This window comes from Neolamprologus brichardi, chromosome 23 (genome assembly GCF_056152115.1).
Source record: "Neolamprologus brichardi isolate AB-2024 chromosome 23, ASM5615211v1, whole genome shotgun sequence".
In the NCBI taxonomy this organism is placed as follows: Eukaryota; Metazoa; Chordata; class Actinopteri; order Cichliformes; family Cichlidae; genus Neolamprologus; species Neolamprologus brichardi.
The window spans coordinates 12,576,052-12,689,137 of NC_142125.1; the positions used below are offsets into that span (position 1 = coordinate 12,576,052).

At 41.1% G+C, this 113,086-nt stretch overlaps 3 protein-coding genes across 5 annotated transcripts; 2 read left to right on the forward strand and 1 right to left on the reverse strand.

The window, feature by feature from the left end:
- The first annotated feature begins 39,230 nt into the window (after positions 1–39,230).
- atp10a (ATPase phospholipid transporting 10A) lies at positions 39,231–86,607 on the forward strand. The gene is made up of 21 exons (XM_006790390.3): positions 39,231–39,866; positions 46,478–46,682; positions 48,141–48,226; positions 52,828–52,934; positions 53,011–53,142; positions 54,661–54,791; positions 56,764–57,016; positions 57,116–57,333; positions 57,407–57,601; positions 61,761–62,322; positions 69,684–69,787; positions 70,211–70,337; positions 70,426–70,610; positions 72,191–72,539; positions 74,193–74,269; positions 75,305–75,430; positions 75,522–75,722; positions 77,524–77,604; positions 78,095–78,199; positions 82,582–82,769; positions 82,945–86,607. Exons 1-21 carry the CDS (start codon positions 39,439–39,441, stop codon positions 83,585–83,587), a joined length of 4,503 nt encoding a protein of 1,500 aa, XP_006790453.2. The 5' UTR covers positions 39,231–39,438; the 3' UTR covers positions 83,588–86,607.
- A 7,020-nt stretch (positions 86,608–93,627) lies between these two features.
- Positions 93,628–103,775, forward strand: ube3a (ubiquitin protein ligase E3A). 2 transcript variants are annotated; one of them, XM_006790391.3, is made up of 11 exons: positions 93,628–93,871; positions 95,375–95,421; positions 96,492–96,769; positions 96,846–98,056; positions 98,142–98,286; positions 98,833–99,038; positions 99,379–99,543; positions 100,752–100,907; positions 100,992–101,065; positions 101,162–101,305; positions 101,410–103,775. In XM_006790391.3, coding segments are annotated over exons 2-11 (2,502 nt in total). In that variant the 5' UTR covers positions 93,628–93,871; positions 95,375–95,419; the 3' UTR covers positions 101,531–103,775. The 2 variants fall into 2 exon arrangements, with proteins under 2 accessions (XP_006790454.2, XP_006790455.2); XM_006790392.3 differs by having other exon boundaries at positions 96,696–96,769.
- Positions 103,776–104,870: 1,095 nt separating this feature from the next.
- Positions 104,871–110,597, reverse strand: cnga3a (cyclic nucleotide gated channel subunit alpha 3a). 2 transcript variants are annotated; one of them, XM_035907551.2, is made up of 8 exons: positions 110,503–110,597; positions 110,287–110,376; positions 108,870–109,043; positions 107,847–107,906; positions 107,187–107,399; positions 106,967–107,068; positions 106,779–106,885; positions 104,871–106,677 (listed from the first exon to the last, which is right to left on the reverse strand). In XM_035907551.2, exons 1-8 carry the CDS (start codon positions 110,595–110,597, stop codon positions 105,281–105,283), a joined length of 2,238 nt encoding a protein of 745 aa, XP_035763444.2. In that variant the 3' UTR covers positions 104,871–105,280. The 2 variants fall into 2 exon arrangements, with proteins under 2 accessions (XP_035763444.2, XP_035763443.2); XM_035907550.2 differs by lacking the exons at positions 107,187–107,399; positions 107,847–107,906.
- Positions 110,598–113,086: the final 2,489 nt, after the last annotated feature.

The window sequence follows — 113,086 nt, forward strand, 5'->3', positions numbered from 1 at the left end:
AATTTTAAAATGACCTCTAAGATATGCAGGCAGCCAATGTGGTGAAGCCAGGATGGGAGTTATGTGCTCTCTTTTGCGAGTTTCTGTTAAAAGTCGTGCAGCAGCATTTTGAACCATTAGCAACAGTACAACAAGTAAAGAGCAGCGTGCTTGGAGTTTAACCCCTTTTGGCAAGCTTATTTTCTCGAAGTATAATGTAAGTTTCAAATATGTGTGTGTTTACATTTCTTGCTCAGTGCAGCCAACATGATTTAATGACTTGGATAAAAGCTGCCAGTTATTAGACTGTTAATGGTTAAAACTTTTCTGGATGAATGTGTGGAGGCTCGTTCTAGCCATAAAGCCTAGCTGTCCTCACCACTGTAACCCTTATATTTGTGCCATCTGAGAGTGAAAGGTGGACAGATCTGAAACCTGTTTTGCTAAAGATGATGTAGTGACTTAAGTTTGGTCCTGCAGGTGTTACAGCAGGTAAAATCCATGCAAATAATGAGAGAATTGATTATTTCTGATACAAAGTTAACTCTCAGTGGCCTGAGAGGTCAAACACAGTGCAAGAAAAGTCCAGAGGTGACTAAAGCAAACATGTAACTACAGAATGATATGAATCATGTGATTTCTTTTTTAATCCCTCTCAGCAACAATGAATCCTCCATTTCTGTTCAGTCACATTATTGTCTCCCTGTTCAGCTCTGTGACGACACAGATGTAGGGTTAAAAGGGTTAAAAAGGATGTTTTATTTAAAGTATTTCTTTGAGTCAATTTTGGGGATTGTAGACAGGCGATTGTCACAGGTTTCTTTTTCCCTTCCAAAATTCTCCTAAATGAGTTTTCTTTTGACGGCAGCAGGTGTCTGAACGAAGGCACCCATGGTGAGTAAACCAGGCTGTGCCTACTGCAAGATCCACACATGTTTACCACATGCGGTGCAACATTCCGGCATTGATTGGATGGAAACACCAGCGTCTTATAGTGGAGGCCCAATCAGGTCAACAGTGTGCAGGTGCGTAATTAGGAATGTCTTCCAGGTGCGTGATTAGCAGGGCAGAGATCCCTAGAAAAAAGTGCAACAAAAGTGTGCACACACACTCTCACTCACTCAGACAGGGAAGAGAAAAAATGGTAAATGGCCTGTATTTGTATAGCGCTTTTCTAGTCCCTAAGGACCCCAAAGCACTTTACACAACCAGTCATCCACCCATTCACACACTGGTGATGGCAAGCTATATTGTAGCCACAGCCACCCTGGGGCGCACTGACAGAGGCAAGGCTGCCGGACACTGGCGCCACCGGGCCCTCTGACCACCACCAGTAGGCAATGAGTGAAGTGTCTTGCCCAAGGACACAACGACCGAGACTGTCCAAGCTGGCGCTCGAACCGGCAACCTTCCAATTACAAGGCAAACTCCCAACTCTTGAGCCACGAAGGGAAAGGTGAGTGTCCAGGAGGACAAGGAGACCATGACACTCCACTAAATCACTTCCATTGTGTTTTGTGAGCTTTTGTTTTTTTTAAACTGCTTATGTTGTTTGTTTTTGTTTCTTCTTTCCACTTCTTTTGTGTTTTGTGAACTAGCAGCCTTTTTCTGTTAGCTGGTGTTTTCTTAGGTTGATGTTCTTTCTGGGCCACCGTACAATGAAGCTCGTTGTAGCCACGTTGGCTGGCTAATTGACTATGTGCACGTTAGCATATGCTACTTCCGGTGCGGAAACTCCTGTGGGGAGCTTTGTTTCCGGTGTCCTATTCGCGCCTTGTTTACGGTCCAAAACAAGTTAAGCAAATGAATGAATTAAGCGACAATTTACATTTCTATAGATGTCTCGGGCATTTACCCAATATATCTGTAAATGATGTTCATCGACTTGTCGATATTTTTTCCCCGGCGCCTCAGAACAAAAGAGAAAAGGGATTCAGATGTTATATTTCTCAGCTGTCCCTTGTTTATCGCGGGTGTTATGTTCTAAAATTAACCAGCGATAGGTGAAATCAAGTAGCCAATTTTATTTTTTGACGGTGCAAAACGTTTCATGGACATTGTGGACATACAGCACTGCACTTCAGAGTCACACTGCTTGCGATTAATGCAGCGATTCTGTACTGTACAGGAGACGTCACGGAGGAGATTGTCTGCAGCGATCAGGACGCAGGACACAATGTGAGGTAAAAAAAAAAATAAGCATGCAAACTTGCACTAAAAAATCTGCTAAACAGCGAGGTGAAAGGTGAACCGCGTTATAGCGAGGGACCACTGTAATTTTGAAGGTAAGTCACAACATACCCTTCGTACATACTAATGTATAGAAACCCTTACCAGCAATCGTTCATTTTTTGTGTGGCTTTTTTTCACGGTTTGTTAACATGCTGTGTAGGTGTGTACTTGACTAGCTGATATCGACATAACGGGAAACGTCTGGTTTTACTATTATTCACCTGTAGTTTGAATGCTGAACATTTGCCTGTTTAAATCATGAGACCAGTCACTATACAGAGATGTGCTTCTGAAAGTGGACGATGTGTCTTCTGCTGCAGTAATGCAGTTCTGCTTGTGTTGAGTGATGTAAACAACTGATCGATCTAAACTCTTTAAACGTCAAAATTGATCATTAGATTTTTTATGACACAACATTGGTGAGTGTTCCCACCTCCTGCTCTTTGTAACTTAACTCGATCTTTCCGTTTTCGAGTTTTGGACATGATTTTGGAGTAAATCTTTGCAGTAGCGATTGACCGCAAAGTAAAGCTACCGGAAATCTACAACCCCACATCCGGTCTCAAACCAGGAAGTAAGCATTTTCTCGTGCACAGGGTCAATTAACCGTCATATTTGCTCTCATATATTACTTATGTATTTACTATTGTATATACATTTGGATGTAGATGAATTGACCGAAGTACAACATCTGCGTTTAAAGAAGTGAAATATTACAAACTACTGTAAAACTGAAATTGGTGTTTGAAATTGAGAGCATTTTACCAGGTAATGTATTGTGCTTCATCAACCTGTCAATATCTGTTAGCCATACTGTTTTAATGGATGATCTCAAGTACCTACGTCATGTTTTTTTTTTTTTACATCATGTTTAGGCTATTAATAATTTATGCTTGGACTTAAAATGTGATTGTAACTATATTTAAGTCTGCACAGTCTCTTGAAATGGTTTTTAAACCATCACATGACCTGGCAAACCTTTTCGTCCATTTGGACATCATCTAAAAATGATGTTAGCAAAAAAATGGCAAGTTGTGTAGAGCGCTTTGAGTGCCCAGAGTAGAAAAGAGCTACATATGAACCAACTGATTTACCATTAGTTGTTTAAAATATTAAAGACCGTTCAGAATTACTCAATATTTTAAATATTAAGTACTTAGAGTTTTTATTTTGTCATGTAAACTTGCAAGCATGTCTCTGGACTGCGGGAGGAAGTTGGAGTACCTGAAGAGAACCTCATGGGGGAGGGGGGAGGGGGGAATACAAACATCACATGGAAAAGCCCCAGCCAGCAGGTGGACTTCCTGCTGTGACACACACACACACAAGATAGTCCAAAAAAACAAGTATGATGATAAAGTTTACTTTTTTTCTCCTTATATGTCAGTGTAAACGTGTCCAAACTGACCAGAATCACACATTGGTGCAGCTGTTTTGCACTTAAACATGCACCTATGAGTCTGCCTGTGAATTGGTCCTATCCTGCATTTGCCATCAGATAAAGGCCACATATTTTCATGTATAACAACATATTATCAAACAATATGCAGCATGTGGTTTGTTTATTTCCTGCTGCAGTGCAATAAATGATCTTCAGCAGCCGTGGATTTCATAAGCCAAGATAGAAAAGGCCATTTTCCTGCAGGACCTCATCAGCAGAAACAAGACAAACAGCCATAGCAATGACCATAACACAAATAAGATCCCTGGTTTGCTGTGTGCATTATCAGTGCCAGCGCCGTATAATCATCATAACCTGCAAAACAAAAGTAAGCATGCCCGCGATCATTCATTAGTCATCGGCGTTCATCATCTACTCTCCTAGTCCTTTCTCTGCTCCGTTATGTTTGCACTAATGTTCGTCATTCTAATCTCGTTTCTGTCGCCGCGCCTGTTTGTTCCTCATTCCCCCGCTCGTGTCAGTGTTGTGATTGGTGTTGTGTGGGATGAATGGATAGGAGAATTCAGCTGCGGGATATTCCAGACATGCAATAATTCAATCTGCAAATTACAGCTGATTGATAGTGGTGCACTTCAGATAAATGAACAGCAGGTGTGCGTTTGGCTGTGAGCTGCACATTATGAGGAGTTTTGAGGGCTGAAATTTGCCTCTTACATTGCCATGAAATCAGAAATATGCCATCTCAGGTCCCCTGCTCTCTGATTAAATGGACACGTTCTAGGGCAGGGGTGGGCAATCTCAGTCCACGAGGGCCGGTGTCCCTGCAGGTTTTAGATTTCACCTTGGGTCAACACACCTGAATCACATGATTAGTTTGTTACCAGGCCTCTGGAGAACTTCAGGACATGTTGAGGAGCTAATTTAGCCATTTAAATCAGCTGTGTTGGTTCGAGGACACATCTAAAACCTGCAGGGACACCGGCCCTCGTGGACTGAGATTGCCCACCCCTGTTCTAGGGCTTATCTAGGGCCGGTTCGCGGGGCAGCAGCCTAAGCAGTGAATCCCAGACCTCTCCCCGGTCACCTCCTCCAGCTTGTCTGGGGTAACACCAAGGTGTTCCCAGGCCAGCCAAAAGAGATAATCTTGCCAGAACACCTCTCACCCAGGAGGCGCCCTTATCAGATGCCCAAACCATTTCAATGTGGAGGAGCAGTTTAAGCCTTTCCAAAGTAATTTTTATTCAGAATCTTTTTAAGGGAGTAATTGATGCCTGTCTGAATCTAGGTTGTGCCAAACCTTGACCACAGATTTATTCAGAAGATGAACATAGTCACCATTAAATGACCATTTGGTTTGTCAAGCCCTGTTTGTCATCAATTATATTATATATAATTATATATGCTTGTTTTCACAAGCATATATAATGAATAGAATAGAATAGAATAGAATAATCCTTTAATTGTCCCACAAGGGGAAATTTGGTTGTATCAGCAGCAAAAAAACAACAACACACACATATACAAAAGGAACAGGACATGGAACAGAAAACAAAAAACACAATTTTTACATGTGGACAATAGTTACCAGAGCAGAGTACAGTAGTTGTTAAAATTAGCGTGCAGATTGTGTGCAAACAGAACAGGATACTGAAAGATGTTTAAATAGTTAATATTTAGAATAATTAGAAAAGTGCAGATTGTGTATTGTACCTGTGCATTAAAAACTAGACATGTAACTTCCAATAAGTTGAGAAAAGTAATGTGCAGTTATAACAGTAGAAGTTGTTACAGCACTGATGTAAACATCTATGTTTATTGGGAGCAGTTTTTATTGTACAGTCTGACAGCTGCAGGGAGGAAGGACCCGTGGAAACGCTCCTTCATGCATCTAGGATGCAGCAGTCTGTCACTGAAGGAGCTCTGCAGTTCAGCAACATTTACATGCATGGGGTGGGAGACTGTCCATCAGAGATGTTATTTTGGCCCGAGTCCTTCTGTCTCCCACCACCTGCACTGGGTCCAGGGTGCATCATAATTATGCAAATTCTCATGACCATTGATCAGCAACCACTGATCACAGCCCATTGATCAGTGGCCATGAGTACCATTCACAGAGAGGCGGGGAATGGCTGCAATCACAGCATTTTAAGATGGTGAAAGATGTACCCTTAGGTCCCCTCCTCGATTCAGAGATGGTCTTTCCCTTTTCTTTTTTTAAAAAAACTAAACAAACTTGCTAACCTTAGCTGTATCCCTCCATGCTACTGTTGAAGTATTTTTCACTTCCCAGCACAAAAAACAGGACTTCTCAAACCAGTGTGAGAGTGCGCAGTAGCAGCATCCATCATTTCACAACCTCCACCTCAAAGCATGTAACAAATCCCAGTTTAATCCTCATGAGAATCACATTTCATCTAGAGTATTAAAATTCTGGTGTCCACATACTTCTAATGCCATGTAATCTATTTTAATTCCATGTCCTCTTTAAAGTATATGTACTTGTTTTGTTTTTTTTCAAGACATTTTATGCAAATTGTTTGCCATCAAAGCCAAAACAGGCAAAGGTATGAAAATGTGTTTATTCTTAGAAACTAACAAACGCATCCTGACTGCACAAATGCACTGTTCCCTATAATGTCTGTGCTGTTTGTTAGCCGTGAGAGCGGCGCAACTAGTGTCTCCCTTAAAAAAAAAAAAAAGCCTTTAAAGCTTTTTGTTTAAAGCACAAAACTGAAAAACATCAGCCCGTTACTGAACAGTGACAATGAAACTACAATAAAGTTGCCACTTCAAAGCAGGCGTACAGCAAGAAACAAAAGGCTTCCTTTGTGATGAAATCCCTGAGGATCCTGGATGGTAAACGCTCCCTGAAAAATGCTGCTTTGAGAATTTGACTGTATAATTAGGGTTTTTACAGTGAAGCTGTCAGATGAGTGGGTGAGAGTGTGTCACTTATTTTAAAAAAAATATACAGATTTGTACAGTAATTGGCATGAAAATTAGGGATCAGATGGTAGGAGGCTAGCAGGAGAAAAAGTGCACCGCTGGGAATCTTAAAAGGAATACGGAGCGATGTAATGACTGAAATGAATGTATACAAGGTATTTTTAACCATGAGATCAGAATCTAATACTAGTGATTATGAAATAAGGAAATTATTGTTCGAAAGAAAGTGCCTTCAAATTTGCAGATAATGAACCTCACAGGAACTGTCTGCAGTAGAAGCAATAAAGGAAACAAACCAATCACTTGATTGGGTTTCTTTGGAAGGCCGTGAGGAAGATAATTAGACTGAGGCAATAATGTATTTCTGTGTGTAATGAGACAGACAGTTGGAATATCAGCACATTCATCTGGGATAATGAATCTAAAGGAGTGATATTAAAACTGAAGGCGGGAGCAACAACAGCAGCTGCAGTGTGAGTAAACCCCCACCACCACCTCCTCCTCCACAGTAAGAGCAGGCGGACTGAGAGCTGGGAGCCAAGGTTTTTCACCTCCAGTCGGTTCTTTGCGATGAGCCCAGTAAACTCTCGGCAAAGAAGGTGGATGATACTGATATAAAAAGAATATTTATGCAAAAAAAGAGTTTGTGGCGACAGCCGTAACGAGTTTTAAATAGTGCAAAAGTACTTTACTTTACACTTTTATTTGAACGTGTGTGGGATTTTCTGTGTTATCTCAGAATGGTTGAAAAGGACAGTCTGTTCAGCCAAACTGAGCAGCTTTGACAGCTCTTTTTGTGCACGGCTGTGTGTGTTTGGGAACTTTTTGCAGTCATCCAACTCTCCAAAGAATGCTCATCACACCAGCTAGAGCTGCTAGGGAACTGTGACACAAGTATGCAGCCTCATATGGGATCTGTTTTTCTTAGTTTTGGCTCCTGTTTTGATTTAATTGTTGTTGCGTCTTGTGTTTGCAGTGTGTCCAATGTTTGTGAGTATTTCTGCCTTCATCTTCCTGGTTTATGCTGGTAATCTCTGTTGCTCACAAGTCCGTCTGTACTTTCCCTTCCTGTCTTCATCATTCCTCTGATTGTCTCCGCTTGTGTCTTTTCCTGTCTGTCTTCCCTGTCTTGTGACTGCCTGCCCCACCCGCATTGTTTTCATCCATGTTTAAACCTGCACCAGGGCTCAGGAGATATTTTGAGACATCGACCAATCAAAGGTAAGTGGTTTGATCTCTAGCTCCTCCAGTGTGGATTGTTAAAAAATGCATCCGTCAGAGGGCAAGTGTGCAAATGTTTGATAAAAGTGTTCAAACATTTAAAAAGAAAAACAGCAGTTGTATGAATGTGCTTGGGTGAATGAGGCATAAACACATGGCTAAAAACTGCACATCTGCAGGAAATGTCATTGCCAAGATTATTTTGGTTTCAGCAGGATTACTTTGGATATTTTTTTTAGTAAATTTCCTCAAATGTTTTATTATTAGCAATGGATCCATCGTTAGCCTTCAGCTACTTTACCTGAATTATTACAGTTAATAGACACACGTTTCCCAGACACATATTGTCCTAGACTCTTCAAAGATCTTCACTGAATTTTTCTTTTACTTTGAGGCTAAACTTAAATTATCGCAACGGAAATCTTGCATCCCTATGCAAATCATCCTTACAGATGTGTAACTCTACCCTTTTATCGCTAGGAACATCCTGGAGCTGACAAGACGGAGAACTGCACAGATGAATTTACAGCAGCTGCACAGCAGCTTCATCATGCTGGTCCATCTGAATCATCACTTTTCTTAGCACACCTCAGCTGGCTGTTAGTGAAGTACTGCTCACCAGCTGGGCTGCAGTGTGTCCAGATGGTTCTGCTGCACCCATATACATATAAAGTAGTCTTAGTGTTGTTTCACATAAGTGCTGAAATGTTTTAAATTCAGTTTTGAACTATTACATGTTTTATTCTAATGTATATAATGGAAAATGTTCCAAATCACATTTACATACTTGAGTCGTATGTGCTCATACATCCACTGTGGTTTAAGTATATGAAAATAAAGCAACACAATGACTTATACATCTCATAACCCTATATTTCATTCACAGTAAAAAAAAAAAAAAATAGAAAACATATTAAATGTTTAAAGTAAGCTCTAAGTTCCCCTCTACTTTTAACTACAGTCTGGAAACACTGGGGAACTGAGGAGGCCGGCTGGTGGACTTGTGGGACAGTAATGTTGTCTGGACTGCAGGCAGGCCAGTTCAGCGTGCAGCCTTTTCAACTATGGAGCCATAATGTGGTTATAGATGCCGTATGCCGTCGTTTTGCTGAAATGTCCCTTCCCAAAAAAGACGTTGCGTGGATGGGAGCATATGTTGCTCTGTATACACCTTTCCATAGACACTAACACACCTTCATACCATCAGAGATGCAGTCTGAACTGAGCTCTGCTACCAGGATGGGTCCTCTGCTCTTCAGTCACTCTTGAGTAAATCCAATAAAGATTACTCAGTTTGAACATTTGCCTAGTTTTCTATGTTGTGTGGTGAATAAAATATGAGGTTATGACATCTACATTTACATTTTACACAGCATCCCAACATTTGGAATTTGGATTGTAGTTGATTTGCATTCAAATGTATTACCCAGAAGTTTACCCAGAAGTTTAAAAACCTTTGAAGCAAGAATTACTGCGAGTCATAGCTGTGACTTCATTGCAATGCTGAGAGTCACTGGTTTTTTCATAGTATCTTAGCATCTTTTTCTTTTTTTTATATCTGTGTGACTGATTCTGTGTCTCTGCAGAGGCATGGCTATCTACCTGCTGCTCCTGGCACACCTGTGTCCAGTCTGCTTATTTCTCTTAGCTCTTCCATATATGCTTTGCCACATTGTTCCCTCACTATTGTTGGTGGCATCACTCAAGCTCTATAATGTATTCTTAGTTCTCCATTTTATTTATTGCATATTCTGTGACCTAGACTTTCACCTTATGTGTCAGCCAGCATCACATCCACTTCAAGTATTCACTTCTGGATTGGCTGCCTTCCCACTCTCCACCTCTTATAGACCTCAGCCTGTTGACGCTTTTACGTTTCTTTGCACAATCTGAGTTTTTGTAATAAATCTGTAGCTATCCTTATTCCAATGTGCCATCTCACATCAGTTATTAGCTCTGGTTCAAATATTACACAATACTTGTACTAGGTTTTCATCAATGATAATATCTTCTACATTTACCTATATATATACAGTGGGGCAAAAAAGTATTTAGTCAGCCACCGATTGTGCAAGTTCCCCCACTTAAAATGATGACAGAGGTCAGTAATTTGCACCAGAGGTACACTTCAACTGTGAGAGACAGAATGTGAAAAAAAAATCCATGAATTCACATGGTAGGATTTTTAAAGAATTTATTCGTAAATCAGGGTGGAAAATAAGTATTTGGTCACCTCAAACAAGGAAAATCTCTGGCTCTCACAGACCTGTAACGTCTTCTGTAAGAAGCTTTTCTGTCCCCCACTCGTTACCTGTATGAATGGCACCTGTTTGACCTCATCATCTGTATAAAAGACACCTGTCCACAGCCTCAACCAGTCAGACTCCAAACTCCGCCATGGCCAAGACCAAAGAGCTTTCGAAGGACACCAGGAAAAGAATTGTAGACCTGCACCAGACTGGGAAGAGTGAATCTACAATTCACCAAGCAAGCAGCTTGGTGTGAAAAAATCAACTGTGGGAGCAATCATCAGAAAATGGAAGACATACAAGACCACTGATAATCTCCCTCGATCTGGGGCTCCACGCAAGATCTCATCCCGTGGGGTCAAAATGATCATGAGAACGGTGAGCAAAGATCCCAGAACCACACGGGGGGACCTGGTGAATGACCTGCAGAGAGCTGGGACCAAAGTAACAAAGGTCACCATCAGTAACACACTACAACGGCAGGGAATCAAATCCTGCAGTGCCAGACGTGTTCCGCTGCTGAAGCCAGTGCATGTCCAGGCCCGTCTGAAGTTTGCCAGAGAGCACATGGATGATACAGCAGAGGATTGGGAGAATGTCATGTGGTCAGATGAAACCAAAGTAGAACTTTTTGGTATAAACTCAACTCGTCGTGTTTGGAGGAAGAAGAATACTGAGTTGCATCCCAAGAACACCATACCTACTGTGAAGCATGGGGGTGGAAACATCATGCTATGGGGCTGTTTTTCTGCCAAGGGGACAGGACGACTGATCCGTGTTAAGGACAGAATGAATGGGGCCAAGTATCGTGAGATTTTGAGCCAAAACCTCCTTCCATCAGTGAGAACTTTGAAGATGAAACAAGGCTGGGTCTTCCAACATGACAATGATCCAAAACACACCGCCCGGGCAACAAAGGTGTGGCTCCGTAAGAAGCATTTGAAAGTCCTGGAGTGGCCTAGCCAGTCTCCAGACCTCAACCCCATAGAAAATCTGTGGCGGGAGTTGAAAGTCCGTGTTGCTCGGCGACAGCCCCAAAACATCACTGCTCTTGAGAAGATCTGCATGGAGGAATGGGCCAAAATACCAGCTACTGTGTGTGCAAACCTGGTAAAGACCTATAGTAAACGTTTGACCTCTGTTATTGCCAACAAAGGTTATGTTACAAAGTATTGAGTTGTATTTTTGTTATTGACCAAATACTTATTTTCCACCCTGATTTACGAATAAATTCTTTACAAATCCTACCATGTGAATTCATGGATTTTTTTTTCACATTCTGTCTCTCACAGTTGAAGTGTACCTCTGGTGCAAATTACTGACCTCTGTCATCATTTTAAGTGGGGGAACTTGCACAATCGGTGGCTGACTAAATACTTTTTTGCCCCACTGTATATATTCTTCTGCATGGTCATTCTCTATAGTCTCTTACAGTATTTGCCTACTGCAGCATTAGACTGACTCAAACACTGTAGCAAAGTTTAACTTGAAGCATTAGAGCACTTGTGTTTTTATCCTTAGGTTAGCAGAAGAATTCAAATGAAATGGTGTGGAATTAAACTGGAAATGTGCAATGCAGCAAAGTTTCTGTTATTCTTTTTTGTTTTTGCATGGTTGGTGTTTAAGACAACTCAGAGCACTTAGACAAAATATCAGTGGCTTTCAAGTTCCCATTAGTTACAGGCATGTAGGAAAGGGCTTGGTAAGCAGTTGGTGCGCTCCAGAAATCTCACCATTATTAGTTCGAGGTCAGTAACCAACGCAGGAGCTATACTAGATGTTTAATGAATTTCACACACAGTTCAGTGAAGAGGAAACATGAAATACGCTCATTCATTATAGAAATTCATTTTGTTTAGATCAGAGGAAAATGTCTGTTTTCGTATATAGCTATAACATTATTTTTGACATATAATACCATTTTCCTGCTTGATTGTGAATTAAAATGATAGAATCTTACAAAAACAATCCAGCACCAGATCAATTGTTTCCTTTACAATTGATCAGAAGTCCCTAAACAAAACCTTTTCCTCAGACACGTGTATGCTGTTGGCAGATGGTAAAATAAATGGGATCAGCCAAGTGTTCCAAAAGAACCAATCATGCAGCCAGAGAGAGAGAGGTGGGATGAATTTGGTGGGACGTCCAATCCCGGGATGATTTTGACATTGTGTTAATACACAGCTGAAGGCTCCAGACCTGCAAACTGACGATGACACTGTACAGCTACTTAAAAACCGCTGCTGTAAGTAACCTCAGATCAAGATGTCGGCGTATGACAACACAGGTCCAGCTGAGTTTTGTCAGGATGTGAATATCAAAGAGCTCAAAAGAAGCTCTTGAGCAAATCCCACATTGCTGTTCTTACTTACTATACAGCCAGCAGGTCTGCAACAAGCAGAACTTCTTTTCAGCTCCCCATGAAGACTCACAGTACCACTCTAAAGTTTGAAGTTACTTAGAAATACCCTTTATAATGTAACGTGAAGAAATGTTTTAATTATTGGCATTAAAATAAATCAGAATGATTTACCTGGATCCACAGAGACACCTTTTTTTAAAAAAAAACAAAAAACAAACTACTTGAGTTCCCCGATGCGGGTTTTATTATATTCTATTATTTGTGGTCTCATAAAACAACACTTTTATGTTTCCAGCAAAATAATCATTTTATCTCTTCTTTTTCTCTTTCACTTCTGCTCCGTCTTCCTAAAGGAGGCTCTTAGCTGGAAAGCATCAAGGCTTTCCCGACAAATGGGCTATCTGCAAAATAAATGTGAGCATTTTTATTTATTTTTTATTCAATTCTACTAAAACATTTCTATAAAGCGCTAAAAGAGAGAAGCTGCCAGGTCTTGGATATCTTGTGATAATATTGGTAGTGTAAAAAAAAAACTATTTCTGTACAAATCATATGAAAGCACTCTTTCTAGCTAATTACTGATCATCAAGATTAATGTGAGGGCACAAAGAAGCAGTATATATATATATGCTCCTAAGCAGTTCATAGCTGCTTATGGATTTCATGGTGTGCAACCTGCAGCCCCTCCACATGTTAAAGTGTCCCTGGGTAGGACACTGAATTCCAGGCTGACAGGCCGCATCTTGCACAATACTGTTATATTGTAGACCACATTACTGTTAAAGTATCAAGTATTGTTAAGAGGTGCCATGTGAGCACATGCCATTCTGAAGATTTGCTTTGTGGTTTATGAAATGACTGCTGTAAAGTCACATCAAGTAGATGCTACCATAACTGCACAGGTCTCTAGTATTTTCGTCAGGATATGAACATCACGGAGCTCTAAAAGGACCTTTCTTCCAGCAACATGAAACTCAAGGAAATCCCACCTTGCTGGGCTTACTTACTGTAAAGCTGAGTGTGTATCCCAGCCTTATATAGAGGTTACTGCATCAGTAGCACAGCGCTTCCTCTGACGCAGCACAAACAGCAGGGCGAGAGTGTCTTTGTGAGGAGCTCTGAGACGGCTCTCTAATGGGAAATAGAGATACTCTTAGTATTTTGCACCTCTTCCCTCTGCCGAATCACTTGCTCTGTGGCTCTTTACACGAAGGGTTTGCCGAGCAACATTTACATGCTGACACATCACAACGATCAGTAACCTGGGGTTAGTCTTTCTGTAAGCATGTCAAACAATAAAATATAATCTTTTCCTGTTTGCCCTCATCACACCTACAGAAATTATCTTAAGAAGTGAGCTGAGGAGTTGATGAATGCAGGATGTGACTTTTAGTTCATAAATCAGAACCTTTTTTTACCAATAAATGTCCTGTAAAATAACTTTTATTATCATCTTATGACATTATGTAGACTTCATAGTGATTCATACCTTTGCTAACACCTTTCAAGAGATGGTGCCTGTAAGCATGTCGTGGTCAGGGGATTTTGACTTTTGGAGGTTGAGTTCTTGTTTTTTTTATTTTTGTTTCTTGTTTAGTTTTTGAGTCTCGAGTTCTGGTTATATGTTAGTTCTAGTTTGCGGTTATGGAGCTTTATGTACTCCCCTCTGCCCCCTGTGTTTTTCCCTTCTGCCAAGTTTAGTTGAAGTTGTTATCAATTTTCTCTTTTATTTTCTTAGTTATTGTCTCTTGTTTCTTGTTTCTTCAATCATTGTCCTCATTCATTTAGCTGTGTCTCATCACTCTCCTGTTTCGATGTCCCTTATGTCCCATTCACATTTATAGTCCTGTCTTCCTTTGTTCCCTCAGTTCCTCTCCTTCCCTGTGAGTTTCTTAGAGTTTGGGGTTATTCCACTTGTTTACCTTCATGAAGTCTTGTTTTCTTGGACTTGAAATTTCACATAATAGAAGGATAGTTTTTTGTTCATTATCAGCATGGTTGAGTGTTGAGTTTTGGTCCTTAACAGTAGCAGCTCATCAATAGAGTACACCTGGGCCCTGAAGTCTACAGTCTGCAATATATAAGTACTTTTTTTAATTAAGGCATCCTAGCTTTTAAATCTTTTGAAACATATTTGTAACAACTAAAAGCCACTCGGAACCTTGTCAATACAGCTAATCCTGTCTAACAAACTAATCTGATTAGTATAAATCTATCAAAATGAACATGATAGAATGAGTGAATTCTGTATTTAAATTCACAATAAATACAGATACATGAATTTCAGTAGGTTAAGATTTGTGTAGATATTTGGGTTTTTTACCTTTTTGACACAATTTTTTGAATTTTGCTTCTGTAGCTCACTGCTGTGAGCAAACACTCAAGGTCATCATTAACATCTCTTTGAACTACTTATGGTGGTCCTTTTTGTTTTGTTACAGTCGATTAATACAGAAATATAAAAGAAAATGTAAACTCTGAAAATAAGGTGCCACCTTCAGAAAACTAAAGAAGGTGGCAGATCTCTGCCGCAGCCGGTCGGTGGGGTTTGAGGTGATGAGAAGGGGAAGCAGGACAGTTTCCTGTGGGGCTCCTGTGTGCAGGCGCACATACTATGGTCTGCCAGTCAGGTAGATAGTTCAGGTCAGTGGGATAAGGATGATTTCCTGTGGTGCATTGTGATGAAAGGAGTCTTTTGTTTTAACCTACTCCTGTCACTGTCCAGTAGGTCATGGAGAGGAACCTTTCTCACTCACTATGTGTTAATAGACCTCTCTGTATTGAATCATATCTGTTATTAATCTCTGTCTCTCTTCCACAGCATGTCTTTTATCCTGTCTTCCTTCTCTCACCCCAACCGGTCGCAGCAGATGGCCGCCCCTCCCTGAGCCTGGTTCTGTCGGAGGTTTCTTCCTGTTAAAAGGGAGTTTTTCCTTCCCACTGTCGCCAAAGTGCTTGCTCATAGGGGGTCATATGATTGTTGGGCTTTTCTCTGTATCTATGAAGTGCCTTGAGGTGACATTTGTTGTGATTTGGCGCTATATAAATAAAATTTAATTGAATTGAATTGAAGTCTTGTCCAACACAGGATGCTGCAATATCCTCCTTTCTGATAGCCGAGCTACACATTCATAGCATTACTAGCTTTCTGGATCATTTTGAGTCTGCTACCCTCAGTCTGTCTTTAGTCTTGAGTGTGATTTATGTTTGGCTTCTTTAAGTTGATCTTGATGATATTCCTTTATACTGTATGTCGAGTCTTTAGTTCTTGGTAGTTCTGCTGCAAAATTGATACACATACTCTTTTTAATGAGGTTCATTAGCCATTTGAAAACTGGATAAAACTGGTGCTGACTGTGTGGAAGTTACTCAAAGCTCAAAATCTTATTTCTGCCTTATTAACTTTTTTTTATTAAGTTAACAAATGTGTAGGGGTAGAGGTAGTACTTTTATTTCAGCTATATCTAACTATTCTCCCTGTTTCCCGTCCTTAAGATTTGCTACTTGACTACAAACCTTTCACTGAGACTATTTCTGATGAGTAGTAACAGTTAAAGTAGATGAATATATCAACTTGGCATGCCACTTAACAACTGCTAAGAACAATGCCAAGTTTTCAGGTAAAGGTTGCAAAGATTGTTTGCAAAAATACATTTTTACATCTGTTAAACTGGCATTTTACACTGATCCAACCAAAGAAATGGGAACAAATTTAGTGTTTTTAGGACAGCTACCTGGCAAGCCATCTGAAGTTTCAATTTCCAATTGGTATTTTGTAACTTGTCTTATATGTGTCGCCAAAACACTTCTTCAGCCCTTCTGTTACGTGCATTTTTCAGACTGAATGACTCACAGGTCCACGTTAACTGGATTAAAAGCAAAAACTTTCTTCTGAAAGACCTTCAGAAAGTCTGGAGAACTCTTGCTCAAGAGCACTTTAAAAATTCAAACAAAAGTCAAGTAAAATATAAAGAAATAAATGGTGACTCGGGACTTTTACACAGTGCAGGTAAATACAGACCAAAGATTACTGATAGTGCTACAGTTATGTATGTTGATGTGTGAGAACTGATTCATGAACAGACTGCACTTGAGGCTGACCAGTGATAGTGGTGTTAAAACTGGTTTCTTCTTCACTCCAAGGCCAAATATGGGATAAATACAAAACAAGAGTACCATTAAAAGAAGTGGACTTGTTTCTTTGAAACACTGTCTCTACTTAAAAAATAAAAATAAAAAAAGTAGATATGTGTCAGTGGCAATGTGGCAACTTTATCAGAAAGGCAAGCAGAGAAGATAAAACCTCTCTCCCCAGCTCTCACCCACACACACACATGCACACACACACAATCCTCTGTTTAACAAGACAAATTGGACCACATTAAAACATACCGATTTGTGCTGCCTGCCTTTTATTCTTTTAAATATGCTGACAGCCTCCTGCAGCTTGCTACTTGGAGATCTTTACCTTCCTGCACTCCTTTCTGTTTAAAGAACTGTAAAATATTATTACCTGACTCACTACAGTTATCTGCTACACTGCCAAAAATGATTTACTATTAGCTGACAATGAGGAGGGTGGAGGATGCTTTAGAAGTGTTCCTTTAGCAAAACAAAATGCCTCGCAACACATTATTCTGTATATACTAGTAAACTGTACGTAGAGTATCAAAAGTGAAGGCCTTTAAACAGTGATCGCATTGCAAAAAGCAGAAAAATAACAAATGTTTCAAATGCAAATTTGCTATGTAGCGTATATCCACTGAAAGCATGGGGATTTTGCAAAAGATTTGTCCTTAAAAAAGGCACTATGAAAAAAAATGACATCAAGCAAACTCCAGCTGGTCCTGATGTTTCTAAACATGAGAAGAAAGAAACTGAGATTCTGGGTTTATCCAATTCTCAAGAGTAGACAGTGGAGTTTGGTGGATGCTAGCCGGCTAACCGATGTACAGAAAGGTTTCATGGTGCAATAACTAACTGCTGGTTACTGTGCCATTGCATCATACACCAATTATTTACACTGCAGGAATGTCAAAGACATGAAACCCTGGATGACCTCTAATTCCTTTATAAATTCAGATAAAACTGAGCTCATTGTACTCTGCCCTAAAAGATAAGCTCACAGTAGACTTTATTGTCCTACATATAAAATATGTCTTGGGCAAACAGTAACTAACAATAGCAGCACCAAAATTCAATAAATAATGACGTTAATTTGCTGATAAATTCATTTTAAAATGACTAGTTTTTTACAAAAATGTCCTTTAATCCACATATTACACAAATATGTAGGACTTGCAACTGTGCGATATCTCTAAAATTAGAAACATCCTGTCTCAGAATTGCTGAAAACATAGTTTTTTGTTCTAGGCTGGACTACTGTAATTGATTATTATCAGACTGTCCTAAAAACTCCCTGAAAAATCCTGCAGCAAGAGTACTGACAGGGACTAAAAAGAGACAGAGTTGAGTTATTTTGTATTACTTATGAGACAATGTTAAGTTCTAGTATTATTATTAGTTTGTCTGGTTTATGTTATTTTTTCTGTGCTTCCTCGTCTACGTAGGTTACCCTTGTCTCTCTCTCCTCTGTGTCCCTCTGCCTCTCTCACTCCCTCTGTCTCTTGTGTCAAGCTTGTGTGTCCCAGTTCATGTCTCTCCATGTTTTCTGTTTTAATTTGAAACGTTTGTTTCTATGTTCATTGTGCTTAGTTTTACCTTTCTCTGTGGCGTCATGATTATTTGAGTCAGCTGTTTCCCCATGTTTTTCCACTTGCCCTGATCACCTCCTGTGTGAGTTAGTCTGTGTGTTTTCATTCAGTCTTTGTCATGTCGTCTGTGTTCCTTCCCTCCACGTCATGCCGGGTTCCATGTATTTCATGACTCGGTTCAGTTCATGTTCATGTTTTTCCTTACCATACTTTCTCGCATATTCCTGTTCAGAATCATGTTCATGTCCTTTGTCATAGTTACGACAGTTTAGTTTTTCCAGTTTAGGTTTTAGTTACATTTTTGCCCCTACTCGTTATTGCTTTATTTTGTATTCTTGTTTAATTAGCCTGAATAAATGGCTTGCCTTTTGTTTGAACTCAGTTTCGTCTCCTTCCGTGTCCATTTCTGGGTCCTCCTTCTCACTCCCCCTACAGTCTGCTTCCTCAAACTGTGACATACTTTACTCAAGTAAAGAAGTTTCTTCAGTACCGGCTCTGAAATGTACTCATATTAAGACAGTAAAAAAGCAGCTCTACAATTCTACCTATTTTTGTGCTAAGCTAACTGAACCTTGTACTATATTAACGTAATAATAAAATAATATTAGTAGATAAGAAAACAAATTTTATTTTAGTATAAATTTTAATCCTAACAAATGTACTCAGCTTGAAGTGTTGAGTAGAACATGAGCACAGTTGTTCAGGCTCATTTTCAAACTCTACATTGACACTGTTGATGCTGCTCTTACTCTTCTCTCCCTGTGAAATACAGCAGCTAAGTTTACCACCTCTTGTCATTCTCTGTGTGTACACACCACTCTATGCTTAATGATTAATTATTATTCATCTCTGGCTTCTTTTCAAAAGCGTGTGTTTCGTTCTGTCTCCCTTCCCTCACCCCAAAACCATACATGGTCATAGCTGAGGCTCTAAAAATTGACAAAGAAAATTGACAGCGATCAGTGTTTTCAGTATTTTCTACTAAAATACTGAAATCTACAATGTTTGCAAGGCTCATAAACCATAAAACAACACAATTAAAACCAACAGCTCTACATTCATTGTCATGACAGAACAGGGCAGAAGTACTTTGTTTCTTTTGTCACATTATTTACGATCCATTTCTCACAGTAACCATACATAAAAAGGCTGGTTTGCTTTTCCTTTAGGGCTTAGTCCTCAACAGAAACCAGTAAATGAAATGTAAAGATTAATGGGCGAGCCATAAAGCAGGTTTCAGAGGTTTCATATCTTGATTTTACTTTAGTTTCCCCTTTAAAATTTGGGAAAATGGTGACTCAGGTGACAAAAGCAAACTTGGATACTGAGGTAGAATTGTTCACACAAGATATTTTTGGTTTCTTTTTTTTTTTTTTTTTTTTGCCTGTCCCATTTGGTTCTTTAGCCGTCAAAATTGTTGTCTGAAGACCAACAAGGATACTCAATGGATTTATTTTGCCAAATGGATCATCATGGCATTGCCGTATTGGTCCATTTGATCGACCTTTGTTTTTATTATTTATTTTATTTTATTTTCAGTTGTTACAGACGGGACAGACATGAGTGAGGGATAGGAAAGGGAGAAAGAAAGAGGAAGGAAAAGAAAAACAGAAGGGGAGAGGGACAGTGAGAAAGGGGGAAAAAAATATCTCCTGGATCACCTGTTGAGAGAAAAAGAATAGAAAACAAGCAAAAAAAAAAACAAAGCAACATACTAAACACAACACCATCGCATTAATCTAGCTAAGTGTAAACAGCAGTAAATACTAAATATTGAATGTTGTTGTGCAGCACGCAGGACCGACAGCGCACAATGTGCTTTGAAGTAGCAGCCAAGAAAGGTGTGATTTAAGTCTACGAACAGTGAACACCCGTGTGCACACCTGTGTGGATCTGCGCGCTTGTATTCAAATGGTTTCCCCATGTAATGGTCTGTAAAAGGATGTAGAGAGCCATAGCCCTGTCCCCCAGGGCATGAAGCAGGCATGGAGGAGATCCAGGCCCCAGACATCCAGAGGCCCCAGAGTGCAAGAGCCCAAGGAGGACCACCGGAGGGGCATCCATGCCACCTTCATGGGAAGGGCTGAGGATCCCCAGACGAGGGGTCACCCAGTAGCCACCGGGCAGAAGCTAGAGGGGGCTGCACCATATTAGAACTTAGAAACCATATTTTTGGTTTCTAAGTGCCTCTTTAGTTTGCTGCTACCAGCAGTGATGCCCTGTGGCTGTGCACATTCCTGGTCCAGATGAAACTGTAAGTATTTCCCGCTGGTATTTGTATCCGCACTGGTGTTCAGTCTGATCCATTTTCTCTATTCTTAATGTTCTTGTTGTCAGTCTGAGCTCTATATTTCCCACCATTTCTATCCCTTTTTAGTTTAGTTACCCAGCTGGTAAATTATTATTCACGTCACAGCATGTTGTGTGGACGTACACTGCAATAATACTGTACAGTCATAACAAAACCCAACTGGCATACCTGGACTTGCCCCATGGCACACCATTTTGGAACCACTGTGTATAAATTAAAATCCTGTGTGCTGGGGCAATGATTTATGGCCTCTCATAGCTGATAGCTCTGACCACAAGCATGGATTTTCCACTCATTACACTGACATTCAAATTGGAAAGCTTCCATCATCTCTATGACTTCCAGGTATAATGATATATAAATTGTCATTATGTGAGCTTGACATTAAAGCCAATAAGACTGATGACCAGAAAGATGAAGCAATCATGCAGCCTTAGTTTAGTCTGCAGAGGCACCTCACTTCATATAACTGTCAAATCAAACTACTTCATTACTGAATATTTTACCATTTTGTAATTCTACAGCTGAAACACGTAATTAAGGCATCAATCAATCAGTCGTTGACTGATCAGCGCTGGTGGTTCCACCCTCAGGGTCAGTCACTGTTGTTGTGATTGTATTTGAACCAAACATCAGCCTGGAAACAGAAAGTGCCCGAACTGTCACATGTGCCTGTTACACTGCCCCTGCGGGTCAGCAGAGCTTAAAGGCCATAATAAATTATGATTTGTGTGCAATAACTCTTCCGCAGGTCTATGGGATCAATGCCTGCCTGAGAACAAACTGCTGTTAATTTGGAATGAAGTATTGATTTGAGTCACTCAACAATGCCAAAGGACTCGGCGGCCGCTATTTTTCATTTAAAAGCAGAAACTAACATCAGTGTTACGTTTCAGTCCATCACACTGACTGCATTTACTTCAATAACCAGAGATCATTTACATGTTTAAAAAAATGTGATAAAGTAATGTGAAAGTCTAAAAGTTTAGGTGTTGGGTTGTGATAAAAGGATATATATATATATATATATATATATATATATATATATATATATATATATATATATATATATATATGGTAAATAAAAGCCATCTACTCACTAGAGAGCCACCCCATATGGAAAAGATATATATAAATCTTATAAAGTTTGTATCTGTCTTGTGTGAAACTTGTATGAAAAGCATACAAAAGTGAAAACAGATATAAGATCCCTTGAAAAATTATATAAATGAAACTTGTATGTTTTGGATTCTTACTAAAACAATATATGAAAATAATGAGAAAGTGGCCACTTTAATGAGTAAATCATATAAGTTTTTACTATTTCTTTTCCATATGGGACTTTACAGCATCACCAGTTTCATTTCAACTACCACAGTCAGCTTCTTGTGCAGCAGCCATGTAAATCTTTGATTTGATTTACCTTTGTGACACTTATTTTAATTGCCATTTGGAACCATGTGATTTTATCATCTTGGAAATTCTTCGCCAAACAAGAGTGGAAGGTGGATTAGTGCTAACCTGCAGACAGTATAACAGTTATATAAGTTATGTAAACTTTAAGCTCACTGTCTTCATCTTTATCCATCACTCACTCATAAACAGGTGTGACACCAGGTTAGGATTGTCGAGTCATTAGTCAGTGAGAATCCTGGATAAATCTCTATAGAACAGGGAGCTGACGACTACTTATTCATAGACTTCTACAAAACCGGAAGTCTAACAAGAGGATTTGCCCCCTGCTGGACATTAGAAATAAATACAGGTTCACGACACTTCCACAGTGTGTGATCTGACCCCACACACTTGTTTCTTTACAGGAGAAAGGAAAGCCAGATGTTACCCAGGTTAAAAGCTGCCGGTGATTCTTGGTCTTTGTCTGTGTGATGCTGCTGCTACAGCCCAATTTTTTCGACTATTTAAGCAGAATGAGAATGTTTATGTGTTTGTATGATTTATGCTGGTTTTGATGTTTTGTAACTCTGGTTAAAAGGTGTAGTTGTGTGTGTGGAACTACTTTTCTTTTTGAAGCATCGACTTTCAAGGCTTTTAGTTCTAAACACATCATGATGCTTAGCACTGTAGCTTTTTCATCAAAAAAAAAAAAAAAAAAAGGTTAATTTCTAACAATTCTTCCATTTTGTTGATCCATAGTGCTCAAAAAAACATCGTTACTGTGTGCAGATATCACAGGATTTAGCTGACTGCCTCTTGAATGTAATGCATTTCGAAGTTCACTGTGCAGAGGCCCAAATAAATCAAAATAATTAACACAGTAATTGATCTGATAAATTTTCCTGCAAAAAGGAGACAGTTCTGCTGTATCTGCAGAAATGAGCAGCAGCCTCGGCCTGAGGAAATCACACAAAGGGAGGTCTTGCATAAAAAACAAGCATATCATATCGGAGGATAGGGCACTTTTACAGGACCACAGTATTTAATGAGAGACTGAAACACGTCAGTCAGATGCAAAAATTAAAGAATGAATGACACCTCCTGTGAAGCAGATAATGATTTTTCTCAAATGAGAAATTATGACTGTAAGGTATGAGCAGCCCAGTGTTAATGAGGATTTGTTGTTTACTGAAAGAAAGTCAGAGTTTGAAAGAGACAATGTGACAGTGACTGACACCGTTTATCTATCAGTGAATGATTTTAGTACTTATTCCTGTCAGCTTCCTTCCTCTGGGCCTGCTTTTGGAGTGTGACCAGACAGGAAGCGAGGGGCCAGTTCATAAATAAGCACTAATATTTATTATATAAAATAAATCAACAGTAAAAAAAAAGCCCCCAAAAATAAAATCTCTCTTAACAACTCATTAACTACTTTAACATGAAACAACTTCACTTTGGTTACCAAAACTCATTTTTTAGGCACACTTTGGGCTCCTTTGTACCATCTGAGCATCATTTAAACTGCACAGCCGGCCTGAGATTTCCCCTATAATTTCCTCTCCCCTTAAATAGAAAAGCCTCTTAATCACCTCTTCTAAACAACTAAAAACTTCTAACTTAATGTAATTACATATTCCCACGACTGAAAATTATGTAGGTAATTTTCTTTCACTGCTATTTCTCCAGAATTGCAAATGTAAACATTCACAACAAGAAAGATGCCACAATTACGGTTTTAACAAAGTGCTCCATAACAGCAAAGCACAGCAAAGGAAAAAACACCTCATGTCAGCTGCTTTTGATTAACACGGACATATGGGACGATTTAAAATGTCTCTTGGCACAGGAATGACCCTGAACCTCAGTGCTAGTAAGTCATATGCATCACAGTTACTCTGTGATGCATCACCGTTTCTCCTCTCGCAGAACTCACACAGCAGCTTCATGCTGTGTTGTCAATGACCTGCAGTCTTACTGTACAAATTTAAAGTTTAATGCTGCATCTTATTTTAAATCCAGGAGTGCATTAAATATATTTAATGTCATGATAAACAAAATTAAGCATCAATGATAATAACAGAGCCCGAGTCCATTAAAAAAACAGTTTGGTTTGTTGCGGGGATACAGAATATAATTCAGGTCTGACCAAAGAGCAGTCTTTTTTTATGTTTTTTTTTATGTTGTTTGAGGCTGGAATTATGGCTGCTGTTGGGGAAAAAATCCTGTTAGTCTCCGATAACACTTTATTTTCACTCCACATGCTTCACCATGGCTAGCTGAAAGTGAAAGTCTTCTACAGAGCAGAGCGTTCACAAAAGGGCAGAAAACAACAACAACAACAACAACAAACAAACAAAATATAACATGCACATAAAGCTGCCTTTTTGCTTCAGCCCCCATGCATCTGTTAAACTCTTTAATAGACTGCAGGGGGTGAGGCTCTCCAAGAAAAATTAAGCTAGCTATTTGGCTAGCTAGCTTAATTTTGTGATTTTTTTTTTTTTATTTTACAGTGTGACTGGGTATAAGCAATTTTTTCTCTTACATATTTGAATACAACTGTGATTAAGAAGGGTATGCAGTTAATAGGAGACCTTCACTCCAAACTTAACAGTGATAAGTGGGCCTGTCACCATGCTGCAGTGGGCTGCCAGCGGTGTTACTTCCTGACTTTTGTACAATGACCTTCAGGTTAACAGCTATCCACACGGAGCATCCAGTAAGAAAAACATCAAATAAGAGATGATTTTACTCAAAGTCCTCTGGACTTTTGGGTAACAATGTCCATGATCTTTCTAAAGAACTGAAGAGTTATTCAGGCCTTTGTTAATGCATTTCCCCAACAGTTGAATCCCCTGAGAGCTACGAATGTCTGTGTATCCTCTTGGCATCATGATTGTCGCTTTGAAGCATCCATCAGGTGTTAAATTATGTTCAAGTAAAGTTTAAACTGTGACCAAAAAGTCAAAAGACTAACTGATTTAAGAAATGAAGACAATCCACTGCATAATTCAAAAATAATGAGCAAATTTGACACTACACAGGTCAAATATTAACTGTCTACAAAATCTAAATATAGATATAGAAGGTTTAATACCCAGTGAGTTGCTTCATAAAGTCTCTCGTGACACAATGATGACTTCGTCTTTTTTATCCCCACATTGCTGTTGTATGCTCTGCTGTGCTATAGTTGATCGATAATCAGCCTTCACTCAGCTGCATAGGGAAGATTAAACAATTTGCATTGACTGTTAAAAAATGTAGCATAGGGAACGTAGGACGTGCATCACACATGTCAACAAACGTGTGGAAGACGAACACAGTCATAAGGTCAGTATTAAGCGTTCAGGTTTAACCTTCAAATGTAAAAATATATACGATGGCGAGATTTATACACACCACATTGGTAACGTTTATGCTATCCTATATCTAGAAAGAGATAGGAAACATACTAATATACATACATATTTACACCATGATCTTTATCTTTGAATGGTCCTTAAATGAAGCTTTCCAAGACAGCCCTACACCATCATTCAAGTCCTTCTTTCCTCCGTTACGTCTCAAAGTCATTTTCATCTTGCTAATTTTTGCCCTAATGAATTTTTCCCACTCCGCTCTGCTGTTTGTGTCACATCAGTCCACATTCTCCGACGTGCAGGATTCATAATTAGGATGCTCGGGCGCAGCTGAGGGAGATACTAATTTTAAAGTCATCTTCATCAAAATGGCAACACGTTTTTTAATTAAGCAGGCCAGTATCAACTTCACAAACTCTCAAGAGAAATGTTAACTCAATGAGCTCTATTCATTAAACACACATCACACTTAATGCTCAGTACACAGGCATTCACTTGATTCTTGAGTTTATTTAGCTTCGGTGTCATGTTTTTATTTTATTTTGTGGCATTTTCCACCTTTATTTAACAGCGCAGCAGTGAAGAGTAGACAGGAAGGAGGGGAGCGAGTGCGAAGGAAGGCACGCAACAAAGGGCTCAAACCCAGGCCACTGCATTTCAGATATGTGGTATCACCTGTTCAACCAGTGAGCTAGTCTTGCACCTGTCAGGGTTTATTTTTTAAATATAAACACCCAAAAGACATACGTGACTTTATTCATTCTCATTTCAAGCTGTTAATCTGATGTTCCTGGTGTTCCCAGAGTAATATGAGGCCATACAGTAGTTGGAGAATCTTTGTAATGGGGGAATCCAAAAATGGTGTGCATGGATACTGAAGCTGCAGAGAAGCCATTTCCTATTTTTGCATCAAGATGCTGTCATGGTGCTGGGTCGTTGACCCAGCGTTTTGTGTTTTATGATTATTTTCCTCTGTTCTAGTTATTCTGTGTCCTCCCCCCTTGTGTCCGGTTCGGGTTCTAGATTTCCTGTTTTGTTCTGAAGGTCTGTGTCTGTTGTCATTGTGTTCAGCTTGTCTCCTCCGGTCCTCATGTGTATTGGGTTCAGCTGTTCTTCCCTTCTGTGTGTGATTACCTGATTACCTTGTGTGTGTATATTTAGTGGGTGTCGGTCTGTGTTTGTTGTCGGCTCATCTGCGTTCTATGGTGTTCCGCTCCTGTCTCTCTCTGCCCCACACCCCTTTTGTATGCTCTCAGGTTTGTCATTTAGTTCTCCCAGTTTAGGTTTCTTCAGTTGTTTTCTCACGCTTCGTTGTCTGTTCTGCCACTGTCACCTGTAAATAAACCCTCACTCATATCATCAGTCGGCTGCCTGCATTTTGGGTCCTCCTTTTCCTCCACACCACACGGCTCACCCCGCCAGCCGTGGCAGATGCTTTATATTATAAGGTAAAGTCATCCATCCGCTTATCCAGGGCCGGGTCATGGGGGCAGCAGCCTAAGCAGAGAAGCCTCCCTGTAATGGTCCTGGGTTGGTGACCCAATGTTTTGTTTTACATTGTTAATCTTTAATTTCATGATGTGTTTTTGTTAGTTCTTAGTGTTTGGGTTCTTAGTGTTTAGTGTTTTGTTATATCCAGAGATGGGCAGTAATGCGTTACTTGTAACGTGTTACTGTAATCTGATTACTTTTTTCAGGTAACAAGTAAAGTAAGGGATTTCTATTGCAAAAACGGTAATTAGATTACCGTTACTTTCCCGTAGGAACGCTGCGTTACTAAAACCATGATTTTTTTTTTTTTTGCGAGAATGTCTCATGACAGTGACCTAAGTGAGTGCTACATTCGTGACAACAGCTGTGTGCAGATCAACAGTGGATCATATATCGAGTGCGGGAGAGAGTATGAGCGTGCAGCGTTTAAAGCGTGGAAGTACTGACCTTACTTTGAGTTTGATTCCATAAGAAGTGACAAAAACATTAGTGTCCTTTGTGCGTGGAAAGACAACTTCTTTTTACAGCCAAAAAAACCCCTAAACTTCCAAGCAAGCACTGGGAGTGCGCTACGACGTAATGGGAAACTCAGAGAAACTCGCGGATTCTTCAACTGACCGCTGCGGCACACCTGCACCAGGGTAAACCTCCGCCTACGCCACTCCTGCTTTACAGGTGAAAATAGAGCAACAGGACCGCTAGTCTTTGATGTTATTTATTTTCTGCTGCTTGCATCTATTTGAAAGACTGAGTGTAAACACAAAAATATATATTTTATGTGCTGGAATGTGCAGAAAATAGGTTTAAATGTTAAACTAATTTCTTCAAGTCAGAGAATGGTGCATATAATTTAATTTTTACTTGATGCATAAAGTTAAAAGGTTAAAACTAATAAAACAAGTTTTAAAAAAAAGACTTTTCCATTTGATTACATTTTGTATGATGGATTATGTAGAATTGGGCTGAAAGATTTATCGCTTTATCACCTATTCAGGTTGTAAATCGTGTTTTTTAAAAAGTAACTAAGTAATTACTTTTGAAAATAAGTTATCAGTAAAGTAACGGGACTACTTTTTGGGGGAAGTAATCGGTAATTAGTTACTGATTACTTTTTTTTTCCAAGTAACTTGACCAACACTGGTTATATCTACCTGTGTCCTCCCCTGGTGCTCTGTTAGTGTCCCTGAGTTTGTTTGTAAGAGAGTTTTCATTTCCTGTTTTACTTTGAAAGTCTGTGACTCTCATGTCTAATTAGGTTCAGCTGTGTCCTCCTCTGGTGTGTAATTCCCTTGTTACCTTGTGTTTATATAGTGTGGTTTCACCTGTGTTCATTGTCGCTCCGTCTGCATTAACTGGTGTTCCCGGCGTATCTCTGCTCTTCTTCCCGTGTGTCTCCGTATATTATGATTTCAGGTTTGGTTTCTAGTTTTCCCAGTTTAGTTTATGTCTAGCTCATTCCTCATTTCCTGTTTGCCACTCTGTAAATAAAGCTCACTTGCAGCACAGCTTTTGCCAGTATTTGGGTCCTCCTTCACAGCACCAAACGACTGCTGCCACAGCCCTCTCCCCGGCCACCTTCTCCAACTTGTCCAGGGGAATACAAAGGTGTTCCCTGGCTAGCCGAGAGATATAATCTCTCCTGGGTCACCCAGGAGACGCCCAGGAGGCATCCTTGTCTGATGCCTTAACTACCTCAATTGGCTTCATTCGATGTGGAGGAGTAGTGGCTCTACTCTGAGCCCCTCCTGGGTGGCCAAACTCCTCACCCTATTTCTAAGGGAAAAGCCAGCCACCGTTCAGAAAAAGCTAATTTCTGCCACTTGTATCCATGATCTCATTCTTTCAGTCAGTACCCAAAGCTCGTGACCATAGGTGAGGGTTGGGACGTAGCTCGACTGGTAAATTGAGAGCTTAAATTTTAGGCTCAGATCTCTTTTTACCACAACGGACTGGTACAGCATCAGCATCACTGCAGCCACAGCACCAATCCGTCTGTCAATCCCTCACTATACATTTAGGTGCCCCAGGTCTGTCCAGCATCCTCCCCCGCCACCTGATCCAACTCACCACCAGGTAGTGATGACTTGACAGCTTAACACCTGTCTTCACCCAAGTCTCCAGAACATACTGCCGCAAATCTGTTGATGCAAACTCAATCATCATTCCCTGGACCCTACAATAATACAGAGATAAAAAGAGAAAATCCCAGACAATCAGAAGACCTCCTATGAGAAAGGAAAAGGAAGGAAAAATTCCCTTTTAACAGGAATATACCTCCAGCAGAACCAGGCTCAGGGAGGGATGGCCATCTGCTGAAACCGCTTTGGAGTGATGGGAGGAAGACAGGACAAAGACTCACTACAGAAAAGAGTCACAGATTTCTAATAGCCAATAATTAAATGCTGAGAGTTGTATAAATATATGGGATGTCCCAGCAGCCTAGGCCTTAGGGCAACCTGGTCCAGCCTTAACTATAAGCTTTATCAAAAATGAAAGTTTTAAAAACACTTCCCCGTTGTTGTTGTTTTTCAAGATATTAGAAGTATGCATGCATACTTTAAGGTGTTGTTGTTGTTGGAAGTGTGAGTATAAGGTGCAACCTATTTTCTCTGATACCACTACGAGGTCACATGCAGCCTTTTTTTTTTTTTTTTTTTTTTTTTTTTTTTTTTAATGCTACTTATTATTTTTGACCTTATTTCTCCAGAATAATACAAAAACAGTGAAGGTTGGTCTGATCTCCCATTTGAATCTGATTTAAATGCGTAATCTATGCGTGGGACGATTTTATGACACTATCAGGCTACGTTCACACTGCAGGCGAAAGCGCATCAAATCCGACTTTTTTGACCCTATGCAACCCATATCCGATCATGGTATGACAGTGTGAACGGCACAAATCCGATATTTTCAAATCCGATCTGGGTCACTTTCGTATGTGGTACTGAATCCGATACATATCTGATGTTTTAGAAAGCGACTGCTGTTTACGTCACTGACACAAAACAGACGCCAATTATCAACGCCAGAGAAGACGTCGTGAACGCTTACTGGCTATCCAGTGTAGATGTTAGTAAAACTGTTGGGAAGACAACGCTGGAGAAACGTGAACATTTTATTTGTACTGTATAATCTGCAGATTCTGACAGAAATCTGCAACTATCCTTTGAAACACCGCTCCTCTCTAAAACAGCAATAAGGATAACAGCAACAACAAGAAACGCAACGAGATAATAAACTTCAAGTTCAGCTGAAACCACTTTGATGCTTGATTGACAGCCACAAGTTTATAGGTGAACAAGAGAAGTATGATTTGGGGATCAAAATGGTTTCATAATGGCATCCAGACTGTGAACGTGTGGAATCTCATAGAGACTGCGAGTGTATTTTGTGCCTCTGGGCTACTGCAAAGATCTCTTGTGCTGTTAGTCATCTTAGAATTGGATAATTAAAAAAAACACTGTGGGATAAAGTGAAATAAGAACGGGGCGGCTGTTTGTTTCAAAAGCTTTTAAAAACAACTATTTTATTTTCACTTTATAAAATTAATTAATTTAATTAAAAAAAATAAGAAATGCTGAATATTTAATTTAATTCTGATTCAAACCTCTCAGGCAATGAAGTATTAAAGAAAACTGTTTGAGCAAAGTCTACATCACAAATTAGCCAACTTGTATTTGTGTGCACACAAATATATCATTGTGTTGCTACCATATCATTGTCACGTTTGGTGGCGAGGAGCATGACTGAAGCATTATCTCAGCATAAAAACATTAAACTTATGACAGATTTGAATCATTTTTTTTGTTGTTTATGTGGCAGAGGTGGAGTTTTGGGGCTTTTTTTTCCTGGGCTCTCCATGATGTGCACTAACTGATTACCAGAGCTCCAATGGCCCTGAGCAACAGTACATCCTTCTAGCAGATTGATCAGCAGCTTCAACACAATCAGCAGGTTACCTCCTGGCTCACCTGGAAATCATCGAGCTCGGCAGCTATTGCTCATCTGTGTGACAAACATCATATCAATCCCATGCTTTCATGATGAGAAGGGGGTCAATTCAGGTGATTTACAGACACTGAGATGGATGTGAGGCACATTTTTACCCGTGTCTTTGCCCTCATCAGTCTAAAGGAACCCACTTTGTTTAGCTGGGAACGTCAGACGCTGACATGACAATGACATGTAAGCACTGAATGTGATGGACCTCTGAAGATGTAGTTGGCAAGTTTGCTTTGATTTGTAGGAAATGTTTCATGATTTAAGAGCCAGTGATTTATTAGATACAGACATAAGAGGCATGAAAGAATTTGTAGCTGATTCCCTATGTTTCTTTGCATTTGCATCGCTGTGTAGATGCCTATAGATGTGTTGAACATCTCATTGTATAACCAGCACGAGTTGTTCAGTACAGACATGCACTCAGTGTTATTTCCAGTTTAGAGCAAGATTCGCCATCAAATGTTTCTTGAATGCAGTGAGTGATGTGTGTAGGCACCAGAGATGAGCAGCAACCCGGTAAAAGTAACACGTTACTGTAACCCAATTACTTTTTTCAAGTAACAAATAAAGTAAGGGATTAATATTGCAAAAAAGTAATTCGATTACTGTTACTTTCCCGTGAGCACGTTGCGTTACTGAACGGTGATTTTGTTTTTGAGAGTGTCTCATGACAATGATGTGTGAGTGTGCGACGTCTATGGCAGCGACATACATGTGTAGATCAACAATAATGTGGAGTGCGGGAGAGAGTACGACCGTGCAGCGTTTAAAGCTTGAAAGTACTTACATTACTTTGAGTTTGATTCCATAAAAAGTGACAAAAACATTAGCGTCCACTGTACACTCTGCCAGGGAAGAAAACTTCTTTCTACAGCGAAAACAAGGGGACAGGACTCCGTGTAGCTGAATCTTTGATTTTATCTATTTTTTGCTGTGTTTTACTTGCATCTGTTTGAAAGAGTGTGAGTGTAAACGCAATAAATTATTTTATTTTGTATGCTGGATTATGCAGAAAATCGGTTTAAATGTTAAAGAATTTCTTCAAGTCAGAGAATGTTGCAAATAATTTCATCTTTGCTTGATGCAATGTGCATAAAGTTAAAAGATCAAAACTATTTCTAAAAAGAGACTTTTTCATTAGATTCAATCTTATATGATGGATTATGCAGAAAAAATAGAATTGGGCTGAAAGGTCTATTGTTTTATTACATATTTAGGTTGTGTATCATGTTTTTAAAAAGTAACTAAATAATAAAGTAACTAATTTTGAAAATAAGTAATCAGTAAAGTAACTGGATTACTTTCTTGGAGAAGTAATTAGTAACTAATTACTATTTTCAAGTAACTTGACCAACACTGGTAGGCACTGTAATTTAATTCAAATGAATTCAAATGCCTCTAACTTGATGCCTTGGTCATGTTCAACCTAAAAAAAATCTCCGACATGTTTCAGTTTTCATCAGAGAGCTGGACACATTTCCTGAAAACATTGGTTTTTTTTTTTAGTTCCACCAACAGCAAACTTCAGTGAAATATTCCTCTAGTAGTTTTCTATTAATAGGAATCTTCACACTTGGACATAGTGTAGGAGTCTAAAAACATCAGAAAATATTGTGGGTCAAAATTACACTTTTTAGTTTTGTATGTATTTTTTCTCAGTGTATGTTGACAGCTGAAAAATGAAACCCACACTTCAGTGCAAACACATGCAATACTTCTAACATCAATTTCCCCATAGACTCCCATGCTAATGTCCATTATGCCACAAAAGTTTCAGGCTCTATAAAAAGTTCCCCCTGCAGACATCTGAGAATTGCTGAAGCATCTGGATACAGAATTAGCTGTGTGGCCACTTTGACTGACAGGTGTGCAGACACGAAGCTGGAGCAGATCGGTGTCACTGAACTGGACCTCTTCACTGTGAGTTTGCAGTTTGTGCCCTTTGGAGCATTTAAAATGCGTTTTCTGGCTGATATTAGGCCATGCAGTGTGGGACAGAGCATCCAAAATGCCTGTGCTCCAGTTTGGTGGCCAATTTCATTATTCAAATAAGATTTAAAGCTCTTTTCCTTATCTTTACATTAAACTATAATAGCCGAACAACAGCAGTACACAGTTATTCCAGCTGACCTGATGTTATTTATGCCCGCAGTGCAAACACTGTTTCAGTTCAGAGCAGCATGACTGACTGGAGCATCATGCCCTCTTCTGGCAGGCCGCTCTCTGTCCCTGATGGAGATGATCTATTAACCTTCATGCTGCTCGCGCACATCTTCACTGAGGCTTTCATCTGTTTAATTTTGTACTTTTCTGTAATAAATACAATTTGAAGGATTTCTCTTCATCATTCGCCACATTATTGTGCTCTGTAGTTTTACTTTACTATGTCTGAAAACCAAATATCGTACTTTTCAATTTTACTACTTTTCTTCTGTTTTTGTTCTAGGTTTCTGAGTAAGATTTTAAAGGTAAAGTCTGTCTTTTTTTCTTTTTTTAGATTATTTAACAGAAAAAAAATTGTACTCATTAACATAAACATAAACTGATTAATGAGTAATTTTATCTTCCTACAAACTGATGCCTTCTCATAATTTTAGAATTAATCCATTAATAATACAAAGGACTGGGTGCCAGTTTGCAGAAGCTGCCGTGCTGCCCGCTATGTTGAATACAGTGGCCAAGTTGGACTTTGCCGTTCTCCCTGAGTCTATGTACATGGCTCCAGACTGGCCACATGCAAAGTACAACAGAGAGAAGAGAACTCGTAGGCGTGAAGGCAAATTCTAATTAATGTCTGCACCTTCAGACTCAAAATATGAAGGCTCATACCTATGTTTTATCATCTGAGACAAACACAACAAATGTGACAAAACAGCATGATCAGCATCTTAAATAAATGCCATCCTTTTCATCCTCACCTCAAGCCTCATCTTCTGAAGGGCTAACACTTGAAAAATTGCATAAACATGCTTATTTATTCCTGATACAGTTGCAGATCCCCTTATTGTCAGCAGATTAGACATGTGACACTCCCATCTGTGGATATCTGACAAGCTAAACCCTCTGATAAACAGTTTGATTATATTCTCCCATCGTATGAGAGTTTATCCATGTCAAAGTCCAACAAAGTTAGCTCCACTTCAAACCTAGCCCTTTTTTCCACTAGTACCTACTCAGGTCGGCTCGACTCGACTTAACTTGGTTTTCAGGGCTTTCCAATAAGTGATAGTACCAGATAGATATCTGGGTTTTCTGTCATTCTCCCTTTCAGACTCTTTTTTTTTTTTTTTTTTTGTGCAGCCCTCCTCTCCCCCACCTCCAGCATCACACAAATCAGTCAGAGCTCCATCCAAGCCTCAGCATTCATCTTCACCACCAGCGGCGTCTCAACTCCAAGGGGGTCCTGTCCTCAATCCATTTTGCCGTGATGGTTCATCGGGATCTAATCACTAAATACATTAAGTTCTCCATCTCAGTAAATCATGTCAGTTCTTCCAAAGGATCTCTCCTTATTAAACTAGTGGCAAGATTTTGCACACTGTAACTTTAAGTGCATTCATAATACACTGTTTCTAAAATATGCGAACATGATTAGAGTTAAAGATTTTAATGGTAAATGGACAGGTTCTTATATAGCGCTTTTATACTCTATCTGCACTCAAAATGATTTACACAACTATTATTTAGACTCAAAGGCCATTTAAATAATGGAAGACAAGGAGATGCTGAATTTGTATTTATTAGATATTCATACAATTCTTTTTTTTTTTTACTCTTTCTGTGCTTCTTTAATGATCTCAAATCCTGTCACATTTATCCTCTGACTGTTTGGATGTGTCCTTCAGAGTGCTGTAGTTATTATGCTGTTTATTTTTGCTGAATGTAAATGTGCACCCTTTATGAAGTAATTTTTCCAAGTTGTTTCTGCTTCTTTTGTTCCCTTTAGTAGTAGCCACAGTGGATCATCTGCCTCCATCTCACCCTATCCCAGCATCCTCCTCTGTTACACCAACCCTCTGCATGTCCTCCTTCACTATATCCATGAATCTGCTCTGGGGTCTTTTCCTCCTGCCTGGCAGCTCCATCTTCAACTTCCTTTGTTCAATATATCCTAATCCCACGGACAAAAGGAAAATTCCAGGAGCAGTTTTAATAATAATAAAAAAGGTTTCACTGCGCTGTGTGGAAGAGGAAAATACAGAATAACACTCATGTCATGATGATCCTTTTAAAAACACTGCACACGAGTAATCTTATTTTTTAAGAGAAAGTTACGGATGATTTTATTTTCAGCTAAACCTGATTTAGTCTTTTTTTCTTATTGTTTCCTCTGAGCCACGATTGGTTTTTTGAGGCCGCCCTCTCACATCCACCTCACTCTGCTCATTCATCATGTGGAAATTGAATTGTTCTCCGTGCCAAGATGCCACAGCGTACAATCAGCCATTAGTTTTTAGCCCAACAGCTGGATGCTCCTGTAGCAAATTGCTGCAGACTGCCCTGGAACAGGCCTGTGATTTATCACCTCAGGGGAACCTGCTGGCTAAGGGGCCAGTCAGCCTCTGGGGGTACTAATCTTTCAGAGCTGCAGCGTATTGATGTTAATCTTTTCTTTTAGAATAGTTTTACTTAGACTTTTCAGTCCTGCCATCCAAGTGAAAGCTCCAGTTTGCAGGATTTTGTGTTGGGACTGTATTGACTACAAGTGGATGAATATTAAAAGCCAGAGCTTGCATGAAATCACTTTTTCTGGGATAGTATTTACATGAATTTATGACTATTTGGTTTTTAAAAATATGTAATAATAAAGTACCAGTACAGAAATCACTGTTATCATCCTGAAACCCTCACTAATAATAAATACCTAACCGTCAGAAAAGCGAGATTATTTACAACCATTTTTTTAACCAACCTCTTTTCTGTTATTGTCCTACATCAGAAATCTTCATGAGTTCATCAAAAGCAGAGTCTGACTGAAATATTAGTCGGCCACTGTGTGCACTCTGTGATAGGCCAAAACAGAAATGAGCCCCAAAACTTGTAAAAGAGTTTGAAGTTTTGTATTTCTGGTTCTCTCATCTCAAAGGTCAGTGGATCTCCTTCATGTATTTGTGGTCAGACTTGTGAAATAAAGTCTGTTGTTAACACAAACTTGCTGATATTTCTTCATCAAATCAAATGTCAGTTCCTGTTTTGGTCAAAATGGCTGCAGCTTGTGGATTTACGGTGCAGGAGAAGCTGTACATGTTGTCATATTTACAAAGTCCTAAATTTCCTTTAAATATAGACAGATCTACTCAAGTCCTGCATTTGTGCACATTAATGTAATTTTAAGGACATTGTCTGAAGAGCTTGTAAAAGACATGATGACACAGGTACAGAGCCATTCATATCCACAATCAGACTGAACAATTGCTTTTTCCTCAGCGCTGTGACTGCTATGGGCCAGAATACACACAAACAATAGCTTTGTAATACTTGAAATATCCTTGCAGTACAACACGCTGTTCTGTACACATTATCCACTATTCATTTTCACAGCAGATGCTGTTGCACATGGCACTTTACTCATCCTGCTGAACTGTTGCATAATTTTATTGTATCATTATTGCAGTCTGTGTGACTAATGGTGTTATTTTGCTTTTTTATATATTATTACATGTATTAATATTTAAAAAATCCTACCAATGGCTGCACAAAGATGGTAAATGGCCTGTAGCGCTTTACTAGTCCCTAAGGACCCCAAAGCGCTTTACACAACCAGTCATCCACACATTCACACACTGGTGATGGTAAGCTACATTGTAGCCACAGCCACCCTGGGGCGCACTGACAGAGGCGAGGCTGCCGGACACTGGCGCCACCAGGCCCTCTGACCACCACCAGTAGGCAACGGGTGAAGTGTCTTGCCCAAGGACACAACGACCGAAACTGTCCGAGCAACCGGCAACCTTCCGATTACAAAGTGGTAGTCCTGTGTCTACCACTCCAGGCAAGACTCCAGGTGCAGGCTGCCTATAACAGCAGGATGCAAGATGTTAGCAGGCAGGGCTTACATTGAACGCCATAACCAAGTGACTGGCATCATATACAGGAACACTAGTGCCAAGTATGGCATGGAAGTCCTGAGGTCAAAATGGGATAGGGTTTTTAGGTTAGCCCTCTTGGGTGGTTAATGACCACCCTGAGCTGAGATCCTGTGAGACTTCTGGATATAGATGGACAAACTGGTGATGGCTAACAGTGGTTGTGGACAAGCAGAGGCAGATGCCTGTAGTAATAGATGTAGTTATACTGAGTGATAACAACATCGGGAAGAAGGAACATGAGAAGCTGGAGAAATACCAAGGACTGAGAGTAAAGGTAACAGTGGTCCCTGTGGTAATCACAGCACTCGGGACAGCGACCCCCAAACTGGGTGAGCAGAACCGTCAGAGATCTCTGTCCAGAAGAGCGCAGTCCCAGGAACAGCAAAGATACTGTCACAGTACTGTGTCTGACACAGTGTTTTATGTTTATGGGTTTATTTATGTTCTTGGATTATTGTAATTCATGTTTTTTGCTTGTGTTTATTCTTAGTTCCTAGGATTTAGGTTTCTGTCATTTTTTCCTTCCCCGTGTTTCTCATCTAGTCACTCTTCTCTCCATGTTCCCTCTGTTTCCCCAGTCAGTAGCGTCTCTATGTCTCTGTGTCAAGTCAGCGTCTTTGAATGTGTCTGTTTTAGTTTGATAGTCCTTGTCCTGTGTGCCGTGTATCTAGTGTTGGTTCCCGTTGTGTCACATTATGCCCAATTAGTCCCAGCTGTGTTTCCCTCCTGTTTCCAATTCCCTCGTTACTCCTTGTGTATTTAAGTCCTGTGTGTTCCTTTGCCCTTTGTTGTGTCGTACCACCCTGTGCGTTGTAAGTGTCTCTAGTTTCCTTGTTCTGTGCTCCTTGTGTTCTAGTTTCATGTTCTGGCTTTGTTTTTTGGTGAGTTTATTTTATGAAGAACTTGTCCGGCAATAAAGCTGGCACTTTAAGTTTACATTCTGTGTATGAGTCGTATGTTTGGTTCCTTCATCCTGCTTGCCACACTCATGACAGATACTGCCCAGGACTCTCAAGCTCCCAGGGCTCTGGTAGAGGACCCAAGCAAGGATAAACAAAAACTGTCCAAACATCCATAATATACATTTGGCAACGACAATAAAGATATATTCAATTTTATTCTCTACAGGTATTTTTAAACAGGGATTTCATTTTGAAAAATAACTCCATCAATATTAAAAGGCAGAAAATCATCTCAGGCACTGGAAAGAACATGCTAATGAAACAGGTGGTGCCGTAAGAAATGTTGGCCAATCAGAAGCCCACAAACATCAACTTAGTCTGACATCAAAAAAAAAAAGGTGCTGTTGTGCACACCTTTCACATTGTGACACAAAATCTGTTTTCCTCATTCACTCTCCACCACTGCACTATAATTATGTTGTTTTGCCTGTTCTCTAAAACTGTCAATATAACTGTTTCAATTCTGCCGTCTGACATGTAAATGCAGAAACTGACTTTTCAAGATTCTTCAGCCCGGCACAAGTTTTTCAAAGCTCCATTTTTACCGATCCAAATATGCGGTTTACGTGCGGATGAAAGCAAAACACACCAAAATACCCACAAACGTATGGACTTTGCCATGAACAGATGAGTCTCTGGGCACACTTGATAGCTCCTTATCTCCTATTAGGGGCCTCGAGTGGACATTGGTGGAATAGCAACTTTTGCTGGCTTGCCCACACCCCACAGTTTTTAGCCTTCATCCATCCATTCAAACTAATATCCAGTTCAGGCTCGCAGAAAGCCCGTGGATAAGTCACGAGGCTGTTTGTTGTCCATAAAAGACCAACTTCGGCTTTATGTTTTACTCCACCTGCATCTGCAGTGTGTCTTGTCCCAGCAGCGGGGTCGCCCATAGTTTGAGAACCACTGCTAGAGTATACAACGATTGCGTGCAAACTGATGTTCGTTTATATTTTTGTGTCAACTATATTTTAAACATTTATTCTCTTTGGATGATTAACGGCGTGACGATGTTGTATTTACTGTATTATACAAACACCGCGTTAAAGAGAAATTCTATATTAAGGATTATTTAAACACGCATTTAAAAAAAACAAACATCCCACTCTCACGACAGATTCTCTCCACGTGGAGTTCTTCTTTTAAGCGCCACAGTTTTTTTTTTAACAAAGTCAAAAACACGGAGTTTGGATGTGTTGCTGCTTCCTGTGGGCCGGTGCAAACCCAATATTACCGCGTGGCACTTACAGACAAAAAACACCCAGGTTGGCTCGAGGAGGGACCTCCCTCCGGGTCAGATTTCCAGAGGAGCGCGACCCCCTGAACCCTTCACGCACGTCCTGTTTGCGCTCAGCCTGCGCACATGGGCTGATCTGCACACCCCGCAGCTGCGCACATCCAGCGGCTTAAGCCCATCCGCATGGCTCACAGATCCGAGCCGTCCCCCCTTTCCCCTTCCCCCCCCACCTCAGCATCCTTTTCCAGTAGCAGGAGAAAAAAAGCGGAGACGCTCAACAAGCAAAAGTTTTCCTCTGACTCTGGAAAAGAGGAGTCGACATGGAGGCAATGGAACTGCTAGTGTGACCCCACGGAGAGACTACCGACCCCCGTGGAAGAATGATAACTTAGCCAGCACTTTGGGAGGCGGCTTTTATTTTCCTGTGTGCGTGTGAGTGTGTCAAGTAAACTGTGGGAAAGTTTGAAGCTGGGGGGAGCTGGCTATGGCGCGGCACAGCGACGAGGACGCCGGGATGGCCAAAGCTCCGCCAGCCGCACGGCAAAGAAAGAAGAAACCCAAAGAGATCAAAACCAGGACTGTCCACGCAAACATCCTGCACGACTGCGCCAAAGGGGCCGAAAACCCCAACCGACACTATGCAAACAACAAGATTAAGACGACCAAATACACCGTGCTGTCATTCCTGCCAAAGAACCTCTTCGAACAGTTCCACAGGTTCGCCAATGTTTACTTCGTCTTCATCGCTCTGCTCAACTTTGTTCCGGTTGTCAACGCGTTCCAGCCCGAGCTCGCTCTGGCTCCCGTGGTCTTCATCCTGTCCGTGACCGCCATCAAAGACCTGTGGGAAGACTACAGGAGACACAGGTCCGATAAAGAGATCAATCACATGGACTGTCTGGTCTACAGCAGGTAAGCTGGGCCTCGATCCTGCAGCCAGCGGTGTCCAGCTGCTGCGCAGAACTTTGGGGGAATGTGTTTTTATAGCGTCTCTCTGCTAGAGCTCAGAGCTTTTTAGCACAAGCCCCACTCACCCACTCACACACACATTCATTCATGGCGTCCACAGCTCCCTAACTTTGTACTTTATGCTGTAAATGTGCTACATTTAACCACACAGGCTCGTGCCAGGCTGCTGCCATTCAAAGGAAACCCAAATATGTAAATAAACACAGAAAAGAGTGTGAAGCACCAGCTCACAGACACCACAGCACAGGAACACAGTGACACAGTATACAGTAGTTTATTATCATAATGTTCACACATGGTCCAATATTATAGGGATTTTTAACATTTTGCAGTAACATATACTGTGATTTATCACCCTTTTCAACTTTGTCAGTAACTGTTTTATCCTATAAGATAAAGTTTTCTCACTTCAGTTGTTTGTTTGTTTTACAAACTGAGAGTACCAACACTTTCAGCACAACCAGTTGGCAATTCCACACAGTCTGTTTCTGATAATACAACAATTAACTGTGATAACCGATATTTGTTGCTGTTCACAGACAGAAACTCACATTTAACTATTACTGCCATTGATTCGCACTGTTGCGTTACAGCAGCAGGATAAAGGATAAAACTAGTACAGTCTACAATAAACAACAAAGTAAAAATAAAAGTGCCGCAGGCTCCCAGTAAGCTCTTATACTGCGAGAAAGTGCAGAAGTATAAATGTGCAACAGTGATTTAAAAATCAAAACAAAGAAAAGTACAAATAAATTTGGTTAAAAAACAGAAAAAGATTAGAGAAAATTGTATTAATACAGAATATTACAATACTAGAGTATTAGGATACAGTCAGCTGGCAGCCAGTGGAGTCGAGTCCCCTCGTGTTGTGCACATTGACAAAGATTCATTCAGACTGATGGCAACGTGCTGTCTGTATTGATAAGTTAGACACTTTACCCATCAGGCAAACCTTTGATACAAAGTATCACATGGAATCCCCCCCCCCCCCCCCCCCCCCCCACACACACACACACACACACACGCTCCTCTAGTATCCAGCCAGTAGGTAAGCACTGATTTACAGGTCTAAACAAAGCATTAAGAGATGCAGTGTTTCCTTTGTTGTTGTTTTATATAGCAGGCACAGCGCATGATAATGGATTTCAATATGATAATTTAGGATGTAAACAAGGCAGAATTTAGCACTGCTGCTAATTTACACCTGAGCGGGTCACACACAGGTGTTACAGAAACACTTCAAAGCACACAGAAACAAAGACGTGGCTATGCAGAGCTCTTTTTTTCCTCTTTTAGAAATGCTGAGCTTTTTCAGTATGTATTCTACTTTCTGACGGCACAGTTTATCAAAATGTCCAAAGCATTCCAGGTATGTGACGCTCGACTGCCCAAAAGCTCTCTGCTCCACATGTACGCGCTTTAATTTTGTTTAATGAAGTCACGGAGAGAGGACGAGCAGCCAGACTGTGAACAATTTTAATTACAAATAAAATATCTGCAGGTTTAATCGTGTGGAGATTCAGTTTAAGTAGTTAAGCATAAAGAGGAGTTTCTTAATCTGTTAGTCATCTTGACCATAACTGCTGATGATGTGACCAAATGGTCAACAGGTTACAGTAGGTACACAAAAAGCTTTTTGCCCCCCTCACTAAAAAAAGCAAATTAAGTGCACACAGACGTCCCTTCATGCAAGTCCAGAATATTGTGGTCACCTCGGTTTCAGAGGAGTATGAAACTGTGATAGCTCAGCCTCTTGCCTCTGTGTTGTTTCTGCTTATTATGAGCCAACCTGATGACCTGTTTCTGACCATTTTCCTGACTCCGTGTGTGTGTGTGTGTGTGTGTACGCAGACTGTATTTTGCTAATGAAAAGCAGCACTGTGGTCCATGCACAGAGCATAATTCACCGTCATCAAAAGGCTCAGTGTTTAGTGGCTCCACAGTTTTAGCTGAGTCCTGAACCTAAGTTGTTGTGTCAGGGCTGGACATGAGTGAACTTTTTTTCTGCGGTGGCAACATTGTGAAAAATGTTGCCTTCCTCAGCTAGAGCCTGACTGGTATGTCACTCAGCTGATACTGGGTTATCGCTGAGATTAGTATCCGCATATACGAGGTTATACGAGATGTTTTGCATAGACCAGATTTTTTTTTCTTCTTCTTTGTTTTCAAGCAAACACGCGAAAAACAACAACAAAAACACTGGTTAAAGTGCTGTCAGCAGCTCCATTGTTCACAACTACAGATCAGTCAGCGTGGAGGTGTAATCTGTGTAATGGCCACAAGGTGGCGAGTCTCCAGTTACAAAAAGACTTCCTGCGATACATATATCTTGGGGGTGCAACAATACATGTATCGATATTGAACTGTTCGATACAGTGCTTTCGGTTCGGTACGCATATGTATCGAACAATACAAAATTTTTAATTTATTTTATCAACTTTTCTTCTGACGATGCTGTCTGTGTTGAGCGCTCAGTGGATCTGCGTTCGACTACTCCGCCTAGGCTGCACTGTCGAGCGCAGATCCACTGAGCGCAGTGCAAGCTAGCAAGACAGAAGCTAAGCTCGTTGCAACATGGCAAATTGAGCCGTGTTGTGGCGTTAACGTCATTTCAGATTAACGCTGACAGCACTAGTGGGAACACAATTTACTGCACATTTACGCCGACATCATCCTAGTGCAAAGACAAGTGGAAGCAGACAAAAACAACAAGCACGCATGCTAAAAACTTTACCCGAGTCATTTAGACAGCCATTAGCATATGATTCTCCTTATGGGGACCTGATATGTTTAATATGCTGCTGAGAATATACCCCAGAAGAAGCGTATAGTATAGCTTTTATTTTGGAAAGAGCCATTTCTCTGTAATAAACTCTCTTTTCCAAAGATGAGTGATTTCTCGATCTGATAGATTTATTTTTTTATTACTTTGTTGTTTCAGCAACATTAAATTTAAAAACTGTACTTTTGAGTTAAAATATATATTTATAATTTTAATAAATGACAAATTAAAAAAGCATGAACATTTTTTTGTATCGAAAAAATATCGAACCGTGAATTTTGTGTATCGTTGCACCCCTAATATATCTATGGCTCTCTTTCACCTCTGAAACTTACCTGATGAGTTTATGGGGTCATGAATATTTTTTTCTTTCATTATTAGAGTCAGAAAGGAGGATTATCCACACGGTAGAAGATCTTCCCCTCACTCATCACCTCCAGTTCCCAAACATATGGCGACTGGGAAAACACTCAGCTCGAGGCTTGTTAACGAGATTTAACGTCACAGCGGTCGTGTCCATCTTTTATTTCCAGTCTATGTTTACAACGTACGTGTAGTACACGGTGTGGAATCGTCACACTCAGAGTAGAAATGTAAAGAGTGCTGACCTGCATATCTCTAAAAACTTTTTACCTTTGGCACTATAGACTGTATGTGACAGAACGACCAAACACCTGAGTGTTTGCATGGTCATACACTAACAAATTGGGACTGACAAGGCCTTAGCCAATGAGCATCCACTAAAAAATCAGCTATGAGCATAATTTATAAAATAACCTTCATCTTTTTGTGGCAGCTGAGCCCATAAATTCATCAGCAAAGTGCCTTATGAGGTCACAGAGTGAGTGAGCTGAGAAGGCTCACATCCAGCATAGGCTACGTCCATCTTCTACTGAGTCTGTGGTTTACACACATAAAAACAGTCGGTAGTTGAGACAAAGAATCTGATATATCTTCCTAAACACAGATATATGCCTTTTTATGTTATTTTTGTCCAAAATGCACTTGAAGTTTGGGTAAATTAAACCCCATTTAAAATAAATAATGGTTAAAATTGTTGTCACAGTCCCAGGGATTTTATTTTGATAGGCATCGAAAGTACTACAGATGAACTGCAAGAAGTCATGTACAATAATTTAATTTATATAGTGCCAAATCACAAACACAGTCGCATCCAGGTGTTTTGTATTGTAAGGTAAAGACCCCTCAGTAATATGAGAACACCCCAAAAATTAGATGACCCTATAAGCAAGCTCTTGGTGACAATGGGAAGGAAAAACTCCCTTTTAACAGGACAAAACTTCTGGCAAAACCAGACACAGGGAAGGGCAGCCATCCCCTGTGACCAGCTGGGGTGATTCTAATAACAGATGATTAAATTCAGAGTAAAGAAGAAACACTTGGTGCATCATGGGAAGTCCCCAGCAGTGCAGGCCTATGGCAGCGTGACTAAGAAAGGATTCAGGGTCACCTGATCCAGCCTTAAATGTATGAGGAAAAAACCAACAACATAATTTACATGTTCTTGTTCACTTTTGTTTTTGGTCCCGAACCCTTCCGGTGTGTGATCTGTACAAGCAAAACTGGAGCTTAATGAATGGAAACAAAAAGAAACGGAAGTCTTTGGCTCACATGATGATCAGTCATGAAGCTTTTTTTTGTTTTTCTGTTTTTTTATGGGCTGTGGTGGCGTAAAGTTTGGGACTGGCTGTGTTATACAATCCCTGAAGATCGGTGCAAATAAATGTAGTTCTGTGGAATGTAAATAGTTTGCACCTAATCTGCTGCACAGGGTGCCAACAGCTGGAAACCATCTGCACTCCGAGTCTCTGAACCAGTTCGACCTCAGTTCTTTAAGGCTGGCATATTCTGCCATAACTGAGTAATGAATAAGCGATCGCTGAAGTGTGGAGATTAATTGAACATTTTAAGCAGCGCCGCAGGACACACCTGTGACTGTCGGCGTAGTTTTTATCAGGCGGTGCGCTTCGCGGAAAGCTTTGGGTATGTGTGAATCTGTTAAACAGTGTGGATTACAGGAACTGGTTCCCCACAGTAACAAATACAGTCATTCTTTGTTTTTGGCACGGGTGGGGGAACGGCTTCACAACCAGCAAATCCTTTTAGTTCTTATCATTTGTTCCACTCTCCAAGTCAAAGATGGATTCCTCTATAGGAGCACACGAGTCAGAGTAATTCTGGATTAGAATCAGCTTCAGGTTGATTAGTTGCAGCTTGTCATAGTCTATTTTTTCCCTTTTTTAACGGACTGATGCCAGTGTCACTGCTTCTAATATCCAAAGTATGCGCTCGAGTATTCGTTTCCAGCGTGTAAGACATCTCTTATTTCCTCCTCCTTCATCTTCCTGCTTCTTTTCACTCGATATAAATTTATTTTCATGTGGTTTTGCAAATATTTATCGTCCTCGTTGTGTTTTCGTTCACTCCAAGATTTATTTGTCAGACGAGGAATGCAGACTAGAGCTAAAAGTTTTTTTTGTTTTTTTTTTTGCTGGCACTGAATGTATTTGACTGTCAAAGTTCACAGAAAGGAATGTTTTCATATTAATGTAGGGAGGGTCGTAATGAATTAGTAACTCCTAGGCTCTGCACTATGGAGTTCAACATATCCACGATATATATTTTCTTTACCTGGTTTCGCTTATCCTAAAATCATCAATCAGGCTCAGAAGTCATAAGAAGGTGGTTATCAGCTCGATAAATCAAACCACGATTTATCACTATAGCTACAAGTATGTTCGCACGAAAGAGGCGCATCGTGTGACCAATCAGAGACATGGACAGGACCTCTTTCATTACGACACAGGAAGCTCTCCCTATGACAACAAATGTTATGTTCAGCTAAATTAGTGCACTTTATGTAAGTGTTTTTCAGACATTTTCAGTCTTATCCTTTCTGCCCGGCAGGGTTAGTCAGCTGACTTGCAAATTTTATATAAGGTCAACAAACACAAGGCCTAAGTTTCCTGTTTTTGAAATACGTTTCTATTTTAAGGCTTCTAACCAGAAAATTGTGTTCGGATCACTTGGAGCCAGAAGGAAAAATGCAAGGAATGAAGCCGATCCTCGCAACCTGTGTTTTATCAGTAATGTTTATCAAAGACAGATTAATCAAACTCATTGTATTTCATGGGTTATATACAACCCGGTTTGATGCCAAACAAGTAAAACCACTTCATAAAAATTCTTATATATTTAAAAAAAGACTTTTTCATTTCTTTAAATGGAAAGAAGTACTCTCTGAAGATGTTCACCTGAGCCGGGGGTCTCAAACCTGCCTCTTCCATCTTCAGTGGCCCCTGATGACTTGAAACTATGTGACAGATATAGATATAGGCAGATCTTACTATGAGGCCTCTTCAAGGGGTAAACGTAAAGCTGCATCCCGTCATGCTGCTTCGTTGTTCAGGCTCCGGGACTGTTTATATCTCGGTAATAAGCTTTACTGACGTGAAAAGTTTCAGAGTAATTCATTATTTATAATAGTGCCATCATGTACTTGCTTTGACTGACATATTGAGGACGAAGTGAAGCTGAATGTGCTTGACCGCGAGGAATGTCGCAGTCGCTTTCACCAGTTTTAGCATCGACAAACAGGCCGTCCTGTTTCTGCGTGGAACGTGTCCCGTTCAGATTTATGGAGGTCGGGCTGAAGCTTCCGTTTTTAGATTGCTGAACTGTCGAAAACAATAGCTCCTCATCTTTCACGGGCAGCTCACACCAGCCGTTCGCCCTCTTATTGTTCTGTCAGAGCAGAGAGACGCTACGTGGAGAAGTACTGGAAGGAGGTGCGGGTGGGAGACTTCATCAGGCTGCGATGCAACGAGATCCTCCCCGCCGACGTGCTGCTGCTGAGCTCCAGCGACCCCGACCGCCTGTGCCACATCGAGACCGCCACGCTGGATGGAGAGACCAACCTGAAGCAGAGGCAGGTGGTCCGCAGCTTCTACGACCTGGTGAGATGGATGCTCCTCACTTCCCATCTGCTGTGTTTTCTCTTTTTTGTCAGAAGAAAAAACTTTTAACAGGTTGAAACTTTGAGTTCTCTCCAACTTTTAGTTGTCAGGAGTCTCTTTATGGCAGGCGGGGGAGTTAACGTTATAAAAAGTCCCCTCGAAATAAGGTATAATTAAAATCGATGGCTGTTTGTTTTAATTCTAATTAATATTTGAGAAAGTCTTTCTCTTTGCAAATTGAACTTCATGTCTTGTTCTCTATAAAATCTTAATGAGGCCTGGACTTTGTCACTGGTCATACTAGATTTCATCTAGAGCTACATTTCTTGCATCATGTACAACTCTGCACTCATGTATTTGAAAGCTGTCACACACGAGCGCCCTGCCCACCAGCAATAGTTGTGAAATGAAGCAGTATAGACATATTCAGCAATATCAGCCATTTTTAACGTAGTATTTCACGTGTAACAGTCAAAGCCATCAAGCCTATTTTGGCCCACAGGTGCGCAACAGCTGTGAGCTGAGAAACGTGCTAGGAGAGAATGCAGTGAGGTTAATGCTGATCTTTTTGCTGAGGTGGGAGAGGTTAAAGGAGGCTTCTTCAAACCCGGCAAGAGGTGCACGACCAGCCGGAGCGCCACAGGCCAGCAGTTGTGACGCTGCTGTTTTTGGTGCGTGTGGGAAGCAAAAACCAGGCGCTAATCGCCTGGAGCCTGATTTACAACTAGGAGGACTTGATTTTGGGAAAGTTCCTCAGGTCCAAAAGCAACTGTTTAACAACAAGACAAGCTGGGGGTGGCTGTAGCTCAGGTGGTAGAGCAGGTCATCTACTGATCGGAAGGTTGGTGGTTCGATTCCTGGCTTCCCCCAGTCTGCATGCCAAATATCCTTGGGCAAGATACTAACCCCAAATTGCTCTCCGATGCATCCATCGAAGTATGGATGTGTGTGAATGTTAGCTATAAAGCACTTAGAAAGATGTGCTTGTGCGAATGGGTCTGAATGGGTGAATGCACAAGTTGTGTAAAGCGCTTTGAGTGCTCAGATGAGTAGAAAAGCACTATATAAGAACCAGTCCATTTACCATTTACCATTTACAAGCTGATCATTTATTAAATAACTTGTGTGGGTGGTTTCTGAGTTGAAAGTCATTGAGTTTTTTTTATGGTGGTTAGAGGAAGGGTAAGTCAGCTCAAACAGTGCAGCCTAATCAATCTAGTTAATATGCAAACTGCCCCATTAAAGACTAATACGTTCCATTAGCTGCAACTTTAGTCAACTAACAGAGGAAATAATAGAATGAGTGCAGGTGGGAGTCTCACTTCCTGCACTTTATCCTATTTCGGACTGTTTGGGCATTAGTGTTTTGTAATGCTGTGTAACTGTAAAGGATAAATATTCCACCTGTCACCTGAAGCTGCGTTCTTTACCTGAGTATTGTTTGCTTTCTGTTTGCAGGACTGCGAGTTTGACCCCCTAAAGTACAACAGCATCATTGAATGTGAAAAGCCCAACAACGACCTGAACAGATTCAGAGGCTACATGTGAGTCCCGCCTTTCCTACGCGACTGCCGTCAGGCTGCGGCCGCCACACAGCAGCTTCTAACGCTCGAGTGTATTAGTGATATCAAAGTCTTGTTTTCGTTTCCCTGTAAATGAATGCAGTGTTGTTTGGAGTATCGCCTGCTGCTGGCTTCTGACTGGAAATAATGCGAAACTGTGGTTTGTTGAGAAGCCAGCGGTTTCCAACTCATAATTATGACTCAAACGGTTTTTCCGAGTCGAGATTAAAATTTGCTTTCCCAGGAAAAAGGGCGCAGGGTTTGAACAGTTGAAGATGTACGCGCTGTCTCGTGACCAGGAGAACCTACAGATAATGAGCCCTGTGTGTGTTTTCACTCTCAGTCTTTCGAGAGAAATGGTGAGGAGTGTTTTCTCTGGATGTGCACGATGTACAACAAAGAAATAAGAAAGGAAGGACGGAGAAACATTTCCAGAGAATAAAACCTGGAACAACAAAACCCACTCTGGAATCTCACTGAAGAGAAAGTGAATTAAAAACATTCAACATGAAATAAAAAATAAATAAAAATTGCAGAACTATAATAACTCTGGTCCATCTCCACTTTTCCTTAACTGCTACCAGGAAAGGAAAGCACATCACTGTGTGAGATGACAGATTTTCACATTTTAAAACCCTCTGTGTGTCATCTCCACAGTATATTACCGTAATTTGTCTCCAGGTCACCCAATGTGAGGTTTGTGCCACAGCTGTTCTAAATTAACAGTATTGGCAAATACAAAATGAATAATTCTATCAATGAATTTTAAAATGTATTATTTTACAAAATGACAATGATTAAGATGCTAAATTGCAGTCATTAGGAAAAGGTTTTGTTAATTTCCCTCATAAATAATATAATTGTTGTGACGGGTGGTCTAAATACTTAGCTAACAGGCTAATGTTTCAGGACATAGAGAACCTGAAAGTCACGATGCCGATTAACTTTTTACAAACTAAATGTTTACAAAATGAGCAAGAAGTGAGCAAAGAAAACCCAAAAAGTTAAGTAGAGTCAAGAAACTAAACTGAAGCTGAAGTAACACACTGAGAAAAAAATGCAAAACACAAGCTAGGATGGGTGAACCAGACGAGTGGACAAAGAGTAGACAGAACAGGAAACGGGAAGTAATCAACGCAGGTGAAGACGGACGAACGGGAAGTAAAGCCCAAAACAAAGACACAAGTGACAGCCCGAGTGTTAGAGTAAAACAGACACATCCTAAACACGGAGACACACGGCAAACATGAGCGAGGAAAAGGCACGAACTCACAAAAATAAACTTCATCACCAGGATTTGATTTCACAAGTGCAAAAACTTAGAACAATAACAAGTAAGACAAATTGGGCAAACACAAAGCTTCAAATCCTGGAACAACTTAAAAACGAAAAGCACACCATTCATATTCATGCACCAAACTCTCAGACCTCTCACACCTTTCGACGTTCCTCAGAATGAGTCAGGACCGTTTGCGTCTGCAGTCCTGCAGTAGCGCTTGGATATTTGATGTGCGCAGTTGTGTTCATGCTGCCTGTAGCTATTGGTTACATAATACTTCCTGTGTGGGTCAGACATGGTCACTTTTCTGTTAATTGCATTATGTTGGACAAAATGGTTTATATTGAACATCTCACACAGCCATTTGAGGTCATAACGCATATCTATTCCCACTCTTTTTACCCGCAGTGGTAAATGCTGCGGGGGTCAGGTTTCCGCCGTCTAATTGAAGTACACTTTATGGGACTTCCTAACTGGATTTGTTTCAAATATATGGCACCCCTCGCCCGAGAAGCCTTCTGGATGTGTCTGCTCAGGCTATTTTTGGATCTTTTGTAATATCATAGTGGAAACACTCGTTAAAGGCATCAAATACGTCTTTCCAATAATTTTCTGACTTTCCTGGGGGTGAGTAGAAGAATGGGTGCCAATTTATGGTCCAGCACTTAACCTCAGGTAATGTTGCCTTTACCTGTAGACTCTGACTTTTTCTTTATTTATAGTACTGCAGTAAATTGGCACTGTAGCTTTAGCAGAAATGAAACTACTCTTCACAGCAATGCAGACCTTTAAATTTAAGTAGCCAGGTGGACGGTGAGGATCTGAGGCTGCGAACTGATTCCTATGAGCTCGTGTAGCTCAGGCCCAGACCCAGATGTGTTTTTTAAAGCTTTAAGTACAAAGCTGTGAAAAGTGCAGGGAGCCAGAGGTGAAACGCCGGGATCGGGCTGACGTGATGCTGTTTGCTAGAACTGTGAGAGAGTGACGTTTTTCTTTCAAAAGTATTGTTTTTTGAGAATCTGAGATTCTGTTTTGGAGAAAGTTAGACTGGTCAGCTTCTCTAAAGCTTGAAAGTTTAAATATTTAGATGTCATTTTGACACAAAAGCTTAAATTTTAATTTAAACTGCCTCATTTAAGACTTTGGAAATGTAGTTTTAATTGTTTCTAGCGTCTCCTTTTGTTTCAGTGAAAAAGTGTCTTGTTTTTCTAGCTTCTGCTTTTGCTGTCTTCTAATGCTGTCAGCGTGTGCAATTTTTCACATTTTGATGGATCGGCTCTGAGATCTTCTCAGCTACAAGTTATAAAAGCAAAGGTACATAAATAGCAAAGATATGGCCACTGCAGCGCAGGTTCTTTGAGGATTTAGAGAACAACAAATACATGCATGCATTTAAATTTGCTCTAAATATTTACAATTAGCACTCATGCAGTGTTTCTCCCCACTGACTGCTACTTCTCTGGATTTTGGCTCTATGAGTTATAAAGTGTTGTTGGAGTTCATGGCTCATTATTCTAATTAGGTTCTGTGAGTATTTTGGAGTAACTCCATCTTTTACACAGGTTGCTCCTTTTAGAGCAGGAGTCGAGTCCCGCTTTAGTTGATCGGCAGCATAAAGCCCAATCAGTTCCTAAATGAGCCGTCCCAATAAAACAAATGCATTATATCTGACCTGTCTTTAATATCAGTGCAGTCTCGACAGCATGTCTTATTACATGCGGTTACAGAAGGATAAGCAGTTGTGTTATTTGATTCTTCATGACTTAAACAGTTTGTCAAGATCTGGAAATACTTGATATTTTCAGGCATGTGAGGAACACTGAAGTTGTTAAAGATCTTCAGTCATCTCAAAGATCTCAGTCATTTTCCCTACTTTGTGCTGGACTGGATCCTTTGTTGTGCCAATTGTGCTCCACTGCTTTATACATATGTTTAACACTTTATGTGTTACTTAACTGAGGAGGATGCTGGTTGTGTAAGACGCCAAATCTGGGAGTCCCAGCCCTTCTTTTGGTTTGGATTGTTTAAACCATTTCAGTCTTCTGCTGGATCAGTTTTCCTAAAATATGACTGCGGGGATCATGGGAAATAGGCTGAGCAACCTTGGTTAACCTCGCTAGTTCTCAGGAACATGTTTATGTGAGTTAAAACTGTTATAGTTGTTGTAGTGTACACCTTTGAGAAAGAAAACTGAAATATTTTGCACATTTAAAATTAAAGTAAATTAAAACGTGCAGGAAACGTCTTTTTGTTTTCATCTTTGTTTTTTTTTTAGGTCAGACTCGTCAGCAGTGCCAGCCTGAGGAGGCTTTGGTGCTGTGAGCTGATTGAGGTTACATGGCTGCAAGTCATATAAAACCAGTTCTGAGCTTCCCCTGAAAAATGTCCTCCAGTACAAGAAACGCAAGCTAACAGAGTTCAGATGTTTTGTCTTTACACCCCTGCTTTTACCACCATCATCCCTCTCCAGGTGTTGTCAGTGTGGTCTGACAGCTGGATTCACGCCAGCTGTGCGTCCATCGTGTCCCCTCAGTGAGACGTGTTGTGTGTGAGAGACGGGAGATGAGACGCGTCCTCGGTAGCAGCCGGGCTGACCTGCGCACATGTGATTATGACTTGTGTTCGTCTCTCAGAAGGAGACCAGATGCTGCGGGTGTTCAGTTGCCAGGCTACCGTGCAGCGTTGGGCACAGAGCCTCATCTCACCAGAGTTTTATTATATTACAGCCACTGACACGAGTCTAATTTCAGACTTAGAGCACTCTCTGCGTATCACGTGCTGTTATCGGCTTCTCCCGCAGTCTGAGCTGCTAGTGACGGCTCTGTTATCAATCTATCGTGGTGGTGACGTGTCAGTCACAGGCCAAGCGCTGGACTTTCCTGTTGGTAAACACGCCGATAGTTGTGACTCTAAAACCGGCGACAACAGAGATGATTAAACGCGGCTCTCCAGCTAAAGGTTGCTGGGCTGTTAAACGAACGCGCTTGTAATCCTTGATTTAGTAATAGGATTAATGCTGACATTAAAAGCTCAGCACCTCCCTCATAATATCACTTTGAGTTACAAAGTGAAGGGGGGTGGGGGGGGGGGGGGAGCAGCTGCTTGGTAACTGCTCCAGTATCAGAGGGAATTTGTGCTGACTCCTCCAGAGAGGTGCGGGGCAAGGAGTGATTGATCGACCGAGGTGCTCAGCGGTAAAAATCGATGTTGTGTTTGGACCGGTAATTTTGTTTCTCTCAGTATTTCTCACCTGAGTGTAACTGTGATCCTTACTGTCATTCTCACGCCTCCTCTCACCTGACAGAATCCATCGAAGCGGCAGGAGAGACGCGCTTTACAAAGAGAACCTGCTGCTGCGAGGCTGCACCATCCGCAACACGGAGGAGGCCGTGGGAATTGTCATCTATGCAGGTCGGCCCCCGAAATGACACCTCGGCTGCCACGCAGCTGATGCCACCTCTGACTAACCCGCCGTGTAACTCCGCAGGTCACGAGACCAAAGCCATGCTGAACAACAACGGTCCACGTTACAAGCGCAGCAAACTGGAGAGGCAGATGAATGTAGACGTGTTCTGGTGCGTCATCATCCTGCTGGTCATGTGCCTGTTTGCTGCTGTTGGTATGTAAACAGCTGTTTGGAAGTTTAAGGCGACCTATTGTGTTCATTTCCAGCTGCTTGGTATCTCCTCAGGAGTGGTGCAGCTTTGTATCATCCACACCTCAAAATTCTCCTTATTTGTGTATATAAATAAATATTAAAAATAAGATATTTTAAAAATGCATACAGGGAAAATGAGAAGAACTGTCAGAATCTTTTGGTTTTAATAACAGAAATCTGCTCTTTCCTTAAAAGATAAATGAATTTGTTTAATCTGGATTTGTTACTTAGCGTCACGCCTGGGAAAACGTATTTTGTCGTGACTTTGTCGTAGTCGATCTTTAATGAAAACCCTTCGTACGGTAGCCCTGAGAGGTCAAACAAACTGCAACTTAAGAAAACACCAGCAAATTTTAAAAAAATGCTGTAAAATGTCACAAAACACAGCGGAAAAGTTTCTGTGGAGACATTAAAGTGTTTGCATTAGCCATTTACTGTTAGCGTCACGTTTCATCTCCCCAAAAACGTTTCCGTTTTGTTTTGTGAATTTTTTGTTTTTCTTTGTGTGCTTTTGCTGCGTTATTCCATTTGTGGTTGTTTTTGATCTTTCATGGCCACCGTACCTTCACCTGTGTTAAAGAATATTTCTACAGGCCTCCAAACCTGCAGGCAGAGACTGGACATCTAAATATTTTAGGGATTTCAGACATCCATCTTTTTGTGTTACCCTGAGCTCCGCTCCTGAGAGTCCATAGAGCTGAAGTACCATAAAAATGATTTACCATACAAACATCTAAAATCACCCTTCCGTTGGAGAAAACTAATGATAGTTGGGACTCGTATTAAGAATTCATTTCAGTAAAATCGGAAACATACAGGTCCGAGGCCTTTGAAGAACTGACATGGGATTAACTTTATTAAAATCAGTTTTTTGTTTTGTTTGTTTTTTGGTGCAACCTTTCAGTTCATCCTCAGTCTGACCGGTTGAAGTTCTGATCGGCTGCCCTTTGGAGTATCAGAAAGCTAGAGCCTCGATTCAGAAGGAATTGCAAACCTCTTGAAACCAGATTAAAGAAAACCAGAGAAACACAACAAAAGAGCGCAGATGAGGAGGAGAAGACTGCAAATCCACATCCATCTCAGGAATCTGAAACAGTCATTGTTAACAACCTGGAGCCACAGCAGCTTGATCAACAGGCGCTGGAGGCTTTGTAGTTGTAGCCAGAGCTGTGCCTGAGATGACCCCTACTGACATCACACAGAGCCAAGAGTAGAAAGATAGAGTCTGAAATCTGAAGCCTCTAAACAATACTAGGTTAACACCTGTGAATGTGTTGCCTTGCAGGGATTTACCTAATTTTAATTCATCTTTGACCGCATTTAATATGAGCATTGATCACATAAACGGTGCGTAAACGTCAGAAAATAAATCTAAATATTAACAAGGAATAACAAAACTCCTACACAGAGCTTCCTCTGCTTCTCTCTCCTGTCCTTTCACTGTTTGCATGAGCTGACCTTGTGCTGTTGCTGTTGCAGGTCACGGGCTGTGGATGTTTCAGTATGGAGACAACAGACCCGTGTTTGACGTTCTTAGCCCAGAGGGGACCATCTTATCGCCCATCATGTCAGCCATTTATCTCTTCCTCACCATGATCATCGTCTTTCAGGTACTAAACAGAAAGCAGCTTAAAGAAGCAAAGGCACAGATAAAGATATAAAGGCAGTATCACAGACTGTGAAATGTTTTATTCTGCTGTACACAGTGGCAGTATTTCAGCCTCCCTCTGCGTGTGACCTCTAGATCTTCTTCTCTTTTTGTTTGGAAAAGCAAAGATGAAAAATGTGTTGCTTCGAGCAGCAAAACAGTCTATAATCTGAGCTCAAAAGGAGGAGAAAATGAGACCTAACAGTTATTGATCTGGTTGTCTTTTTTTAGGCAAAAAGTTTCAGGGAAAATGTCGGCGTGTCCCGTGTCACAGCAGCAGCAGACGAGCTGCCCCGGTGTCGGGCTTTCAAAATAAAAGAGAAATCGCAGAGGGCAGTTCTTTGGTCTCGCTGTGCAAATAGTAACAGCAATGCCAGAAAAATGATACACTCTGAAATAAACACATGACTGTTGAGCAGCACGAGGACTGTGTGCAGACGTCGCTGCCCTCCCCAAAGCTATGACTCACTTCTCCGGAACTACTTTCCATAAGCGTTGCCTGGAAATGTTCCACTCTGGATTACACCAACATTTTTTAAACAATCCAGCATATGCCCAGTGTACTTAAAAAATCACTTGTTTAACATTTTGGAACTAAGAAGCAATAATTCTTTTAATTATGATGTTTTGGTTTGGGGTTTGTTTTGTCAGATAAAGCCCCACAGAAATCTCAGATGAACTCTTTCCTCTTATTTCAGGCATCTATCTGTTCCTATTTATCCATTTTTAACTAGTTAACTGTTTTAGATATATTTAGCCACCATGTGTAGCCACTGTAAGCATTGTAATATGTGCAATATGTAATGAGTTGCAAAAGGAAAGTTATAGAATGATACAAAAATGAGCCACCAAATGACGAAATATAGCACTTATATTTTATTAGATGTTGGTGATGATGATCTTACTGGTTATGGTCATGGAGGGAGTTGTCCTATTGGTTGACTTCCACATTAAGAAGGTGTGACTGGGCCTTCCTGTCCTCTCGTTTCCGTGCTTTTTATTACCATAGTTACTACTGACCATGTAGTCATAGCACTGCTGAACCCAAACCCTTTCATTTGCTGCTAAATCGTCCCGGTTACGACTGCTTGAGAACCTCTGTGACTTCTCAGTGGACACAGCGAGCCAATGAGAAAAAAGCTCGCCTTCTGTCTGTACTTCACTCAGTCCAGTAACCTGTGAACTGCGATGGATTGTGAGACAGATGAGCTATGACGTGTTTGACGTTCTGGTTTCATCCCGAACTTGTGAACTGAGCAGTTTGAGCCGTGCGAGGTCACAGACACTAAAAAATAAATATCTGTAAAATATTCGGTTAATGCGACATCTGCTGCCACCCTCATGCTTCATCCCCAGCCTCTGGCCTCAGGCTTTCCATGTGTGATCATTTAAAATTTGCTTTAGATTAGTATTACCGGTACTAATTAATGTACTTAATATTTGACTGTTCAAGGTTTTCTTTTTGGGTTTTCCAATAATTGAATCTCTTTTTTACAAGATTTATTTAATTATTTATATGAATTGATTTTTTTTTAGCTGCAGTTTAGACTTTTTTCTGTCTCTACTGTTCATCCATTTAACTTCATAACTGACTTTTCTTGTTGCATTTAGCTACGTACTGCACCAGCTCATCCCTGCAATTTCAGTGTATCCTTTCTTTTTATATTTTCAACCCTTTAACCATTTGAGGTTTATTTGAGTCGATCTATTTGATCTCTTTCACCTGTTTTATTTTTAAGCTTCGCTTTTAACTTTCATTGTTTTTTTGTTTTGTTTTGTTTTTGGGAGGGGGTCCCTCATTAAAGCATTTAAACTTTTTTACATCTTTAGCTATTTGTTCTTCTGCATCTTCACTCTTTATTTGATTTGATTTCACACCATTTTTTCCATCAGTTTCCAGGATGACAGTCTGCTCTGCCTCTCTCCTCTCCTAGGTCCTGATACCCATCTCCCTTTTTGTGTCAATTGAAATCGTCAAGATCTGCCAAGTGTACTTCATCCATCAAGATATGGATCTGTACGACGAGGAGACAGACTCCCACCTGCAGTGCAGAGCACTTAATATCACAGAGGATCTGGGCCAGATGCAGTATATCTTCTCTGACAAGACAGGCACGCTGACGGAAAATAAGATGGTGTTCCGGCGCTGCACTGTGGCAGGGGTGGAGTATTCCCATGATGCCAACGGTGAGACGACCAGCCAACCCTCTCACATGCTCTCTTAAAGAAACAGTGAGCGGTCATCATCTTCTAAGTCACCACTAACGGTCTGTGTTTGTTTTCCAGCTCGAAGGCTTGCCATGTACCAGGAAATGGACTCGGAGGAGGAAGAGTGCATGTCTCACGGCGGCACCCTCCCCAGGCGGGACAGCGTGACCAGTCACCAGAGCGCCCGCGTGGTGCTGCGGTCCCAGAGTACCAAGTCCCACCGCAGGACAGGCAGCAGGGCGGAGGCCAAGAGAGCCAGCATCCTGTCCAAGCACACGGCCTTCAGCAGCCCCATGGTGGGTCCTCATTACTGCTCCACAATCCTCATCCTGCCTCCTTTACCCTAACAAACCTCCGCCTGTTCTGCAGGAGAAAGACATCACCCCTGACCCCAAGCTCCTGGACAAAGTCAATGACTGCAGCAGTCAGATGGACTTCATGCGCTTCCACAGCCAGCCTATGTCCCAGCTGCCCTCTGACCTCTCAGACATCATCGATTTCTTCATCGCTCTCACAATCTGCAACACGGTGGTCGTGTCGTCCCCCAACCAGCCAAGACACAAGGTAACACTCACCTGTTCAGGTCAGAAACATCAGTTTGGTCAAACCTCTGTCAGGTCAGAGAGGGATTGTTTGTGGACTGGGCCGCACAATGATGTTACCTCATTCCACACTTCCTTCTTTCTTCTGTTTTGACTTTCATTGCTGTAAGTATGTGTGTGTGTATCTGTGTGTGTCTGTGTGTAAGAGAGAGAGACTTGCAGGTGAAGCAAGCCTCCCCTTGAATTCCTCTAATAGGTGCATGTGTGCAGCTGGTAAAGACGCTAAGCTCATAATAAAGTGTTGACAGCGTGTCAGTGCCTGACTTGCTGCAGTCATCAGAAAGCATCTTAGCTTTTATCGGGGCAAGTGTCGGCTCTGGGAAATTATTTATATAATTAATTTTTTTGGGTTTTTTTGGACTATGAAGCCTAAAAAAGACGACAGAAGAGTTACAGGCCCTTGGTGTGCAAAGGGGTCGCTTCAGATTTCATAAATACAGGAGATAGATGAGATAGAAAAGTCTAAAGCCTAAATATATTTTCTGTTAAGAACAATTTTTTTTTCTCTTAAGCGCCTCTGAGCTTCAGTATCTCAGGATCTATCATAGTCTGAGAAAACTGCACCGATTTATCGTCTGTGACATAGAAGAGCATTGGTACCCTGCATGCTTATTTTTTCTGAGAATTCACCTAAAGTGCATTGTGGGTAAATGTTTAGGGCTCATGGTGGGATAGTTGCCATTATTCCATCTTCATCGAAATACGTTTTTGTAGAACAAGTCAGGTTCCTGGCAGGGGCAACAGGAAAGGTTTTATAGGAATGAATTAAAAATTAAGCATTAGATTGTATATGTTCAAAATGGCAGGATATTATAAGTGTCCAAATCCATGTTTCCGTTCATTGCTTAAGCAGCTCTTTATGACTTATTAGAATAAACACCAGAGCGCATGACAGTTTCATGTATCACCATGAATGCACATTACTGGGCTGTTGTTCAGCCTCTTTTTGCACGCCTGCTGTTTGCACCAGCACGACATGTGCACAGCTAACCATCACACCACAGACTCGTGTCTGCAAAGTGACATGAAGTCTCCTCTGTCAGTGATGTAAGGAGGGTAATTTGCAGTGGCAGCAGATCAGAGTTTTTCCATATCTGGGATTGTGATTTAAAAAGTATTAGGGCTGTTCGATATAACGATATATATCCGATGACGATATAAAAACGTCTATCGTTTCATTTTACGCTATCGTTTGTTTTGTGGTGCAAAATAAACTCTTTACAGCAATATTTTTCCATCGTTTTGATGGTCACTGTAGTGGCTATATTAATTTCTTAACGTTCTCTCTTTCTCTTATATTTAATATCCACACTACGGACGGACAAGCGCCTGTTTTTATGCGTTGTGGTTAGCAACAACGACAGTAACAGCATCACGTGTCCGCTTGTTTATGTTCCACATAAACCTTTCACAATAAAGCTCAAGATCCTGTTGAGACTTTTCAAAATAAACTGAACAACGTGAAAGAGCAGATTATTTACGGATGAGAATTAAAAAAAATAAGCCTTAGACTCAAACGTTAGAACAGGCTTTTCCCCGCAGCACGTAATAAATACTCACAAAGAAAACGGCGGCCGTTACAACTTATGTCTAAAAATGTATCGTTTCATGCATCGGTTAAAACACTCGACTCCAGCTACATGACGCGCAGCTGGAAACACTTCCCGCAAGTCGAGCTGCCCGAGATTCACAGAATTTACAGAAAATGTTACATTTTTGTGATTTATATCGTTATCGGGACGATAGAATTCTTATATCGGGATATGAGATTTTGGTCATATCGCACAGCCCTACAAAGTATCATTAAGAATTCATACATAACTGCTTTGGTTCACAGTTGCACTGATGGTTAGTGGACATGTAGTTTGAGGTCATAATCATATAATGCTCCAAATCATTAGTTCCCATGGAGACACTTTACTTTCTTTGATGGTTCCTTGTAATCTATATAACTATTAAATGTACAGACTGGAGGTATTATAAGTAGTATTGGTGGAAAACATTTTATTGAAAAACAATAATTGACAGAGTATAAGAGCATTCTGGATCTCAGAGCCCATCGACCTGCTCAGAAAATTATGGGGTTGCACAATCATTAGTGGTTTAAAACATGGGTCTGCTGTGTGTTGCTGTCTGTAGAAGTAGATTTATTTTTGACTTCTTTACAGTGAAATAAGTACACATCCTGTGCTTAAAAAATACTCCTACTTTGTTGAGCTAACGAGCCTGTTTTGAAAATGTAAGAAGTAGAAAGCACAGATATGTATTTAAGCGAGGAGTAAAATAAAAGTAAAACGTTGTCAGAATTCTGCCTAGGTTCAGTAAAGTATTTGTACTTTGTTACTTCCCACCTGTGGTTGCAGGTGACCTCGTTCTCATACAGCTCACACTCATGAGGTGAACTTCAGGTTTTTCACAAATCCTTTGTGATCCAAAGAAGATTCATATCTTAAAGCTGAGTCTGTATCAGTGGAGAAAAATGCAACTGAAGTCCTTCCAGCACGCTAACAAACGAGCTTTGTGTTTTGTGTTTATGTTTTTTTGATCCGTGTGGGAGTAGTTTCCACCTTTTGAGCGAAAGCTGCATGTTACGAGTTTACAAAAACGTTCCAGATCTGACGCTGAAAGTGTGCGCTTGCACGTAGCTTTCACTACTTTTTCTGTTAGCGTATCCGCGTTTTGTTTCTGCTTCTCACTGGTTCTGGGTGTGGTCGTCCTGTCAGGAGGCGATATCCTCTCCTCGCCTCACACAGCGTGCACTGGCTCACAATGGATCCCGACAGTCAGAGCACAAATCTGCTCGATGAAACTGTACACGGTGGCACACCGTTTATGTATGTCTGCGTTTCTCTTTGGAGGTCATCTGATAAGATGCATGTCTGCACAGAAGCGCTGACTTTTCTTTCGGTTTTTATCGGTTGTTTTGTTGTCCCGTGTTCCAGAGCAATTGTTCACATTTTTATTATGATGCCCTTGTGCGTAGCTCGGCCGCTGAATGATTTATTCTTGTATATATGTGAGAACTGTGGTTCCCGCTGCCAGGAGACCTTAAAGTGAGTCGCTTTTTCTTCTGTTGTACTGCGGCACCTTGGGATGAATGATTGGCCAGGAGAAGCTTTTTCATCAGAGATAAAGTCCTCTGTAGTACCAGAGCTTTTCAAACATTTCTAAGGACTAAAACGATGTAGAACATCCATCTTATGAGCTTCTTAACCTTAAGAAATATTCCCCCAAAAGCAGCACCTGAATTCACTCGGAAGTCAACTTCTTATTCATTTCATCCATTTGAGCATCTTTCTTAGTAATGCCATATGCTGCAGTAGTCATAGAGCCAGAGGCTAGTGGCTAAATTCATCGTTATTTACTTTAATGTCAAGTATTTTAACCTCAGGATCTCTTTTAACCAAGTACCAGTCGCCCCCAGTTGAACTCTGATAGGCATAAAGCCGAAAGCTGCAGTTCCTCCAACGTCCATCGGAGGCTCCAGAAATGAGTCAGTCCCTCTGGATCACATTAACATCTCAGTCTTTGCAGCACAAATGGGTTGAAGCCTTTAGCTGTTCACTCCAACAACAGTGGTTGATGTGACAGTGGCTACATCCATCTTTTATTTACAGTCTGTGATCTACACCGATTCCCACCCAGTGACAGAATCTCGCCTCAGAGCCCGATTTGGATTATTTACGCAGTGCTGCGTAAGTCGTTTTAACTTGCTGGCCTTTTTGTTAAATCCACTTATGCACAAAATCTATTTTTATATTTGACCTTTTTAGGTATTTTGTACTGGCTGATGAGCATAAATGATTTTTTTTGACACAACTATTTAACAATCAATACAAAGAGCACTTTTATCGCTGTTTTTTACTGTGTTGGTTCTTTTTATGGAAGAATTTGTCCCAATGTCTGTTTAAGTGAGAGAAACACTGTTGTGTCACATTCTCTGCGTCAGACTCTAATTGCCCTAAAATGAGCCTGCTGGGTTGTCTCATGTCTTTTATCACTTTCAGTGGTCTGTGTTAGATTTAAGAGCACCTGGAGAAAAAAATGAAGGTGGAATCAGAGTCTGTTCTCTCTTGGATTATAAAACCATTATTTTATGCCTACACTTTCTGCTCCTGCAGGTCAGGATGAGGTTCGAGCTAAAGTCTCCAGTGAAGACCATCGAGGACTTCATCAAACGCTTCACCCCCAGCCGACTGACCTCCGGCTCCAACAGCAGCAGCTCCTCTAGTCTCATCACCAACCGATCCTCCAATAAGGGCTGCTCCAGCCTGCTGTCCTCGCCCTCGGCAGAGAGCACGCTCACCAAGCTGCACGAGGAGCAGTCCTCGGGAGGTTTGGAGCAGGCTTTTAGCCCCATCCCGCCGTCCTACGATGGAAAAACCTCCTGGAGCCTCGAGGAAGGAGAGCTGCGCTACGAGGCAGAATCACCCGACGAGGCCGCTCTGGTCTACGCTGCCCGGGCCTACAAGTGCTCCCTGGTCGGACGCCTCCCCGACCAGGTGATCGTGGAGCTGCCTCACCTGGGGAAGCTGAGCTTCGAGCTGCTGCACACGCTTGGCTTCGACTCCACCAGGAAACGCATGTCTGTGGTGGTTCGACACCCTCTGACTGATCAGATCACCGTCTACACTAAAGGAGCAGACTCTGTCATCATGGATCTCATCAAACCCCCCGACACAGGTAGGAAAACACTTGTTTGGGAAATCTCTGCAGACCGTTGTGACCAGTGAAAATTTTTTTAAAATGTTAATGGTGATAATGAGCAACGGCACTGCTTTGGCTTGTGATCATGATGTGGTTTGGACCGCTATGTGAAAGATGAAGCATTGTTTAGTGAAATTACAGTTTCATTATAGCATGAGATATCAGACATGGAGATCAGCGTCAAAACACAGGATTTAATCTTTGCAGCTGATTCTGTGGTCCACTGAAACTGCAAACATAACAAATTTCTCCCAAAAGAATTATTGACTGAGGGAACTGATTAATAGATGACTTTCAAAAAGCAGGCATTTCCTCTAAATCAGGGATGTGAAACTCATTTTATGTCATTGATCGTAAGTCGACCGGACTGGTGAAAGTGCCAGTCGCAGTTTGACATTTTGCTAAACATTTAACAGTTTTTCTACATAAGAAAGACATTCTGCAGTAGCAACTGAAAGAAATCTGTCAGGATGACTCTTTGGGCTTTAAATTGTAAGACATAAATGTGTAAAATTACAGGAAAAAGCTCCAGTCGCCCAGACGGAGTTTTTAACTGTTAAATAAATATATTAAAACAAAAAAATATAAATTTCTATCATAGTTGGTGGGAAAACAGGACATTTTCTGTCATTTCATTGCTTCCCTTTTACTTCATGTAGTATAAATGAACATGGGGGAGGTCTTCATCAGTAGAAAAGTTGTCAAAGTCTTAAACATTTGCCCTCCTTCACATTTTTCACACCTGTCCTGTGGCTGGGTTGGAGTCTTTGCTGGGCTGATTCTGGCCCCAGGCCTAGTTTGTGACACTTCTGCTCTAAAGCTGGCTTTTGACATTTCTTTATACTTTTCTGCTTCGTTATGCAAATCAGTTTCTGTCATTAAAAGTGAAGTCAGGCTTTAGCTTGATTGACTGCAGGTAGGGCTGTTCGATATAACGATATATATCTGATGACGATATAAAAACGTCTATGTTTCATTTTACGCTATCGTTTGTTTCGTGGTGTCGCAAAATAAACTCTTTATGGCAATATTTTTTCATCGTTTTGATGGTCGCTGTAGTGGCTATATTAATTTTTTTAAAGTTCTCTCTTTCTCTTATATTTTATATAACCACACTGCAGACGGACAAGCGCCTGTTTTTATGCGTTGTGGTTAGCAACAACGACAGTAACACCATCGTGTCCGCTTGCTTATGTTCCACATAAACCTTTCACAATAAAGCTCAAGATCCTGTTGAGACTTTTCAAAATAAACTGAATCACGTGAAAGAGCAGATTATTTACGCATGAGAAGTAAAAAAAGAGCCGCCAGGTGCTAAAAAATAAGCCTTAGACTCAAACGTTAGAACAGGCTTTTCACCGCAGCACGCAGTGTAATAAATACTCACAAAGAAAACGGCGGCCGTTACAACTTATGTCTAAAAATGTAGTTTCATGCATCGGTTAAAACACTCGACTCCAGCTACATGACGCGCAGCTGGAAACACTTCCCGCAAGTCGAGATTCACAGAATTTACAGAAAATGTTACATTTTTGTGATTTATATCGTTATCGGGACGATAGAATTCTTATATCGGGATATGAGATTTTGGTCATATCGCACAGCCCTAACTGCAGGTTGACTCTAGAAGTAGCTCTGCTATAAGGCGAGACTCTGCTGTGATCTAGAAGAAATTAACACCACGAGTTAGGACTGTTTGCTTTTGTTGTGTTTATGTATATGTTGAAAGTGCATGTATGTCATGTGACTACAGTGCTTAAAGTATCCACACTTTGCCTGCTTCACATTTTGTCCAGTGTGGACAGGCACATGTGGAAACGGGACGACGGTGTTATTTTGTTTTTTCTTATATAGTAACTTTGAATCCCTTTTGGAATAAGGCTGTAACGTGACAGAACAAGTGAACACTGTGTATACTGTCTGTAATTGTTGTAGAGTCTTTATGCTACAATATGAAACGCATTGAGATGACAGACTTCATGAATTGGTGCTTTATATCTGATCGTCTATTTCAGGTTTGAGTGGTTCATTATATACAGTCTGTGGAGGTCTGTGGTCTTGGTCTTTTATAAACACTCGAGGTTTCACTGATACTTCCCCAAACCCTCATGCTTTCTACTCAGGTGAAAGGATAAGGTCACATGTTATATAAGGACTTTTATTTTTAGAGCTGCTGAACTGAGAGCCTGCCTTGGCTAGGGTCTTAAAAAAGAAAACTTCCTTGTGTTTTTTTTTCTCCTTTTTTTCCTTGTTCCATATTCTACAGCTTCTTTTATGTCCTAAAGGCAAAGGTGTAGCAGGGTCTTACTATTCCAGTCACACAAAGACCTACACAGACCTGTACCAGACATCTGTCCAGGGGTGCTTAGCAAAGACTGTTTCAACCCACAGGAACGCGTGACACAACACGCAGTGTGGAGGTCTGCAGCCTGGGATTACGTCACCTTTTTTTTTTATGATATTATTGCTTTAGAATAGTTTAGAAAATTCCCATGACAGTGTCAAAGAGTTAACAGGTTAACATCTTTATTCCACATCTTAGAGAAATCTATAAAGAACTGGAAACTGTTTACTGACTCAAATAATTTAACCTTTTTTAAAATTCACCGTAGTTTCTTGGATATTAGTTATTTGTTGGGAAAATATTTTATCGTTATCTCTAGGGCCTGTTTGATATAACGATATATACCGGATGACGATATAAAAACGTCTATCGTTTCATTTTACGCTATCGTTTGTTTCGTGGTGTCGCAAAATAAACCATTTACGGCAATATATTTTCATCGTTTTGATGGTCACTGTAGTGGCTATATTAATTTCTTAAAGTTCTTTCTCTTATATTTTATATAACCACACTAAGGACGGACAAGTGACTGTTTTTATGCGTTGTCGTTAGCAACAACAACGGTAACACCATCGCGTGTCCGCTTGTTTATTTTCCACATAAACCTTTCACAATAAAGCTCAGGATCCTGTTGAGACTTTTCAAAATAAACTGAATCACGTGAGAGAGCAGATTATTTACGGATGAGAATTAAAAAAGAGCCGCCAGGTGCTAGAAAATAAACCTTAGACTCAAACGTTAGAACAATCTTTTCCCCGCAGCACGCCGTGTAATAAATACTCACAAAGAAAACGGCGGCCGTTACAACTTATGTCTAAAAATGCATCGTTTCATGCATCGTTAAAACACTGGAGTACATGACGCGCAGCAGGAAACACTTCACGCAAGTCGAGCTGCTCGAGATTCACAGAATTTACAGAAAATGTTACATTTTTGTGATTTATATCGTTATCGGGACGATCGATGTCTTATATCGGGATATGAGATTTTGGTCATATCGCACAGCCCTAGTTATCTCCAGTTATCGCATTTACATACAGAGTTTTCAAACTGTTTGACATTTGTCTTTCTTTAAACTCTGTTTATCAGTTCCGGTTTTCTTGTTTGATTAACTTTCCTTACCATAATCCAGTCTGAATCCAGATCTGTGCTGGCATCTCTGTAATCGTGATATTTTGGATCAAAGAAATCCTCTTCCCATTCAAATGTTTTGAATCCAGATAAAAAACTGGATAATGTTAGCAGATCTTTTACGATTCTGTAATTCCATTTACTTTTTGCACAACCGGATTTCAGGATTTTAATCCTGCCAGATTATATTTCAGCAACTGGGCCCTGAGATTTACTAAAGCATTAAAACCTACAGTTCCTCCAACATCCACCAGAGGCTTCAGAAAGGACATTCATCTTTATACTGGAGTGAGGTAGTTACTGGGTGTGGCTGCTTTGATTGGCAGACTGCTGGCTGGCTGCTAGGATTCATCTTTGGTGCCTTTTCTTTAGTGCAACTCTCTGACAGATGATGTGAAAGGAAGAGAAAAACACACAAAAATGCAATCATTTCATTCCACTTATTATAATTCGCTAATATTTTAGAGTCATAATAGTCCTTGACATTAACTGGTTAACACAGAACTTCCGCATCTGGACACAGATGGCATCGACTACTCACAAAGATGAAAAACAAAATTAAAAATGTTATAATGAGCCCCTAAATACACTGAATCTACTATGTGTGGGAAGCACGAGTAGTAAGTGAATAAATCGAGTCGTAACTGTGTCAGTAGATGTTGGCATATCGTGGACTGCGTGTGTATCCTGCAACAGCGTTTACCACACTTTATACAAGCTTTTCTATTACAATTCCTTCACCGCATCATTTGCTCAGAAGTGTAAAAGTGCTCTCAAGTGCTTTCGTTTTCATGGACTGAATCAGCCGGTGCAGCAAACTGTCTCGGATCCCCTTCAGTGAGAGCATGCTGTCATGTTGTGCGAGTAATAAATTTCTTTCACGTGCCGGCTCCCTCCTGTTCATTAAAGGCAACATGGCTGCGTAAAAATGGCTCTCCCGCTGAAATGATCCTCCTACGCCGAATGAGGACTTGTTAACTGCAGCAGACAAATGGAGATGAGCCCACCCCCCAAACCTCGTTTTGGCATGTTTTCTTGCTGACATGTAATCTTATCCTTTGGAGAATTCTGAATTACAGTATGATTAATTGTATTGATTTTCCATCGTGCATCCCGTGCTGAGTCCTGCACACAGTGCTGGGTGAACAAGTTTTTCCGCTTACTTAAAATTCAGTTGCTCACAAAAACAGATCATACCGCCTAGTGTCCCAGTTGAGCAGCTTTAATTACCAGGGTTGCACGTGTTTTCGTGCACACTTTGGTTCCCCATTGGGCAAAAGCAGCCAATTAGAGCGCAGCAGGCACCGGGCCTTCTCATAACCCAGAATGTCCATAATAGCTCCATTCAGGGGATGAGGGAGTTGTTCAGTGTCATTCTTATAACAGGACACGTGGAGGTGACAGACTGTAGACATTTGGAGATGAAAGTGTGCCTGCAGACTCCTGTTTAGTAGTTGCACTGTGAAACTACATTTATTATTTATTCACACAATAAATAATTAATTTCAGCAATAAAAAAAGGGTGTGTCAAACCCTGTCAGTAGATCCCAGATTTGGATCTGAAAACAGCTGAAATCGAGGAAACGGTAAAGTTAAAATAAACACATGTGTGGTGTCTGCAGTAAAGCAGGTATATTGGACTCTCGTGGTGAAAACGAGGCAGAGTCACTGTCAATTTAATAGTTGGTGTACGGTCCAGCCTTCGCCTGTAGTCGTGCAAGGTTGTATCTCGTTTTATTGGGTGGCAGTCGTAGAGATAAAGAGCTTGGAGTACAGTCAAAAGGAGTCCGTTGAGGTGATTGTGGGTTCATGTAAGGATGCTGCTCAGAAGCCTCCCTTTTTTCAGGTACTCCCAACTGGAGGAGACACTGAGGTAGATCCGTATCCCATTGGGTAGATTATATCTCATCTGGGCTGGGAATGTCTCAGTGTCTTCCAGGAGGAACTGGAAACTGTTGCTGAGGAGATAGACATCAAGAAAAGCAGCTTAGTCTTCTGCCAACGTGGCCCAACTTCAGAAAAGCGGACGATAACGGATGTTCAGTCAACTAACTTGCAGACATTTAGATGATCACCTGTCACCTCACTGGTCTACACTCATGTGGTAGCCCAGAAACATCGATTTCTTTATAATATATTATATATAGAACTAATCAAAACGAATCAATCACAGTCGCATTAGATATTGGTTTGCAGGAGTATCTAAGCAAAGAGTTGGAGTCCTCCTTGACACAAAGCTCCTCCCCTCACTAACAACTGACATAGCTAATGTTCACAACACTGAGCTAACTTGTGGAATTTCAGGAAGTCAGTAAAGCTTCCGTTTCAGTAATACTGGGGTATTGCACAGTTATCATAAATGCTAACCTGCCTGATTGCCACAAGCACAGCTTCAGAGATTCCTAAGCTTAGATAAATGGAGCGGGAGCATCAGGAAGGCCATCAGGCATAAAATCTCTGCCAATTCAAACATGTGGATCCATCCGCTGTAGATATGAGGGCGCAGCCAAAAGTACTTTTATCCGATAGCCACACTAGCCATCTGTTTAGGGGTCAGGTAGCATCTAGCAACTGTAGCTAATAATAAAATGATGACATTAAATTGGGAGCGAGGCTGCAAACACTGTGCTTCCTGCCCATCTGTAACAGTGTAATAGAAATTGTTAATTTAACAGTTGTTTGTTTCCAAAGTCACAAATAATTTTGCATTAGTAACTTCGATCAGACTACATCAGACAGATTGAAATGCATATATATTTTTGCACTACCTTTTAGATTCTGAAAGTATTTGTTTCATAGAGAGCTAATAGTTTTGTTAAAGTATATATTTTACAGTATCGATCTATGGCGTTGGTATCTGACAGAAAACAGCCTGTTTGTGTTTACAGTGGTCGGAGACGAGGTGAGCATTAAAATCATGTTGTCAGACTTGACACTGCCGGGCTTCTTGTTGCAACCATATATGGTGCTATTTAAGACACTTCAGCTTTGGCTTTACTCTTCAAAAACAGCTCTGTCTATCTTTTATATACAGTCTGTGACACGAATTGTATATAAAAGACAGGGGGAAAAATGCACCTCGGTTTTCTGACTGGAAACCGAAACATGATGTGAATTTCCACCTGTGTCTGCGAGCCTGTCTGCTCCCAGCAGCTGTTCATCAGAAAGGCAGAACTCACGCTGTGTTTTTGGTTTAGTTTTTTTCCTCCACAGCCAAAGAGAAGATAGACTGTTGGTGTGATTGTAACGTCTTCATAACACAACTCGCTTTTAGCGGTGAATAAAAGCACTTAGTTTCAATTATTTCCTGACTTTTCGAGCTGGAACTGTTCGATCGCTGCCAGTTTTGTGCTAATTTGTTCCTTTCAGTAAAAATAATTTTGCGTGGCGGTGCATGTGAGACTGTGCCTGCCAAGCTGTTGTGTTATTAGTGAGATTTCATGGCTGGCAATCAGAGTGTTGGCTGGTGCATCTGTGTCAGGAGACCCATAAGGCCAATCTGTTTGTGCGCCGCTCCCCTGCCAGAAAGATGGCTGAGGTGTTGCCAGAGAGGCGCTCCAGCAAGACGCTTTGAAACATCTTAGATAACTTCGAATGTTCAGTCGTTTTTAAATCATTTGGGCAGAAAATTGAAATAGATTAATTATATTTGCGAACGCCATAGCCCAGATGCCGCTTAGTGAGCAATATGATGGCTTTACATTGAGGTGTAGCATGCATGGTTAATTTAGGTGTGAGGACAGATGGCTTCTTGGATGAAGTCTTTTGTAATTTGGAACTAAAATGCTGAACCACTCATGCAAATTCCCCCAAAGCGAGAAAATCCCATCTCCGTTTATTTCTGTCTTTGCTGCTTTTTAAGGAAACTCCAAAGGGAAACGTCAGAAAAAGATTGTCTGCAGGACCCAGCACTACCTGAATCTGTACGCTGCAGATGGACTTCGCACGCTGTGCATAGCAAAAAAGGTATGCAAGCACGGATCTGTAAACCTGAACAACTGCCCTCCGTCATTAAACTGCTTTAAAAGGGGGATGGAGGTGGTGTGTCTCAGTGGCTTCTTGACAGGATGTATTTGCAGCCCGGTGGAGATGATCACATGGACCAGCCCTTCCACGAGTGACATTCTTCGTGACTCAGCTGCAATCTGTGCCACTTTCCCAGGCTGTTAATTTATGCTCTCACAAGCTGGGCTCATTATATTCCTGCCTGTGCAGCGCCATCACCAAAGCAAAGCGATAAAACACCTTGTCAAGGTCTCACATTCTGTTATGGAGGATCCTTTTCTGCCATAAAGGCGAATGAGGAGTTCAGTTTTATCCCAGCAAGCTGACACATGACAGTGTGTGTTTGTGTGTGTGTGTGTGTAAACGTTTGTGTTTGTGTGTCAGATTCTGAGCAAAGAGGAGTACGCCTGCTGGCTGCAGCGGCACTTGGCGGCTGAGACGGCCATTCAGGGAAGGGAGGAGCTGCTCTTTGAGTCGGCCCTGCGGCTGGAGACGAACCTCCATCTTCTGGGTAGCTCTCAGTTACAGCTGAAACTGTTATTATGAATGTAATTACTCTAACGTTGGAGAGTTTGTCACAGACTTGCCTTCTCCTTCAGGAGCGACGGGCATTGAGGATCGGCTGCAGGACGGCGTGCCTGAAACTATAGCTTCCCTGCGGAAGGCGGGCCTACAGATATGGGTGCTGACGGGGGACAAACAGGAAACTGCTGTGAACATCGCGTACGCGTGCAAGCTGCTGGACCCCGAGGAGGAGCTCCTGACACTGAACGCTGACTCTCAGGTGAGCAGCAGCACCTGGGTTTTAATAAACTCTGGTTTCCTAAACGTGGAGCGCTTTCACACCTGCACGCTGTAATTGGATTCTTGCTCATTTCCCCCTTGGTACCATTTGTTTTGTGACCAATGCCAGCTTTCCTAAAAGGTCTTCCTTGGTCACAAATAAACTCTGCAGCCAGAGTCTGCAGCGACTGCAAAGTGTACGCTAATCAAACGGCAGCAGATTCCTGTGTAGTAGCAGCTGGTGGACACATTGGTCATTGCTGTGTGAACAGTGGTGGTCTAAACAATCAGCGTGCCGCCCAAGATTAGAAAGGTGAAAACTGGTGGCTGCAATCAGCAACACCAAATCACAACAACAGTCGCCTCATGGCGCTTTATATTGTAAGGTAGACCCAACAATCATATGACCCCCTATGACCAATCACTTTGGCGACAGTGGGAAGGAAAAACTCCTTTTTAACAGGAAGAAACCTCCAGCAGAACCAGGCGGCCATGTGCCGCGACCGGTTGAGAAGAGGAAACTCCTCTGTCATGTGAGCATCTCAAGCTCCCACAGTGATGAGTCACTGAAATGCCGGTAAAGACCGACCCCGGTCGTCTTTGCCTAATAACGTTTCAGAGGGCGGAGTCTCAAGCCATTTGGATTCTTATTCACAGTCTTAAATGTTTTTCTACAAAAGTGATCGTCTGCCTGAAGAGAATTACTGATTGCACAATTTACTGCATTGATTTTGCATTGCTCAAGAACATCGCTTGTGAAATTGCCAGCAAATAATTAGATTTATTATCAGATTTAATTCATTTATCCCAAAAAATGCAAATTGTGTCTTGCAGCATCCAAACACTGAACATAGGATTTAACAAAACAGCATAAATAAAGTATAATTACAGAGAAAAAAAGAGCTCAATAGGTAACAAGCTGAGTGTACTGTTGTAGAATAAAGTTGGCTCATAAAGCAAACTAAAACTTGCTGAATGCATATCGTTCAGAGCATATCTGCTCTAAACCCGGCCGACCCGAGGACAGGCAGGAGATCTTTATATTAGTTGCCTAAGTTTTAGCACAAACTGACAGCAGAATGGGTGAAAAACGCCCCACAGAGCACAGATTCTCCTGTGGTGACGTGTCGGGTGGAAATGTACGACATGTGTCAAATCAACCTTCGGCTCTGCTGGTGGGATGACAAACAGCTAGTTTTGCGTTGGCATCATAGATTGTGTGTAAAGCGTTAGCACAGCTGTAGCATGCTGCTGTTGTAGAGCTTTGTTGTCAGACTCACAGCTGTGTGTTGTTGTTTTCTAGGCCGAGCACAGGTTGATCTTTAGTGTCGCGTTCTTGTCCCTCTCTGGAATAAATCAGAAGAAATCCTCATTCCAAAAGATGGAGATCGCTCATGTTTGTGTCTGATCTGACCCATCCTACATGATGTTTCTACTACAGACATTTCCTGTGTTTACAATAAAGCCTTACACAGGATTTAAATTTGTATTTGATCTTAAACTATCCAAGCTCTAGAGCTCTGGAGATTGTTGCCGCTGAATTAACATGCCGTCCTGACGCTGAACTTCTCTGTGAACCAGGAGGGGTGCGCGCTGCTGCTGGAGGAGAGTTTACACTACATCCAGGCCAAATTCCTCTGCAACCCATCAGGCCCAACCACCAAGAGCTTCAACACGAACTTCTCGCCCTTTGACATCTACTCCTCTTCATCTCCGTCCTCCCAGTCCACTCCCTTCTTGGTGCACCGGCTGGGCCTGGTGATAGACGGGCGGACGTTGGCCTACGCCCTGGATAAGAGTTTGGAGGATAAGTTTCTGGCCGTTGCACGGAGCTGCCGTTCCGTGCTGTGCTGCCGGTCCACGCCGCTGCAGAAGAGCATGGTGGTCAAACTGGTGCGGAACAAGCTGAAGGTCATGACTCTGGCCATAGGTAAGGAGCGGGTGAGCATATTCAGACACAGATGTGCCTGATTTTTCTAATCCCGTCACAAGCTCACTGCTGGACTTAAAAACAACTGACCTCACCCGAAGTAAAAACTAAACATTTGTCCTATCTCGTGCTTGCATGTGTTTATAGTTGCAGACATAAAAATGAGGCCTGTTTGGCTCTAACGTTGTGTTAAAGCATTCCTTAGCTTTGAACAGCTTAAACTGTGAGCTGTAGTTTTGAACCTTCAGGCTATCCCCAGCATGTAAGATCCCAGCAGCGTCCGGACAGATCAGAACGTGCCTGAGCTCTCGAGCACAGCTGCTAACCTGCTCGCAAGTTGTTCCCAAATATTAACGAGCTTGGATGAGGGATTTTTTTCTCAGCGTTGAAAGACATTTTTGGAACACACAGACTCTTCCAGACAAGTGTACAAGTGACTTTCCCCATCTTCATCTTACTCTTTAGCTGTTCTAACAAACGCATGAATGCCATATTTTAATTGCAGTGTGCCAGCCCTGAACATTCACTTTATTTACTTTATTCATTGCATCTTTACCTCATCGTGCAGCAAACTGGCTGCTACACGGCTCCAGTGAAACTCCTGTATGTTCCTCCTGCTGTGATCTCGTGTGAGCTGATTTTGAAATTTGCCTGAGATGGAGGTGCACCATTCATCATTCAGCCTCTGCTCTGAGTTATTCTTAGTATTTCTACACTTTCCCCTAATGAAGCTGCAGCAGCAAAGAAGGGACGCGAGGACGTCACTGTGACCTGCGTTGGTCTTTTCTCTGTTTTCCATTTATTTGGTCCAGCTGCGCTCAGGAGGAGCATGTTTTATTTGCCAGCGGGGCATTTTTTTCAGTCAGTGCTATGTTAGCTTTTGAGCTTTAATATCTTTCAGTACTTCAGTCTTATTATTCAGACGTGTCACACTTCACGAGCTGGTACGGAGCCTTACACACATTATTTGTAATAATAATCAATTATGGCCTCCTCGGGCTATTCTAAGGTTTTAATGCAAGTATCTGACCAATAATATTGCTGCGATGGGGCTAATTATACTAACACACTGTCCAGTTCTGATATGGCAGCAGCCAAAATGCACTCTGGTTATACTTTTCTGAAAAAGTCGCGATGGCACATTAATCACGTTGTTCCATCCCACTCACAAAAAAAATCCAGCCTTGTGAATTCTCGGTGAAAAAGGAAAAAAGGGAAAAAAATTCCAGCCAACTTCTATTTGAGTTCTTCTCACCACCTACCTTTCATTATCAGTCTGCGCTGCCACTGCGGTGCCATTGTGACAACAAAATCCTCCTCCTCTCCCACTCCACCACCTGTAGTGACAAAAAGAAGGGAAAACAAATTTATCCACACATCCGGAGACACCGCCTGTCGGCTGCCGCAGCGGGGAGGCCTCCGCCGCACGGGAGGCCGAGCTGCAGAGGTGGCGAACGGCACCGCAAGCGCGCAGCTCGTATAACGGCTGAGGAGTCTGAAAGCTTCACATTCCTCTCGCAAACACGGGGCACGCCGGCTTCTCCATCTTGTCGTCTTCACGCTCGATAAAGCCCCCCTCCTCCTTATAAACTGATGTACCTCCTCCTTCTAACGGTCTATTTTCTCTCTTTCACTTCCCCACATTAATCACAGGAGATGGGGCCAATGACGTCAGCATGATCCAGGTCGCAGACGTGGGTGTGGGGATCTCAGGACAGGAAGGCATGCAGGTAAGGTGATGAATAGAGTGGCACATGGGGCGGAGAGGAGAGGTGGGTGATTTACGGCGGCTGTAAAAAAGCAGCGCAGCCTGAGAGTTCCTGAGAGCGAGAAGAGGTGCAGATAAAAGATTGGGGAATTGGGAAGAGGGGGAGACACTAGCATTCTTTAGGGTTGTTAATGGCTTTTCATTACACTTAAGTGCGGTTTTTAGCCCACATCCATGACCATCCTCTAAATAGGATTGCCTGTGCTGCGCTGAGTCAGCAGGAAGGCCCTGTGTCCTGCAGAGAAGCAGCGCGGCGTGGACGCTCAGCTCCAAGGCCACAGCCGAGAGAGCATCTTCACGAAGAAAACCCTCCTCCCCTCCGCTCGTTTACCTGCAGCACCCTGCTCCAGAGCTGTGCTCTTATGATGGAGATTCCAAATTAACTTCCAGGGGAGGCTTTGCCGGCACGCTGCTGTGTAGCACATCTGCTAAAGCCTCAGTATCCTGTCTTTAACCAAGCCGCTGCATTAATTACCGTTAATCAAACTGCCACTTAATGAGACAGCGGTCACTCTCAGGGACTCCGCCGCACACCACGTGCTGAGACGCTCTTTACTGCGCCCCGGGCCTGCACGCGCTGCTGCATTATCATTAACGTACCATTCGTCTATTAGCGACGCGCTCCCTGTGTAGTCGTTAGGAGGGGTTATTGGAGCGCAGCAGAAGCGAGAGGCCTGCTGTTGTTTCTGTTGCTGACAGCCGAGAGGTGCCGTAAAGGGTTAGCGGCGGCGTTTATGATGTAAAAGCAGGGCTCAGTACTGGGAGTGTTTTACACGGTGATGGATGAGTTTGACAGCTTTCTGCCGCGCTAACGGTGAATCCCAAGAGGAGGCCAACTCGTTTACGAGTTATTGCTTTGGAAAGATTATACCCGCTAAAGATTCATTAAGAAGAGGCGAGAACAGTCAACGAGTAACTGCCTAATGTGTGCTCGTCTCGTGTATGTAGGAGAGAGGCGGCAGTAGACTGAACGTTTGGTTCTTGTGGTGTTCTGCAGGCAGTGATGGCAAGTGATTTTGCCCTCCCACGTTTCCGGTATCTCCAGAAGCTCCTGCTGGTACACGGGCACTGGTGCTACTCCCGCCTGGCTAACATGATCCTCTATTTCTTCTACAAGAATGCAGTAAGGCCCCTCCCAGTGCACACAGATTTGAGTCAGAAAGGATGAGGTGTTCTGCTTTTTCTCACTGCTTCCATCCCATTTGTTCCCTCAGATGTTTGTGGCGCTCATCTTCTGGTATCAGTTCTACTGTGGCTTCTCAGGTTCAGCCATGATTGACCAGTGGTATCTCATCTTCTTCAACCTGATGTTCTCTGCTTTCCCACAACTCATTACTGGCACTCTGGACAAAGACGTGTCAGCAGAGACTCTCCAACAACTACCTCAGCTCTACGTGAACGGCCAGAACTCCGAGGTGCGCTCCCTCCTAATGATCTGACAGCACGTTTCAAATTTTTACTAACAAGAATGTGGGGGGAAAAAACAAAAACTGAAAAGTAGACCGGGTGTCTGTCTCCTGAATGCAAACTGGGAGCTGGTTCCACAGAAAGGCCTCCCATTCTACTTTTAAATACTCTTGGAGCCACAAATAAAACAGGAGTCTAAGAGCAAAGTTTTAGGATAATGAGGTCTTTAAGATGTGATGTGGCCTGGTTGTTCTGGACTTCATAGGTAGGGAGAAGGATCTTCAGTGCTAATTCTGGATTTAACAGGGAGACAATGAAGATAAGCAAATATGGGAGAAATATGAGCGCTGTATCTACACCCAGTTACACCCTCTATAGCATATTAGATCAGCTGAAAGCTTTTTAGAGAGCTTTTACAAAAGTCTGATAAGAAGAAATTACAGTACACCAACTTAGAAGTGTAAAATGCATGAACTAGTTTGTCAGCATCACTCTCAGGCAGGATGTTTGTAGCTCCGTAGTGTAGAAAGTTTACACAAATTGCAGCTGTTTCAGGTGCTGAGTTATCTGTGAGCCAAAAGCTCAGACTGCTCTAAACACTCAGTTCACACTACGACTGTTGACTCATATGAGAGAGCAAATGTCCCTACTGTAGTTATCTCTGTCATAGAAGCCCCACCTTCTGTTTGTGAGAGGCACCCAATCAGAACGATGTTAGCTTAAAGGCAAGTTGGCTTGAAATGAGGGGTTCCAGTGAGCCCTAAACTCTTAATCATGCAAAGTTCTCTATGATTTAGAGTCTAAGAATTAAACTTGGTATTACCATGAGTGTTTTTTCCCTCTCCCTGGCATAGACGAAAGACTTCACTCTTTGCTCCAGAGAAAACCCAGTTTGTCAGTCTTGACTCAAAAGTCAAGAATAAGCCGGAATTCATTTTGCATGCTGCATAGATACCATTCAGTTTAGAAATCCACATTTTTCCTAAATAAAATGAATTTATGTTATAATATTAGGGATGCAACGATACCAATTTTTTCAAACCGATACGATACCGATACTTGGATCTGAGTACTTGCCTATACAGAGTACAAAAAACGATACTTCTACCACACACACACACAAATATTGCATAGTCTCCACATTGTAATTTTACAAAATATCACTGAACTATTGGCACTGTCTCGAGCTTTCAGAATAATAAATAAACACTTCTGTTTGGAATAAAATAAATACAAATTAGGTTTGCGAATAAAATAAACTTTTTAAATTATTGCAGAGTGTCCATATTGTAAACAAACAAACAAAATAATTATTATTAAATAAATAATAAAATATAAAAAATTATAAAATAAATAACAAATAAAATAATAATTGCCCCCCTAGTGGCCAATCTAAAAAACTACAACAGAAATGACAAGCCACCCTTAATGAAATAAGTTAGTATCGGTTCATGGTATCGGTTAACTTTTCCGAGTATGAGTACACACACATTTTACAGTATCGGCCCCGATACCCGATACCAGTATCGGTATCGGTGCATCCCTATATAATATGCCATGATTTCTGTCATTAACCTTTGATTTCTAGCATAAATGTTAGCGTAAAGGTTAAAACTGTTGCGCTTCTTCATTGTTTTGATGGGTCATTAATTTTATTTCTGACCCAGAATTAATCAGGACTAGTTAACTGCTTCTGGTATCAAATGTAGGTAATAGAGACATTTTTATATGTGTTTTGAATATTTACATTTTTAACATTTTTCCTCTCTACAGTCACACTGATGCTGAGTGTCTGTGTTTATCCTGTAGGAATATAAGCCATATATGTTCTGGATGAACATGATTGATGCCTTCTACCAAAGTCTCGTCTGCTTCTTCATTCCTTACTTTGTAAGTGTCAATTCTGCCATTCGTCTTCACCAAGTTATTAGAGTTTTACCTTTTTATTGGTTTGGTTTTTTTAGTGTTGATTTTAATGTTTTATCCTCTTTACATGGTTGTTAAAATGGATTTGTCAGCAATGACATTTATTAATTCACAATTTATTTATTAATTTCTTTAAATTTTACTTAAAAAGAATGTTTTCAGTACAAAGCATGAAACTGGAAGCGTTGTAGAGATTGCTAAGCTCAAATTTTTATTTCTACAAAACTGCAATATATTCAATATGTATAAATAAATGCTCAAAAAATGCTTAAAAATACAGAAATTCAGTGAGATCCTCCTATCAGTATGTAAGGCGTGGTCTTATGTTGTTTTGGTCGATTATCAGTTCTAGCAAGCACGTGTATTCACGTCGCTTTATGTTGTGTTGGGGAAAAAAATTAGTATTTTCTGTATATATATTTTTTTTAATGAAATGTTCTTCTATGCTACCCAGGCCTACGCTGACTCTGACGTGGACCTGTTTACATGGGGAACTCCCATCACCACCCTCGCCTTATTCACTATTCTGCTGCATTTGGGCACCGAGACCAAAACATGGGTAAGAAATCTGATTATAAAGTCAACAGATGACAGCAGCGATCCCTGATGTTTATTTAAAAATAAAAACAACTTTAATCTCATAGTCAGTCTGCTTTGGATGGTTACAGCATTGTAATGCTCAAAATCTCTGTGGTGGAACATGACTGGTATTTTTATTTCCAAAACCTCACTGTTGGTCTGTGATTATCATTCACTGGTAACACATTACAGGAACCTTTGTAATAAATTATAAAAATGATAGTTTTCTGCAAAAAAATCATAAAATTACATATTTTGTAACCATTTTTTTCATGGATTGGAAAATCAGCATCATAGAAATTTGCCAGACATGAACAATTTATTGATTTATTTTTGAAAACTTCTGTTTCATAACTTGTGAAAACAAAGTTGACATTTAGTTTAATTCCTGGATTCTGTCATACAGTGGGGCAAAAAAGTATTTAGTCAGCCACCGATTGTGCAAGTTCCCCCACTTAAAATGATGACAGAGGTCAGTAATTTGCACCAGAGGTACACTTCAACTGTGAGAGACAGAATGTGAAAAAAAAATCCATGAATTCACATGGTAGGATTTGTAAAGAATTTAGTCGTAAATCAGGGTGGAAAATAAGTATTTGGTCACCTCAAACAAGGAAAATCCCTGGCTCTCACAGACCTGTAACGTCTTCTGTAAGAAGCTTTTCTGTCCCCCACTCGTTACCTGTATGAATGGCACCTGTTTGACCTCATCATCTGTATAAAAGACACCTGTCCACAGCCTCAACCAGTCAGACTCCAAACTCCGCCATGGCCAAGACCAAAGAGCTTTCGAAGGACACCAGGAAAAGAATTGTAGACCTGCACCAGACTGGGAAGAGTGAATCTACAATAGGCAAGCAGCTTGGTGTGAAAAAATCAACTGTGGGAGCAATCATCAGAAAATGGAAGACATACAAGACCACTGATAATCTCCCTCGATCTGGGGCTCCACGCAAGATCTCATCCCGTGGGGTCAAAATGATCATGAGAACGGTGAGCAAAGATCCCAGAACCACACGGGGGGACCTGGTGAATGACCTGCAGAGAGCTGGGACCAAAGTAACAAAGGTCACCATCAGTAACACACTACAACGGCAGGGAATCAAATCCCGCAGTGCCAGACGTGTTCCGCTGCTGAAGCCAGTGCATGTCCAGGCCCGTCTGAAGTTTGCCAGAGAGCACATGGATAATACAGCAGAGGATTGGGAGAATGTCATGTGGTCAGATGAAACCAAAGTAGAACTTTTTGGTATAAACTGAACTCGTCGTGTTTGGAGGAAGAAGAATACTGAGTTGCATCCCAAGAACACCATACCTACTGTGAAGCATGGGGGTGGAAACATCATGCTATGGGGCTGTTTTTCTGCCAAGGGGACAGGACGACTGATCCGTGTTAAGGACAGAATGAATGGGGCCAAGTATCGTGAGATTTTGAGCCAAAACCTCCTTCCATCAGTGAGAACTTTGAAGATGAAACGAGGCTGGGTCTTCCAACATGACAATGATCCAAAACACACCGCCCGGGCAACAAAGGAGTGGCTCCGTAAGAAGCATTTGAAAGTCCTGGAGTGGCCTAGCCAGTCTCCAGACCTCAACCCCATAGAAAATCTGTGGCGGGAGTTGAAAGTCCGTGTTGCTCGGCGACAGCCCCAAAACATCACTGCTCTTGAGAAGATCTGCATGGAGGAATGGGCCAAAATACCAGCTACTGTGTGTGCAAACCTGGTAAAGACCTATAGTAAACGTTTGACCTCTGTTATTGCCAACAAAGGTTATGTTACAAAGTATTGAGTTGTATTTTTGTTATTGACCAAATACTTATTTTCCACCCTGATTTACGAATAAATTCTTTACAAATCCTACCATGTGAATTCATGGATTTTTTTTTCACATTCTGTCTCTCACAGTTGAAGTGTACCTCTGGTGCAAATTACTGACCTCTGTCATCATTTTAAGTGGGGGAACTTGCACAATCGGTGGCTGACTAAATACTTTTTTGCCCCACTGTATGTAGCTTTAACATACTACTTTAACCGGTTTAATTCTGTTATTTATCACCAAGAGCACTGTAGCGTTTGACCCGATAAACATTCGCTGGGGCGATTATTTTGACAGCAAAACTTTTTATTTAGAGATGTGGGTTTATTCACAGCCACTCCCGCTCTCTGCAGCTCCGCTCCCACTCCAACTGTCACTGTCAACATAAAAAGACACACAATCAATGTCGGAACCCAGCACACCTGTCGACCCCGCCCCTGCGCCGCCCCGGGAGCTCACTGTGTCACCCCTCCTCTGCAGCTGGCCAGAGACCACACCCACGCCACAAGCACATTAATCACGTAGTGTACATATTTACAACTTTTATTGTGAAAGGCAAAAGAAGCCTAAAACAAACTGGGTTTCCGGTAGAGTCTGTACAGGAGTGGATATAGAGCAAAATTGAGTATTTTGGTCTAAGTAACCCAAAATGTGATGTCCACATATATGAACGCCAGGTCCGAGGAGGTTAAACAGAGATTTGAAGTTGTGCAGAAGATGGAACAAAGACTAGAAAACGTCAGAAACAAACCCCATGTTTTTCCCAGGGTGAGACCAGCCTCGCTCAAAACTGAACCAGTCAGTCAGAGATCAGAGCTTAGACTTGGAGTGCTATAAACTCCAGTTACAACTTATAACGTCTGCGTGTTAACTATTCACAAACATTTTTTAGCATCATTTGCAACTTTACAGTAACCTTCCTGGTAATGCTCTCCGAACCAGTCATTAACAAATAAATATTTCATTGTACGCAACAGTAAATGAGTATTAACTGAAGTTGGGGCTATTTGTCAAATTCTCATCTTTTTAATAATTATTAGAAAGCGTCATTCAGCAGAGCTGCTCTGTGTTTGCAGCGTCAGACAGTTCACACCGCATCACAGCGTGCCAACACCTTACACCGCCAGAGAGCTCAGACATGCTGCTCATAAACTGTTGAAATTTATGACTTTGCCCTGAGTCCGAGTCGTCTCCATCATCTCTGTGGCTGTAAATTCAGCCTGATGAGGGTTTTTTTTTTTTAAACACGTGGGAAGAGTGTCCTTTTTACTTACTGCCTTCATGGACACGACTGCCCCTCATTTAGAGGCGCTTTCATTAAAAGGAGGACGATGGAAGGTACACTTCCACACACTCGGATGGCAGGCCCTTCATTTCCTCGCTGCTCAGGAACATAATGCATGCCTGATTGGTAAACTGGTGTGAAAGTCAATTAAAGGTAGGTAGGTGACAGCAGCACCCCCCCTCCTCCCCCAAAATACAGAAGCTGTGAGGCTGTAATTAATTACGTGTGTCAGTACAACACTTCAGTGAGCCATCGTACACGATTCACTGTGTCAGACATCAGATCATCCAATCATCTCCAGGATGCAACATGAGGAGTTTTTTCCCCTCGCTGACTAAACTCATTTTAGGGCACGAGAAGACGGTTTCGCATCCACACTTCTGTCTTTCTGTCTGGAGGAAACTTCTTTAATGTCGTCTAAATGTACAGCAAGCTTTAGCTTCCAGTCACGTTTGCCTTCATTTTAATATATATGTTAGCAATATTTTACAGGCAGTAAATCAAATCACTGTGTATCCCTTATAAATGGTAAATGGCCTGTATTTGCTTTTCTAGTCCCTAAGGACCCCAAAGCGCTTTACACAACCTGTCATCCACCCATTCACACACTGGTGATGGCAAGCTACATTGTAGCCACAGCCACCCTGGGGCGCACTGACAGGCTGCCGGACACTGGCGCCACCGGGCCCTCTGACCACCACCAGTAGGCAACGGGTGAAGTGTCTTGCCCAAGGACACAACAACCGAGACTGTCCAAGTCGGGGCTCGAACCGGCAACCTTCCGATTACAAGGCGAACTCCCAACTCTTGAGCCACGATCGCCCACTTATAGAGAAATTGAGAGTCTTTGTTCATCTGATTCTCGGGAAAGGGCGGCAGCAGGGAACATTTTACGGTTTGATCCTGCAGTTGAAGCTGAATCATGACTGCTTTCGAACATATATCAGGATGTCTGTGGGGCGGTTTGAGGTCTTGTTGAGGAGTCAGAGAAATTCAGTCATTTCAGGCGGCAGATTAAAACAGTATTATATTAATATTTCCGTGTCACTGTATATTCAGTACCGGTGCGTGTTTTGCGCTACAAGCGAACTTGGTGAGATCTGATTATTCGCATGTGAAAAATCGAGCTTTGTTTGAAAAGATAACGACTGTAAAATGACGTGGTTGGTGTGAACGCCTGCGTTAAGAATAGGTGTGTAAAGTCTTATGATTTTAAGTTTCTGTTACTGTTTCTCATCCTCGTGTCCTTCCCCCTGCAGACGTGGATGAACTGGATGTCGATCGCCTTCAGTATCGCCTTATTCTTCACCGTGGCGCTGTGCTACAACGCCTCCTGTCCCGCTTGCTACTCTCCTTCCAACCCCTACTGGACCATGCAGAGGCTGCTGCAGGAGCCCCTCTTCTACCTGCTGTGCTTCATCACGCCTATCGCTGCGCTGCTGCCTCGGTACACCGTGTTTAGTTTGTGGATGAGTGAAAACACGAGCCTGTTTTTCAAATATTTATGATCCGAGTGCTGAATTACGTCTGTTATTGATACCAGATGCCTTTCATGTTTATTCCAGCCGCCTGGCGTTCTTCGGTGGAGCGATGCTGATGTCTGTCTCTGTTTTACTTTTCAGATTTTTCTACAGGGCGTGTCAAGGCACGCTGTTCCCGAGCCCAGTCCAACTTGGAAGGCAGTTGGATAAACTCCCCGCCGACATCCGCAGGAACATCCTTAGCCTGAGTCGGGTCAAGGTGGGGTCGCCGCTCTGCCCCAAGCTTCCTTTCCTGTCCCTCGCTAAGGCCTCGCCTAAAGGTTACAATAAAAAGGATCGGAGGAGCGTCTCTGGCTCAAAACAGGGGCCTCTATTACAAACAGATGAAGCAAAGAGAAGCCCGCTGCAGCCCACAGACAGCGATATGCACCTTTCAGATCTCTATACACCAGCTCCGTCAGAAGTAGACACCCTTCCCTACACCAAAGACAACCCCGCCCCATCAGGGGAGCTGCAGACTTCTTCCGCTGCAGACTCTGAGCATCTCAATAAGACTACAGAGCCGTCAGATGTGAATCTGTCCAGCTGTGTCACCTCCACACCTCTGCCCGCTCAGGCAGACGGCGTGCAGCTGAGCATGCCCCCCGACGGAGCCCTGCAGTGTGTCAGATACACGAGGAACTCAGAGGAAAGACTCAAATCTGAGCACGCCGTCAGTTCGGCACACAGGACAGAGCCGGCGACAGAACGGCCGCTGCAGGCCGCTTCCTTCAGTCTTAACTAGAAATTCAATTGCACAATAGTTTGTTTGTTTTTTAAAAATCTAATTATATTTTTCAAGCAGATTCTTTTATGAAACGTGCAAAGAGGTACTTTATATTTTGGATGTAAATCTAAAGCAGAGATATTTTTGCCTTTTGGGAGATTTATTTTTCTGATACTGGGAAAGTTAAAGTTCACACAGAAACATCTCAGTACTCTGTCAGGTCTTCATGAAAAGAAGAGCGGAGAGATTCCACCGTGATATGGTACCCAGTTCGGTCTTTCAGCTTGGCCTGTAAATGCACCAAGACCTGGATCGGAGCCGTTCGTGGCCTCGAATCGGTGCTGACGAGGAAAGAAGTCCCCGTACTTTACTTATACTTAATGGCCACGCAGAAGCATATTTCTGTGAGGACTTCCAAAGGTTTATATTCACGTGCAGCAAGTTGTGGTGCTGGCTCTGTGCACATTTTCTTCTTGTTGTTGGATCGGGAAACATAGAAGTCCGTTTCTAGCTGTTCTCTTGCACAGTAAATTCTTCTGAATTATAGTTATTAGAGCTGTTGGCTGTAAAGTTATTTGTGCATTATGACCAAGAAAGCGCCATTTCAGTCTTTATGCACTAAGGATCCACCAGGAATTATGCTGTGTGTATGTGTGGGTGCGTGTGTGTGTTTGTTTCTACAGGGTTAAGACTTGGTTTGAAATGGTTAGCGTTAGGATTATGTTCAGATTAGGGTTCGGGTTAGACATTTAGCTGGGCCATGGAGTACGCTACGTCCTCGCAAAAGCAAAACTCTTATATACGTGCGTGCGTGCATGCGTGTGTGTGTTTATCCAATGACTCATTGGATCTCTTTTAAGAGCCAGTTCCACATAAATGTAGATTTGCTAACTGTTGCCAAGAGTTGAGGTCAATCCGGTTTCCATGACTGTCTGTCAAATATAAAGCTGAAGTCAGAGGCGTTATTTTCTAAAAATAAATAAAAAAATAATAATATTTTTAAAAACCTTCTTTCCAGCATCTCTAAAGCTCATTAATTAACATTTCATAACATCTCCTTTCTTTCATTTTTGTAATCACCATATCATAAAGATAATGTATGTATCATTGCTAGCGGTTAGCTGCTTCTGTCTCCACCTTCATGTACTGAACCCGTCACTTGTCCTAGCAGCGAAGCACCCAGCAACAAGTCAGCCTCCATCCGAGTGAAAACCCTCCTCTGTGTGTCTGCGCAGATGTTTTGCAGATGTCTTCTCATCTGCATCCTTTACAGTTTTACTAGGAAGCACTTTAAAAGCCCCATTTTGCTTTTAGCTTTTCAGTTTTTAAACACCACGTTTACAGTTGGATATTTTTACCTTAAGCTGTTTCCCTCTCCTCTTCGACTTTATACACAGCTAAGCTAACGCTATCATAAGAAGCAGGATTTTTGCTACCGTAAGCTTTTTTTTGTTTTTTGTCTTGTTTTTTTTAGTCTGACTTTTATCATGTTTGATCTTTGGCCCTGTGCGAGTAACATAGTAGCATTTAACTAAATGCAATCTTAAAACTGGAATTATTCTGACAAAGATTTATATCTTCATAAGCAACGACCGGTACTCAGAACAGGAGGTCTTGTCCTGTGCAAGTGACCTGACTCCAACACAAACATGAGAGAGAAGGATTAAATTTATTTTGTTTGTGAGAAACAGCCAGTTGGAAGGAGTTTCAGAGTAGAAACTGGGCGATCGATGCCCAGAATAAGAAAAAGGGGCATTATTTTGAACTTATACTCATGAAAAGCTAGGCTAACGCTAATGAGTGAAATAATAAATACATAAAGCCGAGCATAACAGAGTCTGTGCAAGTCCCCTTTTTCCATTCATGTCATGTGTTTAGTTTATCTGAAGCCCATCTGAGTTTTTTTTTTTCTACAGCTGTAAACCAAATCCTTGGGGCTCAGTCTGTCCCAGATCTTAAAGAGACTGCTTTAAGTTTGCACTTTGAAAGCTTTCAGTCGCCGAGTGTCGTCGGTGCTGCTAGGAGAGCGGGAGCTTTGCACCCCTCTTACCTTTGCAGACACTTTGATGCGTTCCTCCAGTTTATGGTTGAGCATTTAAAGCAGCAGCACCTTTTTAACATTTTCTGAAGGGCGTGTCTCATTCCAGGATGTTTTTGTAAAGAGTTCAACTTTTGCCAAAGGTCATCTATATGTTCTACGTGCCTTAACACTGGATAAGAAATGAAAAATGTGCTCGTGATGCTGATTCTGTTTGTTTAATGATGACAGAGCATATATTCGGAGGCTGCAGGCTCTGTGGTTTCTCTCCACCTGTCCTTTTGCACATGGTGCTTGTTCCTTTGGCATGCTGTTGTCTGCAGTCTGTTCGCTTTGTTTCAGAGGTTCTGTCATTTGGGGTGTTGCACTTTGTGTGCCAGGCTGAAGCTTGAGCGTTTCTGCGATCCTACACACACACTGTCACACAGCGTATCTGAGCATATTCGATATTTTTCTCCTTATGTTTCTTTTGGTTGCTGCATCGGCCAAATGTGAGCTTCACTGTTTGAATGGTTTCACTCTCAATGCTGATCAGTCACAGCATTAAAACCTTTTTTTAAAAGCCACAATAATTTTGAAGCACAGTAGTTTTCGAAAGGTCAATGAGACATTGAGTGTTCATGTTAAAATAGCTGCCAGGTTAATGGGATGTGAGATGGGTTATTGTTGACCGAGACCAAAAAAACTGCAAGTCGCTCCACTTTCACTAAATTAATTTAGGAAGACATCGAAGCGTTCAAGGTGTTAAACTCTGCCACTGCCAGCTGGTGAAGCCGTGTTTCTACCAATCAGATCTGCTTTTTATGTTGTGGCTGATCAGTATATTGAAAGGTAATGATCAGATAATTTGGGATAAACACTGAAAAGCTGCTGCCGGTCACCAACGTAGAAGAACTGTTTTAGGTTTTTATTAATACTCCACATTTTTATCAGTTCTTTAGCCTTTGAGCAACTGGAAAGTTTCTGTACATGGCTACTTTTGAACAAAATAAAAATGATAATAAAGAATTTATGTATGCTTTCCTGGTCTTATTAATATACATTGACTTATATTACTTATATTATGTATAGCAGGCTTGCCCACTATAAACTTGAAACCAGTGAGCCATTGATCATACCGTAGATTATTCTCCTTTCTGACTTTCATAATTGCCATAATTTACTAAATTAAGTTAAAATTTTATTCAACAAAAGCTGAAACTTTTGACTGAGGCCATAAACACATCAGGAAAGTGTTTACTGGGGTCCCAGACTGAGGGAGATGTGCACTATTTTCCCCTTACACGTCAATTCAATTTCAAGTTTTATATAACCTGAGTCGCCCCCTGCTGGCCGTTAGAAAGAATGCAGGTACTCCCACATTAGCATCGCCAGCTTTTTATTCTAGCTTTGTAGTCCGGTAGGAAAATCCTGATTCAAAGTAGAGTCTAACAGTCATCCTCAGAAACATGACTGTTAGGGGTTTTGTGTGTTTTTTGTTTGTTTGTTTTTAAAGTTCATCTTCCGTTTCCTTCTCTGGATCCATGTGCTGTACAGTGTCCTCAAATTAATGACCGTCGCAGCACTTTCTCCTCGGACACTGAGATAGTGATGACTCCCTCCCTCATCAGCGGTTTTTTTTTTGTTTGTTTGTTTGTTTTTTCTGCCTACGCACGAAGGTGTGACTTTGAGAAAAGGTTTTTGTTTTGAGAGTTGCATTGCTGATAAGTAACATGGGTGTCCGTTGATCAGGAGGTACAGCGGGTCCTCCACTGGGTGGTTCGTTCCCCAGCTCGTATCCTTGGGCAAAATACTGAAGCCCGAGTTTCCCCTGATTCATCCACGAGTGTGTGAATGTTAGGTTAAAAGTGTTTAAGGTGAATGGGTGAATAAGATTTGTAGTAAGAAAGTGCTTTAAGTGTTCAAATAGAATAGAAAAGCACAGAAGTACCAATCCATGTACAGTAAAACTGACTTTTGTCAGTTTTATGATGATAATTAATGTAAAAGATTGATATTATCATTAAACAGGCTCCACTTGGATTTGAAGACTTAATCTAATTACTTTTTAAATCACCTGCACAACGACGCTCATTCGCAAGTTAATAGAGTTTGATTAGATTTTTTATCATAAAGGAGCTCCATTGATTGTGGCCATTAAAGAGGCCCAGGCCCTCTTCGTGACCCGTAGTTTTAACGAGCTTAAATCAGACTATTTTCAATTTCCCAAGCTGCCTCGTATATATAACGTGGTCCTCCGCAGCAGTCAGAGACCTGGATCGTGGGAGTGATGATGCTTTAAGAGCCTCTCCTTTTCCACTCCTTTCTTCCAGAGACGTTTTGTTCATTTGCACCAGTGAGGATATGCAATGCATCATTTCTGATCGCAAATAATAAATGAAGGATTTTTTTTATTTTATTTTTTTATTTTATTTTTTGTGAGCCAGGGCCATCTGTCTTCCAGTTGGTGGAGGCATTGCGAGGCTCCGTTCTGCTCTGTCACGTAGGAGTGGCTCAGAAAAAGCATTATTGCACTTTTTCAGTCTAACTTCCCACTGACACAGGAAGCCTGCCAAACGAAACAGCAGGGACACCAATAAACAGCACACAGAGATAGACAAACACCTACGAGTAGTTCAGGGTCTTTGGTTCACCTGAGAGTAAACTGTGTGAGGAAACACTACAAGAAAAACATGACTAAGAAACCTATTTATGGGTTAATCCTTACACTTTTAATAGTAGTTTTTAGAAAAGTCCTTTGGATGATTTTTCCATTCATGCTTAAATTTTTCAGACCTTTATTTGGGTCTGGGTCATAGAAGCATATGTTTAAGAGGGTTTCCAGGGTTTCCTCTCACTTGGACATACCAGAAGCACCTTACATCAGAGGCCCCACGGTGGCATCAGGGTCAGATGCTGAACCTCTTCACCTGGCTCACATCAGTGTGGAGTAGCTGATCTACTCCGGGCCCCTCCCGGATGACAGAACTCCTCACTTGTCCCTTAGTGAGGGGGCTTGTGTTTGAGATGCTTTATTTCTTCTAGTCATTACTCAGAACTCGTGGCCACAGTGACTCCCCATGAATTTGTGTAATCCGGGGCAGTAGAGTCTCTCCAGGCAATCCCGTCTTGGTTGAGGAGTCAGGCTAAGAATGATGCAGTATCATAATTGATATCCATCTATTTATTTTTTTACGCTTATCCAATTTGGGGACTAGAGCCTATCCCAACTGGCATAGGGCGAGAGGCAGGGTACATCCTGGTCACGTCGCCAATCATTCTCAAGGCTAAAACAGAGACGGACAACCGTCATACTCACATTCACACCTACGGCCACTTTTGAATCACTGATTAACCTAACCCCACTGACTGCACGTCTTGAATTGTGGGAGGAAGTCTGAACGCCAAACAGAGAAGGCCCCGGGCAGGTGCTGGAATCAAACCCAGGACCTTCTTGTTGTGAGGCAACAGTGCTACAGTTTGAAAATGCTCACCGATAGCTAGGAAAACCCCCACTGACCTAAAAATGTGCCTTATAGCAGACACTAATGTTTCTTGGTAATTTAATTTTCTAATTTACAAAACAGGACAAATTTAGGGAAATGGACTATGAAGAAGTATTATGAATACATGTATTGGAAATGCTTTTTGTTTTACACATAAAGTTGAAAAACTATTTCAGAAAGTGACCAGATGCTTAGTTGGTATAAAGACCAAACTCGTCACTCCGACTGATTGGGGGCATCTGTAAAACAGAGGATCTTTGTGCCGTGAAGTGTGAAGCAGAAACCTTTATGTAAGCATATTTTGTTGTTTTTGCCTCATGAGCAGTTCAGCGGCCCGTTTGCCTGACCGTGTTGTGATAATGTCGACATTTGCTGAAGTGTTGAAAATCCCCTGCGCTGATGAGCCCGTGTTATGAGCCATCTCCGAGGATGTCTCTAAGGTACATGTGTCCCGATCGCACGAGACATCACCTCCGTCGTGATCGTCTCGGTGACCCCTGTCTCTGCCTGCTGTCTGGCACATTTCCAGGAATTGCTTAATACCCGTGATATAAAACGATCCTCTCCATCCTACGTCCTGCCCTGCAGTCTGCAGCATCTTCTCTGGAACTCTGGGCCACCCTGCAGTCTCACTCCCAGTTTGCATCGCAGAGGCTAAAAACACAAACACTTTTTTTTTTAGTTTGAACTTCATTGCCGTGTTTCTGCTTTTGTTCTTTCAGCGATTATGAGATAACTGGGAGAGTTAAAGAGCAGTTAAAAACTCCTTCTGACACATAGTAGGGAGAGTAACAATGATCTGTTAAATATTCTGTAACAAGTAAAAGTCTTAGATTCTAAATTTTACTTAAATCTCAGTAACTTTTTTTTTCTTCTAAATAAATCAGTTGCTCAGTTCCTGTGGGTGTATTAATTAAATGATCTGGACACAGTTTCGGCCTTACTGCCAGTTTTTGTCAGTGGTTATTTAAAAATCCCCCAAACAAACAACCAAAAAAACCCCAAATCCCTGCAGCCCACAGAGCATTTTCCCACAGATGACTACTATCAATACTGCAGAATTTTTGCAAACAAAGTATTTTTCCCTCGTCTTACCGAGTTATATTCAGCTGATGTCTAATGTTTTATCTTTGTGTCATGATAGTAAAGACAGAACAGACCAAGTAACCTGCAGGATGGTGCAGCTGATCACAGAGTAACAGGCCACTTGAAGATCTGAAGGCTAGCAATACAATAGAAGGTGTGCAGTGATGTGTTAGGTGCCTAGGGGCTCTCCTCTTACTTTGATGGGCTGAGTGGGGTGCTGGAGATTGACAGTGGTGTGACAGTGGTGTGGCAGTGGTGTCTTTCCCCCCCTCCATCCTTTCTCTTCCCTTGGTCTGCCTCCCTGTGTCATGATGTGTGCCTCAAAATGATATTCAGGTAGTTTGTATGACCCCCACATGCTTGCATATGTGCTCCTAAACTCTACTTAGTTTTTATGAGGCAAAGGGTTTGCATAACTTTAAGTTATGGGAACTAGTGAAGCTAATGCGTAAGTTCAATAAGGAAGATCTGTAATCACTCATCTGCTTTTCTGTTTACATGTCTCCTGCTTCCCCACGCGCTCGATACTGACATACTTCATGCTGTACTCTGACTAAAAAGTATTCCTTTAATTTTTTTTTAACAGTGTATAAACCTATTTTATTCACATAAGAGATAAGAACCTTTTTTATAAAAGGAAAGTAATATTCAGAGCTCGGCTTTTTCAGTTTAGCGTAGCCTCTCACTGAGGGTTTGAATCTGTGTTGTGGGACAGTATTATCGCCTCTCTTTCATAAAGGATCCTCCAGTGTCTACTCTGCTAAAGCAGGAAATAAAGAAGGCTGTAAAGCTTCTTTCCTGAATATCTTGAGAGTTCAAACAGCTCTGATTATGGCTACTTCTGGGTCGCTGAACCGTCCAAAACAAAACTCACTATTTGACCACACCCATCATTTCCTGGTTATGGGAACTGCCACTGCAGTCAAAGTACTTCTCCATACTGCATACTCCTCAGCTTCTGCATAATACAACAGTTTCTTTAGACACAGAGAGTTCATTGAAATCCAAACGTAGTTTCAAAGACAGAGACAGAAATCATGAGAGGCCATAATAAGAAGTTTCCTGCACACATGCGACCTGTTTGAAAGTAGGTCTGGTTGGGTATTTTAAAGCAGTTCTTCTGATTTAGTTTAAAGACATAAAGTCCCAAAACTTTAAAGCTTCAGCATTAAGATTTTGATTTTTGGAAGAGCAGAAATAAACATGTCTACAGCAAACACGTTTCCCCCATTATAACTAACCCATATCCATACTGGAGTTAGGGGTGTGGTCACCTTGATTGACAGGTATATGCTTTGACTCATTGAACTGGACCTCTACCTCTTTTTTAAATGTAGTTATCTGAGTAATAATACGGCTTTGCTGTGTGCCATCGGCTAACACTCATCTAAAGAGCTCCAGATTTGGTGATTGAAATGAAGAAGTATAACCTGGAAACGCACTGGCGTCTATGAGGTGCTTTGTGTGCTCACAGTGACTCCCAGTGTTCATGCGGGTTACTGCGGCCATGATGTGCAGTCCTAGAAAAGACCCTGGTGCAAAGAAAGACACAAGCATGGAAAGATCTGCTGTTTTAAGTGTCCTAGATGGCATGTTTATTTGGAGTGTAATCACTCAGAGCTCATTTTAGCACAGATGTAATTTGAAATGTAGCTTGAAGGCTGATGAATGTAAGAATGTAATTCTGTTACGTCTCTCCTGCCGAGCTAATATTTGCTGTATTCTGACCTCCACTTTGAGGAAATGAAGGCCTCTTGCTGTGCAGTGTGACACAGAGGATTGATAGGCACACAAACCAAATGTCACACAAAGAAAACTGTATATCGGGTTTGAACACTGACAGAATAACAAACATCTCCTCTGCACCACGAGAGCAATGCACATGGATTAGATAATGCATAATTTACAAGGCGGTTTTGACTGTACCTGATCTGCGTGTCAGCTTTGATTTATGGTGGCTGAATATGATTTAGAGGTTCGTGGACCACATCAGCTCTGAGAGTATTCAGACTCGTGCTATATATTCTGTTCCGTCTCTTCAGTTAAAACGTTCCCATGATTATACTCGAGTGAGGGATTTTCAACATAGAATTTCTAAAAACACCGGTTTTCTTTAGAAAGCATTATTTCTTTTTGTGCTCCATAACAGAATTATTTCTCCTCCAAAAACTACCCAAAAAGCAAACCACTGCCATGTAATTATATTATTAAACTTTTTAATGCTCAAAGCTTTCAAAATCAAATAAAAACTTACTCACAGTATAAAAACTTCAGCGAGGTTTTGTGAGTCACACAGTAAAGAACAAGCCTGTCAGAGGTGGGAAAAGAAAAGATTTCAAAGACTGAAAAGAAACCAAAGAGAGATGTGTCTGAAGAATCAACAGCCAGGTCACTAACAAGTGACTTAGCCAAGTCTGGAATTGAAGTCTCAAAGAAGACAATCACAAGGTCTGCAACCTTGCAACCTTTGGACTGCAAGGTTGCAGACCAAAAAAACCTAATAGACACCTTAAAGTCAGCCCAATGTATGCTGAGGACAAGCTGGAGAAAAGATTATGCATACTGGAAGCACACTAATGCATGATCTTCATGTTAAATAATTTAAATAAGTATTGTTGCTGAGTTGAGTGTAAACCAACAAATCTTCGTGCTGTAATATTCTGGGCAACTGGACACAACATGGCCAGGCTCTAAACAATTCTGCTATACTACATATTGTTATATCAAGTGTTCTCTATGTAGAGTTCTTCTGGTACATAATGAAGAAAGGCGAAATATCATCATATTAAACAGCCTTAAGTAAATATCATGGAAACTGTAGTTAATCACTAATTTTAACTGTCATATTTGAATTCAACCCATCCAAATCCATGAGAAATGTCATATTTTACCTCAGAAGCAGACAACTTCTGATTATTTACTAGAATCTTCTGACTAGTGTGACCCATTGTGGAGGACCAATCCACACCTAATTCTTTTTTTTTCCAGGAAATTTTAAATCTTGACATCTTTTCATATATACAGTGATCTTCTTTGAATGTTCTTCATCAAACAGACACTGATATCAGATACATGAATGTTAAGGAAGAAGAAAGAGAAGGGGAGAGAACATTGTATTATTATTATTATTATTAGTAGTAGTAGTAGTAGTGGTAGTATCATCATTATTATTAAAAGTAGTAGTAGTATTATCACTATTATTATTATTATTATCATTATTATTATTGTGTTTTTATGATTATTCTTAATGACTGAGTAATATTCTTTACATATTAAATTATTGAATTAGTGAATCTTTTGCCCACAGGAAACTTGTTTCTGCTGTTTTCACTCTGCTTGCTGATCCTGGATGATGTGGCTGTAGCTGCAGCCAGTTAAATTAAAGAGTTTAGCTGCACGGTGAACAGTAGGGGGCAGCATTGCGCCTGCGCTGTCTGGAGGAAACCAGGCGGAGAAGAAGAGCGTATATGGCGCCGTTGTTTACAGGCTGTTAGAGGAAATAAATTCGCTGTGACTCAACAAACTAAAATCATTTGGAGCTCTGCGTGTTGTCAGCTTCCATCGGCCATATTAACAAGCATTAATATCCCTGTAAAGTGTATTCTTTTGTGACGTTAGTGTGACCGCGGTCCGAGTGACTGAAGAGATTTTTTTTTTTGCACTGTCACTGACAGACAGGACTTCAAATCACAGGTCGGTGCTGAGACAGGACACGACACTCAATTCACCGCTCACTGCACGTTTTTTACTCTGAAACGAAGCGATTTAGAGTCCGTTAAACTGAAACGCTGACAGCTGTTTGAAAGCAGAGTCACAGACTAATTACCAGTAACGCTGATAATTGAGAAAATATTATTTAATTTTTTATGTTGTGCAATGTTATTTATATATTTATAAGTTGTATACTTCCTGTCATACACAGCCAAAACATTAGACATTACAGAGCTTAAATATATTAAATTAATTGAGGAAAATAGACAAGTTTATAAGTAGATCAATAGTGTATGTATGTATATATATATATTTATATAGATAGATAGAGATATATAGAGATATAGAGATATATAGAGATATAGATATATATAGATAGATAGATATGTGTGTGTGTGTGTGTGTGTGTATGTATATGTGTGTATATATATATATGTATATGTGTATATATATATGTGTATGTATATGTGTATATGTTTATACTCACATATATGTATATACACACACACACACACACACACATATATATGTATACATATATATGTGTATATATATATATATATATATATATATATATATATATATATATATATATATATATATATATATATATATTAGGGGTGCAACGATACACAAAATTCATGGTTCGGTTTGATACTTTGGTGTCACAGTTCGATATTTTTTCGATACAAAAAAATGTTCATGCCTTTGAAATTATAAATATATATTTTAACTCAAAAGTACAGTTTTTAAATGTAATGTTGCTGAAACAACAAAGTAATAAAAATAAATCTCTCTGATCGAGAAATCACTCATCTTTGGAAAAGAGAGTTTATTACAGAGAAATGGCTCTTTCCAAAATAAAAGCTATACTATACGCTTCTTCTGGGGTATATTCTCAGCAGCATATTAAACATATCAGGTCCCCATAAGGAGAATCATGTGCTAATGCTGTCTAAATGACTCGGGTAAAGTTTGTAGCATGCGTGCTTGTTGTTTTTGTCTGCTTTCACTTGTCTTTGCACTAGGATGATGTCGGAGTAAATGTGCAGTGATATTCATTGTGTTCCCACTAGTGCTGTCAGCGTTAATCTGACGTTAACGCCACAACACGGCAAATCTCCGTTAACGAGCTACCGCGGATCGCCCCATGCGTGGGGCTGGACTGTGTCAACACGTTAAGAGCTAACTGCGCTAACGCAGTAGTTCCCACCAATGTAATTGAGCATTGCCTGGCACATCCGACATACTGTTTTACTTTTGTCCATGACTCGCTTACCTTCAGGGTCATACCTCACATGAAGACCAAAATAGTTCCAAACGCCAGATCTGAATGAGAGTGGGGGAGGTTAATTTATATATTAAATTATATATTAAATTAATTTATTTTTTGTTGTTGCTTTAAGTTGTTAAGACTTTAAGCTTTTATTTAAAGGCTTTTACCTGCAAATAAGATCTCACAGTGCTTTTAAACTCTACTTTCAGAGCATTGTTCACCGGGCCTGCAGAGGGGAATCTGAATCCAGCCGAATGTAAGAACGACAACAATCTGGACCTCAGCTGGCACAAGCTAAGCTAATACACTAAGCTAATATGATTCATTAGACTGATGTTTTTGGTCACAGTTGCACTCCCTCTTTACTGTTTATAGATGATAATATTTTAGCCTCTCAAAACAAGAACATGTATAAATTGCCTGTTAAATACATAAACTGGATCTAAAAGATGAACATGGCTTGCAGATCTGAAAAGTATAAACAACACTTAGTGCCTTAAACCTGAGTTCTTTCTAATGTCTAGTAGGAGGCAGTGACTTTGATGAGAAAATGAACTCACTGCTCACTGAACCGAGCTCAGTAAACACTTTCCTGAAGGGTTTTTGGGTTCAGTCACTAGTTTAAGTCATCTTGAATAAAACATGATGCTCTTTTTCTAAATTATTGTCCCATTAGATTGAAAAAGCAGGGTATGATTTACTATGCCATGGATAAGTCATTTGCCTGTGAGCCACCAGTGTCCCACATTTTTAGATCCATCATGTGGACGGCACTCAGCCTATGGCTTCACAACAGAATGTGTGACCCCATGTTGTCTTTGTCCATCTTTTATATACAGCTTATGGTTAATATAGTTTGTACAGGAAAAAAAGTAAATTTGTATTTTTCTAACCCTACAAAGTGATGATAATATCAATTACTTTTCAAAGTTTTCTACAGTAAATGAGATAGGAATTGATCAGAAAACGAATCTGTTCTTATTTCTGTTCCTCGACATCACAGACATAAAAGTGCTGCAGTTTATTCAGACTATGAAAGAGCAAATCATACTGATGCTTCAGAGCAATCAGTATAAACAATAAAAAACAGTTTTCTGCACTGAATACTTGACGTGGTTATCTCCTGTACTTTATGAACTCTTAAAAGTGTTGGAAAAAAATCATTAGTACCTGCCAAAGTTTCACCCACTCCTATTTACTGGAAGGGCCTGTAACTCAGTTTATACAGAACCAAAGTTCATTGTTTGTGTTTTAGTTGTTTGTTTTTTTTAACCCTAGAAGGTTTTGTTACCATCAGTCTGACTTCTGTCTGAATGTCCTACGCAGGAACAGAGCGACTGCAAAGCTTCTAATTGAGCGCTACTTTCGGCAGTTAACTGAAGGCTGTGGAAATGGCAACTGCACGAATGAGTTTTGCGCATCATGTTGTGATTTTCAACCTTTGGATAACAATTCAGCAGCTGCCAAAGCGCTCGAGCTGTTTAAGATTAATGCCAAACTCTGTGATTATCACCCCTCCATCACGGCCAGTGCTGACGGAAGAACTCGGGAGGGCAGTGAGATGAGCAATAAAGACCCCGGTTTCACCAAGGAGGACTTCTCAGGTACTGTATGGCTAGCTCTGGACTCTTGCAGATGCTAACTTTGAACCAGTCCCTAAATTTGTTTGTTCTGTTGCAGAGGTTCATCACCTCACAGAGAACACAGTCTGTACGATCTTGAGTTTCTGTGAAGAAGAAGGGGATTATTCTGCTCTCGTCCGAGTCATCGGCAGGGTCTTCTCCAATGCGGAAGCCCTGATGAAGAGTTTCAGGAAAGATGAATCCAATTCTACCGACAACCTTGAGTCTTGTAAACCGGCAGATATGAAGAAAGATGAGAAACTGAGTGAGAGAAGCTCAGAGAAGACAGGTGCTTCTTCTGCAGCCTCTTTGCCAGGTGAGGCTTTGAATGAAGTGTTTGATGCCTGTGAGGTTACAGTGGACATTGGCGCTGTGAGGAGAGTCTACGACAGACTTCTGTCTATCGACCAGCTGCAGGTGGCTCTGGTGAATGCTCTCATTTACCTCACTCCAAATGTTGAACTTGACCTGGAATATCTTGACGTGTACGAAACAAACCCAGATTACCTGAACATCTTCATTATCGTCATGGAGAATACTAACCTTCACAGCCCAGAGTACCTCGAAGTGGCATTACCACAGTTCTGCAAAGCAATGAGCAAACTTCCAGTGATCGCGCTTGCCAGGCTGACGAAGCTCTGGTCAAAGTACGATCTCCCGCACATCCGCCGTATGATGGAGACCTTCCAGCAGCTCATTACGTTTACAGTTGTTAGCAACGAGTACGACGGCGAAAATCTGGTAAACGACGACGAGACTGTGGTGGCTGCGACGCAGTGTTTACAGGTCGTCTTCTTTGCAAGCATTCTGGGAGGTGACGTGGACGTAGAGCACAACGAGGAGGACGAGGAAGACTCTGACTCAGACGAGCTGACGCTGCACGAGCTGCTTGGCGAGGAAAGGCTCTATAAGAAAGGCCCCCGCATAAATCCCCTGGAGAAAGAACTGGGCGTCCGACCGATGGACAGCATAAAGCCTCTCATCCCCTTCGAGGATTTTATTAACGAATCGCTTAACGATGTCATCGAGATGGACAAGGACTTCACTTTCTTCAAGGTCAATGCAGAAACAAAGTTTTCTTTCCAGACCTGCCCTTTCATCCTCAGTGTCATCACCAAGAACCAAGGGCTGTACTACGACAACAGGATCCGAATGTACAGCGAGCGACGCCTCACGGCTCTTTTCAGCATGGTCCAGGGGCAGCAGCCCAACCCCTACCTCAAGCTCAAAGTGCGCAGAGACCACATCATCGACGACGCTCTCGTCAGAGTGAGTTGCACTGCCTTAGGGTAATTGGAGGATGTCGAAATCAGTGTTGTTCAGTTTGAAAAGTGAAACCTCCTCTGTGTTGCAGCTGGAGATGATCTCCATGGAGAACCCGTCCGACTTGAAGAAACAGCTCTATGTTGAGTTTGAGGGTGAGCAAGGTGTAGATGAGGGAGGCGTTTCAAAGGAGTTCTTTCAGCTGGTTCTTGAAGAAATCTTCAACCCTGACATAGGTGAGAATTTTCAGCCCAAGTGGATTGTGGACATTTTGTAAATGTTGTTGTGTATCCGAACAAAAGAACACATTTATTTGACAGGCGAACAGGGGGATTGAGATGATTGTCATGTTTTATTAATTATGCAGCAAGCTGAAGTCAGGATACGATCATCTTAGCATGAGTACTAGAAACTTAATAAAATAATGCCGTACAGTTCAAAAGTCTTGAATCCAAGAAGCTAGATCGTTTAAAGTGGTCTTTAAAGAGCAACACTTCTCCGGGCTTTCTAAAGATCTTTCAAAGGTTTCTTTGGACATCTCCAGTCTAATCCCTGTACAACTTTCAGAGGATTTTTCTTCAAGCCCAGGCACAGTAACCCCACCCACCTGCTGTTCAGACCTTCAGTTTACAAGGGGCAGCCAATCAAAAGAAAACTGACCTATAAAACATTTAAGTATTTAAGTTTAATAAGGATTACTCTGAACTGTTATTTACGCAGAGCTGCTTCATGCATTTAATTTTTCCATGTCCATTTTCCTGTCTGCCTGATGTTCCGAACAGGAATGTTCACCTACGAGAACGACACCAAACTTTTCTGGTTTAATTCATCTTCTCTGGAGACTGAAGCGCAGTACACTCTTATTGGAATCGTCCTCGGTCTCGCGATTTACAACAACTGCATCCTGGACGTCCACTTTCCAATGGTTGTCTACAGGAAGCTCATGGGAAAGAAAGGGACCTACTTGGACCTATCAGACTCACATCCAGTATAGTAACTTCCTCCAAAGCTCATTCACAGTGAATCACTACAGTTCACAGTAGTTTTAATATGTATATGTATATTTATATGGATACACCATAATAAAATGGGAATGGTTGGTGATATTAAAGTCCTGTTTGTGGCACATTAGTATATGTGAGGGGGCAAACTCCTCAAGATGGGTCCCCCCTCACATATACTAATGTGCCACAAACAGGACTTTAATATCACCAACCATTCCCATTTTATTACGGTGTATCCATATAAATGGTCCACCCTGTACACCCCTGTAATCACATCAGAGGCACCCGTGCAAAGAAAGTCTTATCTTTTTTTTTGTGCTCCAGGTTCTCTATCAAAGTCTGAAGGGAGTACTTGAATATATGGGAAATGTGGAAGAAGACATGATGATGACCTTCCAGATATCGCACACTGACCTCTTCGGAAACCCAGTAATACACGACTTAAAGGAGCAAGGAGACCAGATTCCCGTTACTAAGGAGAACCGACAGGTGAGGTGTGAGCTGGACCGTGTTACAGCTACAGCTCCTTAATTCACCTTATATGTCCTTTTTTGGTTTACTAATAAATCCCCATGCTACTGTGTTGTTTGGTCTGTGATTTTAGTCTGTTGTTAGGGGGTTGCTAGTCAACGTGGTGGGGATGTCCTCTATCATGAATAATAAGAGAGTTTTGTGTATATAATTTTGATTTCATTGGCGTGTTATTGGCCACGGATGAGTCATTTGGTCTATTGGTAGGTAATTGCTAGGCAATATGATGACATCATAATATACGATAGTCATAATATATGGCCTAAGATGTATCTGTGTCCCAAATATGGTTGTTAAACTCTGGATCGTGCAGAAGAACTTTTAGTGCAAACAAATAGATTTTGTGTATTGAGTGGTATACCGTAATCCACTAGATTAAAAATATATGATGACTTTTGAGTTCATTTAAAATGGAAAATATTGAACCTTACACCCCAAAAAGTTAGGAACGTCTGTGTCGAACTTTTCACTACCGCTTGGCGAGTAGGTGAATTTTCAGACAAACCAGCATTTTATGGACAAACCTGCCAGCGATCAAAGCAATCACAAGGTTTTCAGCAACTTCCAGCAACCACTCGCCAGCCAGTCAAGGAATACACACTTTTCCCTGGTGACCAGGGTTAGCAGGAGGTCAGTGACCAGCCTCACAGCCATTGTGCATTGCTTCATTAGATATTCTATTAACATTTATGTAATAAGTAAAGTTATTATAGAAGAAAATCAGCTGATTCAGAGGCAGTCAGAGGGGAGGCACTGGTTTATTATCTTGTTCTGATTTTTGGTCTCTTCTTTTAATTTATCTCCGGTTCCTTTAAAATCATGCATCATTTATATTTAAGCTTACCTAAAAATTAGACATTTCTATGGCTATATAATATGTTAAGATGGAAGTCTGATTCTAGACTCAACGCAGTTTTGACCAAATGTGTCGCCACATAAATAAGGGAGCCCTAACTGACACTTCTGCTGTTCCTCTTTTGACTGAAATGTATATTTCACAAGTACGGAAACAGGAACACACGATGAAGACGAACTAGTATGTTATGCAATACAGCTGGCATTCTTCAACAGAGAAATCTGTAGAGTCGGCTCTCTAAAAATACAGATTATAAAAAGTTAATGATGAAAAACTGCTTCAGATATATTTAACTTCCTTCCTTTTTTAGGAGTTTGTGGATGTGTATGCTGATTACATCCTGAACAAGAGTGTGGAGAGACAATTCAAAGCCTTCAAAAAAGGCTTCCTAATGGTCACAAATGAGTCCCCGCTGAAATATTTGTTTAGACCAGAAGAAGTAGAGCTGCTTATCTGTGGAAGCAGGGTGAGAGAGCGCATCCCCATTTATATTTTTATATCTTAATTGTGTTCGGTGCTGCATTGATGACAGTCTCCGATCATTACACAGAAACTGGACTTTGAAGCGCTCGAAAAGACGACGGAATATGACGGCGGCTACAGCAAAGACAGTCAGGTTATCAAGTGAGTCTGATAAAGTCTAAACATGTTTGGAAGTACTTAAACTTTATGCACATTTTCTCATCAGTTTAATGTTTTTATTCAATTATCCACCCGCAGAGATTTCTGGGAAGTCGTGCATTCATTTGGGGAAGACCAAAAGAAATTGTTTCTTCAGTTCACGACGGGCTCAGACAGGGCGCCTGTTGGCGGGCTCGGCAAATTAAAAATGATCATTGCGAAGAACGGCTCTGACACAGACAGGTGCTGCCCTGACCAGATTTAAGAAACACTCAAACGATCCGTAACTCAAAGCTCTCTGTGGATGCTGATTTCAGATTTCCCCACTTCTGCCATTTTTCTTGCAGGCTACCAACCTCCCACACCTGCTTTAATGCACTGCTGCTCCCTGAGTACTCCTCCAAGGAAAAGCTGAGAGAGAGACTTCTCAAGGCCATCACTTATGCCAAAGGGTTTGGGATGCTGTGACGAAGCCGCAAAGTTATCAGAGCCAAAAAAGGGAGTATTAAGAAAGTGAATAGGGAAATGCAGTGGAGAAAAATACTGTAATAACCCTGTGCCTAACCAAACTACTGCAGTCCACTGCTGGCCTTTCACACTTCATATGCATTAGATTTCCCAACAGACTGTATTTAAAAGATGGACGCCATTTCCTGGTTTGAAAAGTGAAGCTCAAGTGCCTTAAACCTGCATTCTTTCTGATGACCAGCAGGGGGAGACTTCACTGGTGGAATGAGATGTCATTATCCCAAAAGATGGAACAATGGAAAAATATATATGTAAAAAGTTCACAGATCAGTGCAGAGAAATAAAATATAACCGAAACGCAGCGAATATGAAATAAGTAAAAAGTCAATTGTCGTAATTAAGAGCTAAATATAATTTAATAAGGCTAATTGAAATACAATGTAAACTTTTTTTATCAAGTGTGGTGAAAAGAACAAGCACAACAGCTGTCAGAGGTCATCAGAGTGTAGTGAACAAGGAATAGGGTGGCTGAACGTCCACAGGAAACATCTGTAAACCTCCTGTCACCGGTGACGTCTGTGCACGCGATGAGTTAACGGTCTGAGTCAGTATTTTCAAGTTAGCCGTGACCCCTGTTAAAGCTAAGAAGGAGGCTGTGCTTTACTGTGACTGACAAGATATTGGCCTCCGAGGCCTCCCATTTTCCTGTTTCCCGTCCTTTGCACAACCTTTACTATGAATAACTATAAATTCGGTACACATCATTTCAACACATCATGTGGTGCGTGCACAGCTGTGCTCATCTGTCATTGTTGCTTGAGCTCTTTTTACTCTAAAGAAAACAGGGCTCCCTCACCAGTTTAAGAGTTTAAATCAGTGCTCCTTAAAACCTAAAAAATATAAATCTGTACAAATCAGTACTAGATCATCTTTAGACATAAAACTAGCTAGCTAACTAAAGAAAGAAACTGGATTTTGAAACCTAAATGTCAGGAGGTATAACAGTTATGGTGTGACACTCAGTTTGAGGCTTCACAACGGGAGCTCATGAACCAGTCGATGTCGTTAGCGTGGTTCAGCATTACTACCGTTTTGTATTTTTAATGGATTTTTATTTATATTTCACTTTGATGTTTTGTTTTTTAATCAGTGTGGTTTCCAGACTGGGTTTGCTCGTCTCAGTTTAGTTTTTATTGCATGTTTTTAGTTTCATTTTTTATCCGTTTATCAGTTTTAGTCTGTAGGACTGTTTTTCAGGTGCAGATTTAAGAAGTTCACATTAGGCATTAAAACACATGGACGTCCCAGCCGCACCAAGCACATGCAGCAGTATCTCCTCACGCTCCTCAAGACTAAAACTAAACAAGGTTTTATTTTATTTTTGTTTTTTTAAGAACAAAATATTGTATTTTTTTAATTCTAGTTTCAATGTTTACCACAGTAACTGAAATGTTTTTGTCACACCTACTTTTCCTTTAGTTTAGCTGCGGTTGTGTCCATCTTTTACTTACAGTCTGTAGATTTCCCAGAGTTGAAAGGCGCTTAAATATTTAAATCTTTTCACGCGTGTTTCGTTTCTGAGCCAACATCAAACTGTATTGTGAAAGTGCACTTACACAGAGCACATTCAGGATATTTTGCATTTAGTTTGACTTGTTTTGTGTGTTTTCTGCAGTTGTCGTAATGTAGCAGCATTCGGTGCACACACTCTGGGCATAACGGTGCTCTTTGGGTATGATTGTCATTTACTATATGCTGAACTGAAGCCTTTTTTAATTCCTGCTATTGAAGTCAAAACAACCTCATAGAGAAGCTTATATTTAAACATTTTCTTTACCCAGAAATAAAAAAAATAAATGTTATATCCAGATGTGATTATATCTGGTTACGATCTAACAGTTTTGTGTTGTGACCTGACAGTTTGGTTTCAGAGTATGCTTCCTGACTGGTCGGTTCAGACTTTCACTTCCTCTTTCTTTTGTTTTGTTTGCTAATCTTACTGATTGCACAGTTATGAGGTGCCAAATGTGCAAGGCCTACACAAGAAAAAGAATCACACCATGTTTTATTTTGCCAAATGTCTCAGGTACAAACACAGAACGTGCAGATAACGTGAAACTCTTTTGTAAAGCTTCTGTTATGCAAATTAAATAAAGGTGAATTTAAAAAACAACAACATTAACACTCACTGGAAGACTTTAAGCTGAAACTTTGTTTTTCAAATAAATACCTGATCATGACTGCGGCTCGTCTCACAGTCACAGATTCATTTCTTCGTTCTTACTTTTGGAAAATTTGGTTTCAAACCTCTCTAGAGGTCGCCACAGCGTATCACCTCTCCTTTCAATAACTGCCATCAGATTTTAGCAGCTCGACAACACGCAGCAGAATAAGTTAGCACGTAGCTGATGAACACAACGGGGTCCTTGCTTAAATTCAACATTGCTGATGAAGCTAAAATCAGACTTTTCACAAAACATGGTGATAATGGTTCAGTCAAGAGAGTGGTGCAAGGTCACATTTATGTGTATCTGTGAGAAATAGAAGAACTGAGCAGTTAAATAATAAAGTGTCATCACTTGACCTTTGAGTTGGTTTTCTGCTGCACTTGAGTGGTCAAAGTAGATGTTAGACTTTTAAAGGGCAATTTAGCTCTGAGGGGAAACGTTAAACAAATATTCTTTGTCAAACTTCTCTTTTTTTCATGTTTCTGTAAAGAGTGATCAAAATTTCAGAGATTTTATTGGCAACCACGTTTATGCAAAGACTCATAACTCATGCAGTTCTCTGTGACATGCTGGTTATCAGCTTCTGCATCCATCAGCCACCCACTTTTTAAGGGTTGATCAGCGATGAAGCTGATCTTTGAGAATGTTTTTAGTGTGGTCCATCCAGGAATGGATCATCATCAGCCAGGTTTGGAAGCAGATATTCAGGATGTCTTATAGAACTGAGGAAATTACGGAGATCAAGGCTGATTTATTTCCAACTTAAACTTGAAACTTGTGAAATGCCTGTGTTTCTTCATTATGTCATAGAAACATGGTAAAAAAAAAAAAAAAAAGTTTCCAAAACACAAAATTTGTGCTACTGACAAAACTTTAGAACAGGAAAAGCATGACATTTATGTGCCTTTAATCACATAGCTTGGCTGAAAAAAAGAAAGAAGAAGAGGTATTTCACAGTTTTCTGTGGACCAGGAAGTTTTCAAAGGGTTTTCAGGGGTTTTAAAGTCAGCAGCAACACTTTAATGATCCTCAGTTACAACAGATTAAAAAAACTGTGAGTTCCCCATGTTCATTCACCCACAACATGACAATGTACCAGTATAAAGTGAATGTTATATGAACACTTTAATGTTTATTCACATATTAGATTTACAGCCGATAGCCGATAACTTATCAACAGCACTGACATTTCACTTTGTACATTTTTAAGCAGTGTAAAATGGATGTGTCAGCTGCATTTTTACTTCACAAATAGATCAATATGGAAGAAAAAGATTTTCTGGGACAAAAATTGTTCTACTATTATGAAAATCTTTTTTTTTCCCAACACGCTTAGTAGTTTTATATATGAAAAATATGAAATTGGCTGTCAGTCGTAGCATACACACAGAAATATACATTTGCTGTACACAGTTTGACACATTATACTGATAATAAACGTGCTGTATAAATGGATATGAATGTGGGCCTTTAAAAAGTGACACTCCCTCGTGTGCTGTAAAGTTCTCGAGTGTCTCTTGCGTTACTGGACCTTTTTGTCTTTGTCGGCCACCACCTCAGACAGATCCTCTGGTTTTATGGATTTCACTTTGTCCTCCATCGCTGACACTCTTTGCTTCATTCTTGTCGAGTTGAACGTGAACTCCGCCATCAGCTGGGCGAACTTGGTCTGCATAGTGTCCAGATTGCTCTGCAGTTTAACGATCTTCTCCTCTATGTCCTTGGGGTCGGCGCCGGCATTGGCGACCGCCTCGTCGATCAGGTTGTCCTTCATCAGGATGGCTTTCCCCTTCTCTTCTAGAGCCTTCTTGGCATCTGGATACTCAGTGAGGGCTTCCATCAAGTCGTCCTTGGAAAGGGCAAAGAGGTCAGAGTAACCCACGCTTCTGATGTTGGCCGTTCTTCTGTTGCCCGCTTTACTGCCCTTGATACCCAAGATGCTGATTTCACCAAAGTACGCGCCATCACTCAGCACTACAAACTGAGTCACTCCATCGTCAGCCACCACCGCTAGCTTCCCTTCCTTGATGATGTACATCTCCCTGCCAATATCCCCTTTCTTACAGATGTAATCTCCAGGGCTAAACACTTGTGGCTGCAGCTTGAGCACCAGTTCAATCAACAAACCGGCTTCGCAGTCCTGAAAAATCCGCACTTTCTTCAGCGTATCCAAATGGACATTGATGGCAATCTCAGCCTTTAGCTTGTCCGGGAGAGTTTTTAAAACTTCCTTTTCATCACAGGTTTTCTTCTCAGTCCACAGGTAGTCAAACCACTTGATGACCCTGGCCTCCAGTTCTTTGGTGACCTTTCGAAACTGCATGTACTGCTTTATGGAGTCAATCTTCGCCTGAAACTCAGCGCGAGAGGCGTTCATGTTGGAGATCATAGCGCCAACGTTACCGACAATACTGGCAAAAATCAGCACACCAGTGAGGAAGTCGGCAATAACAAAGAGGTATTCAACATCCCTGACAGGTGCGGGGGTCTCTCCAATGGTGGTGAGGGTCAGCGTGGACCAGTATAGGGAGTAGATGTACTTTCTTGCCAAGCGGCCATGCTCTGGGTGGCTGATATTGGGGTAAACCCAAGTGTCCGACCCAAATCCGATGGATTTTGAAATGGCAAAGAATAGACAAGCGTTCCAATGGATGATAGTAAGAATGTAAAGCACAAGATTGCTGATACGGAACATGTTTGGAAAGCTGGTTCTGGTTTCAGTCCTCTCGAAAAACTCAAAAAGCCTTGGCAGTTTGCAAAGGCGGTTTAATCTGAATTCCGGGTTGTTGATTCCATATTTCAGAAACAGCAGATCAGTGGGTATCATTGCAATCATGTCGTATTTGAATTGAGAAGTTGTTCTGTATTTATCTCTCAGTTTTTTGGAATCTTTTACCAGCAGGCCTTGTTCCAGGTAACCTGAGGGACAAACACCAAATTAGAAGCCAGATCTTGTGCTACAGTACAGCCTAATTGGTGTACAAAAACATAATTTCTGTAAATGCCGTCAGGATTCTGACCTGTTCTTGATCTGACAAATGTGTCTGCAAAGTAGATGAGGTCTGTGGTGTAGTCCAGGACTAGCCATAAATGTATATACGACTCCTGGAGTTCATTAAAGCAGGCCCTAAAATACAAGGAGAACAAATAAGTCAATGCTCCTTTAAGTGAATAATTATTAATATGTGAAGGCTATACATATGCCTACCTCGTTATGATCATCATTAGGTTATAAAACACGGGGCCTGCAATGACGGAGAGCCACCTGTAGTACTGATCTGTAGCAGGATCCATAATCCAGATTTCTTTCCTGAAACCAGCAAAGCATCAGAACGTGTTTAATGTTGCACAGAGATGAAAGTGACAGATGTGGTTTCTGTAGTTAAATTTACCAGCTGCCGCAGACTCTGAATTTAACGGGTACTTACGGTGGCTCTTCTTTCTTTTTATCATCTTTCTTATCATCTTTCTTCTCGTCTTTTTTCTCATCCTTCTTCTCGTCTTTTTTCTCATCCTTCTTCTCATCTTTTTTCTCATCTTTCTTTTCCTCGTCCTTCTTGTCCCCATCCTTCTTCTCTTCATCTTTTTTCTCCTCCTTTTTCTCATCTTTTTTAATCTCCTCTTTTTTGTCCTCTTTTTTGCTACGGATTACAAGTTTAGTGTTTTTATAGTGGTGAAAAAGGACGGAGGTGGTCTATGAAGGACTGCTAGAAGACTAGAAAGCTACCTTGAAAGGAGTCTACAGAGACAATTCATTTGGATTCATGGTGCAGGTCATACGTTTGTCCAGCAGATGGCATCATACTGCAGGTAGTCCCTGTTATTTTAAGCACACTTTATGACCTTACAATTCCTTATCTGAACTTCCCCAAAGTTGGATCAGAATAATCCACATCATGACTTCCAACAAAACCCCTGAGGTGGGTAAAGGGGTGGGAGGCACAGCATAGAGAAGCGGAGGATGTGAAGACATGGTTCAAGGAGTTTGGTGCTAACATAGCTATGCTACGTGGCGTTGTAGCTACAACAAATATCGATAATGTCCACTTCTAAAGGAAACTCTTTTCTATTTTCTGACACACACTTACTCGTCTGTGTTGTTGCAGTTATTCATGTTGTAAGCAGCCAGCGGCCACTTACTGGCAAGGCTTTTGGGAAGAAAGACAATTTTTTTTCTTTTTACTTTCTTTTTGCACAAGGCTTCTCATTCATCATATAAATGTGATATTTTTATGGCAAAACCCCTCTTTTCTTTTAGGTTACACACATTCCTATTGGTTGGGAGGGTTTTGTTTATGATCTATATTCACCCTGATCTTTGAATGGGGTAAAAGGGAATGGTGAGCTAGCTTTTGGCTATTAGCTCCCCCACTGTTGGCTGTGACATTAACTTTCTTGTTTAAGATATTAAAGCGCTGTTTTATCCGTTCATAAAATAATAAAAGCTAAATTATACTGTAAATAGTTTGAAATGAGATGCGTGCTTGGGCCTAGGAACACATCTGAAAGAACATCTTTCAATAAACAAATTTCTGTTTTCGTGCCAAGTACAAAAAATGATTTTTTTTTCTATAAAGAAAAAAGAACATCCATTTAGAAACTCTGGCCTTCTTTGGGCCTATAAAACTGTTCAGTGATCTAATCAATACAAATTTTAAATTCTTTTTTGGACGTTCCAAGACCACGGGCTCAACCTTGATAGGCAGTGGGTCGAGCAACATGCTTTCAGTTTTCAGGTAAAGTTGTGCACATTTCTACAGGAATCCTGAACCACAATGTGGACGTTATTACAGCAACATGGCTCTCCAAGCTCTCCTCTGTGTGCTAAACGACTAAACATTAGCCACAGTATGAAACAAAAAATCCTATTAAGCAAGACTGGGCAGACATCTCACAGTGGTAAACACCATGGTGTCTTAATTTGTTTCAAATTCACTGCATCATCATTTCTATATTCCTCACACTTTCACTTTTTTGGAACCAGGGCCCTGAGTAAAGTGTCCTGTTTGTCCAGTTTTGTGTTAAATCATTCAAACATTAGAAACCATAACTGCTGTGGCTCAAGAAAACTCTTAAACTGACCACAGCAGCTCTCACCACACCACGCTTACTTTCTCTTACGGACTGCGTCGTGATGCCCCGCAGACTGAGCACTGCTGTGTAGACTGGACGTGTCTTTGAGCTCTGGACCTCTGAAGCGGTCGAGGAACGAGTCGTGTCTCTCTTGTTCAGGCTTCACTCTGTGAGACGCCCAATTCCGCAGCATGAAGAAGAAGTAAGACAGTCTAGAGAGTCAGCGGGAGGTAAAAACAGCACAAAGTGACACCAGTCTAGGCTAGAAACCATCAACAGTCATGTCAAAGGTAAATACCCACAGTGGAAGAAACATTCAGATCCTTTACTTGGAGGCTATCTGTAAAATCAAGCATCTACCATTAGACACTTGGTTTGTCTGTCAGGGGTTCTCACTCATCCAGGTCATGGTTGTCTAGAGTGCTTGAGTAAAAGGCAGCCAGAGTTCTTTTTAGTTCCTGAAGATCTTTCATCCTCTCCAGTACTCAAAACTGACTGGGAGTCCTGGGTACTTCACCTTAGAGGGGAAGCCAACACATCAGACGTCACAGAGAAGACAGCTGGCTTGAGAGAGGAGTAAAGGAGGCCACCTACATCCAGCTGCCATAGCTGGCCAGAGGTGGTGGTCTATAACACCAACTATCAGCTACTTCAAACTTAGTCCTGAGGTCCCCTTACAGGTGATCAAACCACCATTCACACCTTCACCTGTGCGACTCTAACAACTCACATGATGGTAGAGTGGAGCAACGTCTGAAGAAGCCCCTCAGACTGAGAGGTGAATTGGAAAGAACTCAGTTTCCTTCGCCTCAAGCACTTCAGACTTTTCAAACTGTGGTTCATGCTCTTTCAGTGTCAGACGATGAATGAAGTTTGGTCTTGTCATATTTCTTTTGGATGAAAATGTTTAGTTTTCATATGTTTCAGTGCCAGTTTTGTTTTTAATTATTCTAATATAATCTTGTCAGTAAATATAAGTTATTGTACAAACCAAAATCAGCTGTTTCTGAGGAGCGTCATTTGAGAAGTCTTTCTTGGAATAACCCTTTACACTAATGTCTTTAACTTGGTGAAGTCATTATATCCAAAATATATCAACTTTGCATTAACATTAAATTTTTATTTATTTTTTTAGTTATTTATGTTTTTTAATTTCTGGCTAATTTCAAAGTCATAACTCGGGAGCAGAAGAGAAAATGTTGACATTTGGTCAGATACCGAATTGGAGACGGCAATAATTGGAAGCTATTCATTTGTGTGGGCAGATGTGCCTATAAACGAAAAGACAGACTGGCTGGTGCATGTGTATGTTTGAGGCAGTACTTCTAACTTATAACCACCTGATAACCATTGGTTTGCTCATCAGCAGCATATTGCATTAGGAGAAACTTCAGAATCGTTTCTTTCCACCTTTGGTAAATACCGGCTAATTTAAGCACTGCAGCTGGCATTTACCTGGCCATTGCCCCGGCACCTGTAAATGAGTCTCTGTGGGACTCTGAGCGCAGTGCTCTGTCACAGTTGTCCCCACAAAGAGAGTGAACTCTGGAAGACAGCAGGAGGGGAATGATTATATTGACAAGACCTCATAAAACAAGTCAAGATGTCTCATTTCAGTCAGTTAAGGATCCAAAAGTCTCCCAAAAATCACCAGCAATGCTAACATCAGACCTGCTCTCCCCATTTTCAATAACACCGAGCTCATCGTCATTGGCGGACAGCCGCCTTCTCGCTGAAAAGGAGTTTTCACTGCAGACTTTCGCCATCTTCTCCTGCCTGGCTCTGCGGGCCTGGACACTGGGACACAGAAAAATCAGTGAAATGTGATGGGGTCATACGGGCCTGAAATCAAAGATCAGCAAAACAGAGACTCGTGTGTTAATGTGTTTACCGAACGCCACTCTTCACTGTCTGTCTGAGAGTGGCACCTAAAAATACATCCCGATAATGACCTTAAACACTAAACAGGATCAGTGCGCTCTCTCTGTGAACCATCAGCTTGCTTTTAAAATAACTAAGCTATGGCTTACAGGGGCGCTGCAAATGTTCTTTGGTGTGCAGCACGTTAAAGATTTGAACAAGAAGTAGACTACAACTGCAGGAGTGTGTAGAAGCTCTCCAGGATGTTTTGGAATGAATTAGAGGAAAAAAATCGTATTTTTATGTTTTTATGACCTCTTTAAAAAGTTATAACCAAAAAAAAAAAAAAAAAAGAGGGTAACAGGTGTGAGATTAAATCCTCTTTTGCTTTAAATTATTTTGTTGTTATGCATGTTTCTCTGTGTTTATTTTTATTTTTTAGTGGTGATGATGGTCAATACTGACTCACTGATCTCTGGGGAACAGCAATGTTTGTAACACGTGCACTCATGTAGATTAGTGCTAATACCAGGGGGTTAAGCAGTCCCCACTTAAATTAACTGACACTGACATTCGCCAAGAAGCCGAGAGCTCCAAGGGTGACGAAAGGTAAAAGCAGCAGGCCGTCTGTGAGTGTGAGTTACATCATATTCTGACACTGTGGTGGACACTGAGGGTCAGAAATCACATAATGTGTCTTAGGGGATGAGTTTTAATCTGCATTGTCTTGCTTCCTTGGTTTCTACTGGGAGCCACCACACAGAAAAGTGTTATATATCAGGAAATTAAATATAAATTAACTAATAAAAATACACCAAATGCAAATAAACTAAACAAAAATAGAAACATAAAAAATACACAAAAATACAAACACTTGCAAAGTTCTGGAAGGCTATAAAGGATATAAACATCACTTATAGCTTGAAACTTCCACACTAAAATCCACACTAACCTGCCTGTACCCTCATAAATGTACACAGTCTGACTGAGGTGAAGGAACTCATTTAAATCAAAACTAAAGCCGCATACTGATGGGTTGTTTTTTCTATCCCTGCAAAATGAATTGCTCTGCAAGGGTCAAAACAATCTCACGTGTTTGTTTTCATTAAAATATCCCATTCCTTAAGATGCACATGTCTTTATCTTTTACCAAAACCTTTATTAGAACCAAACATAAACCTTTGAAGTTGATTATTTGAGGGTTACAAGTTACACACAAGACAAGATTTAACGGAAAAATCCCCTTTGAATTCTCTATATCTATTATAACGCCCTGAAATGCTATGCACAATTGAAATATTTAATGCATTTTTTAAATATATAAACTGGATCTAAAGGTCAAATTATTGGAGATAGAAGAAGGAAAAAGTCACCTGTCTGACGCCTTTTCACGCAGATTTTTGGGAGGCAGCAATTCTCATACGATTCCTCCGATATAATCCCATCTTCCCACACAGAAAGATAACTTCTTTCTTTCTTCTTTTAATCCACAGAAATATTTCCAAACGCTCTGACCCGTGAAAAAGTCGCTAAAAATACCGATACCGGCCGTCCATAATTGACCCCTGAGGTTCTGCTCCCCGAAGTCGGCGCACACTGAGCGGGCAGGTCTGAGATGAGAGGAGAGGGGAGGAGTCCCGTGCGTCCTCCAGCTGCCATCACTGCTCACGGCAAACGCAGTGCTCTGGTGTGACATATATGTCATCAGTGTGTATTCACTGCTGAAGTTTTGCCCTTGCAGTTTACTGAGCTCAAACACGTGGCAAACGGCCGCACACAAAACTGATGAACAAATGATCATGATGGTCATGATAAGAAAAGAAAAACACTGATAGACTGAAACTGGGAGGTCTCCTGCTTTAAAGTCGCTTTTGTTTTTAGCCCATCCACCCAGACCTCCTCCTTATGGCATTTTTGTGCTTCACAAATTCCATCACGTTACTTTTCGATGTTGCGATAAAACAGGAATCATAGTATGTGGAGGCATGCATCTCAGGGGAAAAAGCTTATTTCTGTTTTGTAACTTCTTCGTCATTTTAAGAGTCGGATAGTAAGGTTATTTGCATTCAGTATCACATTTCAAATTTCAAAGAACGAACATGGCGAAGGTGAAAACATTCAGATCGAGGCTTGGTAAACTTCACTAATCAATAGGTGACATCACAGTAGCTACAATTATCTTTTAAACTATCTGTGGCATTCATGCAACCAGTGGTGTGAACCACAGACAAAAAGGGACTCATGTGCTCAGGTAGCATACAGGTACAGGAATCTAGATGACAGAGAATTAAAGTGAATGCTAATGTAGTTTTACTGCGTTTTGCCATGTTTGGCAAATGTAAAAAACAACTGGGTGATCTTAGAGATGATTTAAAATTCCAATAAAATAATAACA

What these genes read in the sequence shown, in the direction of transcription:
- cnga3a (XM_035907551.2), bottom strand. Translation starts at nt 110,597, where the DNA reads ATGGCGAAAGTCTGCAGTGAAAACTCCTTTTCAGCGAGAAGGCGGCTG. An exon ending in GGTGCCGGGGCAATGGCCAG is followed by an intron (nt 109,044 to 110,286) that starts GTAAATGCCAGC and finishes CTGACTCTCTAG; the next exon opens with ACTGTCTTACTTCTTCTTCA. An exon ending in ATTTGTCAGATCAAGAACAG is followed by an intron (nt 106,678 to 106,778) that starts GTCAGAATCCTG and finishes TTTGTCCCTCAG; the next exon opens with GTTACCTGGAACAAGGCCTG.
- ube3a (XM_006790391.3), top strand. An exon ending in AATCTTCAACCCTGACATAG is followed by an intron (nt 98,287 to 98,832) that starts GTGAGAATTTTC and finishes TGTTCCGAACAG; the next exon opens with GAATGTTCACCTACGAGAAC. An exon ending in AACGGCTCTGACACAGACAG is followed by an intron (nt 101,306 to 101,409) that starts GTGCTGCCCTGA and finishes TTTTTCTTGCAG; the next exon opens with GCTACCAACCTCCCACACCT.
- atp10a (XM_006790390.3), top strand. Translation starts at nt 39,439, where the DNA reads ATGGCGCGGCACAGCGACGAGGACGCCGGGATGGCCAAAGCTCCGCCA. An exon ending in CAGGACAGGAAGGCATGCAG is followed by an intron (nt 74,270 to 75,304) that starts GTAAGGTGATGA and finishes GGTGTTCTGCAG; the next exon opens with GCAGTGATGGCAAGTGATTT. An exon ending in GCTTCTTCATTCCTTACTTT is followed by an intron (nt 77,605 to 78,094) that starts GTAAGTGTCAAT and finishes TATGCTACCCAG; the next exon opens with GCCTACGCTGACTCTGACGT.